Source organism: Haemaphysalis longicornis, unplaced genomic scaffold, assembly GCF_048455015.1.
Source record: "Haemaphysalis longicornis isolate Haplotype H1 unplaced genomic scaffold, Haemaphysalis longicornis Haplotype H1 scaffold_3, whole genome shotgun sequence".
In the NCBI taxonomy this organism is placed as follows: domain Eukaryota; kingdom Metazoa; phylum Arthropoda; class Arachnida; order Ixodida; family Ixodidae; genus Haemaphysalis; species Haemaphysalis longicornis.
Genome location: NW_027526335.1, coordinates 113,635,501 through 113,760,905, shown reverse-complemented (window position 1 = coordinate 113,760,905; position 125,405 = coordinate 113,635,501). Strand labels below are relative to the sequence as shown.

Below are 125,405 nucleotides of genomic sequence, written 5' to 3'. Positions count from 1 at the left end.
CAAATGTTGCATGGGTCGCAAATGCTACGCGATTGGCCATCATAACCTTACAATGGCGCAGCAATATACCACCGACAGGAACAAGTCGCACACTGTGGGAAAAAAAAAATCATAAGAAGTTTATTTTTCGTGCGTTGTTCCTTTCTTTTCTTTTTTTTTTTCTCTCCTGTTTTCTATTTTTGTTTTAAATGTGGGGGTTTATATGAAGGCCCTCTTTGAAAGTACTGAAGTGTGAGTGGCACGGAGAGTGAGTGAGTGAGTGAATGCATGTGTAGGAGCAACAGGACCGCACTTTTTAAAAGGTGTTACTTTTTTTTTTTTAACTCGGGCTTTGGAACAGTTGTCGTTGGTTAGTTTGTGAGAGCTGGTAAGCATTGTGTTAAGGGGCTGTTATGGTGCATCCCACATCACACTGGTGTTTTTCCTCCATTCTTCCCCCCCCCCCCCCTTTCCCCTTGTGTATTGGCACTTTTAATCTTTATTTTTGTTAGCATTTGCCTCTTTGAGAACATCCAAGTCATCTTGTGCACGAGAATGGTCTTGTTCAGACTGTAACTGGCACTGTGCGTCATTGACGCCGCTCTTGTTCTTTTGTTTTTTCCTTCACTTTTTAGGTTTTAAGCATTTTTAAAGAAACTGTTTCATTTAGCACACTCGCAAGTGGATGTACCCAAAGATGTGGGCTCAGTCTTGGTTGCTGCGGCCATTTTACTGATGGAGGCAAAAAATGAAAGCGCCTGCGTGTCAAGGTTTTGGTACACGTTAATCATCCGCAGGTGGTCGAAATTAATCCAGAGCCCTCCACTACGCCGCACGTCATATCCCAGGTTGTAGCTTTGCCCCATGAGACCCCCAAAAGTTTAAAAAAAAAAATTTTGTGGGTGGATAGGGGTGTGTTTTGCCTCCCCTGTACAATTGTGACCAGGGTGTGTCCACTTAAATTATTTGTACTTATCTGGGAGTTTGTTATTCTCTTAACCAAGCTTGCTCCAGGCATGCCCACCGGTTCTCTTTATCGAGCTGGGTTGTCTGGCTGCACTGAGCAGTGGCCTCTCACTGTTGCATTGTTGGATCTTAAAACGGGCTGCATAGCTTCGTTCATTGTTCTTCGCAGAAATTACTTCTTTGCGTAGATGCAAAAAGATTGAGGTTGCGGTGCAAGATGTTCAGGTGCAATCTTTGCATAGAATCAGCCGTTGGCCCCCATAGACCAGCCTACGCCACGTAGGTAAACCTAACTTAGCTGCCCCATGAACTCTCTCACCCAGATTTAAGTGGCGTGCTGTATCAACTGCGCTGTGCTCTGTAGGTTGGCCCATAAGCTGTCAGTCAGGGGGACATCCTTTTTGTAGTTCTCTTTTTGGTGAGCGAGAATGCTACCATGGTGTTGCGCACCGTGGAAGTAGCTGGAGTATGACATAGGATCCGAAGAGTGCACAATGTGGAGACACTTAATATTTTGGAGTATTTTTCTTTCTCACTAGATATAAGAGTTAACCTAGATACAAACTCCAGGAAGCTAGGCGAGTCGGTGAAGAACAGGATTGGAAGAAATTAATCGTACAGTAAATGAGAAGTTTGTTCACAATTTCCACTGCAAAATGCGAAAGCTAATGGGTTTCTTTTTTGCGTAGTCTCGCGGCGGTTGTTTCGTTCTTTTTCTTCCTTTCCAAATGGTGTGCACACGGCCGCTGTGTTTTGAGTATGTACGGTCGTTGTGAGCTACACTGAAGAAAAAGTCACGTGCCTTCACCAGTGTTTCAGTACACCTTGGGATTTTAAAGAGTACCGTAGTAGCGCTTTCGGGCAGTTGACCGATTTTCCCCCGGTTACGTGCGTCACCCTTAAGTTGGCCGGACGTATCGACAACCTCCGGTGGGAAGCCTCCTCTTGTACTTGCATTGCGTTTCCCTTTTTTTTTTACTTTTTATTTTTTTGAAGCACAATGCGTAGGTGTAGTTTTGTGTGCGTGTTTGTGTGCATGTTTATAGAACCTCAAACTGAACTGTGCTACCCCCGTGAACGCCATAGCTGTAAATACTGGTGTATATTTAATGTTCATGTCAGTGCAGATCATCATCTCGAGATGCTGAGTAGCCTTTTTGTTCGTTTTTTTTTTTTTTTTTTTTCTTAGCCAGACTTGCCCGTTTTCGTTCCTGTTGCAGCTTTGTTTTTTCCGTGTTTCGGTTTTGTTGTCGGCGAGCCTGATGTGTAATTTTTCGCCTGGTGTAAGCGTACGGCTGAGTGGTTGGTTGAGTCTGCGAATGCCCACATACTGTGGTGTACATTCATTTTCCGGAGGACGCGTAGTGGGGCTGCTGTCACATGCAAAAAGGAAGAAAAAGTATTATACCTATACATGTTGCATTTATGTGCCAGCCAATTCTGTAGGAGACACATACACACACACACTCGTCTTCTGTACCGTGCAACAAACAGCGAGAACCGTGAGAGTGAGTGGTGGACGGCAGCGTTGCGATGTACCAAAGCGCACATGACAGGGCTCCTGTGTGAATCTTTTGAGAGACCTTTTGCTCTCGGAAACAGTCATAATTTCTTTTGTAAATAAAATTAACATCCAAGAAGAAAGACTGTGTGTGTTGTGCGTGATTATTGCGCTCCGTTAGTGCCCGGAATGTTGCCTCACGGTGGGAAGCTATCAAATCTCGGATAAACTTGTTTTCAGGGAGACCTCCTTTAAATGTTGGGATTGTGTTACGAACACCACCTATAAAACTGTTGTGTCGAGCAAATCTGAACGAGCTCAGTAAAACAAATTGAACGTATCACGGACAGTTTCTGTGGCAACACTACATCTTGCATTTGTATCGTATTAAATTACACTGCCGGTCATGATGACATCGGCCATGCAACTATTAGGCCGCTTCACTGATTGTTAACTTATGAATGAGGTGCCTTGAAGGGTAAATGAACACAACATACTACTTTGTTGAACTCAACAGGTTTCGTGCTTTATAGTACTCTAAGTGCTTGTCCGGCAGCAATGATCCTTATTCACTGATGAATATAACGATTAAAGCCCAAATTTAAATTCTGCTGCAATATGTTTTGTGGCATTACGAATGATTTTTAGAGGGAGGTGCCTGAAACAAATAGTACGTTGACTCCACGTAGCATCCAAACACTGCAATCCAACGAACCTGAACTGAAGTCGATGGGAGACCAGGCCCAAATTTGCTTGGTTACTGTTTGCCTTTGTAGGCAGCACGGAAATGGTGCTCAGTCAGCCAATGGCGTTCAGCCATTGCTCTCATGCTCAGTTTACTTTCGATAGGACCTCTATGCGGTGTATTTTGTTACTATTCATAGTGCAGTAAAAGCTCATTAATTCGAACTCGAAGGGAACCATAAAATTGAACTCGTTATCGGGAATTAGGCGTTACTACATGTTTGTTGCACATGCCATGTGATCTCAGGCCCAGAACAGCGCCTGCGGCACAAAAAAAAAAAAGCTGCAACGGCATGCGTCGAAGCACTGGCGCCAGCGGCGCTGCGCTTGCTGTGGAAGCGAAAGAAGCTGTCGCAGCTGTTTTTCTGTTTCGTTGTTTTTCATCTCTGGCAAATTTGGTTTGTTTTTCATATGCAACACATTGTAATCACTCTGGGCCTACTTCTGTGAGGAGCAATGGCAACCAGGGGATTCCAGTTCGAATTAACCGTTCTGGATACCAACTCCTTCGAATTATCAGGAGTTTTCCCTCGTTGAAGTACACAGGGCTGTTCCGGGACCAGGGCGTCAGTTTGAATTAACTGTAACTGAGTTTGAATTAACGAGATTTTACTGTAATTATGTGAAACATTGAGTATAGATAGATTGATAGAAACTTTATTGTTCATGGGATGGTGGAGACGAATTAGCCGCGAGAAGTTAGCTTCTTATGGGGAGTTGCAGCATCGAGTGATGGAGTAGTGAGTACCCTCTTAATAAGTGGTGAAGGTGACCGCACCGAGGTTATCACAAAGATCTGTGAATATGTGGCGGCTGTCGGTATCGCGGTTTATTTTCTTGTAAAAGGGTTGAGAGTTGGGCGAGTCGGTAATGATGCATCTCGATATTTTCTTGATTAGTGGCAGTATTGCCTGTGTTAGTGTTAGTTGGCTGGTGTTGTGCGAGACGTGCCCAACACATCTAAAAATTGTACATGTGGTGCCAGTGTTCCGCAGTGTCGGTCGGCGGTAGTTTTATTCATGGTGCATATATGTTTACATGTTCATTCGGAACTTAGTTTCACCCACCATTCTCACTGCTATAGAATATGCTCTACATTTCACGCACAAATAGCTTGCACGGCAAGCTTATAATCCCTGCTAAATTTGCATTTTATGGACCTCGGCCAATGCATTATAATTCCAGTGCAGGAAGGTAGCCAGTGAATTGTCTTCCTATGTTTTCGTCATCTTATTTGAGTGACGTTTGCAATAAACGCATCAAAAATTGTAGGCACCAGTTGGTGCTAAACAAGCCCTATAATGTAGCAGAAATTACATAACGCCGCTCCAAAAGAAACGAATATAGTAACCTCTCACGTGCTGCTTTAGGAAATTTTGTTGTTTATCTAACGTATGCAACGCTCGGCATACAAATGTCGGCGGAGCCTTGCCAGAAAAAAAAAAAAAAAAAAAAACTACCCAAGACAAAGTTGACCGTTGGTTGCGCACGCAAATCATTTGCGTTAATTATGATTGCGCGCAACGCGATCGAAACCGAACGTACGGCGTTCGATGTGTAGTGACAACGCCGGGCCGGCGACCCGCCATAGGCTTCGACCCGAATGGCTCCCGCGGAAACCAAGGAAGGCGAGAAATGCCGCAAAATCGATTATATTTCGTGTCGGGGGTAGGGCGGTAGTTCGCGACTAAGAGCAAGAGGGAGAACAGCGCCCGGCGCAACGTGACGTCACAGGATGTGAACCCACCGAGACGCGTTCAAGAAAATAGCGCGGTAGATAAGGGCGTTAAACCCTAAACTAAATTATTGAGGGGCAAGCAGTCTCAATTAAATAAAGTCCGCCTTCCAGGCGCTGACGGAAAGCACGCAATGCGCTTTCAGACCCGGGCCCAAACTCGACTGATCCCGTTACACGAGCGGGTCGATCGTTCCGTCCGGCATCAATATTGCCTGCGCCCATTGACTAATTTTACGCAGCTAATTGGCCGCAAGAGGTTTTATCTCGAAACAAAAAAAAAGGGCGTAGGGCTTAGCCTGGACTCGTTATTCTGCGTCGATTTATTTTGCTTGTTAGGCTACTTTGATCCACAGTGGTCGTGCGCTTGTTGACGTCATTGACGTCATTTCGCGTGCGGCGCTGCGGTCAGTGCGGCTGTGAGCCAGCGCTGCGCTGTTGGTAGATACGGAGTGTGTGGTGCCTTCGCTGTCGATTCAGTTTCACGTTGAGTGATGTTTAGTCTCGTTTTTTGACAGCTTCGTTCTGCCTTTTCGTCCTCGAAGATGTCACAAACACAGGGAGGTGAGTATTCCCTTCTGTAAACGGCAGAAGCCGACCTGCCATCGGACATCCGCAAGCACTAGGCACAGCTTTTCCGCGGTGCACCTTCGATGTTGGCGGTGGGAATACGCGAATGGCCGTTTTTCTCGCTCCAGTGTGTCGACTCGTTTTGTTTATGCATACGGGATGGCAGGGGAATCGGGGGTACTCGATTGGTTCGCGACGTCGGTGGCAGTATGGGCACCTAATTATCAGCTAAATGGAAGGAAATGGGCCGGAAGATCGTAGGCCGTACGGATCGCGCGCTGCGCGGAGCAGCGCCGTATCGATTTTTCGGTCGATGGGGGCTGGGCCCGCGCACTGGGCCTTCGAAGGTCGCTGGCAGGAGTCTTTAATCCCCTGGCTGTAGCTGAAAGGCTGCAGTGTACTCATACTTTGCGTGTCTGTTCGTTCCCAACGGAATCTGAAGTTACGCGACGATCCAAACCAAGCTTACCGTGGAAACGAAAGCACTCGCCAGAAGGGACTCGCGATTCCAGTCCGTTCATTAAAAAGGCAGCAAAAGGCTATAAGGCAGCTGTCTGAGTCGGATCTGTGCGGCTTCCCAGCAGCCAGGGTGCCGAGTATTTGACGCGTTTTCGGTTTCGCGGAGAGGATTGCTCGATCGTGCACCGTTGCAGCACAGAACAGGGAGGGTTGCAGTCACTGATCACATCGATGGCGCGTGCGGCTTCTTGTCAGGCGAGCGCTGCTGTCTCGCGTAGTAAATTAGCGCTGCAGGAGAACGGCGCGCGTCTTGTACGCCGGATCCGCGTACTCCGTTTCCATTCACGATAAGGAGCTCGCCGGGCGCGCGCGAGCCCGGCCCGTTCCGGTGTGGGCTGTTGACGTGTTTACGTATTGGCACGCGTTCTCTTCTCTGACAAGCGCTCGCTGGTAGTGACAGTGTGTGCGCCGCTCGCGCCGTCAACTCCGTGGCCTTGCGGTCGCCGCACGCGTTTACACAGCTGCTGCGGCCAGCCGCCGCCGTTCGTGGGAAATTGGCAGTTTGCGCACATTACGCGCTTTGCGTTAATGCTGCGCTCACCGCTGGTGGTGCGGATGCTCAGCAAGCATGGTCGTCCATTTGAACCCATGATAAGCTGTCTAAGCTAGATGCAATGGTTAATTACCGGCTATTTCGTGCATTGTTGTATATTCTTTTTAATTAAGGGGGGGGGGGCACCAGTCTCATCAAGGTACACTTGCTCGAGTATTCCTCAATTTGTTCCTCAATTGTTCTTCCCCAATTTGTAGTTAGGCAGTTCACTTGTGCAGTGCTCACTGGTAAACAAAAACCAACTTGCAAAGCTTTTTGCAGTTGTCAGAGACGCTGGGAAAGTGTGGTGCCCATTTTTACGGCTTCTCGGTAGTAGTCAACGCTCATTAATTTCACCTCAGCTAACTCGATGATAAATTTACCGTCTATCGTTTAAACAAGTGTAGTGGGTTACGTTATGCTGTGAGTTAGGCTATAATGTTTATTAATGCTGCTTTAACTAGCTATATAGTTAAGCTGTCTTGCTTTTGTTGGATTACCATGAGTTGACGTCACTAAAAGAAGCAATTGGCAGTCTTGCAGGCAAGTCACTTGCCACAAAGGGGTGGAAATATTTTGTTCCCAGTATGTTGCGTGCAGGGGAATGAGTTTGTAGCAACTGCTCCAAGCGTTCTTCATTGTTATTCTCTTAATTGTTATCCCCCCCTTTACGGCGAGTCATAAAATGCAGCAATAAATTCCATCTCAAGCTACGTTTTCATTCTTAAGCTCAGCTGTAGGCATTTTTTTTTTATTCCTTCATTGCCTAAGCAAGAAATGAAGCAAATTACCACTCGGGCAGCAAAGTGATATTGGAGGTCTTCTGGGGCAATTTTTTTTTTACTTTAGCGTGAAAGTAACGTTAATACGAAACTACGTATGTGCTGTCAGCAAGAAGTTGGGCATGAATGCAGGAAATTAGACACTAGCAGGGAAGTTGCAATTCTGCGGGGACCGTGGATCATAAAAATCTCACTTTGCTTACATAAAGGTTCCTAATTTCGAAGTGCTTGTTTCATATGCTGATGATAATTTTCTACAACTCCTCAATCTTCTCCGACATTGTCAAAAAAAAAAAAGGGGGCAGTAAATGAAGGATTGGATAGTCTACAGTTTTGTAGAGGCAAATTTCACATGAACGCCTGTCAACCATGGACTTCACATGCCAGCATGTGAACCTGAGCTAGAGGGAGTGTTAAGAGTCACTTGTAGCAAAGTGAAGCGGAAGTTGCAATAGCATTCCTGAAGTGCATAGTATTACGTGGTGTGCGTGGCAATGCGTGGCAATCACAAGCTTGTTACTGTATTAACTCGCGTGGTAGTCACAATCGCAGTGTTGTGTGCTGCGTGTATCATACTATACAAAGGGCCTGCACCATGAAAAGCAGGGTACAGGGCCGCTACCCTGTAAGCAATATGTATATTCCATTCCAAGTTAGGTGCAAGGTGCGACGCAGAACGTTAATTAAATGTGTTGATATTCCGCACCCCACCTCTAAACCGACCTAAAAGATACCGAACATCCCCTATTTGCTAAAAGAATGTGCAGAACTATGCTAACAAAATGGTCACAGTAAAAAAATTCACACGTCAAGAAAAAAATTTTGGCATTTCTGGGGCTCGAACCGAAACCCACGATTCTACCGCTGAGCTACTGAGGACGAAAAGCAGAATTTCTTCAGCGATTGCTCGAGAAAGTAGGAGTGTTCTAAGTGAACCAGTAGATGGCGCTAGGTGTGCGCAGGAAATGCTGCACTTTTACCCGCAGTAGAATGTAATATCACACTCTTTAAAACGGCCAACACAGGGAAAATTTGTAAAAAAAAAAAAAAATGTCTGTCTGACCCATCTACCTACCTACTATCTGTGTTCCCCTCTTTTTTTGTTCACACTGTTGAAATTGCCCATATGTGCTGTCAGTTCTTGCTTGCTTTGTGGGTTTCAAGTGATCAGGGGAGCTACAGGTCACTGGATCATGAAGAAAGCACACGGACCCATTATTCTTATTGTTTCTGGTTTTTTTTTTTTTCATAATGCGTTCACCTGTTTCGTTTTGAAATTGCTCTGTCCCTATACTAAAGCAGAAATGGAAGCTAGATTTATTCCTGAACGCAGCATGGCATCGTTTTTACAAGTTGTAACAGCTAGAATCACAAATTCAGCATCCTAATACATAAAACCCAGGCTTTTTTGTTTTTTTGGCTTCAATTATCTACTGTGAAATTATCGCACACACTGCAGGAGGAAAGTGCGAGCCGTTAAAAGTAGCATATCACTGCTCTTCAGACGTTGCGATGATTGATGTCTATTATTTTTATTTCAAAAAACCGTAAAGGCCCTCTGGGGAGGGTATAAATTGGGGAAGGGAAAGTTACAATGGTGTCACAAGAAGTTAAAAAAGAACAAAATAAACACACGATCTAAAAATGGCAAAAATAAGTTACATTGCTAGAGTGGAAACATAGGAAAAATTCAGTAAAACAGTAAGAACAGCTATTGGTACAGTAACAGTTGGCAAGCGGAATGTATATATGAAAACTGGCAATCATCTCTCGAGATGTGCGCCTTGTTAGGGGCTGTCTTCTCTCCGCTCTTTTCTCGAAGCAGCTTGCTTCGGCTGCCTGTCAGTCTTCTGCACTTTATTAGACGTTGTACGAGGGCCCCTGAGAAATTACAGGCGCTTCTTTTTTTTTCTTCTTTTTTTGCATTTGCCAGTTTCCTTAACTGGAATCTCAATTACTAGTTGCGAACTTTTCTTTCTATTTTGACGACTCTTGGGGCATAGATAGGACGTAGCAATTATCATAGTCAGGAGAAGAGAGAGCTAATAAATTAGATTAGCGTCTGTACCGTCAGTCGCGAATGAGATGCCATCATTCTGAGCGTTCACAAAATGAGAATTGCAGCTTGTGCTGACAGTATAGTCTTGTCACGAAATGGGGCAGTTTTTGCATACCGACTTGCCTGCACAAACACAGCAGATGCGATGTACAAGCCAGTGAAAGTGAATGAGTATGTGAGAATGTCAGAAACTAAATTGAGAGGTACAGTGGGGAAACACAGTGGCGTGCATACACGTATTAGGGATCAACTGTAGCAAAACAAAGTTGATGGCCGCAGTGTTCACTCCTGTGGTAATTTTTTTTTTTTTCGTAAATTGTGTGTGCAGTGGAAGTTAAAATTGATAGTTCGAAATGGTTCAAATTGATTCGGTGCCCTCCACTGTGGTCCAACCCCTAGGGAGAGCATACAAAACCAAAACTTTTTACCGCCTCCCCACCACCACCCCCTCTTGCCTTAAATTTTGTTTTAATTTACAGCTGTTCAATGCCACACATGCCTATTGGTGTACACTTGTGCTGAATTCCAAACACTGTGCGCTGTCATCTTTATTAGCATAGGTAAATGCCCCGGTAGCAGCAATCCATGCAACTCCTTCAGTGATGCGTGCTGCATATTTATGAGGGCAATTGTAGGGTCATAAGGGGGTGTGATTGACCTGCTGTGCTACTAACGGTGGGTGCTCGTTGGGTGCACAGTATGCCTGCTTGTGGGGTGATTGCAAAAGCTTTTTTGTTTTCTTGTGTTTGCACCTCTGTGGCTCATGCACTGGCCCAACCGCTACGACAGGTGCACTTTCACTTGTGCACATGTGTAGCCTGAACCTCACTTTTCTCAACTTTTTTTCCCCCCTTTCTGCTTTTTTCGTTTCATTTTCACAATGCGCAGTAACCGGTTGAATGTTCTCTGGGATAGCCGCTTCCACCTCCCCCCACCCCCTCCTCCATTCTCCCCTGTTTGCTACATACGATTATTTGAGTGTGAAGCAGCTCAAAGTTCAGAAAATTTGTGTCGCTGTACATTGGTTGGCGACTTTAGTTTCAAACATCTGTTTGCTCTTTCAAAGCCTAAACAGGTGGCTAAAGACAAGCAGGAAACGAAAGCACGTGCTGCCATTTATCTTTTCCAGTGGCACGAACCACGAGGCAGACAAGCTCTCTCGATCATTATAGCATCTGTATTGACGACCATATAAAGACCACCGGTTAATTGTCGGGATCTTAAGTGCCGTATCATACCTGCCAACAAGGATTTCTAACGCTCATTTTTAACTGGGAATGGGCGGGTGAAACGAGCTTGCTAATTGTGTTGCTGAGGGGCCATTGTTTAGATGGTGGGATGTTTTTTCGGGCCTGAGTGAAAATTTGGTACTACGTATGTGTGTTTGAGGGATGCTGATGGCGATGAGCTTATGCAGACGAGGACACTGAATTATCGAAGGCAGCTGGTCGAGGCCATCTGGAGAGGCAGGAGGAGGTTGAAACATGGTTGAAGTAGCAGCTGTTCTTGTGGGGCGGGGTACTAAACAGAGCGGAGCACGTGTTTTACATCCTGGTGCGCCAAGGCTGTGGGCACTGTATGCCATGAGAGCGCGGTCTGTGCTTGGTGTGCAAACTGCTTTGCTTGTTTTGCTTTGGCATGCTTGCTGCTGCATGTCGCTACTTACAGCCCAGGTTTCTTTTTTTTTTTGACATTAGTTGTCTTGTCGGGAACGCCACGGTGGTGCAGCCGTAGATTTATCAGTATTGCGTGAATAATATGAAATTTGCTAGCGCATCTGCTTATAAATGCACTGATGAAACCTTTGAATAATTTTCGCCCCCTTTTATTTGTTTATTAGCTGCAACATTGATCTCGTTTCAGAACTCCAGGCATTTGTGACCCTGTGCCCTCTTGTTTGGTTTTCCTTTTTCTTTTCTTTTTCTTTTTTTTTTCTGTTGGTGTGCTAAGCTGGCAAAGCAGTAGAATTGTGCTCACTGAACTGTGGTGGTAGTGGTGGTGGTGATGATGATGATGATTATAATCTATTTTAAGGCTATTGAATGCGTGCCTCAGGAACAAAAAAGAACTAGACGAGGTCAGGAGCTTAGAGAGCTTAGAGGGGGGCACACATGGCTGTAGACAAATGAAGATATTAAGTGCTAATGCACTTCTTAAGCGACCCTGAACCTGCGTCCACCGGCGATGTCCGCGCACGTGGAGATGGGCGCGCGCAGCCTGGCCGCTGACATGGCACATACTCACGTGGGGGATTGGCCAGGAATCTCCTCGTCTTCCTTGGCAACGGGGGGAGATGGGCGCGCGCTGCCTGGCCGCTGACATGGCACATACCCACGTGGGGGATTGGCCGAGAATCGGGCGTGAGAAGGGCTAATGCACCTGCTTAAAGGAGTACTGACACGAAATTTCAAAGCTGAGATCCGCTCTAGCAATCAAGTACAACGACAACACAAATAGGTGTCTGTGAATAAATGCATCTTTCTTTCTTTGTAGTTGTGTGTGTGTGTGTGTGATCTCTCTTTCGCGAACATTACCGAACCGCGCAAATTCAACTCGTGCATTCGCACTTTCACATTCTTCCCCTCGGGGAAATGCGGGGAAATTTTGTGGGCAGATTTAGTGCAATTGAAGGGCTCACATTGTCTAAATTCTATTACTTGCAACATAGGAGGTTTCTCACTCAATATCAATGAAAGATTCCACTTTTTTTGCGCTCAGAAAAGGTATGCATTGGAGCTTCTCTCAGTGGTTTGAACTTCATCTACGTACATACGTTGAAATGAAGTTCACTTTAATTTTATTTTTTTGCTAAAGAGCTTTAGGGCCAACCTAAACGTATTATTTCCCATCTTCTTCAAACTGAGTCAATGAAGCAATTTTTTTATACATAATATAAACACAAATGAAAGCTTTTACTTCATGTTAAGATAAATCGGTGCCTCAATTTTAGACCTCATCTATTCGATAGCTTTGGTATTTTCTTTCCCTAAAAAGAGCCGCTGCTTCGTGATGAAGCTGCATCTTTCATTGGCTGTACTATATATGTCAAGCCATCATTGCTTTTTGTGCCTATTTTTTACCACCCATAAGGCTTGTGGTTTTGAAACAGGTCGTTGTACCGCTAGTACTACCTCTAGAGCAGCTGCCATTGCCAACAATGTTGTGACAGCTCTGTTGAATGACCGAGGCCATGATGCATACTTGGATGTGGGCTGGAAAGTGAGCTGAGCTTAGCTATTATGTGACATTGCTCCATGCAAAAGCATCATGCCAAGTTATGCAAGCTTCAATTGTGCATTCCGCCGGGCTGGGTATTTCAATATTCAGTGCGCTAATCATTAAAGGTTTCAAAAATGAAGTACAGTGGCACATTTTACAGAAAAGGGCTGCATTTGACCTTTCATTCCGCACTCTACAATGTTATCACTGGAAGTTTCGACTGGGTTCATTGACGAAAAGTTAATCTTACGGGAAACGATTTCTTAGCCACAGATCATAATGTACAAAATGCTGTTACGTCCCTCTAATGGACCCCGATTGACTAAAGCACATAATAAAAAATGCATGCAGTAAGTAAATCATTATTTGTTCGACCTCTACACAGAAAAGGAAATATTGGTCAAAATTATTACAGGAAAAAGTGACAAAAAAATTATCTGGAGATTGCAGGCATTATCAGGGTGGTATATTTAAAGGGCTTGCGTGTGACATCTAAGGTGCTCCATTTAACTTTGACCAAAAGCTGGAATTAGAAGCATTGAATTTTGCAGCCAAAAATTTAAATAATTATTCAAGGTGGTGTGGACCACCTCACCCTATTTTCATACATTATTATTAGTAGTTAAGAAGTCATTTCACGTAAGATTAACTTTTACTCAATGAACACAGTCAAAACTTCCAGTGACAACACTGTGGAGTGTAGAATGAAAGGCCAAATGCAGCACTTTTCTGGAAAATGGGTTAATGTACTTCACTTTTGAAAGCTTTAATGATTAATGCACTGAACATTGCAATAACCAGCCCGGCGGAATGCACAATTGAAGCTTGCGTGACTTGCATGCATTTGCATGGAGCAATGTCAATGTGCATCATGCACACAGTGTTGCAGCTTGGCAGCATGCCTACGTTTTTAATGTGAAAGCGTTGTGTATCCTATGAGGTGAAAGACACAGCGTTGTAAGCAGCCATGGTGCCAGAAACACACGCACCGTCAAATAATAATAATGAAAAAATTAAAAAAAACACCGTGGCAGAAACAAACCTGTGGACAGGCAACTGACTTACTGAAAGCAAAGAAAGAGACGCGAACACATTGTACCAGCAGTAACGAATTCTTCTATAAGTATTGTCGGGAAAAGCCTTACCACTGTTACATTAAAAGCACGTCAGCAGACTTACATGCCTGAATGAACAAGCTGCGTTGAAGTACTTCTTGTCAGTGCAAATGTATTTATGTATTGACGTAACTTGCAACGCATGTGTGTGTGAAGCATAAAAGCATGCACACGCACGCGCACGTGCGTTTGCAAATCATCTACACTAAGCATGCGAGAACTAGGGGGTTGTCTGCAGTACAGGGCTATAAGAGGAATTTCATAGCTGTAGCTGGGCATGACAGATGCACCCCCCCCACCTGCTTGCCCTTGACATCAGGCGTCTATTGCCTCGCTGCGGTGCTTGCCTGTCATGCTGAGCCCCATGGTTGTGTAAAAGGCATTTTGGCATTTCTGCATAGATGCACCTACATATTAGATATTTCGTAATGCCCGTCACAGACTTTCCTTCTGATAGAGCAGGTGTCCTTGATCAAGAGCTAAAAAAAGTGATAGTAGGGCTGGTAGCAATGAAACGTTGACCATTTCTCTAACTTCCGAGCTCCATCAGTGCAGCTTCTTTTTTTCAACTCTTTATTTTCTATGTCAAAGCCATTTCTTTTTTGTGAAAAGGCAGTACCGAAACTTTGTATATTGGAAGCATAGGTTGCTGCATGTAGTGTTTTAATGGCGGAAATTATGACGTTGCAGTACTTTTATTTGAGGCACACTTTTACAGTTGCTACGAATTTCTCTCTCTCCCTCTTTAAATTATTTTCAGCTTCCTTTTCTTTTGGCTAACTGCAGCACCTAAATTGTTGCACGGAAGGCAACACGTGCTTTATAAACTTACAGTTTCCCTTTTGTGTTACAGTGAGATTCAGTGTTACTAGAACCATATGAAATGTATGAGTTTAGTTGGAAGGTTCTGCTAAAGACTGTGTTTTTTGCATAAAAACACAAAAGATTGCTGTTCCAACAGGCTGTGTAAAAAGGATGTATTTTTAAGGGGCTCCATCCCGTCTGTTTTTTCCTCGCAGTTGTGGAATGGTGGTCAGTGGATTCTCTTTCTGGTAATAGTAGAAACCCAGCTGGGCTTTAATGTGTTAGTGTAAGTACTCAAGTTCTGTATAAAAGGTGCATTAGCTCGTACAATTTGCGTATTGTTACTGGGGCCACAGGTGTCAATTTTGGAAGTTCGTTCCGCCTTTTTAAATGGGCGTCACTGGTAATAGTAGACAACATGGCCAGCAGAAGAAACAGTACTGCTTGTGACACTTTTTTTGGTGCAGTTGTAAAGACAGTAGAACAGTGCAGCACAGAATTCACGTTAGTAGAATTGGTAAATTTTGCAAGGCCGTAAATTCAAATTTGATGAAATACAAAACTTGCCTCAAGGAACCACAGTGCTAATCCAGTGGCAAGGCACTCTGACTTCAAAACCACAGTCATTTGAACAGAAGTTAAATATTAGAAAAGGTGCACGCAATGTTGTGGGCCCAAAAAGTTGTAATTCATCTACACGGCTCCTGTATCCTGCAAGCAAATTAGTACATTGTAATCTGACGTTTCAGGTTTGCTGAATCTTGTCGCTGCTATATGGTACACTGCAGAGCTGAATTGAAACTGACCTCAGTCAGCATGCATTTAAAGTTGTATGGCTTTGACTTGGTCTTGAAGGCTGGTGACCTTCCCTTTCTTTGCGAAATTAAAAAGAGGTGGGGATAGAACAGAACCTTTGGGGCACCCGCACCCAATTGGTGCAGTGTTGCGGTTGTTTTCATCTAATGCTAGTGATTAATCTAAGGCACCTGATGCAACAAACCTTACACCCACTCTAAATGAATGTTTCGTTAAATATTCGAATTTGTTGAATGCTAATTTTGGATTCTGTGCCTTGACCGTTGCCTCTTTTTCTTTCCTTCTTTGTTGGTGCAGCGCAAAGGAATGACTGAGCCATGGCATCGCTTAGCACAGCACTTCCGGAGGAGACGCGGTGGGCCATCTTCCGGGCGACTGTGTTTATCAGCAATATAACGACCATGCAGCAGCCCACACGCACCGTCTACATCAACAGATAACTACAAATGAACTCTCCTTTATTTTGCCCCTCCTTAGTTGTCATTTAGTTTCCTTCCTCCTACCTCTTTTCCTTTATTTCCCTCTCGATTTTAGGCCCCCGTTCTCTTTTTTGTCCCCCAAATCCTTAGTTTTGTTCTCGGGTCGAGGGGCTGCCTTGAGAAGCCTTGCCTTTCGGAACACTTTCTGTACATATCTCGTTTTGCAAGAGCGTGTACGTAGGGTTTATACACATGTAAGGTTTTGCTTTGCTTTTTTTTTATGTCTCGAAGAAGAATTTTTAAGTACCCGGCGGTTGTGTGCCCAAGGCAAGAAGCTGATAGTCAGAGGACTGCGACATCACGAGCTTTGTAAGTGCGGCGACCTTTTTCCGGAGAAGACGTTGTCGCCGCCACCTTGTTCACGCATACACGGGCTCTCTGTCTCGGCAAGAGAGGAGGGCCGGTGAAGCACAACGCAACGACAAAGGGGGAAAGAAGGCCAGGGCAAGCAAAGTATCCAAGCCGCCCCCAGCCCATTGGGAGCTAGCCGGAGGGGGACTCAAAAGGGGGGGGAAGCGAATCGGTGCAACCAAAAGGAGATTAAGGGTGGGGGGCGGCCCATAGGAAGAGTCGCCGATGGCCGACGCGGTGCGCAAGTACTTCTCCCCCCGCCTGCTAGACTACATCGTGGTGACCGGGGCGCGCCAGCCGAGCCGCAACCTGCCCGTCCAGCCGCCGGAGCTGCTGCGCCGGTACCCCGTGGACGACCATGCGGACTTTCCGTTGCCGACGGACGTGGTGTTCTTCTGCCAGCCCGAGGGCTGCCTCCTGGTGGGGCCCCGGCGCACGAGCCTCCGCGAGGCGACCCCCTTCGTCTTCGCGCTCACCGAGAAAGACACGAGCCGTGTGCGGTACGGCATCTGCGTCAACTTCTTCCGGCCCATCGACCGGCCGGCGGCGGCCCTGCGCACGCAGCGGTCGTCATCGGTCGAGAGTGGCGACGGGAGCGGTGGCGGGGGCACGGACTACGTCGGAGGGGGCGGCGGCCGGCCCATCCCGGCGCCCCGGGCGCGGCGGCGGCGGAAGCGCGTCTCGAGCCACTCGCTTGTGTCGCTGTGCATCATCAGCCACCACCCGTTCTTCTCGACTTTCCGCGAGTGCCTCTTTGCCCTGCGCAAGCTGGTCGACTCGTCACACGAGCGCCTGCTCCTCGGATCCAGGATGGCCAACCGGGTGCCCAACAGGTACGGCTGCCGCTCTTTCTGGGAAGGAGGCTGGTTGAGAACTTCCGTTTTGAGCTAAGGCAGGCGGTGCATTGCTCCAAGAGGAAGTGCCCCAAGGGCACAGCCTTGTTGCTAGAAGGTGGGATGGGGTCTCGGTATTACTGGAGCGGAGAAAAGCATTTCTCGTTCCGTCGATGACAAATGATAAAAGTTAAAGCCAGCTTTCTCAGTCAAAGGAAAGTTCTCGGGGGTTGGCCATGGCTTGGTGACGTAAAAGCTACCGTTGCCCGCCTGAGAGCGTCTAGCGCCAACCGTTTACGCTCTAGACCGCACTGGTGCCTCGCTCCTACTTTGCAACGCATGTCTACATCACGAAGAAATGAAAAAGAAGTGGGAGAGAGAAATGGCAGCTTTATTTACGTATTTCTCAGGAAGCAACGCATCGTTGCTCGTCGAACAAAAGCTGAGAGTGCTATGAAGTGTATGACTTTCAGTTAAAACAGAATTTCATTCAGCCTTTTGTGTCCCTTTAAGTTTCCTCGACTGTTTCCCTCTCCCTTCCCCATTCTCACATTCATTGTTGCAGGGACAGTGTGTGGAACGTGTTTCTGGGCCGTGTCTCTGAGGGGTACTCGAGCGCTGCCCTGCACGAAGTGAGAGAAATTGAGACGTGGATGTTGAAGCTGCTGAGTGCCCCGGTTCCTGTGCCTGGCAAGACACGCATTGAGGTGCGTCCCTCCGGTCGTCGACCTACGGTTCCCTTGTTTTTTTCAACGACAGTTACAAGGTGTTAGGACAGTGAAGCCAGTAGTTGCGTAAAATAAGTTCAGTCACAAAAATGCTTAGCCTGCTGGCAGATTTTACAGGAGGAACTTAAGTTCAAGTGTGGCTGGCTTAATCGTTAGTTTTGTTAGGCTATAATCAATGGTGCAGTTGTACTGTGCTAGCTTAGCTGCATGCACCTACCCTACCTAAAGAACCAAAAAAAGCCGCGTATAGTAGTTGCGTGCAGCACAACCGAAATACTGTATCACTTGCAGAGTTGCTGCTGCTGTGAGAGATTTGTCTGCCAGGGTGCTTGCGAAGGTGTTGTAGAGTGCCCCCCCCTTGTCTTCTGCCCTGCCACGTGCTGCAGGTTGCCATTTTGCCCAGCCGTGTGGAGCCGCCCCTGATGTTTGCACTCCCCGACCACACGCGCTTCTCCCTGGTTGATTTCCCGCTGCACCTTCCGCTGGAGCTCCTGGGCGTTGACACCTGCATGAAGGTGCTCACCTGCATCATCCTCGAGCACAAGGCAAGCTTCGTTCGCTCTCTCGTCCCGCTGTGGGTTCAGGCGGGGACACAGGTGGCGCCACTGCTGGGGTGAGGGATGAACAACCTACTGCGGATGCTTTCTAATGCCCAACAAGTGGCGAGGGTTGTGTCCGGCTACGTTTCAAATAATCCGCACCGAATCTTTCTGTGAGATGTAGGAACTACTAACCCGTTAAGCTCATTTTTTCGGGGGAAAAAAAGAAAGAGAAAATAACCGCCTCTTCTCTGGCTGTCATGCTTATTGCTCTCATTGCTGTCGCACTCGTATCCCGTGAAGAAAAATGCGGCCAGAAGCTGCACTTTATGCAAAACCTCGGCATTGCTCACTCAAGTCAGCCGCGGTCTTCCTCTCCAGAGCTGTTATACTTGTTATCCCCATCGACGCAGTTGCATTTCATGTTTCCAAGTTGAAAGTGTCCACGACGGCCTCCCGGTGTAGACTGTCATTCCTTGGAGTCTTTCAAGCAAAGTGACATGGGGGTGAAGAATGACTGATTTTCTTGATTCCGCACTATGTGGGCTGGACCACAATCAGTGTGGGAATGGACAAAGACCTGCATGCCCAGACAATAATGCCGATTGCTGCGTTACAAGGGGAAATATTTCACGGCAGTGTTGCTGTAAAGTGTGCTCGTTCAAGGTGTTCTCATTGCTCCTTTCACCCCCTCCCCCCTCCCCCCGATGCAGCTTGTGCTCCAGTCTCGGGATTACAATGCCCTGTCCATGAGCGTGATGGCCTTTGTCACCATGATCTACCCCCTGGAGTACATGTTTCCTGTGATCCCGCTCCTGCCCACCTGCATGGCCTCTGCAGAACAGGTGAAGCGTGGTCTCGTGTCACTTGTGTGCTTGCTGTTAATAACACAGAACTGGATGCGCCTGTGCGGTGGGGTCTAGAGGAAGGGGGGGTACAGCGGTGCTAGCTGGGAGCCAGTTGGGGTTCGTAACGACCATGACAATAAGTTGTGACCATTTGAAGTTCGGGCCTGGAACATGGGAACTAGAAAAACTGGTTTTGCCTTCCAGGCCCAAACTTCATATGGTCGCAACTTCTGCTACAGACCAGGTAGAATGATAATTTTAGTCTTGCTGCACTCCTTGACTTGTGCACAGTTCACTGGTACCCTGTTCAGCTGCATCCCTACAGCAGTTTTTTGCAAAAGCTGTCCGAAAATCAAATGTAAAAATCCAAATAAATTTGAATGTATTCGTTTTACAGAAAAACAAATTTTATAACTACAGTCGGAATAAAGAACTTCACACGTCCCCCAATTTTTCTAACCACAACTGTAAAAATTAAAACTTTTATTTGTTTAAGACCAGTGTGCCCCCTTAATTAAGTGCCCATTTTGAGCTGTGCCCTGTTTTTTGGGTGGGCATGTGACATATGTTGTCACAAACTGAGGGCAACGTACAACTCTGCTCTAATCACGAAAGAGCTTCAACGGGTTAACGCTCATGCAGGAGACTCATGCAGAAAACTCGTGCTTGAATTGAAGTAGTGCAGTTGGGGAAGTATGCATAGATGGTGCAGAGTGTGGCGCAACGAGGGTGACTGATACAATTCGTAACACAGCGCGTCACAGCGGAAGGATGGGATAAGAAGCAGGGAGGTGGCAAGTTAGAGGGGAGGGATACGTGAGCTTGCGTACAAGAGAGAGTGGCTGGTTCTAGCCTAAAGTCCAGTGGAAGATGCCTGTGTTGCATTGAGCGGGATGACGAATGAATGATCACGATGATTTGCCTGCTCTCCGAGAGATTGGGGGAACAAATGTGGCCCGCACATCGATGACCCTCCCGCGCACGTGCGTGCAGCTGCTGCTGGCACCGACACCGTACATCATCGGGGTGCCGGCGACCTTCTTCAAGCTGAAGCGGGCCTTCTGCCTGCCCGACGACGTGTGGCTGGTGGACCTGGACTCGAACAGCGTGCTCAAGCCCCCGGGCGTGGAGGACCTGCCCCCGCTGCCGGACCCCGAGGGCACCCACCTGCTCTGCCACCTGAAGCAGGCGCTGGCCTCCATGAGCATCAGTCCCCCGCTGCAGCCCACGCGCAGTCTGGGCCCCGTGCCGCCACCCAGGGCCTCCATCGGAGCAGCAGAGAAGCCGTCGGACGCCCCCATCTCGGGCTTCAACCCTTTCATTTACGGCAACGACGTCGACTCGGTGGATGTGGCCACGCGCATAGCCATGGTGGGTGCTCGCTTGCAGTCGCGGAGAAAGAACAGGACAGGAGGGGGAACGTCGCTTCCTAGTAGGGCGACCAGGTAACATCACAAGCACTTGGCCTAGCTTAATAAGCTGGCGGCGTCTGTCACAGGAAAAGAAACTGTGCGGCCACCACCATGAGCATTTCACAGCGCAGCCCCTGAACGACAAGTGACAGCCGCTGTCATTTCGTCCATCAGGGGCTGCTTCCTTTCACCATCGCAGCTACGAAGCTTTGTAGGGCGCGGTGGTTTTCATTGGGACATTGTTTTGTCGCTCACTCGTGCGTGCCACAATGAGCCATTTCCCCTCCTGTATATATATATTCTTGCTCCGCGATCGTAGTGGGGGCTATTGGGGGATCAGGGGAGGACGAGAGGGCGAGTGAACCCCCCCTTTTCCCCTTGCACAGGTGCGGTTCTTCAACTCTGTGGGAGTGCTGGCGCATTTCATGGAACACACGCGGACGCTGCGCCTCTACCCGCGGCCTGTTGTTGCCTTCCAAGTGAACAGCTTCCTGCAGTCACGCAACAAGCAGTCCTCTTTTTTGCGCAAGTTTGTTCGGACCCAGGTGGGCATTAGCACTTCACTGTGCGCTCGTGTGTTTACTCTGTTTACTCATACACATCTCTTGGATGTCAATGAGGTTCGTTAGGAGAGACCCTGGTCTTCAGAGTAAAAATAAAGTTGCTGGATAATCAACTACATGAAATATTTTTATTTGTAGTTATCGGCTAGTTGTAAAGAGAATACTTGCCAAGTATTGCAGTCCTATCTTCACTATTTACCGGGCTCTTAACTCTTCTAAGTGACCGTATTTGCTTACATTTGGGAACCTTTTTTTTTTCCCAAAAAAAATAAACCTTTTTTATGTGGTACCAAGTGTTGCCCACAAATCTAGGGTCAGCGCTGAGTAATACTTGCTGCATTTGAACACTTATCAGCGGATAACGTGATAAAACTGCTTTTAAGTATAGAATATTTTGCACTTTTTTTGACCACAATAATTGTGCTTTGTAATATGGAATTTTATACGGCCATAATTTTTTGTATGAGAAAGCTAAAGTTACAGATGTGGTGTATTTGCACTCTCTCGTTTAGTTAACAGAGAATTTGGGAAGAACAGTGTGGCATAATATACATATACAGTCAAACTCCGCTACAACGAACTCCGCTACAACGAAATTCCCGCTTCAACGAAGGTTTTTCGATTCCCCGCCCGCATCCCATAGGCCCCAATGTATTAAAACTCCCTCCACAACGAACCACTTTTTTTATTGTTCTCCCGGTTCAACGAAATTTTCCCGGGACACAAGTCACTCGATCTGCAACGGACTGAACCACTCTAACTAATTTTGATAAGTTCTAACAATGTAAATTATTAGTAGCAACATTTTCTCCGAACATCCGGACATCGAGAAGCTGCCGCTTCTCGATGTCCGGATTACCGGCGCCGACGGCGCTCAAAAGCGGCAACGGCGGCGGCGGCGGCGGCGGCGGCGGCGGCGGCGGAGGAGGAAACGGCCGAAGCATGGGCAGCTCTCGAGGAAGCTGGCATTGTTCCTGAGAACGTAGCATTGAGCGACTACGTAAATGCCGACGCGGACGTGATCGTCTACGAGGAGCTGAGGGATGCCGAGATCCTCAAGAGTGCTCGCGTCGCCTCCGCCGCCGCCGCCGATTCATCCGACGACGAAGAAGTCGGGCATGGTGTTCCGACGGTCCCGACGTCAGTGACCGCGTCGCAGGTCATGGACTCCTTGGACGTTTTACGTAGTTTCCTTGGCGCCCATGACGATGATGTCGCCATGGAGCTCCTCGCAGACTGTGAGCAGCGCATTCTCCCGTTGCTCGTGCGAACGCGCAAACAGTAAAAAATCAGCGATTTTTTCAAGTTTTGGAAATGAAATGCTCCCAGAATGTCGTGCATATTCTGTGCATATCCGTGACCGCAAATTAAAACTCCGCGCTGTGATTTCACGACGCCTGCTTTTGCGCGGATCTCCACGAGTACGACGCGCATATTATAACGCTGGTCTAAGCGCCGCGAGACGCGTTGTGACCGAAAATTACGATATAAACTCCATGCTATAAAAAGGGTGCTATTTTTGGCGGAGCGAGCTCCACGCAAGTTGGCAACATTGGGGCGAAAAGGTAGGTGGGAGATTTCACGACGCCAGTTAGACGCCTGCCCTGTTTTCTTTATTTACTGATTTTTCCGCGACAACGAAATTCTCGCTACAACGAAATTTTTCGCGATCCCCTTGAATTTCGTTGTAGCGGAGTTTGACTGTACTTCAAACTTATGCTGCATAGACAAAAACCAAAAAGCTGATAGCATATTTGTTCTCAACAGACCAATAGTGGCACTGCGTGTAAATTTAGAGTGTCTGAGTTAAAGTGCAGTGTACTGAAAATTGGGTCCACAATATTGTCGGCTTACTGCTCTTTTATGCTCCTAAATATAGATGTTTCTGTCTTCCCTAAAATCTCATGGCACCCGTCCCCCTGCCCCTTATTTCTTTCCAGGCCGTCGAATTTTATGCTGAGTGGTCTCTTTGCCCAACCAATGTGGCTTTCCTCCGTGTACATACAGGTAGGCACTTGTTGATTACTCTTATGGGAAGGGTGAGCATTGAATGCAGATGAGACATGGTAAAGGCAAAGGGCAGGGTGACAAAGTTTATGCTTTTAGTTGGGCATTCTTCCTGTGTAATCACAGCTTTCATTCTTGATCTGTCTTGCCTGAAAATACAGCGATCTCTCGGGATAAAACTGCTTCATACACGTCAAAAGGGAACACTGCTTAGTTTTAGTGAAGGAAGACTGTGCGAGTCTGAACTTCCTTCGTGTGAGTATCGCGCAGTTCCCGAGTTCGTTTTGAAGTAATGTCTTCACCAATAGTAGTAGCCACGTGTCTGAACACTCAACCAAGCTTTTACCAAGCTTTTATGACATCCTCCTTAACTAAGGCATTGTTGCCCGACATTGTTGCAGGTGTGTTTGACCCGGCAGTGATAGGGGACAAGCCAAAGTGGTACTGCCACCAGCTGGAGCCCATTCAGTTTGAGGTGTGGTCGGAGAGTTGCACGCTCAACATCGACATGGCTTCCATAAGTCAGGCTGACGAAGCAAGCACGGGTGAGTGCCGGCTGCCACTGCTGCTTACGAGGTCTGCTAGCTGAACATTCCCCAAAAGTATCTTCATGCACGGAGGTCGTGTGTTTGAGTTACTGATTGTGCCAAGTTACTTTCGTTATCCCCGTTGAGTACAATACATTTAGGCTCATCAACTTCTATGTTGTGTGCGCACATATCAACTGCCACATTTACTTAATTTCAACGTGCGCCTGATGTTAACAATGGAAAAGATGCGAGAAATTGTATCTGCCAGTAGGAGCCGTTTACTGAAGCTGGAACTTGAGTAGTTATTTCACTGGAACAGCTCTTAGTCACTCGTAATTTAAATTGCAACCCACCATAGGATAACACACCCTAAACTATGGTCTCGGAAGGAAAAGAACGAAAGAAGTGCTGCGGATCATTCAGAGAAAATGTGCATAGCTGTTTTAGCTTCAGAAAGGGGGGCGTACCTCAGGGTATTTCCTTAATTTACTGCTCTTTACTGTGATGGGTAGGGGGCAAAGCAGGGACAGTTGCCATCAGCAAAAGTTTTATTACCTCTTATCAAGACAAAGACCATTTATGTACAGTGCTTCTAAAATAATACTGTGCAGTGACTGCCTTTGTTTTCGGAGAAGGCCAGCTGCTTTGGAAATTTGTTTTTTTTTCGGCATTCTGTTGTTTGCATCAGAGTTACTCAATATAGACAGTTGCGAAACTCCGCTTCAGAATCCGGGCGGCGCTAGCCCCCCCACTCCGTGGAAGCTGAGGGGCAAGTCGACGCGCGCGGCACCTAGGAGATAAAAACGGAACTTCGCTAAACTATTATTATTCAAAATTTTTCTGTAAAATAAAGATTGCTTTTTAAATTAAAACACAATAATTACGTAAAATTTACTTGTGTTTTTGCGGCTTTTCTTTTTATGACTTACGGCAGCAGCCGCAAGCACTTGAGTACTGCTTCAACGTCCTGCCGACAGACGACAGGCTAGTCAACTTGCCCCGTGCTTGCCCCGGCGCAGGGGGGCAACCGAAGACCGGCTTTCGATACATGGGGCCTATGGGGAGTTTCGCAACTGTCTATATCCAGTAACTCTGGTTTGCATTAAGGCAAACCATGGAATCTTTAGACGTTTGGTCACATAAATTTGTGGCTTGTATAGAAGGTTGTTTTGCAGATTCCATAACGATAGGCAATCACTATATATTTATACACCCATTTTTTTTTTAATGCATCACAATCTTTGGACCTATTTTTCTTTCTCTGGAAAAGACGAACGCATGCGTTGTGATGTTCACATTGTTTGGTATTTTGTATTGTTGGCAACATTGGCACATGGTAGAACCAGAGCAAAAATAAGGGCACACGTGCCAGGGAACGTTTGCTTTCTGTGTCTCCCTCTCTCTTTTTTGTGGTTTTATGTTTAAGCGCTGTTGCCGTTAATTTACGTAAGAGGTGTTTTTCTTCTTTCTTCCATCTGACCTGTCGCCACTCGCCCATTCGGGGGGTCCCTTAGTGCTGCTGCAGCATGCAACGTAGCTGGTTGCACCAAACAGCTAAGTGTGACTGGTGATGTGAGGCTTTTCAGTTGGAGTAGGTTGTCCTAGCTTCCTGTTTTTCTGCCCTATGGAAGCACAGCGCCCCAAATTCTTTCCTCGCATTCTCTGGAAACGAGCCATGTTCCCACATCGCTCCCCCTGACCCACCCCCACCCCTGAATTAACTGCAGGTGAAAGTGGCAGCGAAAGTGATGATGCCAGCAGCACGAGCTCCTCCTACTCTTCCTTAAGTGACTTTGTCTGTGATATGGTGGAATTCAACGGCGACAACTTGGGTGAGTCCCCCGGTTCCTGGCCGCCTAGTGGCACCACTGTGCAGAGTGAGCGGCGGGGGCCGTGTCCTGCAGGTGATGGCTGGTTCACAGGCCTGAGCTCTCAGTCAAAAAAAGACCATTGGGTTTTTTCTAGTGGGGCACAGTTGGACCTAGTATGATTGTGTTTTCATCGATTTTGTTGGGTTTCCCCAATGGGGCTCAATTGGGCCGTTGAACCAAATTGTTCTGAAGAAATCATTCAGGTCCCATTCGCATTTTCACTTACAAGTGCATCCAAGCTTACTTTGGTGCAGAGCCAGGTTAAATATTGGGCTAAATTCGACTACGTAACGGGATGGTGCCTATGCTTATTTCAGCTGCTGTTGCTGTTCAAGGGGGCTTTTTAAGTTGCACAGTGCTTGAATTGCAACCTTGCAGTGTAGTCTGTCATTGAAGTGTGCCCTTTGAAGACAAGCACGTTTGAGGGCCTATCAGTCTCTGTGCACTTCTCTTGGTTAAGGAACTTGTGGTGCATAGGAGTGAGAGAGAGAGAGGGTCCCTGAAGGATGCCCCCCCTTGGTTTCCAGGTGGAGCTCATATGGAAGAGGCGTCAGCAGCAATACTCAACCGCGCAGACTACATGGCGGCCTTCAACCCCCCGCATGAGCTGGTGCTGCCCAGCCCCAGCAACCAGCCGAAGCTGAGGCGCACAGGCTCCGACAACTCGGTGCACGGCTCGCCCTCCTCCTCCTCGCCCAGCTCCTCTCTGTCCAGGTGAGGAGGGCTTGCCGCGGAGACGGGTGTCTTCTTTCACACGGCCGCTTTCTTGCGCGTGGCTTCTTGTCAACTCACTCCTCTCTGGTCTGGTTGCTCCTTCCTCCAGCCCAACCGGTCAACCGCAAGGGGACCCGGGAGATCCATTTGACGCACCGAGGGCGGAACCTAAGGTAACGCGATTTTGCTTTTCCTGGGACCTTTCCACACTCACTTTTAACCCAGCTGCTGATTGTTCCTTTATGTGGTTTTGCTTGCAGTTTTTTTTTCTTCCTGCTCCTGTCTTTTAGAAATCGTTTTCTGCACGCCCTGCCAGTACTACTTGTCCACCTGTCTCTCTCTCTCTCTCTCTCTCTCTTTTAATGTCTGCTTGCATTGTAGCAGGCAGGATGTGGTTGAAATTTCTTTGTGTGCTCTCTGCCCGTGTCACGTGTCACTCTAACTTCGGAATCTCACTTTCCTTGACGTGTGCACCACTGTGTGCCTGTCTGTCAAGAAGCTGGAGGAGCTTCTTTTGTAAAAGTGTCGTGTCGAACAAAGGCCCGCGCATTGCACATACAGTGGTGCCACGTGTCATTCACAGCACTCACCGAGCCCACTTTGCTGTGTCTCGTGTTGCAATAAGAAGCTAGCGCCCCCTCTTGTAGCTAGTACGCACCAGGCTCTCGTAGTTCACGAGCCACCACATGAAGGCATGGCAGAAGGGACTTGTGCCGAAGCGGCTGAAGTGACTGCTCGTGTTCTTCTTCACCCAGCTGTTGCCGTACAGACCGGCAGTGCCCTTGCGTCTTGTACCTGTCTTACACAGTCGTTTTAGGACCTTCTGAAGGCCTCCAAACCAGTTGTCTATCAAGTGGCACATGGACTATTTATGAGCACATGTAACTAAGTGCTCAAATGTCAGTTGAAAGTTGGGGCGTAGCACAGGCATTATTAGGCCTATTAAACCCCTCAGCTCCCCAAGCCTGTCCTCACAGCAGAACAAAGTTGTGTGATGGACAGAAGGTCTTGCTGCCACGTCCGGGTGTTGCATTCCTCTAAGGTGCCCCCACGTGCACGCAACGCAGGAGGAGCGGCCAGAGACCTGCAACAAGGGCAGCAGCAGCAGCATTGCTGGGGGGGGCTCAGGGGGTGGGGACGCCTCCTCCTCCTCCATGGGGGAAGGAGGGGGAGGGGAGCCCCCGACGCCCTCGACAGTGCGCTCAGGACGCAGCCCGGGGGGCAGCCTGAGCAGTGGCCGCAGCACGCCCCCAGACACCGGTGGGGGCGGCACCCCCCGGGGGGCCACTCCGCTCGGGGGAGGCTTCGGAAGCGTACTCAACCGGGCGGGACTCTCCTCACAGGTGACTCCCACCCACTCGCTTCTCGGGTCTTGTGCCAATTCTGAGAATATACGAAATGAATCCCTTACTGCCACCGTGAACAGTTTTCTTTTCTTTATGTCACCATGTGTGGATTGTTTTTGCATTTGCGCCTTCACTATCCAGTGGAAATAAGCCTCGCATTTATAAACGTTGACAGCCTTTCTTTTTGTATGCTACAGTGAAACGCCAATTATATGGCCCCCCAGTTATGGGGTGACTTGCTTCTTGTGACAGATTGCTGCTGTCCCAGCAAACCCCCCTTGGCAACATCTTCATTCAATGGCTCATGTGACCGGAAATACTCGTGGCGGTTTAGAGACCGGTGCCCTTGCACCCAGCTTTCGCACTGCTTTCTTCTTCGCCCTCTCATTTCATGCTTCTCTTTCTACAACAGCTCACTATCTCCTCACGGCTTTACCTGCTGCATTGCCTAGCTCCCCTCCCCTCATAAAAGAAGAACATTGCAATAGCAGAGTGGAAAATCTTTTTACAGGTCATGAGACTTCATGTAGCACGAAAAGGAAGTCGTCTTGAATACTTAGTCACTTTCAAATGATTTCTTTGTTCTGCCGAAGGTTGCGGCGCATTTTTCCTGAACGGCTCGTAAGTTCCTCCCGCGCGTGCGCGTTGCAGGGCAGCCAGGGCTCGCTCTTTGAGACAGTGGCGCGCGAAGCCAAGGAAGTGGCGCGCGAGGCCACCAAGGCAGCCGCAGAGGTCAGCCGTACCGCTCTGGAGGCCACCAAGCCGGCACGTGAGGCTGGCCGCAAGACCCTCATGAAGGTGGGCTCCTCACTTTGAGATCACCTCGGCTGCATGCTTGCAGTTGGTAGCTGACTGCTTTCCCTGATAATGAGGGCCGGATAACTTGCGTCGCATTTATGGCTTGATGGCCCAGTTTTCCTGGCCGGAGTGAGGCCGGGCGCTTTGAACAGTGAGCGCTGGTTGTGCATGAACGCAGGCCCTGAGTGACCGGGACAAGGAAAGGCAGGATTCCGCTTCCAGTGAGGGTCCAGGTGAGGGACAGCAGCCGCAGCCGCAGCAGCAGCAGCAGCCCCAGCAGCATCAGCATCTGCAGCAGGGAGCGTTCCCTCGCCGGGACTCCGGGTCCCTGATGTCCACAGTAAGCAGCGAGCTCAACGGCTTCGCTGCGCACACCTCCAACGTCATCCAGGGCATCTCGGGACTCTTCGGTGAGTGGGCGCTCACTCCCTTCTGCCAATGGGAGCTTTTCATGTTTCTCCGTCGGTGGGCGTCCCCAATTTACCAGTCCTGGACAGTCCACAAACTGCCTTCAGACAAAGGGTCCCATAGGAATGCGTGCAAAAACCGCTGACGATCCAGTTCGGCATTGTGTTCCAGTTTCCAGTAGTGTATGCCAAGCGCACAGGCGGTTTGATGTGGAGAGAAAGCTGGTTGCTATTGAGCTTCTCTTTGTTATTTGAAGGAAATGCGCTGTACCGTATTTTCTCAGCTCTGTGCACCCTTTTTTTTTTCTTTTTTCAAACCCGTAATGGTGAGAGTGGGGAGGAGTGCTTACATTTACTAAGGCTTGACGTTGGGCTAGTTGGCTATGCATTACTCACACTAAAAAACACCATAAAGACGAGGACGGAAGAAGTGACGAACTAGAGCTCTGAGGAACAACTGGAGGACGATTTATTACGAGACATTATAAATACAGTTAAAAACACTGGCCACAAGCACTACAAATACGCAATGGAAGCTTACATACATGATAAAACGGGCACATGCTTGCGGCCATTGCTTGTAAGTGTATTTATAATGTCTCGATATAAATCATCCTCCAGTTGTTTGTCAGTGCTGTAGTTTGTCACTTCTTCCGTCCTCATCTTTGCACTGTTTTTTAGGGTGACTAATGTTTACATTTGCAAACGTTTTCTGAAGTTATGCTTGCAAGAGTTTGGGAAGGGGCCGAGAATTAACAAGGGGTGTGTGTGCTTTTGAATCTGGAAAGTAGGGTGTGTTAGCACAGGTTGCTTGGTGGTTGCACTTTTCCACTAGCTCACCAAGCTTTGCAGCACGCACTGAGAAGTCACTATTAGCGGGAACCCAGCGGGTCTTGCACTCCTCGTTCCTTCCCCGCGCTCATTCACGCTCGGTAAGCATGCTGTGCAAACTGGAATGGGTCCATTGTTGGCGGAGACGAGGGAAGGGGCAGGTTAGCATCTCTGGCGAAATGTATCGCTCATGCGGCGCAAATTGCTGCACACAGAGACAAATCGCAGACCGACAAGAGAGATTCAGTAGCACTTCTGAGATGGTTTCACTCAACATTCAGGTGAGCGTACATTGGCCCAATGACTGTTCAAATGAAAGGTGCTCTATAATCCTCAAGTCCAAGCAGACCAATCCCTCTACGGCCGGCTGCCGGACACCATAACGAGTGCCGTCTATTCGACGGACCTGAACGCACAAACTCTAGCCGTCCAGCAGCTCGAGGCTGCTCTCGCCAGGCAGAAGCGGAGCGAGTCGCAGACGGGGGGGAAAGGGACGAACTCCCGAGTACCTTTCGCGCACCGCTCACGCCGACACCGGCGGGGCCTAGTCCCGAGGACGTCGTGAACGTGGGTGGGATGTGGAGGCTCTGCGCATCCCGACCTCCCACTCCCTGCTGGCCTCAAATAAAGTCTTTCTCTCTCTCTCTCTCTCCCCGTCATTCCTTCCAACTACCCACGATAGAAAAATGAGTTTGGAGCAAGATCAGCGAACCCATTCGATGCATGGGTTGCATAACAGCCTCCCTGCGGGAAGGCTAATGGTTTGGGTGCTCTTGGCAGGGCCGTGATGCCTATAACACTTCCTACTGTGTGCTGAAGCTACGTTAACATCCACACTATGCTTGGTGACAGCCACAGAAAACCCGGTGCTATAGCGACCCCACGGGAGCTTTTCTCGATTTAATTGCTTCATGGGAAACTGGTGCTGCCAATTTGCTGGTGTGGCTTTGTACACAACCGTCTACATGACAGAGTCGAGCTCTGCTATAATGAATGCCGCTTTGAGAAAAGTACCACTGCAATAATACATCTTCAATTCTTTGTGGGTCAGCCGAAGGAGTTAATGCACAAAAGCTCCCTCTCAACAATTAGCATTTTTATGACCGTTTCAGTGCAACAAAATTTTATGAAAGAGAAATTGGAGGTTCTTATTTCCTGCATAAAACTCGCGAAATCGTAACACCACAACCGTGCACTAAGTGGCCATTGTAATATTGTTGCCTTTTTTCGAGAAACTGCTCTCGATGCCACGTCGCGGACCCTGGTATGGAGGGATCGGCTGTTTAGTGGTGAGGACAATGTGGCTAACAACAAATTTGTGGAGGAGCTCTATTGCTGTCAAGCCTCAGGCCCCAGTCTGTCGGGGTGATGTTGCCACCTCTTTGGGGGAGAGTAAGATCACCTGTGTGCTGTCAAGTAAAAAAGCACTCTTTGCTTAATGCAAACTCTGCTGCAAGTTTGCCGAGTGATTACAGGATCGCAAAGAGTACTCGGTGTGGTGATGCATCTTTAGTAAGAAACTGAGCTCATGATCTGTTGGTTCCAGCAGCAGCACTCGAGGTACTTGGTGTGTCCAACGTAAGACTCTTTTGTGAGGTGCGCGGCAAGTCGGCTGTTGGTGTGCAACTGGTCACGGATTGCCAGTCCCTTAGCAGTGTTGTGCAACACACCAGTGGGTATTTAACGAAACTTCTGTGTGGAGTGGATAATTGGAAGTAGGGCCTCTGTGTTTTCTCCCAAGTATTGTTTCTGAAATTCACAAGAATGGAGTCTTTGTGACGATGGCTTTTGCCCATGCCTCATGCACATCATTGTAGGTATAGTTGTGTTCAAGCGCATTTTTTTTTTCCTCACACAAACACTCAAGCTACGCATGCACACACACACACAAATGAAAAAAGGAAAAAGGACAAACCTTTTATGCCGGCTTTTGTGCTCAAACTACAAGCTGCGCAAAAAGACAAATTTCGCAGAAAGCATGCACAAAAGTAAGCTTTTCAGGCACTGCAGCATTTTGTGCGTGCTTGTGAGCACATTGCATTGATAATTTGCTGTGCATCATAAATGGGCTTTGTCAATCTCCCCTTCGTTGCGAAGTCCTTTGTCACTTTCAGGAGTCCATAAGAGTTCTTTCCGCACCTCTGCTGACAGCTGCTGCTGTAGTGTATTGTAGGACAGACGTTTGAGGCTAAAGGGTGAAGTATTTCGATGTGTTTCTAAGGCACAGCCAGCACTTGACATGGTTGCTTTGGTACTCCACCGCGTAAACTCGGAAGAGCACCCGTGGTGGCGCCCTGTGCACCCGGTGGTCTGAGCGCTTGGGCACCCTGTCTCCCTTGCTTGCAGGCAACAGGGTGTCAGCTGCAGTTAAGGGTAGAGAAAGAGCACCTCCCTTCGGACCCTTTCCCAAAGGTAAATAGTGCACGCCCTTTGCGCCTTGGCGCTCCCTCGTCAGTTGCATGCACGGTGGGAAGGTGGAGGGGTGGCTTTTCTCAGTTCATGTCGACTTGCACTAAGCTGATCTGATGAGGCTAGGGGGCGCTTTGCACTGCTCGCACAGGGTACGAGTCAGCATGGCAAGGGGTTGTGCATGGGGTCGGGATTATATGCGGAAATGCGGAAATGCAGGGCTTGCGAACAGGCTTGCCAGCAGCGGCAGCGACTACAAAAAAAGAGTACAAGTCCGGGCTTTTAGCATGTGCCTTTTGCTTGTGGGATGTTTACAGCTTTGGCGCCTGAGCTTCAAAGGGAAGGTGTACAGATACACGTAGCTTGCAGTTCGGCGTAATTCGTGGTATAGTATAAAATAAATCGTGGGCTGGAATTTCGCAGTGTTGGGAGTTTGCTACATTTGGCACTTATGGTTGAATGGTAACTGTTACAATTTGATCAAAGTTGTTATTTTTACCTATCAACAGCTGTCTGGCCACAGCTGTGCGGCAAAAATGCACTTTTGTGTGCATTCTGCAGCATATTGCGACCATTCAATTCACACGGAGTGAGTTTTGCAAGAGGGCACACTTTACTGGGATTGCATTGAAAGCATAGGAAAGGTTTGCGTAGCCTGGGCCAACACTTAAAAATAACCATTTCTTTAAAGTAGCTGCCCACCTTTTTGTTTTGTTTCTCCAGTGGTGTTCCTTTTTTACAACAACTCAGTTAATTAATAAGCAAGAACCCCTTGGTTATGTCTTGTCTGTCAGTGAAAAGCAAATTTAGGGCTAGTTTGCCATGTGGAAGAATTGTATATATCATCATTTTCTAATAAGCATGCATTGAAAGTGTACTACAATGAAACTCCGATGATACAACTTTCAAGGGACCACGCGAAAGTGCCGTATGAACGGGGTGCCGTAGGAACGGGGTACAGGTAAATTCGGCCCTGGTAGACAGTCTCACATGACAGGTGGGATGAGAACATATCTAAATTACTATATTTAGTACATTCTCACACAATTTGTGATCCCCTACCTGAAATTCCATGTTTCTAAAGAAGAAAACCCCCCGCGACATCTGTGCTAGCCCGCCAGCCTTGCACTTCGTGCGCGCAAGGTATGGTAAGCTGTGAAGGCCGACGCGTCCAAGCAAATTGAGAGGGGAAAAGGGAAGAGTGTGAAACTGCCAAGGCTGCAACCTAGTGGTGATACAAGAGAAAGTGAAAAAAAACGATAGTACGAGTTGCTGATAAAATCTGGTAAAGAAAGGAACGAAGTGGCAGTGCGGCTTGGAAAGCCACTGATAAGCAGAGATCAGGTGATAAGAGCGGTAAAGGCAAGCAAGAAACGATGGTGGGGTGATGCGGAGGTTGAAACAACAAACAGGGGTAGAGGCTGTGTCGTTAAAGGAAAAAACTTGGATCAAGCGTGTGAGGAAAGCAGGAGTTCGGTCATTGGTGTGGGCATTGCCGATGTCTTTTCACATTCGTCGGCTCCATGGGGGCTTCAAATTGACGGCCCACTGGCCACCTTGACTTTGACTTCTTGCGGTGTGTGCCTTGGCGCTCTGCTGCCACGTGAGGCCATCGAAGGTGAAGCTCCCACCCACCGGTACCCGCCATGGACTGTTTACCTTTGCACTTCAAGAAGCATCAAATGGGAGTTAAGAAATAAAGGTTGGGACGAGGCAGCGAAGCAGCGTAAAAGATACAAAAGACACCAGTTTATCCCCGCAAGCATCTGTTGTATGAAGCTGACCGCGTGCACCCGAGCGGGGTATCATCGGAGTTTTTAATGCATTTTTTGTATGGGGATTTTGCCGGGACCGCAGTGATCTGTCGTAAGAAGAGGGTCATCGTATAACCGGGGGATGTATACTCAGGATTCCACTGAAATTTTCTAGCATCATTTAAACCAAGGTGTGAGAAATGGGAACTGAGTTGCAAAATGAAACAGCCAAATTGCAGCACTGGTAATGCCTCTGGCATAAGTACAATAGTTGGTGCCAAAAAATGACCTTAATTTAGGAGCAATTTCAGCCAGAAAGTGGAGGTAGCTCAAGCAGCTGTCCGAGTACATGCACCAGTGCAGATGGCAAAAGCTGTCTTAATGTGCAGTAACTCTTGACTCCTATGATGGCATGCTGATTTTCTACATTAGGTGTGTTGTGAATTTGTGATACTAACTAGTGTGAAACGAAAAGGACTCGAGAAAACTTAATTCGGAACTCTGATTTCATTGCATCGGTGTCGATTACAAAAGAAAGGGCAGTATTGAAAAGCCATATGCTTCATTAGATGCAAAAAGCTATGCCATCAGTCTAGCCAGGGAGAGCATGCCAAAGGTGCGAGATATGAGAGACATTTTTTTTACCTGAACTGGCTGCACTGGTGCAAGCAGTGCTGCATATGTTCATTTTTTTTTACTAATTGATATCCTCAGTAGCACTCTGCACTGGTCTGCATGACACTGCACTAATGTGCACCAGTTCAGGCAAAAAAAATGCCCCTATGATAAGTGTGGTTGACCCTTTCATATCCCTTGTAATGCTGACTTCTAATGTGCATGTATACTACATGAAATGACAACACTAACACATTTTTCCACTTTCAACCGTTTGTGGTTGCATGTGACCTAGTGGTGTAATGACATGCCCTTCGAGTGGTTTCCATGCTTTTCACGTAACCACGTGTTTATTCAAAGCTGTCCCCCTTTCGTGACGGCTTTTGGCTGAGTTTAGGCTATTAGGCTGTACCAGCTGCATGTCTGTTGCTGCCTGTTGCGTGGTCTGTAGAGATGGAATGCACAAAGTAGTTTGCGATCTACTACCAAAAGCCTTTTTTCTGCTTGCTACCCGTACTAACCGAGTGCCGACTAACCCCCTTGCCCGGCCGCCTGCCCGTCCTCCCACTAACCAACCAGCCAACATGGGAAGGCGGGGCCCCGTGGAGCGGACACCGCTCATCAAGCACGTCACGCCTCAACAGGGCCGGAGGCTGCAACCCCAGGAACAGCCACGCTCCTCCGTGCAGAGCTTTGAGGAGCAGTCCTCCACGCAGAGGTGCATACTGGGGCTCCTCACTTCTTCTTCTTCTTCTTTGTGCCTGCCACCATGGCACTGAGGAGCGTGTCCTTTTTCTAACAGCGAAGCTATTCAGCAAATCGCAATTCTTCGTGTCCGCAGTTAAAAATACCACGAAATTGCCGAGCTTGTGCGCACGTGGGCTTCGCGGCGACAGCTCGGCAGTTAAAACAAAACCAAGAAAATGGCTAGTGCTCGTGTGTGCGTGCTTCAAGCCAAGCATACACACTGAGGAAGATTGGCCCAGTTTGTGGGGACTCATCATTTATCATCATCACCTGCCTGTCTACGCCCACTGCAGGACAAAGGCCTCTACCATTAATCTCCAATCACCCCGGTCCTGTGCTAACGGCGACCAATTTATCCCCGTAAACTTCTTGATCTCATCTGCCCATCTTAACTTTCTGCCGCCCCCTGCCACGCTTGCCTTCTCTAGGGATCCACTCTGTTACCCTCAATGACCAACCGTTATCTTGCCTTCGCATTACATGCCCTGCTTACGTCAATTTCTTCTTCTTAATTTCTACTAATACTATGTAGAAATATACTAATATATGTATACTAATATATGTATGTTGTATGTACACGTGTGTATATGTATGTAATATGTAATATGTGTATACTAATATGCGGGGACTGCCCGGCAGTAAAAAAAAACAAGAAAATGCCGAGCACTCACGTATACATGCCTCATGGCGGCCGCCCAGCGTCCCTGGCGCACGTATGTCGAGTCAAGCATATACCCACTTAGAGAGGCTGGACAAAATTGGAAAAAAAAAAAAAAAGAAAGAACTCCAGTGTTCACCGTAATCGTCGCAACACTTGCTTGGAATGAGAGAGGCACGTATAGCATACGCCCCTCCAAGGTTATGTCCAATGATTATCACTTCCATAAAAATGAAAGAAACTCACACTTATAGCACCAATGATGGAGTGAAGGTTGTTGCAACAGCAAAGAAGAAGCAAATGGGCTGCAATCGTGGACTTACACCTTCGTGATGGTCCTGAAGGTTGCGTACAGCTTCCGTTAGGGTGAGCTTCCTTCATTTTTTTTCTATATCATGGTACGTGGTGTATTCCTCGCCTCAGGCAAAAATTTGCCTCTACATATGCTTAGAGCTAGCTTAATTGTGGTCATCACTGTCAGCATTGGTAAAGGAAGCTTATTACGATCAGTGCACTGGTGGGGCTTATGAGGTATGACTGCGCATAGGTCACAACTCTTTGCCATCGTCATCGTCACTATCATCAGCATTGTCAGCATTCTTTTGCCTCCGAATGCAATCTTGATTCCTTTGCTTATTAAAGGAGCCATGAAGAGAAAACACAAGTTTGGTTCATTCGAAAGATTGCCTCGTTAGAACCATAACGACACCACTTATAATGCAAACTTCGCTCAAATAAGCTACATAATTAGGAAAAAAGGGAATGACCATGCGACCCACCAGCTCATTTCCCGCAACAGAACCTATGATGTCACACGAGAATGCTCTGCGATTGGCGGAGGCCGGCAAAAGCAAACGCAAGTTAGGCAGGGCTTACCAGTTTGCATAGTGAGCTATATGCCCGTTAAACATACTGCACATTCCTTTTATGACACTAATAACGGTGGAGTAAACGGTTGAAGTTCCGAATAAACACGCAAGCGTGTACGCCAATGCGTACGAAACTACCGCCAGCCGAACTCGACATCTCGCCGTCGCCACCGTTGCGCAGACGAATTTTCGGGTTCGAGGCTCTTCGGGGCCAACGAACCGTCCCAGCACGCACAGCCGCGACCTTGCTTGGTATCGTAATCCCTTCACAGGAGGTTGGCCATCATATCGCCAACTAGCAAAGGTAAAAATAGAAACGAGGGGAGTAAGGAACAGCAAGCAGGACGAGATAGTACAGTCGTCGCAGTTTCGGAATGGTGTTGGCTTGCTGCTATTGTTAGGAGCTCGTTTCCAGTTTACAACCACTGAAAACTTCAGTTTGTTCGAGTACTTTACAATGAAATTTCGTTGCTACGTTTTGAAATGCCCATGTAGTACGGGCAAATCGTCGAGAGAGTGCGACATCCCTGCCATTGAGGAGATCTTTCATGTGCTGCCCAACGATGAACCTCGGCGAAGCAAGTGGCTGTTAACCGTAATAAAAATACGGCACATACGTACCAGTCTGTATTCGTCCGTCGCGACAGGGCTGACGAGGCAGCGGTGCCGACGGCTGGGCGGTCTGTTGTGGCTATTGCGGAATGGTCGCTTTCTGGTCCATCCGCGTATCCCACACTCCTGCCGCTCGTGCACTTTGAAGCATTGAGCGTTCAAGTGGTGTGAGGTTGTTAAATGCAAGCCCGAGCTTCTCGGCGAGAGTTTTGTTCTCCGGATCAGGCGATTTCATGACTAGGGCTGCGGGTGCACAAGGTTTTACTAGTATTTTTAAAATGGCCGCCGTCTCGGTTTCGGCACGAGTTCCGGTTCCTGTTTGATTCCCGCGTGTGGGTGCTATATGGAGTCGACGTACTAAGTATCTGTTTCATGAACCGGCTCGTATGACGCCATTGTTCACGTCACGAAATGTGCAATTTAGCGGGAGATTTAAAATTTTGGCTTAAATTGCCTTAATTCTTAGTGAATCAAGCATCATTTGCTTCCGGGAAAGCGCTTAGGGTACTATGAAACACCTAATCTTTCGAATAAAACAAACTTTTGTTTTCTCTTCATGGCTCCTTTAAGGGGGGACACTGGTCTTAAAACAGCCTCTTAATTTTCTAGTGAACTTTGTAAAACTTGTCAGCCTTGCTGCTTTTCTCCCACTGATTTCAGATATGCCATTATTTTCTCAGTAGGTCAATTAGTTCCCAAGATAATTAGCACTAATTAGCCATGTTTAGTCAAGCAATAGACAAAACAGTGTTGGTCATAAAACTGTAATATTTATATTTTCCAATACTATGAACCCTGGTGAGTGCAATAATCGAAGCAGTTTTTTGATGCATCGCTTGGAACTAATTTTAAAGCTCATTAAACTTTGGTAGCACCAGTGGCAAGAAGCCATTTTGAGTGCCCATTTCAAACACCAAAGTTTAACGAGCTGTAAAATTAGTTCCAAGCGATGCATCAAAAAACTGCTTCGATTATTGCACTCACCAGGGTTCATAGTATTGGAAAATATAAATATTACAGTTTTATGACCAACACTGTTTTGTCTATTGCTTGACTAAAAATGGCTAATTAGTGCTAATTATCTTGGGAACTAATTGACCTACTGAGAAAATAATGGCATATCTGAAATCAGTGGGAGAAAAGCAGCAAGACTGACAAGTTTCACAAAGGTTGCTTGAAAATTAAAAGAAATTGTATTAAGACCAGTGCCCCCCCTTAAAGACGGTGCCAGGCTATGCAGTCACCAATAAAGGGGATGCTTCATATATTCACACTCTATGTTGCCATTGCTGTTATAGGAAATAATTGCAATTTTTTCATGGTAGTGAGTGAAAGGCAATTCTGAAAGGTTTTCTGGGCCTACAGTTTTTTTCACCGAGATATACAAGGGAAAGTCATGACGTTAGTGTCTAGGCCAGGTGGGCTGCTGGGGAGTGTTTTATTCTTACTTGGCATATGGCTCACAAACAAGCTGAAAAGTTTCCTGTGGCTGAAAAAAACCATAATATTGTTTTGTAGGACTGTTGAAGTTTTTTTTTTTTTTTTAACCGATGTTAAATGTAGTTGACAAAGAGACTTCTTCAACAATCTCTCAAAAAAAAACGCAGTGACAACCAGCAGTTCCTGAAGGAGGTGCTCAACTCGGTGGTGAACGGCGAAGGCATCAAGTGGTTCAAGAAGAACCGCCTTGCGCGGCTCATGGAGGACGAGAGCTACCGGAACCTGGTCGTCTCCAAGCTCAACCGCACCCTCGAGCGCAGGGTCGGCCCCGACGGTCACATCAAGGACGTGGTGCGTGTCCTCTTCCTCCTCCTCCTGCCTTTGTTAAGGCTGCACGTGCCCTTCTTTGTCGTCTTTCTGTCTCGTCCGATCAACAGGCCCTTCTTCTCCTACAGTGGCAGTAAACCACTGGCTGGCTCACAGTTAGAGAGACGGCAGTGTAACAAGGCAGTGGGTGGAGAACATTTGCATAAGTTTGGGACATGTGTGATGGGATCGTCTATGGTGGTGTGTCTATATAATGTATCCAGGCTGTGTCTGTCCGCTTGTCTAGTGGCCTCCATGCGGGCTTTGGCAGGCTCAAAATAAAAAACGCTTCATTGGCAGTTCTTCTGTGGAAGTTATTCCCAACTGAGGTGCCGAAATAGACAAATTTTCAGTCCTGTTCACTACGTGCAGGCAAATACACTACTAGACGAGATTATTCAATTAAGACAGATGCTGTAAGTGGAAATCAGTTTCAAATAATGCTTACTTCGCAACTAAAGTGCACACTCACCAGTTGAAATATGCTCTTTTAGATTGACAAGCTGGGCTGAAAGTTATTGCGAACTGGAATCCACTTTGCCATCTCATTTCACCTTCTGGCCACTTATCAACATGTGGAAACTTTCCCATTTTCAGCCCTCGGAAGGCATTCCATTGCTGGCCTTCGCCTGTGTGTGTCCCTGTTGCTGGTAGTTGGGGGGAATCTGGTCGATGCCAGAGTCATTCGGAACAACGCCGCCTGTATAACATTGCCTGTCGCGTCAGCCGATGGTGGCGAAACAACTTACCCGCTTGCTAACCTTTCTGCACGCTCCTGGCCTCATGGGGACGATACAAAATAACTTGCAGGGTGTGTGTGTCCCACTTTCTTGGCAAGGTGGCTGAACCCATTTTCCTTCCCCCACCACCAGATGATCTCCAAAGCGGTGTACAAGGGGACCCTGCGGATGCTGCAGCTGGTCATTGGAGGCCTGGAGCACAGCTACTCCAACTGTGGGCTCGGAGGCATGGCCAGCGCCCTCCAGGTCCTCGAGATCGCCCACACCCACTTCTGGGCCAAGGACCTGGGGCCCGACAACATGCAGGTGAGGAGGGCAGGGGGAAGGGATGCGCCGTCGCTCTGCAGCCATGGCAACTCATTAGGGGAAAGGGACAGTGGGAAGAGGCGCTGGAGAGCCGGAGGTGCAAACCTCCTTGGCCAGTGTCACCACACGGGGAAAGCCAGCGGCCACACCCCTGAGCCACATAAACCTCAGCGAAAATGTTCTCCCCCCCCCCCCCCCTTCTCTCTCTCTCTCTCTCTCTCTCTCTCTCTCTCTCTCTCTCTCTCTCTCTCTCTCTCTCTCTCTCTCTCTCTCTCTCTGTGTGTGTGTGTTTCCTTAGATGCTTTCCTTGGTACAAAGAATGGAAAAACAACCGTTGTACGGGTGGCAATGACTGCTTGCTGCCAAGGATGGGAGTTTGGGCTCCTTTTTGGCATGATGAGGTCTCAGTGTGGTTCTACCCTTTGTCAAAATTTTCTAGGCCAATCCTAAGCCTTCTCGACCACAAAGAATTCAAAGAATGAGCTTTACTTTAAAATGTGTCCAAAATATTTTATTGCAGTAAGAAATAAAGGTGTTTTCTCTAGCCTGCGGCATAGAACATTTCAGCCTCGCTCGGGACGTAATCTTGTATATGGAATTTTTTGCGGCCTGTGCGTTCCCGGCTTGTCCTAGAAGATTTTGACGAAGACTGTACTTGCGGGCATTGAGCGAGGCTCCAAGCTAGGTTGGCTCAGCGGTAGTCAAACACTTGGAAGTGTTGCTCCCTCTCGGGCATATTGATGCTGCAAGAGTTTCTTTTTGGCGTATGCTTGGCGAAATGTTTGGGTAGTTATGTAAGAGAACAGGCATTTTTGTGCAGGCTCTGAGGGAAAGGGGGTCTTCCGTCTTCCACCTTCCCCTGCTTCCTACTCTGCAGGAGAGCGTGAGCAGCAGCGCCCGCAACTCCATCAGTGCGGCCTTCCGGCCCCAGAGCACGGAGCCCAGCAGCCTGCTGGACCACTCGGCGGCCTCCTCGCGCAAGAACTCGCTCTGTGCGCAGGACGGCAGGTGCAACAGCCGCAGCCTGGTGGGTGCCACTCTCCCCTTCCAAGTTGACGGCTTGGGTGGTCGTGTGCACTTACAGAGCGGGGAGACCGTAGAAATTCATCCTAAACAGCGCTTAACAACACAATGACGAGGAAGAGAAGCACATGACAGTGCTGACTCTCAACTACATCTTTAATAGGAAGAAAAACACACATCTACATATACAATCATACACCACATGTGTCTCTAAACGTCATCACTACACAGTAGTGCGCCAACAGTCTTATCGTAGCCCACTCACCCCCAAAAAACACAACCTAAGGCATCGTCTTAGACAGGAAGGCAAATTCCTTATCGTACAGTGTCACAGAAGCATGGCTAATGCACTTCCCTTCACTTTTTCTTATTTGAAACGCCTCCGCCAACTCTCTCTTGTCAACTCGTCATTGTGGCGCCAAAGAATACACGTGTCCGTTGCATTTTTCTTGGCTGTTTTTCTCGTGGGCCTTACAGTGCCGAGTGATGTGTGCAAAAGGATTATTCTTGAGTGAAGCACGGTGCTCCATCAGCCGTGCATTGACGCACCTGCCTGATTGGCCAATGTACACATCACCACACGAAAACGGCAAGGAGTACACGATGCCCGTCGAGCAGGGAACAAAAGGCGACACATGTTTCACACTGCACCCGGTGCCAGCTTTCTGTCCTGACAACTTGTTTTCCACCATTTTACATATTCGCCCAAGTTTATTCGGGGCCAAAAAACTACTACTACTGTGTTGGCGCACTACTGTGTAGGGATGACGTTTAGAGACACGTGTGGTGTATGATTGTATATATGTGTGTGTTTTTCTTCCGATTAAAGATTTAGTTGAGAGTCAGCGCTGTCTTGTGTCCCCTCTTCCTCGTCATTGTGTCGTTAAGCGCTGTTTAGGATGGACGGATACCAACTAGCCTAGCTGTTGATTCATAAAAATTTATGATTGGTTGCGGGGTATAAAGCGCCTCATAGCCCCACCCAGGCTAATAGCGCTTTCCATTGGGCGAACAGGAGCACTTCTAACTGCACCCAAAGTGCTCTCGCGAGTTCTGGCGTCTTCCAGTGGTCGGGCAGGAGCAGGGGCGTTGTGTTTCATTGGTCGATGAGGAGCACTTTTTTGGCGCCGAGAGCAGCCGAGAGCAGTTCTCGGTGCTCCGTCGCCAGCGGCGGAGTAACAGGGAACGCCGAAGTCACATGACCTCTTTTGCGTCACTTCTGGTTTCATCCCCGGGTGGCGGAGGAAAAATGGCGGAATCCAGCAGCCGCGGTAGTCGCTCAGTGCGTACGGCAGCAGCTAAGCGCGGCCGTCTGGACAAGGAATTGCTGCTACTTTTAGATGATGAAAGCACCACAGATTCAAGCGCAAGCTCATCATCGGACAGCAGCAGCAGCGACGACGACGACGATTTGACATTGCATGAGTTTATGTTCGAGCACCTGTTCACCCCACCGGAGCAGCGACCGAAGGTAGAGTCGTATCTGGAAAAGACGGCGGACACTGTTATCGTTCGCAGCTAATTTTTGGGAGACACGATGGTGACCCCTTTATCATGAACATGAACATCCGCTCGGCTTCTTCATTCGTCGCCATGTGGAAGGCAGACACAAAACCACCGGCACGTATTTGGCAAAACTGGCGAGGAATAACTGCAAACGGACATCACGAGCGCGCGAAATGCTCCGGGAAGCGAGCGCGAGAAACGTTTGGTCACATGACTCTTGACATCTCGCCCTCCCCCTCTTTTCACTGCTCCCGGAGCAGCGCGAATGTTTCATTCGCGGAACGAAAGCACACGTCCCCGTTACTCCCGTGTGCTGCTCTGGCTGCTCGCTCCACTTGCTCCTGTTCGCCCAATGGAATTCGCCATAAGAAGCGCGCCTTAGTGTAGGGCTCCAGGTCGACTTGGACCACTTGGGGGTCTTTAACCCTTGGAGAGCCGAATTTTTTTGCCAAATGCGACCCCCCAAGGTCAATTTTTGTTATTGCTGATTTAAATTCGTCGGATGAATGTATTTCGAGAAAAAATTATCGTAATTTTTTTAGGGTGACCATAAGGTGACAAAAAAATCGTTTGTGTTGTTACATACATGTGTGGTTTATTCATGAGTAACACAAGAAAAATTCGAAATAAAAACGAGAAAACGAGATAGTAACAAGCCGGCACCTTGTGAGTGAATCGAAATCAGATAGACGTCAGTTTCACGGGAGCAAAAAGCGGGAAGTGCCCGGAGAACGATACCGAAACAAGCTGCTGCGCGTGGGTTCGCGGCCGGACGCGCGAGCGATAGACGGCGCACCACTCCTATAAAAAACAAAAAAAAAGGAGAAAAGAGCCTCATTAGTTTCGCAGGCGCCCTTGGTCTACGGCAGGCGCAAGAAATGAGAGGCACCCGGGCGCCCGGTGGGCGATACCCAGCGTGCCCCCTCGTTACCGGATGCGCAAGCGATAGCCGGCGCGCTGCTGAAGTAAATCGTAACAAAAAAAAAAAAAAGAGCCATCGGCGCAAGAAAATAGTTGGACGTACCTATTTCCGCAGTGCGGCAGCACATGCCAAGCAAGAGAAGTTGGCGAAAAAGGCGCGCTTTTTAAACGCACAAGCGATGACGTACATGTACGTTATTGACCATTTTGAAGGTGTTTTCAGAGGACGTGTATGTACATCCGTGACCCTGAAAGGGCTAACAAACGCTGAAATCTCAAAACACAGGCGTTTTCACCTTCATCTTAAAAGTAGCTGCCATGGCTGGGATCAAACCCACGTCCTTGGGCTCAGCAGCGCAATGCCTCAGCCACTTAGCCGCCGCGGCGGGTCATAGGGTTTTGTACTGATGTATTCTAGAGGGGAAGTCTGGCCCTGGTGTCTAGGTGAGCCGCACTTCATTGTCCCTGAAGAAGAAAGTGTATGACAGCTGCCTCTTACCGGTACTCACCTACGGGGCAGAAACTTAGGGGCTCACTAAGAGGGTTCAACTTAAGTTGAGAACGAGTCAGCGGGCAATGGAGCGGGAGATGATAGGTGTAACATTAAGGGACAAGAAGAGAGCAGAGTGGGTCAGGGAACAAACGCGTGTTAAGGACATCTAGTAGAAATTAATAAGAAATGGACGTGGGCAGGGCATGTAATGCGAAGGCAAAATAACCGCTGGTCATTAAAGGTAACAGGGTGTATCCCTAGAGAAGGCAAGCGTGGCAGGGGGCGGCCGAAGGTTAGATGGGCAGATGAGATCAAGAAGTTTGCGGGGATTAATTGGTCGCAGTTAGCTCAGGACTGGGGTAGTTGGAGATTAATGGGAGAGGCCTTCGCCCTGCAGTGGGCGTAGATAGGCTGGTGGTGGTGATGGTGATGATGGTGATGATGATGATGATGATGAGCCGCACTTCAGCGAGCTTGCTGTCATGTACCGGATGGGAACGTTCCACTTGTCCTTGTTGTGGCTTCTACAAGCTCAAGAGTTGCCGGTGCTTGCAAAAAAAAGAAAAAGAAAAAAAACAGTAGTGTTGTAAAAGATTATTCAAAGTTGTTTTAGAAGATGTATTTGCCAGGGGTTATTTACGAGCTTCATTCAACACAAACAAGAAAAAAAGGAGCGTTGCCCTCTTTTGTTAATTTTGACTTCAAGAGTGGAAAGAAGCCAAGTGTCTAGCCAGGCCAAAGACATGGTCACCAGGCCAAGACATGGTCACCAGGTGTTTTCTGATACATTTATAAATCATTTATGTGTTTTTTTCTTCACAGAAAGGCTTCAAGAAGCTCCTGAAATCTCATTCTTAACCACTCATGATTTTTGATGTCCCAAAAAATAGGGTTGGAAAACGTATGGGGTGTTGCATGTGTTTTTACGCTTCAGAATGTTCTGTTTTAGCGAATGGCCACTGCTGACATGAGTGGCATATTTATATTTGTATTTATATTCACCCAAAATATGCCTTGGTACAGTCTCTGCAGCTACAGTCTCTGTGACCTCTGGCAGGACACCGCTGCTTGTTTTACAGTCTTGCTGCCTTCCTTGCTTATGCCAAGAGTAGAATCAATGCACGGCCTCTCACCCCTTCCTTTGCACAATCCTTCTGCCTCTGTAGCGGTCCTCTTGTTTGTCCTTTGTTTCCCCCTGGCTCGAATGCAGGACGTCACGCCCTTCGGCAGCGGTGAGCACCTGAATAGGCAGCCAGGAGACTCGTCACGGGCAGATGACATCGCGACATCCTCATCTGGTAAGTGGCACCGCACTCCTTTCGGGCCATTAGGGGCGTGACGTGTCATGTCATGGCATTTGTCATCTGCGCTTCTTAACTGCAGCATGTTGCATTCATTTTTCTTGTTCCGTCATGGCTCGTGTGAGCACTGGTCGGTTCTCAAACCATGTGGGGTATGTGTTAGGGACTCGGTGGTGAAAGCGATAAGGGTCCCGCACTCTGCGACTTTATTTCTTGCCTGAAATTTCCACTTGCACGCTAGGTATGTGCATTTTGTGCGGATTCGTTTTTGGCTTTTCGCCTAGCTTTGTCATTGTGTGAGAAAGCCAGAAAGTTGTGCGCTGTATAGAGAGGTCATGTGTGCGTATTGTGTAGCAAACCTAGTACCGTGAATCAACATGTAGGTTTGATGAAGCCCTCCCTCCGCACCCTTTGCCCCTTTCTCTTTCCCTCTGGTTAGCACTATGAATACTTCGAATTGAAGCAAAAATTTGGGGCTATTTCCGATAAGAAAACTGAAATCTACAATTTATCAAGTATGCTCTGGCCGTTGTACCATGTTTGCTTATTTTTTCTGAGATAAAACAAACACACAGCAGCTGTCCTGCTGCTTTTAGGTTTATTGACGGTTTTGTATTTTATATATTAATCTAGCAAGCTATGCTTTACATAGTTTCCTTTCAAAACTCATGTACCATTCTGCTTTGTGGAGGACACAGAATATTGAACAAGGGTACAAACTGTTGATGGAAATTGTGCTGCGACTAGCCGTTGCTCAATGTCGTTCACTCTCTGCAGTTAATTGAAACAACCGTCTGTTTGCATTATTAAACTTCAAAATATTTCAAATGTGTCCGAAGTTTTCGAATAGCGCCTTTCAATTCGAAGCTGTATCAAAATGCTCTGTTGTTCACTTCATTGTTTGCAAGTTTTGAGTATTTGCCCGCCCGTATCCTCAGTGAATTCCTTTCGCCCGTGCAGACATCTGCGGAAACAACAGCCCGGCGGATGCTTCTCCTCACCGAGAAGAGCGAGGCTCGTTTGACCGTGGTTCTCTTGTGGATCATCGTTTCAGTGAGTGGCCGAGTCCATCTGTAGTCTTGTGTATGTGCTGTCGTTGCTTGTATCAGTATCGCTGCAGTGTGTCACTCCACTTGTGCCTCGTAGCCCACGGGCCGCTTCAGCATGTCAAATGCCAACTGGGAGCCCCTCTCGAGTAACTTGTGCCTCGTAGCCCACGGGCCGCTTCAGCATGTAAAATGCCAACTGGGAGCCCCTCTCGAGTAACAGAGGGCTGACTTCCTGTGTGTGTGTAATCGATCACCCTGGTCAGTTATTACTTGGGCTACCAAAGCGGAACACTTTTGGTGTGTCTGTCTGTCATCTGATTCAACTGCCCAGCCAAAAAAACAGGTGAACAACTGCTTGAACTAGAAGTACTATACATAGGCGGAACCATTCCAAACTGGCATAGCCCAGAGATGTCCACATTATTCAGCGGAAGGAAAAAGAACCTCGGGCATATTTGGGGCAAAATGTCATAACCAAGTGTACCGTTATTCTTTTAAGGGGGGCTCACTGGTCTTAAACCAAAAAAGTTTATTTTTGCAGTTATGATGATGAAAATTGGGGGGCACATGTAGTTTCTCATTCTGATTGTAGATATCAAATTTGTTTTTGAGTAAAATGATTATATTCAAATTTATTTGGATTTTTATATTCAATTTTTTGACAGCCTTTGTAAAAGAACTGCTGGAGGGATGCAGCTAAACAGGGAACCAGTGAACTGTACACAAATCAAAGAGTGCAATAAGACTAACATTATCGTTCTATCTGGTCTGTAGCAAAAGTTACGACCATTTGAAGTTTGGGCTTGAAAGGTGGCAACCAGAAAAACCGGTTTTGCCTTCCAGGCCCAAACTTCAAATGGTCGTAAGTTCTGCTACAGACCAGATAGAACGATAACGTTAGTCTTATTGCACTCTTTGATTTGTGCACAGTTCACTGGTTCCCTGTTTAGCTGCATCCCTCCAGCAGTTTTTTTACAAAGGCTGTCAAAAAATTGAATATAAAAATCCAAATAAATTTGATATCTACAATCAGAATGAGAAACTACATGTGCCCCCCAATTTCCACCATCATAACTGCAAAAATAAACTTTTTGATCAAAGACCCATGTGCCCCCTTAATTAGGAATATAAAGCACATTAAAAATGGAAATCTGAGACAGGTAGGTAAAAGCAAACACTAGAACAAAACGGCTCAAACTGTTCCAAGCACAACCGAAACAAAATGTCCCAACACATGGCGCACAAGCAGCACGAATGTGGGGAAACTGAAATGGGCGGACCTCCATTTAATTTAGCACGGGAGGAGGGTATGACGGGTAGGACGGGGGGAGAGGAGGGGGTGTCGACGTGACAGGAAGCCGCAGGAGTGCATCGTCCTTTGACGACATTTGCAGCGAAGGATGTGGATGTCCCTCTCTCTCCCTTCCAGGCCTGACTGACATGTCTCAGCACGCGCCCCCAGCCCCAGCGCATCAGCAACATCCGCCGCCCCAGATGAACGTCATCCCATCCAGCGGCAGCGTGGACCACTCGACCGAGCCGTCCGACATGTTCCGGGGCCTACTGAATGCCAAGAAGCTCGTCCTCTCCAAGATCACGAGCATTGACTCGGAGGTACGAGGTGGGAGGGAGGGGCCCTCTCCCCACCGACTTTCTTTTCGCTTTCTCAGTGTCATATTCAGAATGCTTTTGGAGCTGTTCACCGTGCCTCTGTCTACCTCCTTCTATGAGCTGTTGGTGGAGCACTTGCATGTGACCTTTGACACCTGTGTCGATTCCCTGGGACGATAAATTGGCAGGTCGTAGAGGGCTTGGGGAGTAAGTGCAAGGTTATCTGAAACGCTCTCTGGCAGCTCCCTGACATTGTCCTCTTGAAAGCATTCGAGGTTTTGAGCTTCTGTTCTAAGAAACAATGGGGAACTCAAAATGCAATCATTCAGTTCGCCAAACGAAAAGAGCCGTTGTCACCTCAAAGCAGCTTAGAACAACGGAGGCTCAACCTCTTTACACGCCTAGCACTAGATATACAGACCGCAGCAATGCATCTCATATGACAGGACCTCCTTCGTCTAAAAGCCCCTCTTTGATTTCTGCTACTATAACTGCACTAATTTTGCTAAACAGGGAACATTCGTGTTAAGGCTTTGTGTAGAGGTTTGTAACGTTATGTTGTACGCGTGGACTTTGTGTTGTCTGTCCTTTGGCAGGCCGGACTTTCTGTTCAGTAACTTGCTAGTGGTAGGCGGCAAACGATTTAGCCTTTTCATAGTCTTCTTTCTCACGGATTCTCTCGGAGGGGGATGCCTTCTTTACCATTTTCTGCATGTTTCACTCAATGTTGCCACTTCGCATATTTGAGCCAGGGATTTTTGGCCTTCCCAGCAAAGCATGCTTCTTTCAACACCTTGAGGTGCCTGTTTTTTTTTGCACTACCAGCCCTTGGTGCCATAAAAAGGTTGTGCGACATTTCAGCAATCTCTTACGTGGCCACACTCGATGCGGGCACTCTTGCATGGAGTCTGCCTTGCGGTGCCTTTCCATTTTCCTATCTCTATCTCTTTCTTCACTTTTTACTTTAACGAGGCTATTTTCTGCTTGCCCAGTAATGTGCACCCCTTTTTTGGAAAAAGCACCTCTGGTCCGCTGCCGCTCGTTCTGCAACACAGATTAGTGGCAGTTGAAAATGTCAGTGTTGCGCGCTGAGTGCAGGCATTCATTACCGCTAAAACTTGTTATTTTGGAGCGAGCGGCCTTGTTGACTTGCAGCGCGAATTACGTAAAAAACAATCGCAGATGTGCAAACACAGGTGTGCTGCCTGGCAGAGACATTAGTGTCAGCGGGAAACTCATTTTGTACATGCCACATTGGATACTGGTATCCACAATGCACTTCATTACACTTGCACTGGGGTAGCAGCACTTGGGTTTTTTGCAAGTGGAGTCTCAAGTTTCTGTTGTCTGTGTGATGCCGTCAGCATAGACATCAAAGGTTTAATTTCGCAGAGCATTTCTAGGGGGTGAGTTTTGTAAAAGCAACGTGGCCGAAGTGCACCTCATTCTATTGTAACAGTTAAACCTCGATATAACGAAGTCGTACTTGGGGCCGCAAATTTCGTTAAATCGAGAATTTCGTAAAATCGAGGTTTCGATTTTACAGTTCATTTAACCAGTTATTGGGGTTTTAACACTTTGGCCCTCGCCAGGCAACAACTGCTATGTAGTTACCTCTCCAATTAAAGCGAAATTTGTACTAAAACTGGCCGCGAAAATTGTGTGAATTAAGAGTTTCAACACTTGGGCAATGGAATTCGGATAGCCGACGGTAGTTCATGTGTCATCGTAAAACCGGTGCTTTTTCCGCAACGCCTCATTAAATATGATAGCAGACTAGGTTTCCACTTTTTCTTTTTTCATTTCGGTCACTACTAAATGCCGCTGTTAGTCAATTGAACCCGCGTCCATGTCCCGTGAACTTCACCCCGCCGAGGTGCTCGTTCGAAGTTACGCCGCTTTTCGTCCATTCAGTGGTAGGCTTAGGCGCGGCGGGCCAACAGCGGAAGGCTGCTATGAAACTTGCGAAATACTTTTTTCATGTACAAGGGCTCCGCAGTATGGGCGCGTGATTCAACCACAACACTCGAGATAAAACCACGATTGCGAGTTGAGCGGAGTACACGCGGACCGCTTCACTGTGTGGAGCATCGCTTACGTGATCCAGAAAGCGGAACGCTTACATTAAAAATCTTCCGGCCAAATTCGAATAAGCAATTACTTTTATGCCCACTGAGCCCTTACGAAACTGATTTCTCCGCACCGCAGCTGTCTAATGAACGCTGGTGAAACGAAGATGACCACGTTCAAAGAGAGCAATTTATTGCCACCATCACTCGATGTTCAAGCTGTAGTGAAGAAGTCCGTAAGCAGTGCCTGGCGTTTCTTGACCAGGGCGGGCTTTACGTGACGCTCGTATGCTGACAGCGCTAACAAGGTCTTAAACATTCGTGTGCACCTGCGTGCCTCCGCAGAACATCGATGGCATCCATCACACTTCGGTGGCTGTCAGTTTCACCGAGCTTCCTCAGGCTCTTGTTCGGAACACTTTTCTTTCTCTTGGAGTGCTCATGCTGCTTACAAGACTCACCTAACGATGCACGAACAAAATATTAATTTGGTTATCAGCGAGCACAACCTAGCGCAGCAGCACCGTGAACAATGACGCGTAGAAAAAAAAAAGCTTGAAGTAGGCTTCGGTAGCCTAAGCATAGAGGGCGCTGGCGTAGGCAACGATGGAGACGTCAAAATAGTGGGTGCACTATTAAACCGTCTATGACCGCTAGCGGTTTGTGCAGCTTCGTTCTTCGCTTTTAATTGTTGTTAACCGTAGATTTCACCGCTTTTCTTTCATTTTAGCCTTCAAGAGTCAATCTGAGTACTGAATTTTTTCAATGTAGGGCCTGAGAGGCAAAATAAAACGTGCCTCGACCGGAATTTCGTTCTTCCTTTCTTGCCCTGACTTCGTTAAATCGAAAGCGCCGCACAAAATTACTTCGTAAAATCGAGACAAAAATACATGCATTTAGCAAAATTTTGTTAGAAAACTTGAAAAAATTCGTTATATCGCGAATTTCGTTAAATCGAGGTTCGTTATATCGAGGTTCAACTGTATCTCTGCCTCCGAATGGAAGGAAGCTTAGAGCCTCTACTTTTGCAGAAACAGTGAATCGTTTTAGAAGAATGATTTTAAGAAGGGTTTTAACGAACCCGGGGGACTTGAACTGCCCCAATGTGGGGGGGAGGTTCAGATCAGGTGCAGGAGTGGTTGTCCACCATGTGCACTGTTGTTCACTGTCCGAATTGAGGCCACAATAGCCAGACATGTGGCTAGTATAAGGCTTTAAAATTCAGGTATTAAAGACTACTGCAAGAGCGAGCCTATATCTTGTAAGCTGATTGGCATAATGGCATGGCCTTTACAATGCTCACCCAGGGGAGGTATTTGAAAGCTGCTGTGGTTAGAATAAAAGGCTTAATGGTTCGGCTCAGATTCGGGAACAAGAATGCACCGTCGGTTTGTATTGTCTCTGCCAGAGGAAGGGTTTAACAGACAGCAGAGTACGCTTGAGAAGAAACAGAATCTTGTCGAGTCAAATTAATGAGACATGCCTGAAACAAGATAGGCCGAGACGAACGATTCTGAGCTGCGTCAGGCCAGCTGTTGAGGCAGGAGCGTGCGTGTGTGTGTGTGTGTGTGTGTGTCCTGGTGTGGGGGCTGTGGCCGGCTGATGCCCGGGCGGCGTGGGCGGTTGCTGCTGCACATAGGTGTCGGACGCCGGCACCAGCCAGGGCTCGGACCTGACGGTGCCCAGCGGCAACGTGAGCGATACGGGCAGCGTGACCATGAACCCTGCCTTCTTCCGCCAGTCGCGGGGGGGCAGCAACGCCTCCTTTCGCTCGACCGTCTCTGACAGTGAGGTGGAGGCAGGCGGCGTGAGTACCTCTGCTGCTTCAAACACCCCCTTAGATGACCTGGTAGTGCTAGTGCTAGTAGGGCCGCCCTAGTGCGGTTGCCGTAGTCGTAGTGGCAACAGCGCGTGCTGTTCATAGATTGCGCAGACTGCATGTTAGTGGTCGCTGCTCTCTAGCCGAGTTTCTATAAATGCCCTTGTCATGCTTCTTGGAGTGTCTTGTCTGTCCAACAAGGGAAGCTTGCAAGGGTGCCCAGTGTGCTTAATTAAAGGGGCCATGAAGACAAAATACAAGTTTGTTTTATTCGAAGGATTTAGTGCTCTGTAGTGCCCCCAGCGCTTGTCCGGAAGCAGACGATGCTTTATTCACTGCGAAATTAATCAATTTAAGCTAAAATTTTGATTCTCGCACCAAAACGTGTGTTTGAACGACATTTGCAATGACATCATAAGAACAGGTCTTTCAGCTAAACTTGGTGTGTAGCGGAGACTTGCTTACTGTTAGTCAACCTAGATGGCACCAACACACCGCGGCAAGCCGTTTTCTGTCTTTGGTTTGTTTGTGACCATATTTAAACCTGGCTTGTTTTTGTTCATGGAGAAAATAATGGTTCCGTAAAACATGGTGCTCGCTCCACAAATATGGTCACGTAAGACACCGTCGCTTGCGTCAATCGGCCAGTGTCATCTGACAACCCCAAAGCCCTGCAGTGCAGTGCATCTAAATGAAGCATAGTGCACGCAGTACCAACAGCACTACACATCGGTACTGCTATGTTTACTTGTATTTTCATAACTTTCATTGTTTACCCCACCATTCTTACTGACATAAAAAGAATGTGCCCCAAATTTAAGCGCAGATAGCTTGTTCAGCAAGCCTATAAGTTCTGCCTAATTTGCATTTGCTTTTTCCGGCCTCCGCCAATCGCGGAGCTGGCTTATGACATCATAGGTTCTGTTGCGGGAAATGAGCGAGTAGGTCGCTTGGCCTTTCCCTTTTTTCCTAATTATGTAGCTTATTTGAGCGAAGTGTGTGTTAAAAGTGGTGTCAGTATGATTCTAACAAGGCAATCTTTAACTTGCATTTTGTCTTCATGACCGCTTTAAGTTGCGCAACCGTGCTGTTAATTAAGTGTGTAACTAAGGTACAGACAAATGTTTTCCCATTGCAACCCTGATCAGCAGCTTTCAATTGTTATTAACTTCGCTAGAAGAGTATACTTGCCAGATCTATGGACTGTTCGTCCGCCCTGAATACTAGCCATACAAACAGTTCGAATTCTCAGGCCAACTTCGAGTTAATTTTAGATTATTTTATTGTCTACTGCGAAGTTTTTTATTTTTAATTGCTGGCAGCCAGGCGTACAGTTCATCATTAGTATGTACCAATGTCAACCACCACGTAGTGTGGGGATATCGATTAACCTGCCAGAGTTAGCATGCTTGATCAAGCTGACGGCAAAATTGAAATTGTGAATGGTTAAAGACATTCCTCATAATTAATACCTTCTTGAATGCGTCACAGCTCTCGGGCAGCTTTCAGTGCACTTTTCAGAAGTACAGAAGTGTAGGGTCTGCTGTGTTGCAGTGTGTACTGACACATTGATAGAACAGAATTAACTCGCTGAAGTTTTGGCTTTTTGTTTTTAAAGGTGAGCATTGTTAATGTTATCATGATAAATCTTTCGTACTGCACGTGGGGCCTTTGTCGCTAGTGTGCTAGATGCTTTCTCAGTGTTTATTAGAGCACCAGAAGTGGTACTACTGCGGGCTTTTTTGGGGAATGAAATGTTTAGCAGTAGAAATGGAGGTGGCAAAGCTTTGGTAATGCAAAGTCTGCGTACACAACTGTGTCTGTACTACTGTCATATGTTGAAAGCAGCAGTGGTGTGGAGCATGCAGTGGTACATGGACAGTTTTATAATTTTGAAATGCGGACAAGACATTTAAGACTGGTGCCTGTTTGCCATCATTGCGCTGCTACTTGTGGCACATGTCTGCATCACGCTGCATTTTCATTATCAGTCCAAGCAACTGGAAAACCAGTGCCGACAGCCGAAGTAACATTGCAAAAGCTGCAGGAGTGTGCATCCTAGATACGAAGCACATTTGTGGTGGTACTAAAGAGAGAAAACAAAAACAAAACAAAGAGAAACAAGCCAGTCTGTCGCCTTGTGCTGCTGCGTAGTGGCTGTGTGGTTGTAGTGTAGTGGTAGTGGTGTGTTCTCCTATCAAACAGTTGGCTGTAGTACACGAATGGTGCTTTTTCCAATGATTTGCCTTGCATACTTTGCATGTTTGTTTGTTTGTTTGTTTGTGTGTGTAGGCCTTGCATTCGGTGTTGTTCTTTAGCCTAATGACTGCCGGGAACGTCTGCTTTGTTCCCTTTGTAAGTCTGTTGTGGTGGTGTACGTGTATGTGTGGCATTTTGGCTGCGGATGCGTCGAGGAAGTGGCTATCGGGTGTCTTTCATTACTGTCCAGCCCGCTTATAACGGAACACATTGGGAAATGAAAAGCAGCTCGAAGACTTGTTCTTTATGGCTGTGATTGCGTTAAAACCGGATTCGCTATAAGTGGGCTATATACTGTAGCTGCTCTTTGTTTTGCGTAAAGAACCTGAACGTCTTGACATAAAAATCACACACGGTGGCCAAAATATGTCTGGTCTCTCCATTCTGTGAGAATTGTCCTATGTGTGACATTCTGGCGATGAATGCATAGTGCACATGGCAGCAACAAAAAAAACCACGTGTGGCCAAAGCATTCTCAGGGGGCGTAGCCTCTAGTGCTTTCCTGCCTATGTGCATTGGCTGTTTTTCACACTACTGGTGCAAAGACCATCGTGTTTATGCTAATAACAGAGCAAAGGAAGTTCAAGCAGGCTGCTGTTTTGTTCTCTGTTTCCCTAGTAAAGAACTTAAAAGGTCTGAGGAACGCTTTTTCTGAGGTAGTAGTTACAGTGCTTTGTGTTGGTAGAAAATGAATGACGGCACTATGAGTTCAGTACGCTTCGTGTTCAATGCTCAAGCGGTAATTAAAGGGGCCGTGAAAACAAAATACAAGTTGGGTTCATTATAGAGACCGCTTTGTCCTAATATACCAGTTGTTTCGCAAACTTAAACAAACAATTGAAATACAGTAGTAAGGAAACATACGAAGCAGTGGCAAATGAATGAATGAATGAACGAATGGATTTATGGACAGGATAATGGAAAGGAAAGTCCATCAACAGGAGTAATTTGTCACGCCTAGGGGTGGACACCGGAACACTTGCTGGTGTTGGGGGTGGGGGTTGGGGATGACAGATTGGTGCAGAGCATAATAATAGCAACAAATACAAAAGAGGCGAAAAGCGCCCGTTTGTTCGAGATTTCGGTGCACGTTAAAGATCCCCAGGTGGTCAAAAATTAATCCGGAGCCTTCCACTATGGTGTGCATTGTCGCGTGTGTAGCGTCGGTGCGTTAAACCTCAGAATCAATTGATCAAATCAACAAATACAAGATTGAAAAACAAAGCGAAGAAACACACAACCAGCCACTTTCCTGCAAATTCTCTACGACGTCACAGAATATTGTTTGTGCGATTGGCGGCGACTGACCAAAGTCACTGCTAAGAAACATGACAGGGCGGTTATTGTAGGGGGCTCTCTAGTTCCGTTTGATCGTATCGTTTGAATGGTAATGTGCATTTAACACACTGACAGCTATGTTTTGAGTGCTGGCCGGCCATATCACGTCACTCCTGTCACTGTAGCGGGAAATTAGAAAATGCTTCAATATTTCCTGCGATTTTATTTTTATTTTATTTTGGTTTTTTTTTTTTTCAGTCAAAAAATGTCTTTCATGATTGAAATAAAGCTGACTGAGTTACCAATGGCTGGTTCTTTCAAATTGAACAAAACTGTATTTTGTCTTCATGGCCCCTTTAAAGATGGCAAGGCTCAAAAAAAGAAAAAGATGGCTAAACAGACTTGGATAAACTGTGAATGCTCGGGAAAAGGGAAAATGCGCCAAACAAAGGCCACAAAAGGTGATGTTGAAAGCCATAAAGGAACACCAAAACACTTTTACAAGAAATTGGGTGTGCAGAGTGGGTACATTAGGAAGATGAATGGAGTGTTCACAAAGCTGTCCGGGCAGTGTTACTCATTGTAGTCGTAGATTAAAATACCTTTAATGGCACCTGCGTAAATCCTCGGCTGGTTTACTTGTTCAGGGCAGCTTGAGCAGTCGAAGCTGCTTTCCAAAAGTGAGCCCCATCCTCTTCCTCGTCCCCGTCCTCTTCTTCCCCATCACAGTTCATGATGTCCCGTCAGATGCGCACCTCGAGCATCTGGAGCACCAAGAGCAGCCTAAGTGGGGGCTTTGGCTTCGGGGGGGGTGGGGGCAGGAACTCCTCTAGTGGTCAGGGGGCCCCCCCAGGCGGGGGGGGCAGCCCCAGCACCCCCACCCGCACCTTCCCGCCGCAGCAGTGCCGCACCTACGTCTACCAGGGGCTCATCGGTGAGTCTCTTGGGGGGGGGGGGGGGGGGGGGCAAGGCACGTTTCGGAATCTCCGTGATAGCAGAACCTTGCTAGCACGGAGCCTGTTTGAGCTGTATAGTTTGTGCCTTTGTTATGATGAGCTATCCTGCACTATGGCTTGTTTTTATTTCGCTTTTATCCCCTTCTTTGCATAGCCTGTAGTGTATTGAGGTTCCTGGGTGCTGTATTTCTAATAGCTAGGCCACAATTGAAACAAGATTTAGCAAGTATGAAAGACAGACATTGTTTTTTTCCAAGAGCCGCTTTATCAACGGGGACACGGAACAGTCAGGAGAGTAATGTACACTAGGTGAAATAACTCTGGTTGCATTTCACGGTGCTAGTACGACATTGATAATGAGTTCTCGGTTCAGTTCACCGCACTTTCTGCTTTTCGTTGAAGCAGTTACTCAATGTATTATGCTTCTACGCGTTATTTTATGAAGCTGGAGAAGAACGGTATGCATTAGGTCACTTTTGGCACGGGTCACACAAAGCTCTACACTACACTTGTGGGACTTGCATTTTTACGAAGCAATCGCTCATTTAGTTATACTTCCACACATTATTTTTAGAAGCCAGTGTGGCGGGGCACCTTTTAGGTTGCTGTTTGCAGAAGATGCATAAAAGTGCAGCAAACTATTGTTATAAAGAAATAGCTCTATTCAAAGTGCTTCACAGTCCCCATTGCTGTGATAAAGAGCTAATCATCTCCCTTTGAACGGAGGAAAGCAGTTTCGGGTCCCGAAGGCCTCATAACGAGGGTTTACTGTGCTGTTTAAATTTTTTAAACAACGGAAAAGTCATGCCTATGGCCGTCCAGTTAGGCAGGCGTATAGGGTCACCCTTACGTGTTCTCTGTCTTGCCCATTTTGGGGAGAGAAGTGTATGACGGTGGTGCGTGCTCTCTTTCGCGTACAGGAAAAGAGCGAGCCAGCATTTGGGGCGAGCCTCAATTCTGGGAGGACACCTTTTTCGATGGTGTTGCACAAGAGAGGGACCTCATTGGAATGGACCAGCAGCCAGGGATCCTGATGGAAAGGTGCCCACTCAAGCCACTTCTTCCCGCCACCGGGATGTCAGCCGCAGATTTCGTGGATTAAGGAAAAACGGAAAGTTTGAGCCAGAAATTTGTAGTGAACATTTTCCCAGCAATCCTTCCCGTCTATGTTGTGCAAGGACTGCAAGTTCGCATCAGTGCCTACATACTCTTCACACACATTTTATTTGGTGGGGTCATTGCATGATAAGGAGTCCGCAAACGGTTTCATGTGGAGGTCAGTGATGAAAGCAAATTGCGACAAAGAGTACAATAGGGGAAGTAGGCGAGACTGTGATGAGGTGAGTTTTTCATTGAGGTGGTCCCTAAAGGAAGATTTTGGCAGCACTAGAAGTCTGTTGAAAAGTGGGACAATGTGTCTGACAAAGATTGTGATGAGGAGTACAAACAAAGTGCAATTCGCACAGCTGGCCCTTACAGAGAAACGGTAGTACAGTGGAATCTCGATAAATGGAAATCGGTTAAACGGAACCACTGTTTAAACGGAACAAACGATCGGCAATTGGTTGGTTTTGTATTAAGGCAATGTAAAAAAAAAAATTTTTAATCGGAACTCGAATATCCCGACCACCACGTAAACGGAACCGAAAACAGACTCAAAACCGCAATTATTTGGGCAAGCACAGCACAATCGCGGTACGCATCACTGTTCCCCTCCTCTCGCATGGAGGAAAGAGTCCTCTCGTCCCGGATATTTTCCCATTTCGTCTCTGGCGGTTTCTGATTTTCTCTGACTTTGTTGCTGTGTAGGATATTTTCCCATTTCGTCTCCGGCGGTTTCTGATTTTCTCTGACTTTGTTGCTGTGTCTCTGACCTTGTGCGGCGGTTTCTGACTTTGTGTGGTGTCGTATGCGACATCACGTATCGAAGCCAGCGTATGATGACAGCGCAGAAATGACCGTACAATGCGCTTGCGTTGTCCAGAAAGATGGAGGTAATCAACGACTTAGAAAGTGGTTGCTTCACAAAAACGGCACTTGCGACGAAGTCTGCCATCCCCAAGCGGCGTGAAGAGGATTGTACGATGCTGAAACTACTCTCTTTCTCTAAACGAAACTCCTGATAAATGGAACATATTTTCCCGGTCCCTAGAGGTTTCGTTTAACGGGAGTCCACTGTACTAGAATGAGGACAAAGCAAAGGGGGGGAAGGGGGCGGGGGGAAGGGGCAAATGCACACAACTGCAAGGTATACCGTATTACCACGATTGTAAGTCGACTCGAATGTAGGTCGACCCCCCCAAAATTGCATCTCAAAAAAAAAAAAAAGCGAGCGCCGCCTAGAAAATCGTATCACAAAGAGAAGCGCTTCCGTCAACCCACACAGGGGCTCTACCATCAATGATTGATGCTCCCACAAGGGCCGTGCGCTCGCGGTATGCACGGTAGATGCTAAAAGAAATTGAGATTTGCGTTGTAGTAAACTGGAACTGCGACGCGATGCCTGTGTATTATACGCTTGAAAGGACACGGAAGTCTGCGTGTAAATGCTGCACAACCTTTCACTCCACTACCTACACACCCACGTGATATCAAGCTCCAGTCCTTCTCCCGAATGCTCTTAGAGTGTCTTTCGTTCGAGGTGTGGCCAGCTAAATTCGAGTCAAACCCTGCCGTAACCGGCATGTAGTAAGTGAAACGATCCTGGCCAATTCCCCAAGTGGGTATGCGCCACAAACTGCGCAGGAGGCCGCCTGGTTCTTGCTGCGGCAGGAAACTAAACATCCCCCTCGCGAGGGGCACGATCAAATGCAGAGCATTTCCGGGGGCGCACGACGTTAAGTAGTTTGCGTTACGTTAATGTTGTTGCACTTGTTGCTGTTGGTTGTTGTATTGTAATTAAATGAGGAGACGTAATTACGTGGTCACGTGACATCATTTATTAGCAGGTGGGTATGACATCATTTATTAGCAGGTGGGTATGATTATTGTGGCACAGTGGGAAGAGCACCATGTACCTCGCGTTCTGCCCACAGGTAGTGAATGCGTTGTATCAGCAGCTTCTTGACGTAGTTTGAATGAGTCAAGGATATAAGGCGCGTTCGTAGCCCTCCATTCTTTGTCGGCTTAGTGGTGCAGTGGGTAGAACACCATGTACCTTGCGTTCCGCCCGCAGGGTCGTGGGATCGAAACCAGGCGCCGGTAAGTATTATTTTTTTTTATATAGTGTAGGGGGAGGGGTGCGGACGACGATGGACAACTAGAACGGGTGACATCGTGAGTTAAAGAAATGCTCTGCATTTAAAAAGAAAGCACCCGGAATAACCATGCGCTGTGGGTTGAGCGGGAAGAACACATTCGCTGCGAGATGACAACCACCAAAGCAACCGGCAGCGGCCACCGCTGCGCGATACCAAAACAAACAACATGGCGGCTGAGAGAAGCGGCCGCGCGCGCGATTTACTTTTGAGCTACTAACCTCCCAACATCGGGTTCAGAAGTGTACTGAACAATGTGATATGATTTGGGCTACGTTAGCACAGCGCATTGAATCAAGGGATTCGCTAGTACTCAGTTTGTTTATCAGAGACGAATAAAACACTTCTTGACGCGTTTTTGCGCGCGATTCGTATGCGCCAGCGTTGCGCGGGCGACTTTTGTTTCTACTGCTTTTAAGCGTTAAGTTCTCCCTCGGTATGATGCGTGACGAGCGCAGCAGTGGGAGGAGCCTAAGGACTTGCCCGGGAGGCACACTCTTCATGGCGGCAGTTTGAAAGCGCTCGGGACAGCCGCCGGAGATGTTTAGGCTTACCACGGTGGCGAATATTTGATTGGCGCTTTCCCTAGCGGTGCAGATGATGCTTTATAGTGTCGTTTTCGACCGCATTATCAGCTCCTTTCCTGCACAAACGTCTTCGTTTGTGCCTTCAGTGATATCTTAAAGAGCAGTTAGAAGTGGTCGCTGGAGCTACGCGCACCTCTTCGCGGCTGGTGACGCCGCCATGTTGCTGCCGCCGATCGCGTAGCGCGCAGCATGCGGGTAGTATTTGTGGCAGCGTCAGCGCGGCACATTTTTGCGAGCAGAAATTGCCCTGTGCAGTTCACACTTTAGACCATAACCATGGGAACAAGGGTGCAAAGCTGTCCCCACCTCGTAGCACCCCCGATTTCTCATTTCTCTTGCCGTTACTAGCGGACCGGTAGACGGTTCGATTTCGATTCTGAGTCGACCCCCCAACATTGGATTGTCAAATTTGAAAAAAAAGGGTCAACATACAATCGTGTAAGTACGGTACCTAAAAAGTGGTGAAAAGATGCAAAATGGCTTGGACAAAAGTACCATATTTACTCGAATCTAACGCACCCTCGATTGTGGCGTGCACTTGACTTTCATTATTTAATACAAAAATGCAACATTTTCTTACTTGGAACAAGCAAGGTTTATTCCAAAGGTGGCACGAAATGCAGTGTGCCGGTTATTGCCGGCAAGACAGTCACCACGACGATCGTCCGGGGCAGCACCTTCGCTGCCCCGGCAGCTCTGTCGTTACGGGCCTCTGAGCCACTCACTGCTGTTGCACGTAATCCGCCAGCGGGTCTTCTATTTGGGGATATCACCCCCTGTTTGGTCTGCTGAACCCTTTCCGTGTCACCTTGCTTGCGAAAATTTTCTCTTTCTGTCTGCACCAGTCCCGCACGCAAGTGTCCGGAACACTGAACGCATGTGACGCGGCCCGATTTTCATCGCTTTCCGCACCGTGTCTTCGCAATGGGAAATTCCATGGAGGAAAGAACAGAGGAACGCAAAAAAAGACTATGCAGACAACAAAGGCAAACATGCGTCATCTACGAATCGCTGGCTACGCGTTCAGTAGTCAAGCAGCCATCTTGAAATGTCGATGGTGATACGGCACCGCAGTTTTGAGTCGTACTCGATTGTAACACACGTGTGATTTTGGGACCTATTTTTCCGGAAAAAAGGTGCACGTTAGATTTGAGTAAATACGGTAGCTGCGGCTGGTACTCCTCTCAATTTTAGCAATTTCGTGCTGTCTCCTGCAACATTTGTGGGTACTTTACCTCGCCAATGAATGCTTTCGCATTTAATGGCTTGGGGTTTAACTCTTTCGGGACCGCCGGAAAAAGTGATGAAAAAGGGAGGTCTCGGTACAAATTTTTTATTACATAAAGCAAAGGCACCATCCTGCCTTAGCATATACCAAAATGCAGCTAATTATATGTTCTTTGACATACAATACCAAGTTTTACTTCAACACTGACGATAGAACCATGAAAAAATCTGAAAGTAAGAACTTCGTAAAAAAAATACAGAAAAAGATTAAAAAAACGTAAATATGAAAATATTAAAAAAGAATAAAATTATTTCAGGATATACAAAATCTAACACAATGCTTTGTTTCTTCATTGCGAAAGTTTGATGCGGCTAGGTGTAACTGGTTTTGGGTTTTGTGTGTGATCTCTTTGGCACTAGGGCCATGGCTACGTCGTCACCCAGGTACACGCCGGGCTCTCATCTCGGCGAAAACTTGATTGTTTCTGCGCTGGTGGCAGGAGATCATTACCATAGGTAGTTAACACCCTAGCGAATAAATATAAATCAGCCAGAACATATTTCGAGCGCACATACCTACTCCAGAGCCAATTGAAACCGAAACCAACACCCACCTTTGAGCGCGATTTGATGTTCCAGGCTGATCGACGCCTGAATCCTCACTCGAGCTGAAATCCGATCTCTAAAGCCGCATTCCGACTCTTCACAGCCACTCTCATCATTAAAATCCACAGTAGAAGGCGAAGATATGCGAAACAAAACAAGGCGGATTTCTTATCGCGCTCGCGAGAGTATGACGCCATGTTTGTTTACATTTGAAACCACTGCCCGTCAGAATAAAATATCTGATGCGCTGCCGCCTGGCGATAAAAAAAGGAACTTCACAAAAGAGAAAACTCCAGTCTTCAAACTATCTCCTAGATGTCGCTAGGTGTTCCATCGAGCGAAAATTTGTATTCTGCAGGCTCGCGAAACCATCGATCATATGTGATCGATGGCCTATGGAGCGGTCCCGAAAGAGTTAAGCTGTGTGTACTCAACCTACCTTTTTATTTTGACTTGGCTTAATTTGTTTCGAACATCACAACCGAACTCTGTTTCCAGTTATTAAGCTACCGCTCTCTTGCCGCGTCCCCCCTTCCCCCGGTGCAGGTACCGGTCCCTGTCGAGCCCCGAGAAGAAGCGCTTGGAGCATGACGAGGACCGGCTGCTGTCGACGCTGCTGTCCAACCTGATCGCCTTCATGCTGATGATGGAGGTTCCCCTGGACGAGGTCCGCAGGCGCGCCCGCCGCCTGCTGGGCAAGTGCCACATCAGCCTTGTCTACAGCGCCGAGCTCAACTCGCTCCTCGACTCGCTCGACTACGTGGTGCGTGGGGCATGTCCGCTGCGGGCCGTCTGTGTAGGGGCGCCAGTCTGAGTACACTCTCTTCTTTCTCCTTTTACAGGACAGGGATGGCACTCGGATCAGGAAGGTGGGCGTGTTGAGTTTGCTCTGTGGCTCTCTCTCTCTCTCTCTCTCTCCAGTATGTGGTTTGGTGGTCCCAGTCTGACACCTCCCCCGCTTCTCTCGCGCAGTACGGCAACGAAATCGACCTCAGGCCCCTGGGCAGTCGACAGATGCAGTCGCAGTGTTTCACTGTTCACACCACTACCAACACTGACGACGAGGAGGTCCGATTCCTCGAGGTGAGTCAGACTTGGTGCGTCTTCTGCTGCAATGCCAGGGTCCTCGTAAGGCTGCTAACAGAAAAACCCATTGTTAAGGCCAAGGGATACTGATGGCTGTTGAGAAAACCATCACCACTATTGGCAGCTCCTCTGCAAGCCTCATTTTAAAACGTTTGACGTAGTGACTCTATGAACGCTTTGTTAACATGAGGAGTGCACGGAATGGACCTAGCAAGCACAATGGTAGGGCTCAAGTCGTTCTTACCGGGTGTTTAAAGATACGGACAGGCAACACGCACCGCTGTTAGTGGTGCTGCTTGCCCATTGGCGTCCTCAAGAGAAAGAGGCGGCCATGACAGTCCCTCTGTTCTCCCCCCCCCCCGGGTTGTAGGTGCGTGACGACGGGCTGGTGCTCCGCGGTGCCAACGGGGTGGTGATTGAGCGCTGGTGGTACGAGAGGCTGGTGAACATGTCGTACTGCCCCAAAAACAAGGTTCTTTGTCTCTGGAGGCGGAGCTCGGGCCAGACGCAGCTACACAAGTACTACACCAAGAAGGTGGGCACGCCCGCCTCGCCTCGCCTCCGTGCCATTGCCCTGTGTGGTCTCCGTGCCGTTGTCAGGCACGGTGTACGGTTGGCCAAATCTTTCAACTAGTGTTCGGGAGCGGCGACTTTTCATGCGTCAGCGGCGTATGGCGGAAGCCAGGTTGCGAACAGGTCGAGTTCCAAACAGGTCGGAAGTCAAGTTGCAAACAGGCCCATCGGCTGCTAGGCCCATCGTCTCCTTCAACAGGCCCATCGTTTCCTTCCTAAGAGCGTCATAAGACTGAAAATTTGCAGCTCGCGCACACTAGTTGAAGATTTGGCCGACTGTACCTTGCCAGACATGCCCGTTTTATATAGTATCAGTTTCGCTGTAATGCCACTTCTCTCTAGTGCCACTTTCCATAGTACCACATGTGGAATGGGCGGTGTAAATCTGCTGCCGTATTCGCACTTGCATCTGCCTCAACTCTACAGGCGGATGCTTGGAAAATACCCTGCTGCTTACTCGCAAAATGAACAGACCCCTTGTGTTAGCTTGAAAATCTTTTGAGCTTTTTTAACCCTTGCATAATAAACGCACTTCTATTTCCCACCGTAAAAATGCATACAATAGCAGAAGTTTACGGTATTGCTCCTACCTCGCTGTCATGTGCTAAAATGCAGCTGCCTGGTAATCACCTCTCCTGCAAGCAGGTGTGATGCGCATTAGATCCTTTCCCACATGTTTGACCTTCAAGCTTATCGCACAGTGCACTGGTGCACAAGCAATTGTAGATAACTGTAGATAACAATTTAAGCCTTCAGATGTGCAACTTAACAATTTTTTCACTGGTTTTTGCTCCCGCTGTGTACAAGGAAACTGCAAAATTGAAACTGAAACAGAAAAAAAAAATGGAAATACTTACCTCGCATAACAAATGCTAAGCGTATTAGGAGTTGATGTCACACACTATCATAGCTGCACAAAATGTGAGGGAAGTTGCTCAATTAAAACATGCTGTCAGGCCATGTGTTGCTGCTTTTTCTTGTGGGTACTTGATGTGCTTTGCCAATGTTCTTGCTTCATTTTGAATCGTTGTTTGCTCTTGGCACTGTGGCTGCATCTCGACTCGTGTGTCTTTCCAGTGTAAGGACATGTACTACTGTATCAAAGAAGCAATGGAGAGGGCAGCTGCCCAGGGAAATGTGCTCAAGTCCGGTAAGGAGCGAGTTTGTGTCGTCGTTGCCACTTTTGTGCTTCAGGTAGCGTAGATGCATGCGTCTGGGAAGGCCAGTCTGTCACATGATGTCCCGTATACAAGTAGCCAATCTTAAGACGTTGGATAACGCTTGTATATACCTACTATGCTGGAAGTACAGCTAGTAAGCATGTCAACAATTTCCTGTCCTCTCTTGGACTGTAGGAGTGCTCTTTGATGTATTCCACCTTCACGCTTGTAGGAAACACAGAGAAAGACTGCGGATGTTCAGTGAACGTCGGTGATTGAGGCAACTATGCAAGTGGGGAATTGACAGAGAGGAAACCCGTCTCTCAAATGCCTCGTGCGTCCACGGTTGCGTAGTCATATTCAGTAAAATCTCAATGAACGAATCTCTCGGGACCGCGAAATATATTTGCATCATCCAAAATTCGTATGAACCAACACAGACCAAAAAATTGAGCACTAAGTTTTCGTTTATTTCTTTTCTTACTTTCGCGTGAAGAAATTGGTGACGTTTTTCTGCTTTTTTAAAACCTCCATGTCGCCGAGCGGTCCTTTCTGGATTTTCGTCTCCTCACTCGCGGTGCCCAAGCTCACTACAGGAGCATTTTTGCAAGCGATTCGTGCGCGTCGGCGTTGCGCGCGCGATATTTTCACGCCCGCGTCGGCGATTCCGCGCCCACAGCCGCCTATGCCTCGGTCAGAAATTGACGCGCGACGCGCATGGCAGTGGGAGAAGCCTGATGACTTGAGCCAATGGGAAGGTGTGCGCCTCATGGCGGCAGTTTCGAAGCGCTCGATACAGCCGGCTGGCTTTGCCGGAGATGTTTAGGCTTAGCACCCCGGCAGATATTTCATGGGCGCTTTCACTAGCGGTGCGGATGATGATTTATAGCACCGTTTGCGCCCACATTATTAGGTTATTTACTGCACAAGAAACTTCGTGCGTGCTTTGAGCGGCATTTTAAAGAGCGGTTACAAGCGGTCGCTCGAGCGCTCCGCACCACTTCGCAACTGAAGCCGCCGTCATGTTGCTGCGGCTGGCCGCGCCCCGCGCAGCGTGAGGGTGGTTTTGCGCGAGCGGCTGCTCCAGTGTGCTTGTGGAGTGCGCGGCACATTTTCCGAGCAGAAAACAACAGCCTGGCCGTTCCTGGAAAAAGAGCGACAAAGAGAGGAAAGAGAAGCCGTACATCACCGTCGCTTGCTCGCTGGGCAATCGGGCGCCTCGCTGGCTCGTTCGTATCATCCGCCAGGCCGCGCAGGTCCATTCGTAAGAGCCGAAATTATTCCCATTGCAAACAATGGAATTTCGCCGGAGCTTATCAGAAATTTGTATCATCCCGAAACTCGTATCACCCAGAATCGTATCATCGAGATTTTACTCTAGCTCGAAAGGATACAATGGCCATCCTTGTAAACCTAATCTTTTTTCTCAAAATTACATGCCAGTGTAACAACACAGTATTTTAAGCATGTAAACTGGCTTGCTTATCTTCTCTAAGGGCAACCGAGTGCGATGTGAAGGAGTTGGTTTCGTGCAGTGCCTGCACTGCAGCTCCTTTTGGGGGAGGGGGGCTATGTAGGGGTGGGGGTGTTGCTTTTCAGAAATCGGCAATGACAAGTGAGGAAGTGTATTGAGGGATGTGTATTTAGATGTGCATTGATGTGTATTGAGGGATGCAAATTGAGACACAGTATTACTGGGACATTGCTGCATGTAATAATATTGCCTGTCACGTCACCAGCTTGCCAATAAGAATAGTACAAACACCTAGTTCAGCCGCCTATCCATGGTGCAGTGCAAGGAAGTGGGCATTCCGCCTTACATGACCACTTGAGCTTAACGTGTGGGAGCACCCTCTTATTAATGTTATTGGGCCTTGCAGTTTCCACAAAACAGCATTGCCAAGTGGGGGAGGCTGCCCCAGATGGAAGCACATCCAAAGGCTAGACCGCAGGAAAGGGCAGGAGAGAGCAAAGGGAAAGGGGCGGTTTAGCCATTTTCGGCCGACGCTACAGGCAACGTTCTGCAGGCAGTGTTGGTGGCGATCATTGCAACCTATTTGTGGTAGACTCGGCAGATGCGGTTGACTGCAGACGCAGATGTTGGTTGCGTTGTCCCGCACATGACGTTGCTGTCATACTTGTTCCCGGAACGCTTGCAGGCACGGAACTCGGTGGGGAGTTTCCAGTGCTGGACATGACTACGCGTGAGGGCGGTATTCTACAAGTATGCATGGAAGGCGTGGGCTTGCTCTTTGCCAATAGCAAGGTGAGCTGCTGTCTACTGCACTCCCTGCCGCCCGGCCGTTTTGCAACTCCTCATTGCTTTTTTTTGTTGTTGTTGTTCTCTGTGTCCTTGGCTTCTTCTATAACATTCGATGGCATTGATGGCATTCAAGTAACTGCAGCTTCAGGAACACAGGAGCGCGAGCCATATCCAGCTTCTCTTAAAGACGTTACAATTATTGGTGGAAGCCCAGGGCATCATGTGTATTGTGCTTGCAAGGCACAGAGCTTCTTTCTCTGGTATGGGGCTATTGCATCTTTGTCACTTTGGAGTTCCTCCAAAACACAAGGATGCTTTGTTTCAGCTGTGTCGCTAAGTTTCTGTGCTCCTGAACTGCTTGCTGGGATGACGTATATGTGGATATATATACATACATATATTGTAGTGTTTACACGTTTTTATGTTTAGATGTGTTACAATCACCATCTTGCCTTTTGCAATGATTGCTCTACACTAATTGCTGCTGCTAAATTCTGGCATAACCAGTTGACCAAAGGACTTGCCAATTTAACCAGGGAGCTGATTGGAGGGGTCTCAATTTCTAAGCAGTAACTTCAGCCAACGTGTATGGTAAAACCTAACTCGGACAATTAATTACCTTACTGACGTGTTTTTATTTGTTTTCATTTGTCTTTTTTTGTATTCCTAGTCTAATCCCACAAGAATTATCATGCAAGTCTTTCATGGTCAAATGAGTTGAATGTCTATTTTATAAGCATTGCTGTCGCGTTTATAATTTTATAGAGTTCTGAGGCAAGGTAAGGGAAGGAATCACACTTAGAAAGAAGCTGAACGAATTGTAGCAGGAATTCAAATTGTGACCCAAGCATTGCATGCATGGTATTTGACCAATACACGGCAACGATGTCAGCTTTACTACCGTAATGATAATCGGAAACAAATGTAACCTGAAATGAAACCCAGCAAGGCATGCTAATATCACTAACCTCTAATCTCTAGCGAAGTGGGAAAAATCAGGTGCGACCAGCTACATTCATGAGCCAAAAAATTAATAGGAGCATTAACATACTTAATTGTTCTGGACATGCACTTGTTATTGGCTCATGGCATGCCAACTCTAAATTTCACTGGCTGTCAGCGAGATTGGGATGTTTTCCATCCGTGGCCTTCAGGGTAAAAAATTAAGGCATTCAGCACCAGCCCTATGTTTAGCGCAGCATTAAAAAAAAAATATGAAGCAGACAAATCATGGGCGAAACATCTTTTCTAGTGTTCGTTAGTTTTAAAACATATAGTATATCTTTTGCCTACATAAGCAATCAGTGCTAAGAAAAGCGTTATCAACTCGCTACTACACCTACTATACTTGTACAGTGGAACCCTGATTATACGGCCTTAGTACATGGGCTAACGCAATGTGTTAGCTAAGAAAAAGACTACCAGCTGAACTGCCATGTTTATAGTGGAACTTGCATCCTCGTGGGATTTGCGAGCCCCCTAACTTAACATTTAAAGTCCCTGAAAGAGAAACAAAATTACTCGCACATTTTTTGCGTTCCCATACTGTTCTATGCTAGCCGGCCACCCATGTGTCACGCGGGCACGATATGAAAAGATGTGAATGCCATCGCAGCAAGCAAGTCTCATGGGGGGGACGGAAGAGCAGGCCTGTTATTGGCGAGCGCAGAAGCAGGGACTGGCAGACGGAAGAGCGAGCGATGCTGGCTGCTGTAGCTGTACTTTTTTTCCGCCTCTCCGGTTATTTTGGCGGCGGCGGCGGCGTTTGTTTTCAAGATGTTGTGGTGAGCTGGGAAAAATAAAAATGCATCTAAGCGCTCTTCTCCGATTGCGAACTAACAAAGAAAGCAAACTCTGGCTGGTGCTGTTGGGGAAGTCCACGAGATAAGCTGATAGAAAAAGTGGGGGGGTACGGCAATGAAGGTGAGCTAGATGGTGGCAGAAGGGAAATGACTGAAGATGTGAAACAGCGAAAGAAAGAAAGGCCGGAAAAATTGAGGTATGCGACTGCACAACTTGAAGAGCTTTGTGTAAGGCACTGACAGCAGAGGCCAGTCGTCAGCGGCAGGTAGAGGTAGTGTGAAGAGGTGGAGTGTCATCAGACAAAGAGGAACACGGAACGAATGGGTGAGGAAAGCAGTGTGAAAGGCATGAAGGACACTGGTTTGCCAACTGCCGTGGGCATTTCCAGTTGCGCGAGCCTTCATATGAAGCAGACCGCGTATGCTCGCGCGTTATAACCGGGGTATTTGATCCATTGTTTCTATAAGAAGCTTGCCGGAACCACAATCATGTGTCGTTAGAAGTGGATCATTGCATAACTGGGGGACGTATGGCCAGGGTTCCACTGTACTTGTAGGCACTTCAGCGAAAGCAGAGATGCGAGGGAAGTGAAGTGCATTTTTTCCCTCCCATTTAACACGCTGTTAAGAGCACTCTACGTATTGAAGATTAGAGGGACTTAACGGGTTATCCTAACAGCGTGAGCGTTCTGACTGCTTGGCAGTCCACAATGTTTGTTAGCGGCGCAACTTTGCTTACACAGAGGACCTAATCTGGTTGCGCTGTTAACAAAAAGTTAAGAATGCGTCATGTGGTCTAGTGCGGGCCCCCATTGGCAGGGACGGTTGTCCAGGCGCAAACAGGTTTGCCCGACAGGGCAGACACTTCTTTTTTTTTTTTTTTTTTCCACTCGGATTGTTTTTCTTCGTGGTGTCTGTTGTGTCAAGAGGACCTTCTCAAAACTCCTCCTCTTGCTTGCTTTGACCGTTATTTGCTGACCTTTTTGGCATAATGCAGCTGAATGCTTGGTGGTTGACACCCAAGTGGTCTTAAGTTGAGTGTTTTCTTTGCGCCGCCCCCCCATCCCCTCCCTTCGAGGTGGTTTTCTCCCCCAGGCTGTATGTCAGAGCTACTCGCCCCCCTCCCCCCCGCCTTCCCCCGTTGTATAACTCCCATAACCGCATTTTGGCCCGTCGTTGCTCCCAGCGAGCAAGGAAACCATCTTTTTTCCCCTTCTTCTTCTTCCTCTGTTTTCTCTCGATTTTCGTTTTATTTTCCTCCCCACACCCCCCAACAACCCCTGTTTCGATAACTGTAGCTTCTCTGCAATCGGCCTCCCAGGGACGCTAAAGTTAGCAAACACAGAGTGCCAGTTTTGAGCTGCCCTTTGTTTCTGAAGACATGCCTTGTCTTTTTTCTCTCTTTTTTTTTTTTTTTTTTTCCAATTTTTGTTAAGATGGCACCAACACTACTGCTCTGAAGGTGGCTCTCATTTATTAAACTTTTACTTTAATATTTTCTAAGGAAGACCGCTTGTTGTGTACTCGATTTTGTCTGAACACGTTTTTTGGGCACCCTTGCGTCGGTGTTCCTCTCTTCAATTTTCTTCTTTTTTTTCTAAACGTGCTAACACCTTGCGTTTGCCGCCGTGTTAAAAAAAGGGGGGGGTGAACTGAGAAAAAAAAAGTAGGAGGAATCCCGTAATACGTGCCGCAGCTTCTTGCTTCCGAGGACTATTCTCTTTTTTGCCCTCCTCTCTAGAGACATGAATCTTGGAATGAGGTCTGTGCATGCACTTTTCGAAACACTTTTCCCTGCCTTTTTTTATTATTCTCTCTTGATCCTACATATATATCTGTATATATATCCATATTTTTTTGGTATATACATATATATGTGCCTCTCTCTTTTTCTGCCCAAATCTCTCTCTATATATATAGATATATATCTCTCTCTACACGTATATACCTACATGTTTTGCCCACCCCACAAAAAGATATCTTTTCGTACAGTCGAAAAGAAAGGAGCAAGCGAAGGGACTTTTGAGATGGTCCTACTATTGTCTTTTAGCGCGCTTTTGTCAACATGCCTGACTTCTTTCTTGCCTCCCTTTCATATTTTGCCTTTTTTTCTTCTTCGTCTGACAGACTTCTCGAACCCTATCTACAAAGCAAACGGAGATCATTTTTGTTTAAGCCTAAGTTCTTGTACCAGACTCAACTCGGTGTTTCTACTTGTACCCATCCTTTGGCGCGTTTATATTTATTTTTTGTTTTGTCTGAGCCCCACTGCCAGTTCAGGCGTTGAACTTTGCCTTCGAGCCAACCTTGTTTCCTTTTTCTTTTTTTCTCTTTTTTTGCGTGTTGTGCTGTTGCTCTTTGTTCGTAAAGCTATTATTTGTCGTATGGCTCAAAACTTTGCGCAGCAAACATTTTTTTTTTACCTTTCTTTCTTTTTTTCTCAACCTCCAACACCTCTCCCACCAATATAGTCTCTACGGTAGGCCATTACGGGCAAGAAAGGACTTGAAAAACAGGCAGGCTTTATTTCGAAGACCTTTAAGTACGGTTTTCCCCCATAATACATCTAGGAATGGAGATCGTAAAAATGTGTCACAGAAAAAAAAAAGCTAACAGAAACTTCACTTCTGCAGCTCTAAAAAGACCCATTTCAGTTGAGACGTAGACATGCATAGTGGCAGCCTGCGCAGTGTTTTACGGCTGCCTTCTCACCTGTCGTTTCTCTCCAAAGTTACCATCGGTTCCGTGTTTGTACAGCGTACAGTCTTTCACTCCTGCATACGTCTTCCCCCTCCCCCTCTCCCCTTCTTCCCTCTCTAACTAACGCCGCCCCGGGGGTTCGCTCTTCTATGTCCGCTGTGTGTCTGTTGTCCACTACTCCCACGGGAAAAAGGACTTTGAGGTACAGACTACTCTTTTTTTTTTTTTTTTGCCTTCTCGCTATGCTGATCACTGCCAGTTATAGCACATGTAGACAGAGGCCTAGTGGCAGATGTAGGTTGTGCCTAGAACGCATTTCGCTCACTTCTCCACAAGCAGCCTAACTGTCACGCTTCCGGCGTGCTCGCGAGCCGAGGCGTTGGCACGCTCCGTGCAGCATTGCCGCGACCACCACCACCACCACCACTGTACCGTTACGTACTCTGTCCCGGTTTAGCGACAGCCTGGCATCATTGCTGCACCTGTAGCCCACAGCACAGTAGTTGTTGCACGTCACGCTGCTGCCACGTGCAGTGCAGGCAATGGGCGTATCATGCTGTCTCCTCAGGCTCGCCAGTGTCGGTTGCCTCGAGGTTGGAGCAAATCTAAGAGAAGAGACGCTTATTGCTACAACCTCGGGCAGCAACTCGACACTTGAAACGTACACGCACACCCACCTCTTTCTCTCTCTCTCTCTCTCTTTTTTCTGACCCGGACTTAGAGAGCATGACGCCGTCTTCGTGTACATCTATCTCTATATTGCTTGGTTTCCCGTAGAACTGGAGCAACTCCACATGATTTGACTTGACTTGACCATCTCCAAAAGTTTCTTCTTTTGCTGCTGCTTTCGGTTTGTGGGTGTCACCCTCCCTTTTTTCTTCTTCTCCCTTCTTTTCTTTCATTTCCTTCACGTCTTCTTCTTTTTCTTCTCTGCTCCGACGGTGTTGTTCCCCAACTCCCGACGAGCCGTGTCTGCTTGCACCGGCCTCGATTGCCCGTGCAGACGTCGGCTGTCGGTGGACGAGAGGCCTGCTGCACTCACGCCTGCCGCTTCGCTCTCCTTCTCTCCTTCTATCTCTCTCTCTTTTCGTTGAGCCTTGCCTGTTTCAGTGCTTGCTGCTTGCTTTATCCCCCCAGGCTGCATCAACCGCCCTGGCAGCAGTGTACCAGTAGGTCTCTTGGCATGTGGTCTGCACGCACTGTTGTGTCGTCGCACTCTCGGTTCCCCTGGCCCCACTTTGCACTGTTGGCTAGATTACGCCGTCAGCCATTGTGGAATCCGACGAGATCCTCCAGTGTCGCGCGTCACGTGTGTTTTGAAACAGTTATGGCTGAGGTTTTAGAGTGAGTGGCCCTACAACTTTTACCGACACACGTAAAGCGAGGGAACAATTTGTCGCACTCGGGCTGTGTGTATGTACTTATGTCAAGGGATAATTTATGTGCTCGGTTTTGCTCTCGAACAATATTGATGGCAAATTAAGCTGTTGCGAGAATTTGTCTAAAGACGTGTGACATCTACTCGTGAAAGGCATGCGCCGTTTTTGATAGCGTGTGTTTGTGCCATCAGCTAGGGCCTTTTCGAAACCTTGGTTGACCTTGGTTTAAAGGTTGTAGTCATAAATTGTGCTGTTTTTCTGGCAATAGCTTGTGTAAAAGACCACACGCGTACAGTCGGTCTCAAGCGCAGTGCTTTTGCTTTCCCGAAAGCTTGAGCTTCTCAAAATAACGGCCGGTTGCAGTGCAATTCATTGCCACACCACCTACAATGCCATTGGCACAACTCTTGGCTAGCAAAGTCCTCAGGATAGCCTAGGCACGCAGGTCATTGCAAGGGTTACTTTCCTCCCACCAGGTGCTCTAATTAGTGGCAATTCGTGCATAGTAAATATAAAAAATTAACATAGTCTGTCTGGCACCTGACTAGGGCATTGTGGCGGACATCCGAACCGTACCGTTTGGATGTTTGCATGAAATACCGTTAATTAGTCACCATAAAAGGCCGTGCACTTCAAAATATTGTATGTAGTAAATCACTATCAATTCTTATGATTAGATTAACACGTCATGTGTACGCTCACTGTCTACATTGAATCAGTTCCTCAATAGCTCTGACTGCTCAAAGTTGCTCCTGTTGCACGGTCTATACAATCTGCCATTGCAGGCCTTTGGTAGTCGCAGTAAGGCCTGGAACGGGCCAGTTTAAATTGCCAGGTAGATTCGAATTGAGGACTCCGAGTGACGAGACCTATCGTCAGAAGGTTATTCGTTTGAAAAAGCTCCTCTTTGTGTTTTTTATACAAACTTACTGTTGGATCCCACAGCGCAGGCATCGCAACTCCGACACCACACGCATAGGCGTGCACTGCGCGGCACTCTGGTTGTCTCTCTCTCTCTTGCCACCTATCCACCACTTTGCACTGGCATGACTAACTCAGCCACCACCCTTCCACCACTGAGATGATGCGTGTCTTAGTCGTAGTAGATGCTGTCTTCCTCACATTTGCGTTTGTTGGTTTTTGCCACTCTTGTTTTCTGCATTTTGAGCCGTTAGAGACCTATTGTTTGTAGTCTTTTTTGTGTGTATTCCACGTAAAAGCTGGTACAGTTGTCTACGGCAAAACCACATGGAAGTGCCTGTTCTTGGGAGGAGTGCGAAGCGCTGGAAATTAGCTTTGCAACCTGAGGAGATGACGATAAACGGTTTTTGTCCGTGACAGGAGTTTCAGTTCTGGGAAAGTTATTTTACCGTATCATTGGGCGCACAGAAATTTCTGTCTAGCTTCTTAAAGGAGCCTTGAAGAGCAGTAAGAATGTTGTTGTTGAAGGATTCAATTTGACCGGGTAGAGAACCTAACACTCCGAAGTTACAAAAAAAAAAATTTTTTGAGGCAGAACATCCATTAGAGAAATGCAATGGTACAAACTTGCGATTCACAAATTTCGGAAATATGTGATAGCGATCTTTATCCTGCGGAATCTCGCATAAGAGAAATTTGAGGCCAAGGGAATTGTGACTGTTTTGGATATCGCATGAAATTGTTCAGTTCTAATTTAGCCAGATATTTCAGGGCTCTTTAAGCTTACCTTTAGCTTTCAACATACATGTTGGCAAACTAAGGATCCAGTAATAGTGCAACATTTAAATTTCCCAATGTGGCAGTACTGCAATGTGTGTTTAACGGCATACAAACAGCATATGATTTTACTGTATCGAACTAATATATACGCATCAACGCGATCTCTCACCTAGAAAACCTTTGCAATTGGTGTTAACGTAAGCCAAAAGCTCTTGGAAGGTTGTTGATTTTCCAGTCAGCAGTGACTGTTTAAAGGGCCACTGAAGAGTCTATAATCATCGTGAAATACCGTATTTACTCGATTGTAAGTACATCTTGATTTCAAGCGCCATCCCAGTTGCAAGCAACAGGGGTTCGACAGAATGAAAAAGTGTTTAGAATCGACATAATACTAAAGGTTATCGTTACAATTTGAAAGGCTGGCATAAAACCACAGTGTAAGTTTCTGGTCATAGTGGTTCGTTGATAAACTGCAAAAATGTCTTTTTTTTTTTTTTTAAGCGTTAGATGTGAACTTCCTCTGCATTCCCCTAGCGCAGATGTTCTGGTAACCCAGAACAGAACTGCAGGCAGCCACTGTGAAATAAGCCCGGCGAAGGAAACTATCATTCACTTTCATAGTCTAAACACCCAACAAGGTGTACTGTTTGTTCTTCATTGTGTAAAACTATTACGGCTTATGCCCTTCACCTGACTGTGCAGCTAAGGGAAAGCTCTGGCTGCCAAGTTTGCTGCTGCGATAGAAGTCCGTCTTGAATGGCAATACGTACTTTACCACCTATTGCATCAGACTATTCTGAATGATCACAGCAAAGATTATTGCGAGTGAGAAAGACCAGAGCCTCTAGACAACATGGCCAGAGCCTCTAGACAACATGGTTGCACTTTATGCCAAAGCTTGACTTGTTCGACGAACCCTTCATTCTCCGAAGGCGTCGCAACTTCCTTTTAGCTCCATGAGGTTTTGCCGTATTTCGTGGTTTTTCAACTGTACTGCTTTTGCTGCGTTATCTGTCTAGGTCCTGGTCCCCTGTGAGGGCTGTAACTCCACACACACATTTTAGTTTTGCTAGCAGAGCAGGCTGGCTAGATGGCTCACTTTGTTACGTTGATTCGTGCTCAAAAAGACGAGTGAGCGTTCTAACTGAACTTATTTATAGGACAGGGAAGTGAAAGTGTGTCGCTATTTTGTGTATTTTTGTAGCGAACAAAACCTGTCTTTTTTTGGTGAAATCAATATGTACATGTGAATGCCCTAAATGTGAACAAAAAGACACTGCGACACTCGCTAACAGTTATCAGCTTTGTCGAGATATTTTAGTGAGGACTTTATTTTGGCTCTTACTGTCAGCTCGCATAGATTGTGTTCACTGCATTCGTGAGTGCCGTATAGTGAGCTCTTTTGGCAGCTGTCCTAAATTACATGTTGTATAGCTTACTTGCATGCACTTTTTTTTTATAGACTAGCTGTAGCGCTTCAATCACGAGAGTGTTGTTTCTTTTCTCTCTCTCTCTCTTCTTTTAGTGCAACTGAAATTCATCTGTGTTGTTGACATTTGCCAAACTGTTTGTTTTTCTAGTTCTTTGTAAGGATAGAAAACATCAAGAGATGCTACACACAAAAGGATATCATCTTTGTACTTGAGGAATACAGTAAGTAGACTGCTATGTTGGGCCAGTTTGAGGTGTGGAGTCCACTTTCTTTTTCTTTTTTTTTTTCCAGTGAACTTGACAGAAAAAGTGCTTCTTATCTAATGATGCGCACCTAAAAACAATCGTATTTACACACTAAGGAAATTTCATATAAACCTGTGTTTATGAACAGCCATTGGCATCAAATCAAGGAGGCTCCAATGTGTTTGGACCCTTCCTACTACATATGTAGACTGCCTAAAACGATGATAAAGGACAAAAAAATCAACACTGAAACACTACTAGTAATTATGATAACCTGGACCCTTTGAGTTGCCTCATTGGTGCTTAAGGCCCAACACGTGTAAAATCGACGTACTCGCGCAACGACGTATGCCTGCGGCAACATACGCCGCTGCTTTTGTGCCCACTGACGACGTTGGGGAGGGCGAGTAACCGCACATCGCCGCAACGCGCTCGTAAACAAATGCGCCGTGCAGTGTGGCTCGACTACCCCGGACTCAGCTTTGTGGCGACCAGTTCAACTACATTTTAACTCAAATAAAACAAATAATGCCTATTCTCACAAAAGTACGTATATTTAATACAGAAACAACTAAAGCAGCTCTTGGGACATTAAAAACATAAAGGATTAGTATGCATACTTGGCAGGCACAAAACCCTCCGCTGCATTTGGCGCCCTTTGACTCCCTTGCTCCCATAGTTGCTCGTTGCTTCACGTGTTTGGTCGAGTTTACAAATTACTTCGTTTTATCGCATAATTAATAGCAAAGTTAGCTAATTTATTAATTTGCTGTCTTGTTATGCCAGATAACATCACCGTCTACGTCAACACCGTGTGCCCAAAAGTTTGCGTCGATGTCTGGCGGGCTCTGACTTGGGTGTAACAAGCGCGTAGCAATGCATTCGGCGTACGCCGGAGAACGCCGGTTTCTTACGCGCTTACGCCGATTTATGTCATTGCGCAAGTACGTCGGTTTTACGCGTGCACGTGGCTGGGCCTTTACTTCACAGAATTTAGCTCTTGTATTTTAGCTGATGTACAAATACAAATGCCCAGAGGCAGAAGCTCACCTCTTCACCATCTGTATGTTGCATTTGTGTTAATGCAGTAAATAATTCCATGAAATAATCTCAATGTGGCGTGTTTGCAGTGTCGTGCACCCATTGTTCAACTTGGGTTGAAACTTCACAGTTGTTTGCATTTGGAGTTGGGTTGTTGACTTTTTTTTTCCCCTCTTTCTTTGTGACAGACCCCAAGACTCATCGTATTATAGAAAGGAAGTATGAGTCTAAAATGGTGAGTGGGTTTTTGGTAAACAGCCCTCATACAACAATTTGCTACTAGGCTAAGTGCTGATTAGAAATTTTAACCCGTTTCATTGTCAGGCTTTAATTGATAAACTTTTTAATGGTTTTGTTGAATTGTTGAAAAAAAAAGTAAAAAAGTGTATTTATTGCCACGAAGTCATTGTAGTCTTTGTAGAGTTTGCTTAGCTCCATAGGCAAAAGGTTTTTTTTTTTTTTTTTTTGCATTTTCAGGTAGCATTATGTTTCTATAAAAAGTGCCTTTTCCGTAAAGGCTTTAATTGGATCATGGCACCGATGCGACTGGGATGTTTAGTGCCGTTTTCACCATTGGTAAAACTTGACAGGGGAGCCCAGCAGTCACTGTCATTACTACAAGGGGTCTGAATAATTGTTGGTTACTTAAGCTGGTATTATATGCTGCCAGGACAGGGACATTTATGGATACCCATGTGTCCATCGGAATCGAACTCGAGTCTCTCGCATTATGGAGCCGACTTCTATCCGATTGCGCCATTCCGACGCTGTCGAAGCAGTTTGGATTTTGGACTGACTTTGGCTCAGGCTGCATGGAAGAAGCTTCGTCTTTTAACCACCTTCTCTCAAGAAAGGGACTTTATGATTTTTTCTCATCTTTTTTTTTTTGCTAGTAGTTTGTGGTTTTGCATTCATATAATCTCGAACCATAGTTCCATCATTTCTCATTGCAGCGTACTGCGGGTCACTTGTACCCGAGTGTATCCTATGAACAAATCTGCAGAATTTGAAATTGGCATTCCTGGATTATTTTGCTCACGTAGCTTCAACCAACTAAGGGGGGGTACACTGGTCTTGAGAATATCCTTCCTATTTTTTAACCTATGTGCTTGAGATTTGCACGTTTAAGTGTATTTTAGCATCCTGAGCACAAATATGCACTCAGTTTTCGTCCATGTGGTGTAAAATCAGAGTTTGCCACATGCTACATATGCCGGTGTGTTTCTGGCAACTTTCTCATTATCTGCCTATAAAACACTCTGAATACTTTTGATCCGTTTGTGCTATAAAAGGACGAGGGAGTGCAACTATGCCACAGAACTAATTTTAACATTGTTTCTGCAAACACTGTAAATCAATTAAATGTAAGCTCATGAATTATCAGTGTTTTCGTAAAATATACAGCGTAAAATCTTGTACTAGCAGAATAAATTTAAATTTTTTGTGGCTATATTGCACTGTTCTGTTCATAAGCTTACAAATGCAGCAAAAAGATGCAAATCTGTCCAGTACATCCAAGTGTATTGTACCCGACAGTTGACCTCGTGGGAAAAAAAAAAAATTAGTTCTGAAAACACAAGGCACCAAGTTTGGAAACATAGGCAAAAATGGTCATTTAGACGACTTCAAAGGGTGACAGCTTTGTAAATACTTATGGTACGGCTATAAGATTTGACAGGTACATTCTTTGTGACCCCTAGACTGCAAAGAAAATTTATGCAGAAAATTGATTTTTTTTTAGCAAATTTTCAGTCTTTAAAACATGTTTACAAAGATTAATTGTAGTTACAGCAATAATAGGTCAACTAAAAGTTTGTTGATCAGTCACTCATTTCTAATTAACACACAACAGTGCCTTGTTGATTGAAGAATTTATTACTTTAGCGGACTAGGAATAACTGCCGCCCAACAGTGCTTTTTAAAGCTTTAAAGAAGACGCAGCATGAAAAACTAAAGTTTGACTATATAATACCGTGCCAGCACCTTGTCTCTCACTTCGCGTTTCAAAAAAAAAAAAAGACTGCCAAGGAAAAATGTTGTGCTAGTTTGACTGTTTGTCGAAATTCCATGAAGCACTCTTCAACTTGGAAGAAGTCATCTCCCTGTTGTGGGCTCAAAGGAAAGGCTGACTTTGTATGAAAAGTATGAGTTTGACCAAGGCGGTCGGTGTCGCAAAGATAATTCGCTTTGTTGTCCGTGTTGTCACTCTCTGAAGATTTCTCTCATCTCGGGGCATTAACCCCTTCTGGCAAGTTGCTGCTGCATTTTTACATTTTCAAATGTCTCATTCACATTTTTTGCTTTCCTTTCTCTCATTGCAGGCAAATGATATATGCTATGCAGTTCTGTGTGTTTTTTCATACGTTGTTTCTGGTGACCCCCGGCCCAGTCATCCGTGAACTCTACGAAGTTGCAAGAAGCAGAGTTTGCGTCGCCGACAGCGAGGCGTTTATATATATATATAAATAAATAAATAAATAAATAAATATATACATACTTAGCAAAAGGACATTGTCGCGAGCTACAGATGTGTCATATAATAGTTTCAAGCTTGCCAGATTATGAATGTTGCAATGTCTGGAGCAGGCACTAGCTCCTAACGCCATTGTACTTGAAAAATGAAAAAGTAAAAGCACATCGATGTTACTCAAACTGGTCTCTCTCTCTCTCTCTCTCTGTTTGCAGCTGATGTCACTATGACTGTACACATTGTTTCTGGTAGTGTCTTAGGATAAACTAAATTGCACTCGCTAAATGGTGGTGCCTCAAAAGTATTGCCAAAAATTTCCTTGCACTTTAAAGTGTGATGTGGCACGAACGTAGTAACGTGCCTGTCAATGCGTGAGGCTAGTTCTGATTGTTTATCCTAATTGTTCTTAGTCATGGTATATACAATAAAACCTTGTTACAAGAGACACTTGGTTACAAGAGGCATTTAAATGAAAACACTTTGGTTGGTTTTCCTATGTTCGCTGTATTGGCAACATTGCATACAAGAGACATTGGTTACAAGAGACACGTTTCCAGGGTCCCTTGAGTGTCTCTTGTAATGAGGCTTTGCTGCATTTATTGTCGAGGTATACACTCCAGGGTCCCTTGAGTGTCTCTTGTAATGAGGCTTTGCTGTATTTATTGTCGAGGTATACACAGTACACAACCAGCCTGTTCACTGGAGCTTGTTATGTGGTAAGTGGTACACATTAGGAGCACATAAATAATTGAAACATTGACTGCTTCATGGGTAGTGCTTGCTGGTGGATTCGCAGTGCCATTTTCCTGTTCAAAGTATTCAAAGTTTTCATATATTTTGAATTTACGTACAGTTAAACCTGGATAGTTTTTCAGTCCCCCATTGCCAGCCCCATTGAAGCCCATATGTTTGCGGCCTCTATGTGACGAAACGTCGCAACGGTTGATGTCGATGTAATGGAGTCGGCAAGCTGATCAGTCGTTTTTTGCACTTCAACTCAAAACTTGCCCGGAGAAATTAACTAATGCAGCGAATACTAGCACTACCGTAAGGAGTAGCAGCAATGAGAACGTCTGGAATCGCCTGAACACGAAATTCGTCATAATGATTATGATGAGTGGAGGGGCTAGGACCACACCAGAGAGCAAGAGTAACTACCCCTCACGTCTTGTTTTTTTTTTTTTTTTTTTTTCTCCTACACTGCCAACTACTGTGCGTTTCCACGTGCGAATGCGGTTTCGGCTCCAGACAACTCTTACGGTGCTAGGCCGTCCTGTCGGCGCATAGTCGTGCGTCTCCTCTTCTATCTGTGGTATCACTTCGTCGGTGATGAGTGCTGCTGCTAGGAAACGAAAAGTTGTCTTTTCAAGAAAAGTGCACAATTTCAAATGCCATGTCTGCTGGCGAGAAAGAAGAACGTCGCCACCTGGTATAGTATCCCAGCTAGCATCCCTTCGACAATCGTGAGTGTGGTAAAGAGCACTAATTTCGCAAAAAAAGGCACACTTTCAGCATAAGTTTGGTTCTTGTAATGCGTTAAGGCACCAAAAAGCGTCAAAAGAGAAAAGTGATACTTAAGTTACACTTGTTATTACTTACTTAAGTTACGGGGGTAAGTGACCTTGCTTTGGAGTGCCGTGTCGTGCCTACACTCATGCGAAAGCAGGAGGGGCAACTCGGGCAGTTTTTCGTTACATCCAGTTTTAACTTTTAACTATACGTAATACTGCAATAAAAGCTTCATCTGCTGCACGGCATGCAAACTTTCAAGCTTCACTGCATCGCTGCATCTTTGGGCAGGCTTTTCTGCACGACGCCAAAGGTGTGCAAGAAAGCTCGGCACATGTCAAAGTGTATGTTTGCTGAAGTGAAACATTACAGTTGAACCGAAAAGAAACATTTTGTCGTTATACTGGCATGAGCGAGCTACCGAGAATTTACTTGCTCTATGGTGCTGGTAATACCAGCCGCTAGCAAGCTTAGCAAGGGCCTGCTTTTAAATGACTGGAGGGCAGGGTGTCGAACGGGAACCGAACTGAACCCGCATTTTTTCCGCCATTTTGGAACTGAACCCGAACCGGAACGAATTGAAGGACCGCTCCAAACAGGTTCTGGGGCTTCAAAACTGTAATTTCTATTTCTTGATTATGGTGCTCTACCTTGCGTCTGAAAATATTTTTACCACTCGCCCGACAGCACACCAAATATTATGCATAGTCTGTTGCTCCACAACCCATCAGGTTCTCTTATTATTATCCTGAGTTTAATGTAAAGTTGTCCGTTTATACTATCAGTTTGCGTTAGATACTGCCCATCTCCCCCAGTTTTCTTTTGCATTTAGAATAAGTTAAGTTTGACCGTGTATTCTGAGTCAACATGTCATGGCTTATTCTTCATGGCTCCTATGTACATGGTGTTTAATATTGTGTAAAGTTTCCAATGTGTCGGTAATTTTAATGCATCCCTTCTCTCTTGCGAGGGCCTTCATTTACATCATCACTGGTTTTAATAGGCAGTTAGATTCAAACAGCAGCGAGACAAACACTCGCAGTTCTTTACGTCACCCGCACTTGTACTAGGACATCTGTCTACTGCTCCAGGAGAGTTCGACAATTAAAAAAAAAAAACTTTGTGGCCTTCTCAATTCCACTTTTTAAAGTAGATGCGACAGCATTTTCTATCACCCTGAATTTGCTCAACTGTAAAATTAAGGGGCGCATACATTAAAGACGATTAATGCGGATTGGCGGGTATCTGCGGTCGATTTTTGAGTTGCTTGAGTGAGCTAATGTGAACTAGTGGGGTTGGTGTTCAGTAATTCGGATTAGACGAATTAGCAGGCCGGTTAAGGTGAATTAGTGGGTAGCACAAACCTGGATATTTTTGGGGCCTTTGGCATTTGGAAATGTTGTGGCGCTTCCTCTCGACCACCTAAATGCTATAAAATGTTTTTCTTTGTGCACGTATTGCTTCTAGCGCGAGATTGACATCTTGCACTGATGTTAATAAATATTTGCCTAATGCATATTTTATATTCATTAAAGGGTTTTAAAAACAAGTATACAGTAAACCCCGTTAATTCGGTCCCCGGGTGATTTCAGATAAGTTGAACAAGGGGTGGCTGGACGACCTTTTCAACTGGCTTGAAATTTATATCATTCCCTGATTATTTTAGTGTTCAGACTCACCAATATTTTCTCTGGAGAAAATTTTGTCTTAATGTAAAAAAATTGGAACTCTGGACCCCTTCGATCGCTACCTGCCTTGTGCGCCTCAGTCAACTTTAGCGACGTCAATCTTTGAAAATATTCATGAGGGGCAATTTGAAAATTTATGCTCAATTTAGGCTTGGTGCAAACTTCTTTAAAAAAGGATCGTCGTTGACACGAACATAAATTTTTGGCGATAAAACGCCTAATTCGGCTCAAAGTCCAATTTTAAAGTGAAGCTTTGTGTCCCCGCTGATGCCGTTGTACGCCAATACGCCCTGCAGAAAAGTCAACTTTCTCTGACGATGGTGATGAATGATCGTGGGTGAAGTGGCCGCAATCGAATCTGAGTTTCGCGTTATGAAACCGGCGTCTATGCAATTGCTACATTTCGACATGGTCGAAGCGAACGCCAAGCAGTAGGTGCTGATTCGCGCCGTACACCCCAACCAAAGCGTTAGGCCTACGGAGTGCACACCTGAGAGTTGCTGTGGGTATTCAGAAAAGCAGTGCATACCTTCAAAGTAGCATATACTTGCAGTGTTGGATTGGCCAATCAAAGAGTCTATCACGAGAGGGCTTTGCGTTCAACCATCGTTGTCGTTAGACGGAGGGGTGCATTTTTTTCTAACTTTGTGCCTATATTACAAGAAGTACTTAAGCTACGACCTCCTCATTTTACTCACGTGTGCTCCCTACATTTCTAAAGAAACACACGGAATATTAAGATGCAACGGGCGTGCAAGTTTGAAGAAGGAGGAGGAATAGCTTTATTGTCTGATGGGGCATGAATGCTGGTGGGGAAGGAGAGAGACACGGTGGGAGAGAAGATATTGCAGTTCAAGGTTTAATCACTTGAATTGGTGGAGAGCATTTTAAAGTTTATGGTTCTGTGAAGATAATGTTCGTACATTTTGTGAAGAGACAGGTGCTCAAGAACGTTTATGACTGGAGTCAGTCCAGGTTATCACATCGGCTTGTAGAGACCTCTGACTGGCGAATATTCAACTATTTTCTGTAGTGCCGAGGTGCCTGCTCGAAAGCGTTGCAAATGCGACCAGCCGCGAAGTGTGCACAGGGCCGTATCAAATGATATAGTTTAGGGATGCAAGTCTCGTCCCAGTTACTTTGAACAAAAAAGTGAAAACACCGGCTTCAGGCGCCAATATAAAAAAGCACATCTTTGATTTTTATGAAATTCTCCCCATACGTAGGCAACTTTACATGTTTCACTACCACCAAAAACATGTTGCATTATTTTGTTCCTGGAGCGCGTACAGCGCAAGAGAGGAGCCCTATGAGCCCGGCTCTCCACGACGAACTGTAGTGATAGCGGCGTCCCTCAGAGTTGTATCAATTATATATGTTTCGTATACTCCACGAATAGAACCAGCAAGAATGAAACAGAGAAATTGCCTTTTCAATGTCCTCATTGGTATCATAAGCTACCAATCTTTAACGAATTTGAATTGTACAGATTGGCTAAAAGATGACAGAACTCTCAGGTCCCATAACATATTTAAAAAGGTGCTCTTTCATTTTTGTGTGTGTGAAACTTTCCCCATTTGTTGGCCGTAGAATTCACTTTTATTAGAAATAGAAACACATTCCATTATATTGATACTAAAGTATAGTGAACTAGAATACATCTAGTTCACTGTAACTAAAGTATGTACAGTGGAAGTCCGGATCTCCGTCAACCATGCTCTTCGCGGGGTGCTTAGACAGGAAACAGTGACACCTGCGTCCTTGAGATTTGAATATATTCTTTTTTTTTGTACCAAAGGCAAAAGATCACAGCTCAGATTTTCATCACAGCTCGGAATACAGTAGAAAAATGGCAGTTTACAATTCATCCTTTGACGCCATAGACAATCATCACCCTATCGGAATATTATTCTGCAGCACAGAATTCGCTGTCTTGCGAAAGTTGCTTGCCATATGCATGGGCATTTGGAGTTTAGGGTACTCACAGGTCGTTCTGCGTGTAGATCGCATGCACCTGCCGCTGATCACTTAATTTTAGCTTGTTTGTTTCTTTGTGCCACGTGTCAGGACTGAATGCCAGCTAGGGAACGCATGTGTTGGTGGTCATCACTATTCCGTTTTTTTCTGCCACGGTATACAGTTAGACACTTCATTTCGCACCGCATATGGGAAGTGTGTGCCCTCTCTTAGACAACATGGTTGCTATGTTTCTGGCCGTATGAATTGCAATTCTTGAGGTCTCCCTCAGGTTCTAAAATGTAGCTAGGTGTTTAAAGATTCCTCCAACTACGTTGCATGCATTGTCTGCAAATGCAATCCAGAGTCTTCTAAAAAATGCTAGAGGGTCAAGAAGCGTCAAAAGGTTGCCTGCTCCCACGTGATAACCCCAACCCTATGTCTGTCCTCTCCCCCAACCCCTACCTTCTTCAGCTGAATATTCAGTTTTCAAGCATGGAAGACCTTTTCCATGACTTTTTTCCACTTGCCTCATTCCACCCAAAAGCATTGATTTGATGGTGTGCTGAAAATGAATGCACAGTTCACTTGAGCTCCTCATATTTTCTGTGTGTACATCATAACTGTGCTAGTAGGAATAGCAGGTGCAGGAGCACATTTCTTGCTGTAACTCATTCAGGTTTCAAAGAGTAAGATAATAAACTTGGTTAGCCCAGTGCTGTAGCAAAGATAGTTTTGCTTGTAAATGCTGAATTCTTCCTCCCGGATCGACTTTCTCTTGAAGTGTTTCATGACAAGAGTTTCCTCGCTATCGCATACAACCCTGATTATGTTTTGTGTGACTTTGCGTTAAGAACTCCAGCTCATCATTTGTGAAGTATTCCCGCACCACCCGATTTGCAGTCCCCAATCACTCCGAGGGCCTCACTAGTGTGCGTGTGCGCGAGTAAAAAGGAGAGGGGCGGCACTGTGTGGGGCACGGACACTGTTCTCCCGGCAAACTAAAAAGCAAAAATGTGTGCAACGTTTCGCATTGTGAAATATTAGGGTTCAATGGATCGAATTACAGTTGAACCTCGATGTAACGAAGTCGGTAAAACTCGTAACTTAAATTCGTTACACTGAAATTCGCGGTTAAAATGAAGTGTTAACCGCGTGAAGCGGTTCCTGCAAACGAAAGCGTGGCGCGCATACACGGCTGGTACACTGTTTCTGTATGTCGGAGCTTAACCGTCTATGTGGGCATAAGCGTGAACTGCGTGGGGCGTTTTCTGCACGCAAAAACGCGCCTCGCGAGCCACAGGCGCACTGACGCAGCCTCGGTGACCATCCATGCAGTACGGGTATACTCCAGCAATCGCTTCTAACCGCTCGCTGAAACGCAACATGGGCGAGAAGTGCACTGTAAAACAAGTACGCCTCTTTTAAAAGCGCCCATAAAAAAAAAAAAAAAAAAAAAAACGGCTGCGTAAGCCACAAAATGTACTAAGCTTGGAAAGAAGCACCACAAAAATTTACCCCATTCAATAATGAACAGCCTAGATGACCTTATAATCGCTCAGTTGTGCATAGGTAAGAAGAAAAGCACCAACACATGTATCACCTGACCACTTGCGCATCACCGTAAAAGAACAGCGAGATTACAATGCACGCATACCACGCTGAGTGTGCGCGTCACGGCATCACCAGCCTCGTGGCGACCTGCGTTAAGGTGGCTAGAATGGGGAGGTGCGAGTACCGCGACACCTTTCTTCGGCCTTCGTCGTGCGTTGTGGACTGTCTCGCATTGTTCTCCCATTCGGGGCGCGATGCAGTGGACAGCTAAGAAGACGATGGAGCAAACGGACAAAACAAGTCAGCTCGTGCATTCGGCGCAACACGTTTGCATGCGAAAGCGGTGGCAGAAATTCTCCGGTCAGTTGGCGATGTGCCACAAATTGGCTGCCCAGAGCATTCTGCTGCCCTGACAGCAACTGCACACTGTACGGTTTTATTGCCTTACTAGGATACACTATTTATTTAAAGGCGTGAGCCAGCAAGGTAATGAGAAGAAACAGAATGCATTTTAACTTTTCATCTAAAAACAATTAGGGAAGCTTTCATTCATGTGCCATACTTGAATGCAAAGCTGTTGTAGGTGAGCATGCAGTGCCAAACGCATAGTTAAGTTTTCAGTCTCATTTTTTATTTGCATAGTTGCAGTGCTAGTAGTTGTCGTCATATGCATCAAAGAGGTCATCGTCGTCTTCACAGCAAGTGGCAGATGCAAAGTCATCCTCAGCATTGTAGACTTCCACCCTGCTCTTCCTCATCAATTCTCGAGGCAGCGGTGGCTGGATCTGCAAGTCTTCTCGTGAAGGAGTGGCACACTCGTATCCATGTCTCCTATTATTCATAATGGCTTATGTGGCAGGGTCGGTGACCTCTCCCAAGCAGGGTCTTTTCAACTTTAGCATTAGCGCTGTTTTGTTTTGTTTTTTTTACATTGGCGGTAGCGCTCTACGACAGCGCTGTTTTCTTTCTTATTTTTTTTAACTAAAGCCACTGCGCGTGCCGAAGGCACTCAGTGGTCGTCGTGAGGCACGCACTCGCGAGAGCTCGGCATTTTCTTGGTATCTTTTTCCTGCAACGGCAAACTTACGGCGTGTACAACAGCTCCACTGTTAATACTTTTGTTTCTATTTCTCCTGTAAATAGTCTGTTCTCTCTTCACCTGTAAATACTTTTTCTGTCTGTCTTCATCACCTGCTAGTAGCCATTAGTCCTCCCCCCCCTACCCCGAGACTATATTAATTCCCTGCGAGGCCACATGCGCGCATTTCACCTTCAATTTCCGCGTATGTAAATTCTATGCCTCTATGAACTCTTTGTGAAATCTAAGACGGGCGTTGTCATATGCGTGCCGTACTCGTGAAGCTCTGAAACAAAGTCAGGCGTCGTGAAATTGCCGTACTCACTCGCCGGCGCGCGGCCCGAACTATGTCACCGTTTCCTGCCCTTGCACACTATTTTCTCCCCCTGCACTTTGTTAATTCTCATCTATTTACAGTAAAATATCGATGATACGAATCTCGCGGCACCGCGAAAAATATTTGTATCATCCGAAATTCGTGTGAACACAGACCAAAAAATTAAGTACTAAAACAAGTTTTCGAATATTTCTTTTCTTACTTTCACGTGACGAAATCCGTGACGTTTTTCTGCTTTTTTTTAACCTCCATGTCACCGAGCGGTCCTTTCTGTACTTTCATCTCCTCACTCGCGGTGCCCAAGCTCCACTACAGGGGCGTTTTTGCACTCGATTCATGCGCGACGGCGTTGTGCGCGCGATTTTCACGCCCGCGTCGGCGATTCGGCGCCCGCGGTCAGAAAATTAAGTGCGACGCGCGTGGTAGTGGGAGGAGCCTGACGACTTGCGCCAACGGGAAGGCATGCGCCTCATGGCGGCAGTTACGAAGCGCTCGAGACAGCCGGCTAGCTCCGCCGGAGATGTTTAGGCTTAGCACCCCGACAGATATTTCATGGGCACTTTCACTAGCGGTGCGGATGATGTTTTATAGCACCGTTTTCGTTCATATTATTAGCTCATTTACCGCACAAGGAACTTCGTGTGTGCTTTGAGCGGCATTTTAAAGAGCGGTTAGAAGCGGTCTCTTGAGCGTCCCGCACCACTTGGTGACCAAAACTGCCGCCATGTTACTGCGGCCGGCCGCACCCTGCGCAGCATGCGGGTGGTTTCGCGGCGGCGTCAGCGTGCCTGTGGAGTGCACGACGCGTTTTCGCGAGCAGAAAACAGCTTGGCCGTTCCTGGAGGAAGAGCGGCAAAGAGGACAGAGAGCCCGTACATCGCCGTAGCTTGCTGGCTCGGCAGTCGGGCACCTTGCCGACGCGTTCTTATCATCCGCCTGGCACCGCAGGTCCGTTCGTAAGAGCCGAAATTTCCACCATTTCGAACAGTGCAATTTCGCCAAGACTCATCAGAAATTCGTATCACCCAGAATCATATCATCCAGATTCCACTGTAACTGCAACTCCTGCGTCCTCATCTCTTGCATACTTTTCTTCCAGCACAACTCCGCAGGACCCGGTAGACGCGTGCGCTGTCAGGGCGCGTTGGCGAGCGAGTACGGCAATTTCACGACGCCTGAGGTTGTTGCCGAACATCACTACTACGGCACGAATATCACGACGCATATCCGCGGCCCAAAGACCCGGACGGTCGCGACGCCGGCAGCCGGTGTCGCAAATCCAATAGGTGCGAAGCGCACTGCTCGGAATTAACAGTCTCGGGTGGGGGGGGGGTGGAGAGATTTCACGCCTATGAGGTGCCAGCCGCAAAACGCATCATTGCAGTTACCGCTACAAGGGCCAGTTTGCCTTGGCTTGGCTCGGATTGCGTCCTGAAAACAGGTGCACCGCGATGTCACTTTCAGTAAGGACCCTCAAGTAGTTCTGTTTCTGAAAGTCTGCGTACACCCTTGGGCGCAGAATCGCCAAATTTAGAGGAAATGTAGCAGGATGTAGCAGCCAGAGCACTTGGGCGCAGTTTGGCGCAATTGGCGCAGCGGTAGCATCACTGAATTGGTCTCCGAAAAACATACTCCTGCGAGACCCTAATAGCATCTTTCACACAAACTGAACGTTATACTGGATCACTCTTCCCAGGCCGACTGCATATTTTTAGATTTTTTTTAATGCGTTCGACAAAGTTTCCCACAATTTATTAATGCACAAATTACTTCAACTAAACCTTGACGGGAAATTACTAACTTGTATTGAATTTTTTCTTAACAATCTCTCACTATGTTGCAGCTAACAGGGTGAATAGCCGCCACACCGCTGTTCAATCTGGAGTACCGCAAGGGTCAGTGCTTGGTCCTCTTCTTTTTCTTATTTATGTGAACGACTTACCTGCATGTCTTTCTTCTCACGTACACTTATTTGCTGATGACTGTGTAATCTTCCATGAATTAACCTCCGATGCTCTTCAAACTGACCTTACTGCTGTCTCAATTTGGTGTCAAAAATGGTTAATGCAACTCAACGTCAACAAGTGCAAAGTTATGAGAGTGTCTAGAACAACTAATCCACCTCCTACCTACTATCTCAATAATCTTGCATTGGATACAGTTTCTAGCTATAAATATCAAGGCTTACACATAACCAGCAATTTAAATTGGGCAATCCACACTGAACACATAATTGCTAAAGCAAACAGAATGCTTGGGTACCTACGTCGCAACTTTGCTAAAGCTCCTTCTTCCTTAAAACTCCCCCTCTACAAAACACTGATTCGCCCTAAATTAGAATATGCTGCCTTGGTTTGGGATCCTGTATATGCTAATCTAATACACTCAGTCGAAATGGTTCAAAATAATTTTATCCGCTTTATTCTTTCTAACTATAACCGCACCGCCAGCATATCAGCAATGAAATCTAGCTTGAATCTCCCAGCTTTAGCGTCTCGCCGTCAGATTCTTCGATTGTGTCTTTTCCACAAAATATATCACCATTCCCAATATCATAAAGAACTTATATCACTACCAGATTATATTTCACCTCGTCTAGATCATCGTCACAAGGTCGGAGTTCCATTACGCAGAACAAATGGCTGCAACACATCATTCCTACCACGCACGAGCATTGAATGGAATCACCTTCCCCCATCAATAGCAACTACCCGAGATCATGAATTGTTTCAAAACGCTATTGGCCAAGACTGTACGAGAAGGAGCCGCACCACTGTAATAACTGCATATCAACTGCTGCACTTCTATTTTTTTTTTTCTCCATGTGCAAGTACCACACTTCTCTGTAATACCTCCCAGTCCTGAGGGTACCAATGGATGGATGGATGGATGTAACTTCAGGGGTGAGACAGCTGAATCTGATTTAGGAGCAGTTCTTGGAGCAGCGAAATCTCGATTTTGGAGCAGAAGAAAGTTGATTTGGAGAAGAAAAACGACATTATGTCCCCTTAGGAGCCTAAAAAATCAAATTTTTGGCAACTCACGGGCGAAAAGTGCACGTTTTAGTCGGTTTTGAATTTACAGAACACTGAAACAGCCTTTCAATATAGTTTTTTTCTACCAGAGTATCACAAGGCGTGAACTGCACTACCTTCTTACTACAGTTGAACCTCGATATAACGAACCTCGATTTAACGAAATTCGCGATATAACGAATTTTTTCAAGTTTTCTAACAAAATTTTGCTAAATGCATGTATTTTTGTCTCGATTTTACGAAGTAATTTTGTGCGGCGCTTTCGATTTAACGAAGTCACGGCACGAAAGGAAGAACGAAATTCCGGTCGAGGCACGTTTTATTTTGCCTCTCATACCCTAAATTGAAAAAATTCAGTACTCATATTGACTCTTGAAGGCTAAAATGAAAGAAAAGCGGTGAAATCTACGGTTAACAACAATTAAAAGCGAAGAACGAAGCTGCACAAACCACTAGCGGTCATAGACGGTTTAATAGTGCGGCCACTATTTTGACGTCTCCATCGTTGCGTACGCCAGCGCCCTCTATGCTTAGGCTACCGAAGCCTATTTCAAGGTTTTTTTTTTACGCGTCATTGCTCACGGTGCTGCTGCTCTAGGTTGTGCTCGCTGATAACCACATTAATATTTTGTTCGTGCATCGTTAGGTGAGTCTTGTAAGCAGCATGAGCACTCCAAGAGAAAGAAAAGTGTTCCGAACAAGAGCCTGAGGAAGCTCGGTGAAACTGACAGCCACCGAAGTGTGATGGATGCCATCGATGTTCTGCGGAGGCACGCAGGTGCACACGAATGTTTAAGACCTTGTTAGCGCTGTCAGCATACGAGCGTCACGTAAAGCCCGCCCTGGTCAAGAAACGCCAAGCACTGCTTACGGACTTCTTCACTACGGCTTGAACATCGAGTGCTGGTGGCAATAAATTGCTCTCTTTGAACGTGGTCATCTTCGTTTCACCAGCGTTCATTAGACAGCTGCGGTGCGGAGAAATCAGTTTCGTAAGGGCTCAGTGGGCATAAAAGTAATTGCTTAATCGAATTTGGCCGGAAGAATTTTAATGTAAGCTTTCCGCTTTCCGGAGCACGTAAGCGCTGCTCTACACAGTGAAGCGGTACGCGTGTACTCCGCTCAACTCGCAATCATGGCTTTATCTCGAGTGTTGTGGTTGCATCACGCGCCCATACTGCAGACCCTTTGTACATGAAAAAAGTCTTTCGAAAGTTTCATAGCAGCCTTCCGCTGTTGGCCCGCCGCGCCTAAGCCTACCACTGAATGGACGAAAAGAGGCGTAACTTCGAACGAGCACCTCGGCGGGGTGAAGTTCACGGGACATGGACGCGGGCGCGGGTTCAATTGACTAACAGCGGCATTTAGTAGTGACCGAAATGAAAAAAAGAAAAAGTGGAAACCTAGTCTGCTATCATATTTATTGAGGCGTTGCGGAAAAAGCACCGGTTTTACGATGACACATGAACTACCGTCGGCTATCCGAATTCTTTTGCCCAAGTGTTGAAACTCTAAATTCACACAATTTTCGCGGCCAGTTTTAGTACAAATTTCGCTTTAATTGGAGAGGTAACTACATAGCAGTTGTTGCCTGGCGAGGGCCAAAGTGTTAAAACCCCAATAACTGGTTAAATGAACTGTAAAATCGAAACCTCGATTTTACGAAATTCTCGATTTAACGAAATTTGCGGCCCCAAGTACGACTTCGCTATATCGAGGTTTAACTGTATACTATTATATCCATTTTTTAAATTCTTAGGCTCTATGCATACATAGCGTGGAGTTGCATTGAAAATATCGAATCGACAAACTAAGCAATCGTAAGGCATTTTTATTATCATGTGAATGCCGAAATTGTTATTTTTGTAATCCCAGACTCGTCTTTACGCACAACTGTAGAGCCACGGCAAAAGTTGCACAAAGCGAGGTCACAGTCATTGCACCCCACCAGCCCTCCCATTTCAATCCCTAAGGTGCACGTTCACTACGATCATAATCTGATTAACGTTAGTATGTTTAGCCACCTCCCTTTTGGCATTAAATTTCACTTCACATAGATGAACCATTATTACTAGCACGCAATAATAGCCCGTCCCTCTATCAGGCCGCCCCTTCTGCAGCGTCGATCGTCCCATTCTTGTCGCTCGCAAGTTTGCTGTGAAAGGCAGCAATAACTCAGTGTTTTATAAAACCGCAACGAGTCCGAAATTTCACCTCAAGCACGCACAGCGCCTCACAGTCAAGGCCGAAACACGGTGAATTCGCGGGCGCTATGTTGTTTTCGATTAACTCTCGTCTTTTGAGCCGTGCAACTTCCCGCAACAGATCAAATGACTAAATGTAAACCCAGCCACCCCCATAACTAAAACCAAAGTAGAAATCAACGAAGAGCGCTCTGCCTGAACCACAAAGAACTGCTTCGCCCAGCGGCCATGTTTTCACATCTTCACACCAAGATGGCGGCGCCCAGTAATGTCGTTCTGGAGATACGGCGCTCCAAAAATTCCCGTTTTTTTTCATCAACTTGCACAAGCGGTTTGACGCCTCAGTACGCAAAAGTATTTTTTCTACAGGACTTTGCAGTGGCTTTCGATGGGAAAATTTTAAAACCGCACGGAATATACCATGTGGAACCCGACATTGTGACTTTCAAAAAAACTATCTCGGGGACAATTTTATGCGGGTTTTTATGGAATAATCAATCAATTAAACCTTTACAAACAGCATCACCATGGCGGTGTTGGAAAATTATGCTGTCAGTAAGCATTTTTCCCCACTGAAACCGACGGGAGCATTAAATTCCTTGGCTCTCAGGCTGTTTGGGTGCAGTTTGGCGCAATTTTTGCAATTTTCAAGCTTTTGGAGCAGCCTGGCGCAGGAAAACAAATTTGTATCAAATCTGCGCAATATGCACAGCTGTCTCACCTCTCAACTTTATTATCGAAAGGGCTGGCTCGGAGGCCTGTAAGAATTGTAGGGCGGAAAAGGAGGGGTAAAAAGGAGGGTACCAATAAATGAAATGAAATGCTAAGCAAATTACACGTGTGGCTGTGGCCGTGGTCGTCAGTTTCTGGTAAAAGGGAATTTTGAAATGCCCAAATGTGACGCATGCAGCGAGAGCCATTTTCTTGCAGTTACAACTGCTGCGGGCGTGGCACAATAAGGGCTCTCTTGTCAACAATGGTGAATGACTTGAAGGGATGACGAATGCTGCTCAGCGAATGCTCTGGCGGAAGATGGTCGATGTGGTGGCTTCCATGCGTAGCATCTGCTGCTTCTTCTTGGTCGCATCGACGGCAAAGCAGTTCCAGATCCTTAGGGTCTCGTCCGCGCCGGCCGAAGCCACCATGCTTCCGTCAGGGCTGAGGCTCATGCTGAGGACGCGCGCCGTGTGACCTTCAAAGGGATAACGGGAGAAATGCTATCTTTTTGCCCGATACACATAACTTTGCACCTCATTGCCACCAATTAATTTCACTCTACATTTTGTTAAGCACTGGTCTTAAACCAAGAATGCTTATTTTTAACGTTATGATAAAAATTGGAGGAGATATGCAGTTTTTTTAGTTGTAGATATAAAGTTTGTTTTTGTGAAAAACTACTCAATTCAAATTTATTCAGATTTTTAATATTTCATTTTTTGACAGCTTTTGCAAAAAAAGACTGCTGGAGTGATGCAGCTGAACGAGGTACCAGTGAACGGTGCACAAATCAAGGAGTGCAATAAGACCAGTGTTATCATTCTATCTGGTCTGTAGCAGAAGTTACGACCGTTTGAAGTTTGGGCTTGGAAGGTAGGAACCAGAAAAACTGGTTTTGCCTTCCAAGCTCAAACTTCAGCCGTAACTTCTGCTACAGACCAGACAGAATGATAACATTGGTCTTATTGCACTCCTTGATTTGTGCACCGTTCACTGGTACCTTGTTCGGCTGCATCACTCCAGCAGTCTTTTTTTTGCAAAAGCTGTCAAAAAATGAAATATAAAAATCCGAATAAATTTGAATTCAGTAGTTTTTCACAAAAACAAACTTTATATCTACAATTAAAATGAAAAACTCCAATTTTTTATCATCATAACTGCAAAAATAAAGTTTTGATCAAAGACCCACGTGCCCCCTTAAATGGAGTCTTTTTTCCCTGCACTTGTTCCCTACTTAAGCTGCACCCATTGTCAGTTCAAGGGCACTACTTGCAATTATGAACTTTGTAGCTGCTTTGATTTTTGCTGCATTCACAGTGTTATTGTATTTTGTAACAACTGAGGGTGCCTTGTCGTTTGACCTCGGGACCCTCGTCTGTATATTAACTTTATTATTGCATTCTCACATTACTAACATGACAAAAAGAACTGAACTGAAAAAAAGGAAGCGATGGAAGTGTAACCAGTTACGCGTTTTTTCAGGCACTCTTTTGCAGTTAGCCAGGCTGTATGGCACCGCATAGAAAAACTGCTTGCGCCACGAGAAAACCTAGCTGGCAATCTTCAAGTTGCAATACAGTCGACCCCGGATATATAAAATTATTGCACATATTGAACAGTCCTCAACATCCTACAGGAAATCTTAAGCAAAAGTATACCACTTTTGTACGCGTGCAGCGAACTCTCGTCCACTGTCACAATCCATATATCGAACCACAGGTGCCCCTGCAAGTATGCTTCTCCTGATGGCATTGTGTGCAATGATTATGATGATGATGACGACTTCTCCCGTGTCTCGTCGCTTGGGTGGCCTTTAACCCCTGCTGGACCGGTTCGATGTGCTAGCATGGGGAAAGCCTCATGACAAGGAGAACGTAGGGTGCGATTGTATGCGAAAGGAGAAGGTGAAGGGGGGAAACCAACGGGAGGCGTTGTGACCCAGCAGCTCTCTGCTGGCCTGGAGAGTGGTGTGGCGTGGTGCATGTTTGCAGTGGCATGTCTTCGGAGTCATAATCTCGAGAAAAAAAAAAAAAGGAACGATTTGGATTTAGCAACAAAGGTGGACATCGCTAGATCAGTGGAGTGGGCCAGCAAGAAGAGGTCGTCAGTTGCAGAGGCATTCGAAATTCGAAATTCCTCGCAGCACGTTTGAGCTGACACTGCAGAGCAAGCTGGCATCAGGTGAAGGCAGCGCAGCCCGGGCGTTCTGGAGCGTGATGTGCGAGTGTCGCTGCAGCTGATTCCACAAAGTGGCTTCGTTGCAGCTCCAGTGAAGAGGTGTTCGGACACAAAAGCCAATGGTGTTGAGTGCCTTGAGAGTGAATTAGAAAGCAGTCAGCATTCCCGTGCAAAATTCCAGATGCCGCAACAGCACATAAGTTTGCAAGTGTTGACAACACCGTGCAGGCTGTGGAGGATCGCAACAATGCAGCGATTGTGGCGGGGATTGCCGTCACTGAAGAAGCGGACCTTAGTAGCGACCCTGACAACGTTCCCAACTACCTACGGAAGCCGAGCTTGCGTCAGCATGCAACATAATTCGCAGCCGTGGTGGTGCACTGGACAGCACTGGGCTTTCTCATCCGAATGGCGTTAGTTAGCTTGAAGGCAGTTTGGTGAACTTCGTGACGCAGAAGATAAGGCAAGCGAAGCTCGCGGACTCAGTGATGTGCGGGGTTTTTGGGCAAGCTTCAGATGGGCATTATTTATATTTCAAATTATGTGAATTATTCCGCGATCCCCTTGGAGTTCGATATATCCGGGATGGACTGTATACATATGACTCGTATGTAGTAGTAGTTCACCACATAGATAACATTGGGTTCTGCCCACTCTGAAAGTTTGATTACACAACACAAACTTGACAGCAAATGATAAAGCTCAACTCAAATATGAATTCCCAACCACAACAAATGTACACACAGAACACAATACCCCCCCCGCTCCCCCTCACTAAATGAGCATAGGATTTGTTTGAATCGCGCAGTTGCGAGATTACCTAGTGGGGAAGCTTGACAAGCTCACCTGTGAGTTCTGCGACTTTCCTCATGGACGGGTACTTCCAGATGCTCAGCTCGTGCTTTGAAAAGCCGTGACCCGAGATGATTTCTTTGTACTCGTTCGACCACAGGAGGGAAGACACCTGTCGAACATGGACACTCAAGTTTAGCAAGGCCAACCCAACGTCATACGAGTTCCCCCCTGAGACACAGGTTTCTTCATATTCATCAACTGATTAGCAGTACAAGTTAAGTGAAATTGGCCACTTTAAAGGGACACTGAAGTGACATGTAAACATTGCGGGATTACTAGCGCAAATTGTAGTCCGGAGTCCCCAGGCCATGTTTCGACCACTCTAGGCGCGTTTACGCGATTTTATTTAGTAGAAAAACTAATTCGAAAATGCTGTCCTCCTCTCTTTACGCTCGCCCATTTTCTGTGGCGTTTTCGTGTGACGTCAGGAGGGGATGAGCTGGCAATTGGCTGCGCTACTGCACGGCTCCCCGGCCTTCAGACAGTCAGTCGGCCCAGCGTTTCGTCCGCCGGCCGCCGGCGGGTCGTCGCAATCAAAGAGGTTAAAAAAAATTGCTTGGTCGCAATTCGTTCGCTTAGTTGAAACGAAGCCAGGACACGTTTGTGAATGGAAGAATGTGCCTTTCTTTACTTGGTTTGTTTGTACACTGTATCTAGCTCCAAGTCAAGGTCGCTTCACACAAGCGCTGCACAAGCGCACATGCGACGCTTCGCTGACTGGTACGCCAGTAGGAAAATATAAGGCCTCTTGAAGGCGGGCGAAGAGTCAGCGAAGTCAATATAGGTACTAAGGAAATAAAATCAACTGATATTTTTACCGTACAGCGTAAAACTAGGGCGCGGAAAGCACTTTTTTGCGCTGGGCGAACAAGCACAGCGGTCAGCAGCACGACTACGCATCTGCGAACGCTTTTCCGTCTACGAAATGCAATTGCTAGACGTGAGCTACTGTGGAAACTCGGGCGACGCTTACTGCACGAGCGCAGTACAACAAATAGTCACCTAAGCTGCTTGAAATGCCAAAACTAAATAAAAGTGTAAACCGGTTGTACAATATATACCCTATATTAGCAAGGCTTTCGCATCCCGCTCCGTGGCTCAGTGGTCTGGGGCACTAGGTATGTCAGCGCAAGTGTTTTGCAAGTCACGAGTTCGAATCAACGCGGGTACGTGCTTTTTTTTTTTTTTGCAAGTTAACTTTGTTTTCCGCCGATGTTTTCTATATTGAGTTCACCTTTTTTTGGGCCGCAACGTTCATGGCTACACGAACTAGTTCACAAAACGCGTGCAGGCTGGCACTGGCACGCTAGCGAGTTCTCGTTGGCGTGCTGTTGCCATAAGCATCGACTGCTTGCAGGCAGTGGGCACAGGCCAGAATGAACAGACCCTTGGCCTGGTGCGAACACGCTTTTTACGATACAGGCATGAGGGAGGCAAGCTCCAAATATGGGGGAAAAGCGCATGACATTTGGGCGTCTGCGGGTACGCGGCGGGCGTTCATGCACTGCGTAGGTCTCGGCTAGTGAATGTTACGACTACAAGCCGTCCTGGGAGGCTTATCTTGTGCATTTTACAGCCGACAACATGGCAGAAGCGCAGTACGATGATTACCGAGATATTCAGAATGCCCATCCAACAACGCCATTGGTTATGTTTTACAGAACCGAAACCGAAACCAAAACTTGTTTGGTTGCTCACCTTGGGCATCGTCCAATCACGGTGCCCGCTCCTCCTAACGTCACAGCTTTAGTTGGTGTCGCCGCCGCAAACCGCGCATGGTAGTTTTTCTTCTTTCGCGCTTTGTAAAATAATTACCGATTTGTCAACCGGATAAACGATGAAAAGTGTGCTAATTTGAGCCAGTCTACGCAGTGCAAGCAAAAACGGGAGCTTGACAAATTCACTTCAGTGTCCCTTTAAAGTCGATCGATCAATCAATCGATTGAGTTTACGGTGCGATCAGGCGCGCCGTAGTGGAGGGCTCCGGATTAATTTTGACCACCTGGGGATCTCTAAACGTGTGCCGAAATCCCGCACACGGGCATTTTGCTTTTCGTCTCCATCAGAAAAGGGGCCACCGCACCTGCCACAAAGAATCCTTGGTCAAACCATTGTTGCAGAATATAACGAACAGACTTCGTTAGGAATTAAAATTTAGAGCCAATTTCACGACAGTGCACAGCGTGGATTTGAGACGGTATGCAAAAAAAAAAAAAAACTATTCAGCAGTTGAAAACTCCAGCTGTGCACCTTCCAGCAACGCATGCAAAGCCGGACAGCACGCCATGCGTCCGCTGTGCCAGCGAAACCATTCCCAGCTTTCCCTCGCCGCACACTGCACGCAGCCAATGCATGCGGCACACACAGCCGCAGTAGAGTGCACTAGTATAAATTCTGCTCTAGCCACGGCGCGCTCGCCTCCTCGCCTGCAACTGTTGTCACTCGCCGACGTGCGCTGCAGGAGGTGCGTTGCTGCAGTTGTGTGCACATTTCTTTAATACTTCAGACTTATCTTTTATCTTGATGCACGCGCGATTCGAGCAGCATGAATGCGCCAGGCGGAAGCAAAAGTATAATGCTACACCAGAAGGTGGCTATGATAAAAGCAATCACACAGGGCACGAAGCAGAGCAAGCAGTCATTTTGCAGCAAAGTCTATTTAAAATACAAGCTACGTATCTTGTACAAGTTACTGCGCTAAATTAAGTGCGCGACTTTTCCTTTTTATCTTCAGATTGCGGTTATATAGTTGTGTACCGCAATGTGGAGAGATTTAATTTGGCTCGCTATTTGTTTCGGGCAAATACAGTGCACAATATTTGTGGTAAATGCCCGCTACGGCTGTAACGAAATATTGGTTATAACGATCAAATCGCGGCACCCCTTCAATTTCATTATAACGAGGTTTAACTGCACTAGGTAAACTATGTATTCCTTTCAGAAATGAGAATAGTTCGGTATCTTTTAGGTCGGTGTAGCCTACCAATACATTTGCCAATTTACCTGTCCTTAGATTCTTCCAGTACGTCGCGAAAAAAAATGGGGCGTGTCTAGGCTGCCAGGTTTGTCAAATACACGGCCAGGTTATGCCCCCCCGGGAGCTTTACTGCTCCGGTGTGGTACAGTATCCCAGAGACAAAAAAAAAAAAAAAAAGGCACGACGGCAGCAGCGCACCTGCGATCCCGTGTCAACGTGGTTGACCTGGGTGCCGATGCTGCAGCTCCAGAAGCGGATGCAGCGGTCGGCCGTGCCGCCTCCACTGGCCAGCAGGTTGGGCTGCCATGGGCACCACGCTATGGCCTGGGGGAGAGAGACACAGGGGTCGACAGGAACTCGGTACTTGCTGCCACACTATGAGACAGCAGAAGGGCCAAGCGCAGAACCAAAGCAAGAGGAGAGACTAGCCAGGAGCACTCACTGAAAAAGTCGCTAAAAGCACCAAACTAAGTACTAACCACAGCGAAACAATGCAGTCAGCTCCAGCACTACATGTCATGTAGTGCTGGACTGTTGCACTACATACTGCTGGCTCCAGATTCTACGCCGGATTCTTGCTTTTGCAGAAAGTTGCCAAGACATGTTTGCACACTTGGTTTCGCAAACGCTCCAAGCTATAGGAATCTTCATGCAATCAGCAGTTCAGGTGTGCATGCTGCATACAAGGCCCTGTATACTGTAAGTTTGACGGTGGCCTAGTTTTGGTAGAGAATAATTAGCTACGATTGATTGATTGTAGGGTTTAATGCGCCGACGCAGCGCAGGCGATGAGGCGCGCTGTAGTGGAGAGCTCCGGATTAATTTTGACCACCTGGGGATCTTTAACGTCCGCTAAATCTCACACACACGGGCGTTTTTGCTTTTTGCCTCCATCAGAAAAGCAGCCGCCGCGGCCGGGAATCGAACCCGCTACCGCGTGCTCAGCAGCGCAACGCCTTAGCCACTGAGCCACCACGGCGGGTAGAATAATTAGCTAAGCAAGGTAATTACGAGGGGAGCAGTTAACAACGCTTCACAATGAGCACTCGTGCAGCACATAATCCATGGCTATGAAACATTCATTTATAATCAACAACGGTTTACATGCAGGGTATAGCGCTGGAGTTGAGGACTCAACTCCTGTCAGTCGGCTACAATAGGAGCGAGCCATCACATCTTGCACGAGACAACCGAGGTGGCAAAGGATGTTGACATCTCTACGAGCATGGTGCCTCTGGTATCAAAGAATCCATCACTGATGCTGTGCCTGCCTTTCTAGGAAGACCAAACAAAGAGCAATCGAAAACTTCTTTGGAGCAGTCGGAGATATGAGAGTTGGTTTGAGAGCAACATAAAGCAGATGCTTTCCTTTCCCCTTTTTCTCACTCACACGCAAATCAAGCGAGGGAGAGCGGTGGTCTTGTTAGGGACCGCCGTGCAACAAGCTGCGATACGACCAACCTTTTGCTTGGGTAACAGTGGCACCCCTTGAGCATATTTGTACTAAAAGTATGCTATTTGTAGTAAAAGTATGCTACGGCTGTAATGATAGAGTTAAGCGTTATAACAAGTAAATTGTGACACCTCCCCTTTGACTGAATTATAGCGAGGTTTAACTGCAGTTAGTAGTGATGGGTGCGCTGGGCTATTGGACTGCCAGGGCCCTGCAGTGATGTTGGATGCCAAAGCACACACGCGCTGTAAACAAACTGGAATGCGTTTCAGTGCATGTTTTGGCTTTCATGCACAGATACCAAGCCAAACAGCAGGGGTGGCTTGTGCCTTTGGGGCAGCTCAAGGTGCAGCAATAATGTTTTGGAGCAGCTGAAGGGTAGTTCAGGGGCTGTACGAGTCTATTTGGGAGCAGATTTCTAGTCATACATCAATTATTCACAATTTTTTATTTTTTTAAACAAAAAAAAAATGAAATTTCAAATTGTTCTTACTCAACATTTGATCAATACTGGGTTGACCACTTCTCCGACGAGTTCGTTTTCACGATTAGAACAGTTGTCAAAGCAACTACTAAGAAAAAACTAGAGATAAGCGAGGGTTTTTACAGGTACTTTTAACTACACTTCGGACACATGCACAAAAAACGCCGGTGATATTACGACACCATCACAGTCATGAGAAACAAGTCGGACAAAACCAGATAGGCAAAATGGCCCCTTTTGCATCTAAGCTGTAAGAACTTCATTCTACATCAAACGAGACTGACAAATGAGAGAAAGAAAACCCAGAGAGAGAGAAACCAAGAGGAAATAAAAGATAATTTGATGCACTGCATAACTAAACCTGACCAGACGTCAGAGAAATTAAAAATAACGATTACAAATAACAAGAGAAAAAAAAAATACCCTCGTGTATTTCTTTCGGCCAAGTAATGCATGCTTATATCTACCTCAAAAATATCTTGCAACTGCGTCATGTTCCTTAAAAGCAAACGCACCAGCGTTTACCAACTTTTTTCTAATTTAAACAGCTGGCTTACCAGAAGAAGAATTGGGGAGGGGTGCACGTCTGAAAAGCAGTACTGTATGGCTAGACCCCTACCAAGCTGATTGCTAGCTTACCAGAATCTCCCCTCTCTCTTGTGCCAGGGTGGCACCTGTCATCTGATACTGTTTGACCCAGCAGCATCTAAACTTTGGAGTGGCAAGTGCATTTGCGATAAGATAAAGTGGCGAGAGTACGACTGAACAGCAAAACTATTTTATTTTCTGCTTTCGACACTAAGCAGGTAGATTGCAACGACTACTGGTGACAACACATGCATCACGGCGCAACGCATAGTGTGGTGAAACTGCAATTAGGGGCACAATTTGCGCATTGGCCGCCCCTCAAAATCGCTTCATGGTCTTGTGAAGACATGCCTCCACTACGAGAACATGCAATTGTGACGAGTAACTGCAGCGTTAGTGCTTTAAAGTGTCCCCGGAGTACGCCACATTGTGAATGACAGCTAAACGAAAGAGTGCCTGCTGCTCCCTGCACAATGCGACTGGCATTTCCCATCTCACAGGTGCCCCAAATTTTGCGGCCCCACCTGGGAACAAGTTTGGCACAATCCTCCCTTTTGGAGCAGGGTGGCCCAGGTAAAGCGGACTGGTGCAGCATGGCACAAACAGTGCAGCACTTCCACCTCTGCATACTGAGCACAGGATCCAAAAGAATTTGCGTTCCTGCTTTGCCACAAAGCCAACATGTGCTGACGTCAGGGCCCCCAGAAACTAATCAAAAGACACGGGATGGAGATTTCTGGTGAAAAAAAAGAAATTGCAGTTTCGTGAAAAGTGGTCTCCGACTTCACTGAAAACATGACTGATGCACTGTCCTGAATCCTTGGTGAGGTGTACAGCGATATGCCAAGATACAGCCCACCCAAGTCTGAAAAGCTAATCACATGAGAAGGAAGGCTACCATTCACTCTGCAATCAGGGACCAGGTGCTGGGGGAAAGAAAAAGGAAGGAAGATCGCACTAAAGCATCTAAGATGTCAAACCTCCCTGTACTGCACGGCATCTTTTAAACCGTGGTGCCCTTCCCGAACCCCCTCGGCTGCTGCAGGCGAGGAGGCCCTTGGACGGGTGCCCACCTTGACGGCGGCCTGGTGCTCGGTGAAGGAGTGCACGGGCTGCACGGGGCCGTGGCTCATGGTGGCGGGCCAGACGCGCAGCAGGTTGTCGTTGCCGCCGGTGGCCAGCTGCCGGCCGTCGGGCGACCAGCGCAGGCCGCACACCTCCTGCTGGTGGGCCTCCAGGGTGCCCACGTGGTGCTGGGCCACCCGCACGTCGTGGTGGTGCACCCTGCCCGACCGTCCGCCGCTCGACAGCACGTGCCCGTTCCAGCTCAGCGAGCCCACCCGCGACGCGTGGCCCCCGAGCACCCGCAGCCGCTTGCGCTGACGCACGTCCCACAGCTGCACCTGCGCTCCGCAGCGGCAGGGTGGCAGGCAACGACGGGGCAGACGGTCACACCTCGCCGCTCGCGGCTTCATCAAAAACTTCAAAAGTTCTTGAACCCTTTGACGCACAATTTTTTTCTCACACTTTGTGGTTTTTTTTTTTTCCAACATTTAACCCTTTGATGCCCAAAACTTATTTTGCTTAAAGGGGGGACACTGGTCTTAAAACAACTTCTAATTTTCAAGTAAACTTTGTGAAATTTGTCAGCCTTGCTGCTTTTTTCCCACTGATTTCAAATAGGCCATTATTTTTTTAATTGGTTAATTAGTTACCAAGATAATTAGAAATAATTAGACATTTTTGGTCAAACAGCAGACAAAACAGTGTTGGCCATAAAACTAGTTTTTATATTTCTCAGTACTATGAACCCTGGTGAATGAATAATCAAAGCGGTTTTCTGATGCACCGCTTGGAACTAAATTTACAGCTCATTAAGCTTTGGTGGCACCAGTGGCGAGGAACCATTTTGAGTGCCCATTGCAAACACCGAAGTTTAATGGGCTGTAAAATTAGTTCCAAGCTATGCATAAAAAAAAACTGCTTCGATTATTGAATGCACCAGGGTTCATAGTATTGGAAAATATAAAAATTGCAGTTTTATGGACAACACTGTTTTGTCTATTGTTTGGCCAAAAATGGCTAATTATCTCTAATTATCTTGGGAACTAATTGACCAACTCAAAAAATAATGGTACATTTGAAATCAGTGGGGAAAAAAGCAGCAAGGCTGACAAAGTTTCACAAAGTTTACTTGAAAATTAAAAGAAGTTGTTTTAAGACCAGTGTCCCCCCTTTAGAGTGTTAGATGCTTTTTACGATGTAAAACTACTTCCAACACCACAAATAGAAAGTTACAAAGTCAGAAATAAATTTGGTTCATTAGGACGGTCACCAGGACACAGTGGGCACTGGGAAACACTGGGCACTGGCTGCCCATATATTACTTAACAAGAGAGCCAACTTGATCACCATTATTTGTGGTTCAAAAGAAGACAATACCAAAGTTTGTATTGCTATCACTTGTACTAATGGAATTGCACAATTTCGGTTACCTGTCACTAGCACTTCTAAGCCACCCGGGCTCGATGTGCGTCGAAAGCAATATTTTTTCAAGCACACGGAAGTGCATGCTGCTCTCTCTAACTTTTGAAGGTCCAGAATCCTTTGTTTGTCGATAGATAGCGTTAATGTAAAAAAAAAACCACAAAGGTTAGTTGGTTCAAGACTGCGGTGAAAGGAATAGGGCACTAAGCAGACGCGGACAAAGAGAGAAACAAATGACATGCGATTGATTGATTGATTGATCAATCAATCAATCAATCAATCAAGGCGAAAGGCAAACAGCAGAGTGTGGAAATTTCAGTGCACGTTAAAGAGGCCCAGGCCGGTCAAACTTAATCCCGAGTTCTCCAGATCGATCAATCGTGGGCTTCTATGCACCGAAGCCACACCTGGGCTACGAGGCACGCCGCAGCGGAGAACTCGGGATTAAGTTTGACCGGCCTGGGCCTCTTTAACGTGCACTGAAATTTCCACACTCTGCTGTTTGCCTTTCGCCTCTACCAGAAAGGCAGCCATTGTGGCCGGGATGGACCTCGCATCCTTGGGCTCAGCAGCACCACGACTGGGCCACTGAGCCACCGTGGTGGGTAACAAACGACGCATACAGGCATGTGTATATGTCGTTTGTGTCTCTCTTCATCCTTAGCACGCCTCGTGCTCTCTTCGTGCTCAGTGCCCTATTAATTTTTCATGCAAGCTGTTTTGACGGGCAGACACTGTTCAAGAGGGGCAGAACATTGCTGGGAGACAACAAGAGACACTGGATGCTCCACAGCGGCAGTGTATCACCTCATCACTGCAGCAGACTGTTCCTTTGTGCACAGTGATGACTGCATTAATAAGAGTTGAGCATAAGAACATTGAGCATGAGACAAGTTGTCTTCCACGATTTTTCAGACTTGAGCTGTGTTACGAATCGGCCAGCGCCGCCGTACTTTCCCGCATCACTCCTCGGCTGTGCGGCGAAGCCACTGCGTGCCCCTTTCAGCCGTCAGGCGCCACCATGTCGGTGACTCATTATTCAAGTTTCGACAAGCTGGGCCAGACGCCTCGCTTTCAACACGCTTCAAACTCCGGCAGTTGCCAGCGGCGCGCCGAGACTTGTTCAAGGACACAGAGGCCCCGCGATCTCAGCGGAGTCCTCCTCTCTCCCCTCTCTCGGACTCAACGTGCGCCGAGGCTACCGACGACCCACGAACTCTGGAAAGAGCGTTGTGTGTGCGAGATGTTTGTGGCGTGTTGCCACTTGTTGGTGTTTTGACCGTTATGGCTTTTGGGTATAAACAGAAGCCGCCCAAGCGCTGTAATCCATTCCTGTTTGAGCAGCGAATCCATGCTGTCACTCTGCTCGAGTCCTGTATTGTAACCTCGCCCGTCGGGGTATTGTTCTTTGGCTTCGGCTCGCCTCTCGCTATGAAGTAAACAGTTACGTTAGCCTACGGCTTCTGGACTTCTTCACGGCTGCAACAGCGGTTGGCCGCTCGCATCATACACGCTACCACTCGTATGTCGGAGGCCACGGAGTTCGGATCGGGTGCCCCCACTCGGTCGCAACAGCTGCTTATAAATAACTTCAGCGATGAAAAACCAACTACGCGAGAAACAGCCGACAATCTCGCACATTAAGCACAATCTCCTTTCAAAACACAAGCACGCGTTCACATCTGAATCAGTCACTTCAGCGGAGTGACGCAGTACACGAGCTATAGCAGTCCTTAACTTGTACTCAAGTATACAAGGACTGCACTGCTGTGCAAGGGGGTCGTTTTGAAGGTGATTACGTGTAAACATATACAAATAAAGCACTTTCTTTAGGACATCACCTCAACGGCTTGCAAGTGACAGAACAAGCTGATGCCTTGTGACAGTGATGTGCATGTCTTCGCTATATAGTTGCACACTTTGTACCCGTCTCTCCATCTATCAGTGTGACAAAGACAACCAGCCAGCCACTGTCTTCTACAGTCGTGCATGTCCGGAGAAACCGTACTCCTGCGTACGAACACGGAGTAAAAGGAGAGAGAGGGAGGAGACAGTGCAAACCTGGCTGTCGGAGGTCCCCAATGCCAGGTACGTTCCATCAGCACACCAGGAAGCCGAGCAGATGTACTCGGCTGGTGAAGGCAGCTCCAGCAGCTGGTCCACGGCGCCCGTGGAGGCGTCCCAGGTGTACACCTGACCCTTGAGGCAAACCACCAGGAGGTTCAGGGACGACCAGTCCATCAGGTTCAGGTCTAGAAGGGTAGGGAGGGGGCAAGAAGGGACCGTTAACTAGCGTGACATTGCAGTGCCAGCTGTTGCTATCGGCTGAGACATTTTACAGGGAAGGTATACTATGTAGCTACCCTCTGGCAATGGTCGAGGTCTGTCCGTCTAAGCGCCGCATCAACACAAAAACATTTGCACCTCCAGTTTCTCAGAAGTGCTCTGTAGCTCTCAATCTAATATACTAGGTATCTTGAAAAAAAGAAAAAGATACTGAAATTGGCCGCTTAGATGATTCAACCTTTATGCCGAGTTTAATTTACTTGCCACGACCAGTTAGATCAGAGTGGAGTTGTAAGTATTGTGACATTTCCCCCTCCTGCCAATACAGGGGCTTCTATGGGAGGGAAACCGACAGCCCATGTTCATCCCGTAGAATAAAACTCTAGACCTGCCAAGTTTCGTTCAGCTAATTAACACAATTTCAAACATGTTTTGTTTTGTGCACAGATGCATCGATCGAGGTACAACACCAGAGCTTCACTGCTCGTCCCGGCTAACAGAATAGAAGGGCTGACGAATTTTTCCGAGTTCAGCGAGCTCTACTTTCAGCTTTTTGCAGAGCTCGCTCACGGTCTACCAGTGATGAGCTGTGTTCGTCAAATTCCCAACACTACAACATAATGACATACAGACAAGTAATATTCAAGCGTTTTAAAGACATTAAACTAAACCAGCCTGTCGATTGGCAAAAATGTTACAAGTTCACACTACAAAGGAAACGAAAGGGGTTCTGCAGCAGTTAAGCCGCCTAGTGAGCTCGAGACAGGCGGTCGGTAATTGTGGGAACGAAGCAACACTCACAGAAGTCATCCCGGATGTCGGGGCAGTCAAGCACCCGCTCTGCGGTCTTGGGGATATAGCGAGAGTTCTTTTTCGACGACGGAGGCTGTTTTGAGGCACTGTAGAGAACCTTGTTGCCATTGTGACCTGCAAGCCAGTCAAGGCAAACTAAAGTGAGAAGATCCCTGCTACCTACCCCATTTTCTTTAAATACAGTCTGTGCCCATTACAACAGACCCTATTAACCCTGAAAAATATGTCCGCTGTATCCAAAGTATGCAGTATCAGAACAGGGAGGGCTATGAGCATACAGTGGGAACTTTGACCAGTGTTGCATATAAATGCTACAGACAAATTTGTTCTTTCTTCAATTTGGTCTTTTTTTCTTGGAGGGTTTGCAAAACAGTCATTACATGAACATATAAAAACAGCAAATGCAATCAGCAGCCAAGGAACGTAGTGAAATACCAAGCTGCTTTCGTTACAAGTTGAAAATGCAGTGAAAATTCCTGCCCACACATCCCCACTAAGCGCCAAGGCCCAAACTAAATGCAGTTTCTGTTCAGCTTTTCCACACGTGCTATATACAACAAGTCAGTGACATCAGGAGGGAACTCTTGTCACGAGGAACCATGGAGACAAAGTGCTACCTTATTTTGCTAATAAAAACTAGCCTTTGGCAGCCTGGCCAACCCCATGCCGACCCCAAGGGACAATTTCACCTAAAAACAAAAAAATATTTGAACTTTTAAACTTTGCGCTACACGCCCGCAGTGACATTACAGAGGAAATAATGAAAACATCATCAGTTTGTTAACTTAATCATTACATTATAAATATAGCAGTTCGATAAAGCAGAACTAGAGGCACTACTACGACTGCCCAGACATGTTTGTTAGCAGTGGCTTTCTTTGCCTGCCACCAATCGCAGAAACAAGGTGACATCATCGGGCCAACATGGGAAAGTGGTGGGAGCTTAACCTGTTTTCGTTAGTTTAAAGTTTTTGCTACAGTCTGCTTGATTGTTATTGAGACATGGCAGTCTCTTATATGAACCAACCTTGTACTGCGAGTTCATGGGCCCTTCAAAGCTAAAAGGTCACAGTTATTATCAAAACCGAGACATTAAAATATGGTCTTGATAGCTCATTGTCTTATCGCTCAACCTCGGTCATTTTGCCGAGCACGAGGGTGCGGGTTCGATTCCTGGCCGCGGCAGTTGCTTTTCTGATGGAGGTGAAAAAGCAAAACGCCTGTGTGTACGGCCTTTCGGCGCACATTAAAGATCACCAGGTGGTCAAAATTAATCTGGAGCCCCGATTTTATTTTGATTGTAGGGTTTAACGTGCCAATGCAACGCAGGCGATGAGGGCTCCGGATTAATTTTGACCCCCTGGAGATCTTTAACGTGCGCCGAAACCTCGTACACACGTGCGATTTTCGTCTCCATCAGAAAAGCGGCCGTCGCGGCCGGGAACCAATCTGCAGCCCTCCACTAGTGCGCATGCGCACCTCATCGCTTGCGTTGCGCCGGCATGTTAAAACTCCTAAACAATCAATCAATCAACCCTAGTCATTGGCTGCTGGAGCGATAGGTCAGTGTAATGACTCCACCCTCAACCCTTTCCGACGATAACTGGCCACAGATGATAAGAAGGGAGAAAGAGAGAGAGAAACCTTCAGGGGCGGGGGGAGCCTTGTCGCTGTAGGCCATGATGCGGAAGTTTGCCAGGTCGGAGCTGAGCTGCTCTTCCAGGGCGGCCCGGTACTCTGTGTTCTCCCGGTTCTCCGTGTCCCGGTTCTCCTGACTGGTCAGCTGCAACAAGGCCACAACGGGCAAAAAGGGGCAGGGGCTTATTAGCTCCCACTGCTGGCCCAAAGCATCGCTGCCCTTCTTACTGCAACTGCCTGCAGGTGTGCGTGCAGTTACTTTTTGAGTCTGAAATGGCACACTCAAGCATCCTAGGTGCGTTCCCCATTCCGTTTTACTTTGACAGCCTCGGCATGATTCAGTGCATGAAGCTCAAGCTAAGGCGGGAAGCTATTTGCACCTGGCATTTATGAATTGAAAAGTGGACACTTGTCGGTAGTAATGAGAGTACAGAGACATATGGACAATGCTTGCAACAAGGTACCTGGTCCTACCAGCAAAACATGTCTTCAGCAACAGATCGTTCAATATCTGAAGCGCTTTTAGAACGTAGTCAACAAACACATCCAGTGCTAAGATTAGGCGGCTACCAAGTACTGAAGCCAAATATTACTCCCCATTACATCCATCAGGTAACTTCAAGATTTGCTCGAAAGATTCTTCTCTTCTCCTCAGTCTGGGCACTGCTTGTGGGCTTGAGTGAAGTCACTCAACCCACACCACAGCCATTGGCCAGCTTCATTTCAGTTGCACCAATAAGAACGTGCAGTTTCCAGTTTAAAAACAATCACAACAAAAGCAAAGCAGGAACTAGAAGCGGCACCTACTGAGGCGAGCAAGTCCCATAGTGCCACTCTGCGGTGGTGGTAACCGCAGCTTTCAAAGTGCTCCCGAACAAGAAGGAAAGAGTGAAGGCATTCCACCAGCAATTATGAAGAGGACCTTTAAAATGTCCAGCAATAGCCTGCCTTCAATGCCACGGGAGTTGCAACAAAATCCTGGCTGCTTATTTTAGGGTCACAATATTAGCACTGCTCCATTTTTCCCCCCTCATTGATTAGCCTCTCCTGCTTTGATTTCTTCCTACCATTGCTTAACTTTTCTGTGAACACATTTAGGCACGCTGTTTTACACAACATGCTAACTTTTTTTTTTTTTCACAGCTTAACACAGCTTTTGTTTCGCCAACCATGGAATATGTTAAAAATAAATACAACTATTCTTTTACAAATTAGCTTTCCATAGCTATGTTTGCAAGAAAAAAAGCATTCATTGATTTCTGTTCTGGTACAGCAAACCTTTTATGAAGCTGCCATCTCGAAAGTTCCCAAGTTCATGACATGCGTACACATTTTTTTTTTAATACCAACGGCAATGAAAGACGATATACTAACAGCTTCGCTTTAAATAAATTAATTCACCCACATTTTTACACTCCTTACAAGTTAAGCAGACAACATTTGCGCTAAAAAGTATTCAACTTTAAGTTTATGCTACCCCTGTCAAACGGGCACTTTCAATCCGGATTATCCGGATTGAAGTGAAGTGCGATTGACTTTTCGAGAGTGCTGGACGCACAGCCGCTGCTACACTGCACGTTTCAATGCAGATCAAGAAGTTGCACCGGTTGCACTCACATACAGCAGATGGCGCTACAAATGTACTTAACGGCCGGCGTCTGGTAACTTTGCACAGTAGTAGTTATACGAAACTATATAAATGTACCTGCACGCTTATTTGGGTAAAGTTATTTGATACAATTCGTGGCATTAGTTGGAGTTGTCAGCTTCTGTGCCATTGCTCAGCGGGGATGAGTATCACCGGTTTCGTCCAATCGCGCTCGAGAAACCAGGATAGAGTTCGAGCGGGACCGGGCTCGATCGCGATTGAAACCGTCGTGTAGCAGTGCCCGATCCGGATTGAGCTCGATCCGGATCGACTCAGTCGCGATTTAAAGTGCCGTGTGACAGGGGCATTTTAACATCGACACATTTCCCGCAAAATACTCTACGTGTCTGTTTTAACTGCCCGACTTGGGGGATGTCTCTTGCAGACGGCCGCGTCTTGGCCCTTCGCCCCCTTGTGTTTAGCTGGCCGGGATACCGGGCACACCCTAAGTCAGCCCTGCAAGCCGTGCCCAAAAACAGCTGGTGATACCAGCACAGCCCTTGACACACAAGACGAAGGACAGAAGGGCAAGAATAGTAAGATAGAAATGTGGAGTCAAAGGACACACTGACCACGTAGTTGGCCAGCTCAAAGTTCATTTTCTGCCGGTTCGGTATGAAGCGGTCGCCTCCACCACCGCCCTGTCGGCCAATGGGCGTCGTCTGTCGCGATGCGGTCTTGTTCTGGCGGTTGGGCTTGCCTGGAAAACACAGGCACACAGATCTGCTCTCAAAACGATGCGAGTTAAGTCAACAGGAGCAAAACTAATAGCAACAAAGAAGGGGAATCCCGAGGGACAATGTTGACGCAACAACAGTGTAGGACACTTATAATGCATGTCGCGGGAGCTGCGAAAATCTGCATCATAAGCGGTACCACACTATAAACAAAACACGCCCAAATCCAGTCACGTTGTATTCTACCTTTCATTCATTTTGTTTTATCATCACTCAAACAAAGGCCTCTTGAAAATAGTGGCGTGGTCTTTATTTCGTCTTTTTTCCCACCAGACGCTACACTGCAGGGCTAACAAGCAGCTGCACGGTCTTGCAAACCACGAGCACGGCTTTAACTTTGTGTGTGTGTGTTTTGAGAGAGCACGTCTGCGTTTCTTAGTGTGTACGAACGTATGCCGCTGGACGTGATAACGCAAGCGCGATTTTCTTTAGCTTTTTTTTTTTCCACCCCAGCTGGCGCTTGCCATGCTGAAAACAGTTGCTTATCAGCAGCTTACAGGTAGGCGAAACCTTATCGCGACTCGATATCTCCAGATATTCGAAATTGAAAAGGGCGGCTGTTTATCTGCACAAGGTTACAACAGAAACAACTTACTGCGTGAGGAGTGGGGGGGGGGGGGGGGGGATGGGGGGAAGAGGATAAGCTCGCTGTCTTCCAAAGAGCGTCGAGCAAAGTTAGGACAGTTGTGGTTATCACTTGTGTGCAAACCGAAAACGCGAACTATAGGGTGCCTAATTTTTTTCTTTTCTATGTCAAAGTTAGAGGAGACCAGGGAGCGCGTACTGCATGGGATGGCAGATTCAGTTTTTTTTTTAATTCTTTCTCGCGACCCTAAAAAGATGCCCCACCTGCACCGGTCAATCAGCGGACCCACTAAAACAACCGCACTATAAACGGTATTGCGCTTCCGACAACCGCATTGGTAAGCTTATGCATTGACTTCTATGGGAGGCCTACCGGTAGCCAGGAAAACCCGCGTTATATCCGGTCCCGCACTATAAGCAGAGTAGACCACGTTACACGTGGTCTACACTGTATGTGGTGCCGTTCCATTACATTAGTAATGTATGTGGGGAGGTACCTGAAGAATGCTACCACACTTGCACAGTGTGCAACAGTAGTAGCATAGGCTGTTGTCAAGTGTCATCAACCTTAGACCTGAAACTGGTTTACTGCTCAAACTTTCTTCAATGAGATGTTTTCGTAATGACACCAAAAAGTAGGCGCACTAATTACAATCGGCCACTGAAGGCTCTGGTGCAGTCGTAGCCCGACAGATATCCTGCCTTTAACTTTATTGTGTTTTGTCTATTCAAAGCACCGTTTCCTTGTAAAACTCGTGGTTCCTCAAATGAAAACGAGGTTTGTAACTACTAGAGTAAATATTTTGACATTTATTTAGTCTTCATAAAAGAGGAGAAAAGTGCTTCGAATAAAAAAAACATGGCCATGTAGCCTAAAACTCTCCGTGATCACTAGTGAAATTTCGTTTGTGGATAGGAGCAGCTTGGGCCCTGTTCATTGACACCTTGAAATGCCCCAGTTTCCAGCGCTCGAAATTCTTCCACTGCCTGATCCCCCCCAATCAACTTCTACTATGCCTGTGAACATACCAGTTGGCTAATGGGCCTTTTGCATAATTTCTTTAATATTTGAGCTACTCTCACGAAAAATTATGGATGTATATTGCGGTGCGCCGATTCCAAATCTGCAAATTTTTTCTTATAAAAAATTTGTGAACAATGTATTTACTTTACCAACGCGTGCCACTGCTACAACGTCATCATTACTTGACATCATTACTTGACATGATATCAGCGATCACATGCCAATATTTGCTTTTATTAACAGACACTCCTACCTCCAGCTTAACAAGCCTTGTGAAACTACATACCGCCTTATATCTGAAGGCACACTACAGACTTTTAGAGAAAAGATACAGGCCATAGACTGGTCAAGTGTTTTAGCTCATCAGGATGCTGACACCTCATATGAAGAATTTTTGAAAATGTTTAAAATGCAATACTTTGAGTCATTTCCAATAAAACACTTTAAACCAAGCAATAAATCATGGAAACCATGGATTACAAAAGGTATCCTTAGGCACATGCAGAAAAAGAACAAACTTTATCAATTATTTCTTTGTACTCGGGATCGAAGCGATTGGAAACGGTACAAGGCTTGCAGGAATAATCTAAACAAAGAGAAAGATCAAGCAAAAAAAGATTATTTCTTTCGCGTATTTCACGCAGACTGTCTTAGCAAAAGTGAAACAGTGTGGAAAAAATTAAGCGACGTTTTAAACAGGAAAACAAATCCTACTGAAGTGCAAACAGCTATTGTTGATGGCAAAGTATTAAAAGGGAAAGAACTAGCCGATCGAATAAACAATTACTTTACAGAGCTGGCGGGAGGCGCCAACAAAAGCGGATGCACTGACGTAGCTAACAGCATATCGAGCAATGCGCACACGTTCTTAACGCCAACCGATGTATCGGAGGTTATCGCAATCTTCCGTGGACTGAAAAACAGTCGTAGCAGAGACACTGACGGCCTTGAAATATCACCGATAAAACATGTATTAGACCTTATTGAGCCTGTGTTAGCACACATCTATAATTTAGTTCTGTCAACTAGTGTATTTCCTAAAAGCATGCAGATAGCGAGGGTAACGGTACTTCACAAAGGCGGGGACAAAAATGTGTTCAGCAACCAGCAGCCGTTGTTGATATTACCTATATTTTCGAAATGTATTGAAAAAAAATTACCAACCTTAGAATGGACTGTTTTTCACGCAAATACAACTTAATTACAAGCAGCCAACACGGTTCTAGAAAAAAGCATTCCACTGAATCTGCATTACTGATACAAAAAGAAATAATTTTAGATAATATTGAGGAAAAAAAAAAAAATGATGACCGTAGGAATATACCTTGATTTCAGTAACGCCTTCGGTCGCGTCAATCACAATCTTCTGCTCTCTAAATTAGAATATGGCTTTCGAGGAAATATACTAGCTCTTTTACGGTCGTACCTAGGATCACATAAACAGTTTACAGAAATGAATAAGTGCAGACCTAATGTTCGACCGGTTGTCACAGGAGTGCCGCAAGGCAGTATTCTCAGTCCCACTCTTTCTGTATTACATAAACGACACTGTCAATATCAGTACAAGATGCACTTTTGTCATTTATGCTGATGACTGCACAGTGTTTGTTAATGGAAAACAATTAACTGACATAACAGAACAGGCAGGTAGACTTTGTGGCGAGGTAAAAAATTGGTCTCAAACCAATAGCCTTTTGCTTAATGAATCTAAAACAAAGTGCGTCTTATATAGGGCTCGGAATACACCCATAACTATACCAAACAGTATTACTTTGGGCCCATACACGGTAAAGCTTGAAAAATGTGTCAAAACGCTTGGTGTAATATTCACTGAACATATGTCCTGGAACGACCATGTTGACTCGGTGTGCTCAAAAGCTCGCAAAACTGTTGGGATAATAAGCAGGTATCGGTATTTTCTTCCTTTCGAGATTAAAAAACTATTATACAATTCTTTATTCCATTCGCAGCTCAGTTATTGTGTGATAATATGGGGAAACACAACAGCAAATAATCTAAACAAACTCGCGGTTTTGCAAAAAAAGGCAGTCCGAGCCATTGAAAATGTTCCGTATAATGCACACACTGACGAATTATTCAAGAAAAATCGGATAGTCCGAGCATTTCAACTATATCATCAAAAACTAACTAGAAGTTATAACAGGGTTCGTACAGGTTTTAAAAGCAAAAATTCAAGGGTTTTCAAGGACCAGAAAACAGATTTTCAAGGTCCCATCTAACGTTTTATCTGGGATTATTTATAACTTTTCTCAACACAATGCAAAATTTTCTTATTGCCCAATACCTAAGCACATTAGTGCACATTTAGATAGGCGCTAACGGGTTCATGAATGCTCCCCCAACTTTATTTTTTATTTCACAGTTGGTATTTAGAAGTCTTCCTTTTTTCTTGGTGTTTTGCTGAGGCTGTTTGATTTCAAAACTTCATTAATGTTGCCTGCATCTTCTGCTTTGTCAGCAAGAGTATGAGCCGAAATTAACTCGGCAAGTGTTGCTGCAAGGCAGGATGAAATATGTACACGTCCAGCATTTGCACGTAAAAGCAAACGCAGATGGAGCGTATAAGGCACAGCAAACATGCAATGAAAGGCCGTCCACAGACTAGATGGAACATGCAAGATAAAGAAGAGAAGCCGGCTTTCACTGGATTGTATCGTGACAGATTCTACTGAGGAGTGCTGCTCCCAATGTTGCCTCGTAATAATGACAATCCACCAAACTCGTAATTTTATGCAATACACTGAAACTTGATTGTTACAATGTTTCTTTACATTTTTAACACCTAAAATCCACGACAAACACTTCAAATTCTTGTGAAAAGACAGGGCCATTGGTTCTCTCCAGAAAAATCAAGGGTTTTCAAGGACCATTTAAAAATTCCAGGACTTTCCAGGCCTTGAAATTGACACTTCTAAATTAAAGGGTTTTCAAGGACCTGTGCGAACCCGGTATAAAAATGCAGTACAGGGTAAATTAGCGGTATTTATAGAATTAGCCGAGCTACAAAAAAAGATTTTGCCATACTTCTGTCGATGTCAAATTCCTTGGCAGGTACCATTCTCACGCACAGAATATGGGCGCCAGAGATTATGCCACACTTTACCCAACACATTAAATGAGCTTTATAAGCACTGCATCGATCCTTTATGCATGAGTGACAAGAGCATGTTGGAACTATCGTTGTGATGGCTTTATTTGAATTTTACTTGCGAAAATGTGTCCCTGAACGCAGGAAATATTGTTCGTGTCACTTTCATGAATACATTCTCACTCTCGCGTACGAATGTTATGTACCATTGGAATTCCTAGCTACCATGTCCTGAAGTTTTACCTCGTTGCCTGTTTGCATTTTATGTACTTGTTTTTACATGTGACAAGCGCTACATTGCTGAATATTCACGGTGCTTTTATCTCGTTTTACGGTGCACGCCTTCATTTAGATTTTTCTAAAGTGAACAAATACTGTTTCTATTTGCGTTTTACCGTGTTTCCTCAGCTATCTCGCTTTTTTTTCTTTTTTTTGTCCCTGTGTTAAATGTTACAGAGTAGGAAATGAATCATCTAACAGTATGTATGTGTGTCTTGTGTTTGTATTTCTCCTTTGCTGCTAGTTGACGGTGGCCGGAGCTCTGTCAAGCTGCTTTATTGCATTTTTTTTTTCGGCCGCCATTTTTTCACCATTTTTCACCTGGTGTATTGTTTTGGTGAAAAATAAACAAATTGAATTGAAAATATGCACAATAGGTGCTTATAATTTTTGTGTAAATATTATGTAGAGGAATCAAGGAGTGCAATAAGTGTTCATTCTGGAAGAAAAACACTCGAACCTTAGTTTCCGATTTCCTGCAATGAATATAGAATTTGCATAAACTCTCAAGCAACAGAGTTACAAGTGTGAAACAATCCTTGCTGCACTCCTAGCTTCTCAAAGGTTATGGCCGCATAACAATACTAAGCATCCACTCCGCTTTTTTTTTTCTGAAAACTCGACATATCCTTCACAATATAAAGTTTGCATATATTTCCATGTATTAATAATCCTAAAATTTTATATTTTTCGGATCACTGCAATGCACATGTCTGACAATTTTCACGACCCCAGCTGAAAGATTAAATTTTTTTTTTTTGAAAAACAGCGAGCCTCCTCAAACAGACAGTTTCTTTCAAAGTCAGGCTTTTTTCAAAGCCCACCAACCAATCCGAAAAATCAAGCCGACGTAGGTTCGGCCCCAGCACTCTCCCCCTTCCTCTTACCCGGGGTCTTCCTGGGAGTTTTCGAGGGAGTCTTGGAAGTAAAACTGTTGGCCTGGCACGCCGACCGATTGTGAGATGTGTTCATGAGGGTCGAAACAGACAGGATGGAGGCGTTTGATGAGCTGTTCAGGACAGAGGTGTCCATCGTCTTCGAAGGCCGAAGCGGCCCCCTGCTGCTGTTGAGGTCCCGGTCGGCCTGCGAACAGGCCATGGTGCTGCGAAGAGGGAGGGAGAACAGCAGCCATCAGATGGAAGCAGTTGGTGCGAACAGTTTAAACACACTAAGACGTTTTGTTTCTTCCTTTTCCAAACACAAAATGCAGGCTGTTGTCTAACATTAGTTTGTATGCACACCTTTAATTAAACACACCAAGACATTTTTCCTCCTTTTTTCGAATTAAAAAAGAAACCACCCAGATGTGCTTCAGTGCCAACGGTGCGCAAAATTTTTACAGGTCCGAATTCGAATTAAAATTTTGAAGAATGGAGAAATGGCTTTGAAAGAGAAAGGTTTCGGTAAACCATAGACTTAAAACCAGACTTAAACTTGTGTCACCTCCAGCCGACCAGACATGGAGACGCCTCAGTTCCAACGGTACACTTGACCAGTCATAGGTACGGCAGAGTAAAACTTGCACCTTCCAACACTGATCCGACACTTACTTACCCTTACTGCAACACAGGATGCGGCACCAAAAACACGCCCAGCCGGTGTTTAAATGCCAACACTGTATCTAGGTTTTATTTTTAAGGGAGGGGGAAAAAACCTGTGGGGGGGAGGTAGGAAGGCAAGGCTTCCTGCACGTTGCTTTTCAAATGAAGCTTAAACATGCAATGTGTGTATGCCAATGCTAACACTAAAGCGCCCCTTAAGGAGCTTAGATGATTGTTATGATGATGATCTGGATTCACATTCGCAGGTCTATGGGTAGGCCACGGGGAATTTATTCAGCCAAAGAGCAGGCGGTTATGCGGGCACGCGCTTGTGAGTAATCGTAAGCGTGCTCGCGCGTGGCGTGCGGGCTCTGAAGATAGTCAGGCGGAAGAGACGGCCAACGTTGGATGTTTACTATCAAGATTCGCGTGTTTTACATTTTCCGTTAGGAAAGTGACGAATAATTTTTCTAATCAGCACTGAAGGTCAACGCACAAGCATCGACCAGCCAAGCATGCCAGGAGCCTAGTGGTTAATTTCAGAACCATGAAAATCAAGATTTCGCACTCTTCTCTCCCTTGTGGGCTGTTTCATGTTACAACAATGGCCCCCACGACCAACTTGCCAGCCTCTGTTTTAAGCTTTACATTTGTTGTGATCAAGCACAGACTTGGTTGGCCTTCATCTACACCGACGATAGCGAAATTTGCAGGGAAGATCTGCTAAAGCTGGTGTTGCGTGAGCTTCATTTCACTGAGCTGGACTTCCGCAATAACCTTCAAATCGCACTCGACTGTACTTCCGGCACATTCGCATAATATGCCGGTGAAGCAAGTAAACATGCGTCTTTTCGTTATTTTTTTGGTGCTCGTAACGTCACTAAGTATGCCTACACTCAGCGGAGCACCTTTTTTGCACTGCTGTTGAGTGTTGAGTTTGTTGCACGTTTCCAAAATTTCAGCGTTCCATTTCTAGCTGTTACGCGATATATTTTCAGTGAAATTGCACTTCAGCAAATACAGAATGCCGATTTTAACGAAGAGGGAGGGCAAGGAATTAATTGAATAGTGCCAAAAAATACAAAGATCCGCAATGAAGATAATGAAGGAGGCAATGCAAGATGGGCAGAGCGATGCTTTTCATACAGCAGAAACAACTGAACTGCAGTAGTCAATGGAGAATGTCGGTAGGAAAATAAGCAAATCAGGGATTTGACTGAACAAAATACAGTGACATGCTCTGTATGTTATTGCACTTTGTACCACAGTAAAGACAAGGAATGACACGCGAAAGTCCAGACCCCGCGCATGTCCATGTGAGGTTTTTCCTGCTGTTTTAACGCTTGCATGAGCAGGCGCCAAACGCGGTGGGAAGACGAACCGAAACGCTCACACGCCGTACGACGGCGTTACGGCGTTTCCATATCAACGTTGGACACAAACTCTCGTAACGTGTTCGCACTGCGCATACGCGGCACGGCGCCAGGATGTGCGCGCCATGTACTTAAAGCCACGCGCTTTGTTGTTAGTATTTCAATTTATCACGATAGTACATCTGCAGCGGCCACAAGGATCAGATGTTGGCTTAGTCCTTGTTTCTAGCTTTGCGTGAAGGAGAATGCCCTTGCAGGCGACTTAAACCGCACGCCAGCCTGGCATGAACAATTTCGGGGAAGGGGGGGGGAGTGGCACGGGACCAGTGTGTCCCCCCCCCTACGCCCCTAGGGGGAGATTATTACCGCTAACGCAACATAGGCACTCGCCTAGAGTAGTGTGTGATTGTTGTGTTTAGCGCGCCGACGCAACGCAGGCAATTAGGCGCGCCGTAGTGGAGAGCTCCGGATTAATGTTGACCACCGTGCGCCGAAATCTCGCACACACGGGCGTTTTTTGTTTTTTTTTTCGCCTCCATCAGAAAAGCGGCCTCCACGGCCGGGAATCGAACCCGTGTCCTCGTACTCAGCAGCACAACACGGGCAATTTCAATCACGATTGAGTCGATCCGGATCGAGCTCAATCCGGATCGGGCCTCTGCTACACGGCAGTTTCAATCGGGATCGAGCTCGATCCCGCTCGAACTCAATCCTGGGGCGGTATTCTCGTAACTGTCAAACGTCCCTTTTGAGTCCCTTTCATCGTGACGTACTTCCGGTTAAACAGTGGGCATTGGCAGTAGGTTTGCCGCGCTTGCGTTACGTCACTTCCGGTTGTTTGCTTTTAGCCAATCAGGGCTCGCTAAAAGGGACACTTTTGAAAGGGACGCAAAAGGGACAAAACTCGAGAATACCGCCCCTGGTTTCTCAAGCGCGATCGAACGAAAGCGGCGATACTCTCGTCCCCGCTGAGTAATGGCACAGAATGTGACAACTTCAATTAACGCCACAAATTGTGTCAAATAACTTGACCCAAATAAGCGTGAGGTAATATTTACATAGTAACATATACCTACGACCGCGAGAAGTTACCAGACGCCGGCCGCAAGTACATTGTTAGCGCCATCTAATGTACATGAGTGCAACCCGTGCAACTTCTCGATCGCGATTGAAACGTGCCGTTTAGCAGCAGCAGTGCGCCGAGCGCGCTCGAAAACTCGATCGCGATTCACTTCAATCGCGATTGAAAGTGCCCGTGTGACAGAGGTATAGCCACTGAGCCACCGCGGCGGGTGTGCCTACAATAGTGCAATTATGCCGTCAGTGCTCGCAGAACCTCAATATATTCTGGTAAACCTGGTATTTATATTTCCCTTGTCCCCTTTCTATGCCAGAAACCCGAACCTCCTAACGCAGAACACTGGGAAAATTGTTTGGAACGGGGACAAAGCCAACACAGCCCACCAAGCACCAGCGCATCACAAGACCTGCACAGGACGCCTCCAGATTTTGTCGCTCACCTAGTTGTTGCGCTGGTCGAATACCAGTAGCAGAAAAAAAAAAAGTTGTCTTGTAGCTTGAGTTACGTAAGCGCCAGGAAAACGAGTATGCCACAGCAGGACAGCAGCAGGGTCCACAACGTTCAATCAGCCCAACGCCTCCGACAGCTGAATTTAAACCAAATCACGCGGCTGGACCAATAGCAAATGGCCTGGCAACGCAGAACATCTGATGACAGTGGCAGCACTAAGCAATCGCAATTCTTCTGTTCTTGTAAGCTATTTAAACAAATCGTAAGCTTTATAGTATTGGCGCTTGTACAATGCTGCATAAAAATTTTGTTATGATATTTGCGCACCAGATTGGATTCTTCCGATCAGCCTGGTCCAGTGCTCGTCTGCTTCCCGACAGCCAAGCTGGCGCTGCGGTCGGAGGTCTAACAAACATGGGCGTGCGTCGTCTGCTACTTCGGCTGACTCCCGCACGCCTGCACGCAGAATTTTCCGTGAATTAACCTTGATTTTTGCGCAGGCGAACCGTAAGAAATTAGTGAAGTGTTCACGTATAGCTCTGACGGCATGCACTGGGATATGATGCATAGCGCACACAAGACGCGTTCGCTTGCTACGTCGTATTCTTAAAATGAAGACGGCCACTCGGGCTGGCAAAAGAAACACATTTCTGAGGTAAAAATTGGCGTCAACACCACAAGGTGATCAAGTATCGTCGTTCTAAATGCGAGCGAAAGGCGCACAACATACGAGTCTATTTATTTCTTTCAATCGCTTCTAGTAACCTACTCAAACTCTCTGCTTCAATGCAAGCCTAGCTTGTTGCGTCATCACCTCCCTGGCCACGCTATCGTCTGCTGCTACATGTTACAAGTTTATGGCGGGATCACAGAACGAGACGACCATCGGTTAAGGTGCAGTAAGGACAGCGAAACGTTGCTCCTGATAACGGCAGAGCGAGCTGATGCCGCCGATTCACTCATTCGTCTAGCTCGAACTCAATCAGCGCAGTAATAAAAAGAACAGTCAGTTTTCTTTGTTAATTTTCTCTTGAATTCGATCATGTCGGGCTATTTAAGTACACACTATTATATTCTAGTTCACCACTTAGGAGCGTCAGTGATGACGTCACTACAATTGTTTTTTTTTTGTTTTTTTTTTACGAAGAGCAGCAGAATGTGAGTGACTTAATTTAATCTGAAGAAATTGGCTTTCTTTCAGTCAACGGCAGCATCATTACGACGATAATTGGAACACTTTAAAAAAAAATTTCCCAGCGAACCACTGCGATCGGTTCGCGCTCAAACTTAATTTCACATGAAGATCGCATTTTGTGGTCTATTTTGTTTGACACCGGGAACAACGTCGGTAGTCACCTGTTTATTCTGAAAATAAATAAAAACGATTTTCGCCTATATGAGAATGGCGACCGATCTGCATTCCTCCCTGGTAACGTTGATTCCTCCACCGTGCCATAACCGTGCGTGCGAGCCAGTGCAAGCTGATGATTATCGATAGTGGTATCCCCTTTGTAGCGGGGTGATGACGTGTCATCTTACAAAAAAAACTAATCTACCTGTGTTTTACACTCTACGTTTAATACTATCGCTGCTCTTAGGGCAGGCAAAAAAACTTATTAGGCACAGAATACTTATTTTTTTCTATTACTAGGTTAGCTGTCCTATAGGCGCAATATTCCCCTCTCTGCTTTTCGTCCACCAGCTAGCATTCTAATCCTCTCTTTGTCGCCTCGACAGCCTTGAAGAATCCTAGCTTCTGGAAGCCGAACATTTCGCTCATGTAGATTTGGATGGATATCCTCGCATTCTAACACTATGCGCCACATAGTTTCTGTTTCTTTTTCGCAGACCACGCATACCCCGTCATTTTGTGAATACTTCCCCACAAAGCTCTTAGTTCGCAAGCAACCTGCTCTAGCCTAAAAAAGCAAAGCACTGCCCTGGGAATTAAGGTACAAACTTTCCTTTTCCTTCCTGATGTTTCTCAGCCCTGTAAATCTCTAAAGACGTTTTAGCTTCCATTTTTTCTCTCCATTCATTCGTTTCTATCTGCCTTGCCTCTTTTTTGGTTACCTAGCTGTCTTGGCTTCTCCACTGTTCTTTCTGTATTTCATCGTTCCGCAGAACACGCATACCCCGTCATTTTGTGAATACTTCCCCACAAAGCTCTTTTAGTTCGCAAGCAACCTGCTCTAGCCTAAAAAAGCAAAGCACTGCCATGGGAATTATCGTACAAACTTTCCTTTTCCTTCCTGATGTTTCTCAGCCCTGTACATCTCTAACGACGTTTTAGCTTCCATTTTTTCTCTCCATTCATTCGTTTCTATCTGCCTTGCCTCTTTTTTGGTTACCTAGCTGTCAATTCTCCTGATCTTTCTGTATTTCATCGTTCCGCAGACCACGCATACCCCGTCATTTTGTGAATACTTCCCCACAAAGCTCTTAGTTCGCATATTTACTTAGCCGAATATTTCCCTCATGTAGATTTGGATGGATACCCCCGCATTCTAACCGCATAGTTTCTGTTTCTTTTCCATAGACCACGCATACCCCGTCATTTTATGAATACTTCCCCACAAAGCTCTTCGCAAGCAACCTGCTCTAGCCTAAAAAAAGCAATGCCCTGGGAATTATCGTACAAACTTTCCTTTTCCTTCCTGATGTTTCTCAGCCCTGTACATCTCTAACGACGTTTTAGCTTCCATTTTTTCTCTCCATTCAATCGTTTCTATCTGCCTTGCCTCTTTTTGTTACCTAGCTGTCTTGGCTTCCACTGTTCTTTCTGTATTTCAGTCCTCCTTAGCCACTGCGTGTCCACGTTTTTCAGGTATAGGTACCTAAAAACTTTAGCTGTCCACGTATACGTTGATCCCTTGATCTCAACCTGCTCTCAAAACATTTTTTACTGCGCTTCTCGAACTTCAAACGACGCCAGCCCATATCTCCCGGCACTGCTTCGTTAGTTGTTTCTTCATGGGCTCCTAAGGCCAAATGGCAGTATTATCTCTATGCCAAATGGCCTACTGTTCTCTGGTTCACTTCAAGGCCTGCTAGAGCGTCTGATTTTAAGCAGAGTACGTACTGCATTCGCAAATGTGAGACCTGGAACCAATATTACTCCTTTCCACATTCCTCTACAATTCATACCCCCACAGAGCTCTATGCTTCATTATAGCTGCGCTTTGCTTTCCCTTACCCTTAAGTTGCTCCTCGTGAGGTCTCAAGTAGTATGTCTCTTCGTTTATGTACAGCTATAGAATTGTTGCGACAATAATTGGAACACTTTAAAAAATTTTCCCGAGCGAACCGCCGCTCTGTTCGCGCTCAAACTTGCCATGAAGGTCGTATTTTGTGGTCTATTTGGTTTGATACCGGGAACAACGATGGTACTTACCCGTGTATTCTGAAAATAAATAAAAACGATTTTCGCCCTCGGGGAAAATGGCGGCTGATTTGGACGTGCGAGCTAGCGCAAGTTGATGTTGGAACGACGGAACCATGCACCTGGGGTATGCAGAGCGAAACGCACGTTTGGGATTCACGGTAGGAAGGAGCCAAATGGTGCAGCAGACGATCAAAAAATGCACCTAGGAATGAGCTAGCAGACGATAAGAAACCCGCTTTTCGGGCTCGCACGCCCAAATCAGCCGCCATTTCCCCATAGGCGAAAATCGTTTTTATTTACTTTCAGAATAAACAGGTAAGTACCGTCGTTGTTCTTGGTGTCAAACAAAATAGACCACAAAATGCGACTTTCGTGTGAAGTTTGAGCGCGAACCGAGCAGTGGTTCGCTTCCTCTAGGGCCCGGGAAT

At 46.5% G+C, this 125,405-nt stretch overlaps 2 protein-coding genes across 6 annotated transcripts; one reads left to right on the top strand and one right to left on the bottom strand.

Moving 5' to 3' along the window:
* Window positions 1-5,316: 5,316 nt before the first annotated feature.
* Window positions 5,317-80,110, top strand: Rab3-gef (Rab3 GDP-GTP exchange factor). Of its 5 annotated transcripts, none has more exons than XM_077704030.1 (35): window positions 5,317-5,489; window positions 15,639-17,004; window positions 17,570-17,711; window positions 18,119-18,277; window positions 18,985-19,116; window positions 20,113-20,490; window positions 20,918-21,076; window positions 23,035-23,101; window positions 23,503-23,646; window positions 25,359-25,463; window positions 26,030-26,216; window positions 26,326-26,389; window positions 27,284-27,559; window positions 28,214-28,360; window positions 28,539-28,770; window positions 31,945-32,010; window positions 34,956-35,094; window positions 38,870-39,053; window positions 39,941-40,114; window positions 40,935-41,141; window positions 45,268-45,355; window positions 46,319-46,411; window positions 47,837-48,021; window positions 51,727-51,894; window positions 56,173-56,377; window positions 57,320-57,440; window positions 62,623-62,839; window positions 62,919-62,945; window positions 63,049-63,159; window positions 63,533-63,697; window positions 64,813-64,885; window positions 67,055-67,161; window positions 76,321-76,393; window positions 77,647-77,693; window positions 79,780-80,110. In XM_077704030.1, exons 2-35 carry the CDS (start codon window positions 16,397-16,399, stop codon window positions 79,855-79,857), a joined length of 5,328 nt encoding a protein of 1,775 aa, XP_077560156.1. In that variant the 5' UTR covers window positions 5,317-5,489; window positions 15,639-16,396; the 3' UTR covers window positions 79,858-80,110. The 5 variants fall into 5 exon arrangements, with proteins under 5 accessions (XP_077560156.1, XP_077560158.1, XP_077560159.1 ...); XM_077704031.1 differs by having other exon boundaries at window positions 5,318-5,489; window positions 40,992-41,141; XM_077704032.1 differs by lacking the exon at window positions 31,945-32,010.
* A 12,786-nt stretch (window positions 80,111-92,896) lies between these two features.
* On the bottom strand, window positions 92,897-121,767 carry LOC144175019 (cell division cycle protein 20 homolog). Its single transcript, XM_077704029.1, has 10 exons — window positions 121,582-121,767; window positions 118,035-118,249; window positions 111,986-112,113; window positions 109,772-109,910; window positions 108,116-108,241; window positions 107,090-107,280; window positions 103,615-103,944; window positions 100,215-100,340; window positions 97,031-97,148; window positions 92,897-94,481 (listed from the first exon to the last, which is right to left on the bottom strand). The coding sequence occupies exons 2-10, from the start codon at window positions 118,243-118,245 to the stop codon at window positions 94,300-94,302; spliced, it is 1,551 nt and encodes a 516-aa protein (XP_077560155.1). The 5' UTR covers window positions 118,246-118,249; window positions 121,582-121,767; the 3' UTR covers window positions 92,897-94,299.
* Window positions 121,768-125,405: the final 3,638 nt, after the last annotated feature.

What these genes read in the sequence shown, in the direction of transcription:
- Rab3-gef (XM_077704030.1), top strand. Translation starts at nt 16,397, where the DNA reads ATGGCCGACGCGGTGCGCAAGTACTTCTCCCCCCGCCTGCTAGACTAC. An exon ending in CATCGCGACATCCTCATCTG is followed by an intron (nt 45,356 to 46,318) that starts GTAAGTGGCACC and finishes TCGCCCGTGCAG; the next exon opens with ACATCTGCGGAAACAACAGC. An exon ending in CTTTGTACTTGAGGAATACA is followed by an intron (nt 76,394 to 77,646) that starts GTAAGTAGACTG and finishes TCTTTGTGACAG; the next exon opens with ACCCCAAGACTCATCGTATT.
- LOC144175019 (XM_077704029.1), bottom strand. Translation starts at nt 118,245, where the DNA reads ATGGCCTGTTCGCAGGCCGACCGGGACCTCAACAGCAGCAGGGGGCCG. An exon ending in CGACATCCGGGATGACTTCT is followed by an intron (nt 107,281 to 108,115) that starts GTGAGTGTTGCT and finishes CTACCCTTCTAG; the next exon opens with ACCTGAACCTGATGGACTGG. An exon ending in AGCACCAGGCCGCCGTCAAG is followed by an intron (nt 100,341 to 103,614) that starts GTGGGCACCCGT and finishes TCTCTCCCCCAG; the next exon opens with GCCATAGCGTGGTGCCCATG.